Consider the following 137,893-nt stretch of genomic DNA (forward strand, 5'->3'; position numbering starts at 1 on the left):
GACTGGTTGGGGCTGAGGGAGAGAACCAGGAAAAAGACATGCTGCGGAGGGGAGCAGAGATCAATCACTAATGATTAAATGCAGAGTGGTGCATACAGAGCAAAAAGAGAAAGAAACAGTGCATCATAGGAACCCCCCAGCAGTCTACGTCTATAGCAGCATAACTAAGGGATGGTTAAAAACAAGAAAAACAAAAGAAATACTAAGGTGATTGCGGGCCACTAGCCCTAAGCTTCACTAAAAGACCCAGACTTTAGATGATGTTGAGACCGCGGCCCACTCTGTTTACTAATAAAATTAATTAAAAGAGTAAAAGCATAGAAACATACTATGCCAGTATGCTAGCCATATGGAAGGCTAAAATAAGAGCGTCTTAAGTCTGGACTTGAAAGTCTCTACAGAATGTGACTGTTTTATTGGTGCAGTAAGATCATTCCACAGACCAGGGGCATGATAAGAGAAAGCTCTGTCACCCGGAGACTTTTTATTCATCCTAGGGACAGTAGTAGTCCTGCACCCTGAGAACGCAAAGCCCGGGCCAGTACGTAGGGTTTAATTAGGTCAGCTAAGTAGGGAGGTGCCAGTCCGTGAACAGTTTCATCGGTTAGTAACAGAACCTTAACATAATAATAATAATAATAATAATACATTTTATTTGTATTGCACCTTACATTTCAAAGAAATCTCAAAGTGCTACAGCAAGGATTTAAAAACAGATTTAAAACAGATTTTAAAAACAGATTTGTAAAAACCATTTAAACGATACAATATCTAAAAGGCCTTTTGAAATAAAAATGTCTTTAGGCCTTTTTTAAAGGCATCCACACTTTGTGGGGCCCTCAGGGTCTCTGGGAGGGAGTTCCAGAGCCGAGGGGCCACTGCCTGGAAGGCCCTGTCTCCCATGGTGGAGAGTCTGGTCCTGGGTTGGTGAAGGCAGTGTGAGGAGGTGGTGGAGCGGAGAGATCTTGAGGTGGTATGTGGGGTGAGGAGTTCACTGAGGTAGGCAGGGGCAGTTCCGTGCATGCACTGATACGTCAGGAGGCAGAGTTTGTACTCTATTCTGTATTTGATGGGCAACCAGTGGAGGGATCTGAGGACAGGGGTGATGTGGTCAAACCTGCGCCTCCTCGTCAGGACCCGGGCAGCACAATTCTGGATGTGCTGCAGCTTTTGCAGGTTTTTACCAGGGGTCCCAACGAGGAGGGCATTGCAATAGTCCAACCTGGAGGAGAGAAAAGCATGGACCAACCTCTCAGCATCCAGTTGGGAAAGGGAGGGGCGGAGTTTGGCTATGTTTTTGAGGTGGTGGAAGGAGACTTTGCATAGGTGGCGGATGTGGGTGTCAAAGGTGAGATGTGGGTCAAATCTGACTCCAAGGTTGGTGACAGAGGTGGACAGGGGAATGTTGTGGCAGAGAATGGGAATACTGGTGAGGGAGGAGGACTGGGTTTGATGTGGGGTACCGATGAGGATGGCTTGAGTTTTGTCAGTGTTTAGTTTGAGGAAGTTATCAGTCATCCATGCCTCTATCTCCTCCAGGCAAGCCTGAAAGGCAGACGGCAGAGCTGAGGGGAGTGTGGAGTCCATTTTGATGTATAACTGTGTGTCATCTGCGTAGCAATGAAATGAAATCTTGTGTTTACAGATGATTTGACCAAGGGGGAGCATGTAGATGGTAAAAACGGTTGGACCAAGGACGGACCCTTGTGGCACTCCACAGCTGACAGTATGGGTTTTGGATTTGGATTGTCTGAGTGTAACACATTCTGTCCTGTTCGTGAGATATGAGTGGAACCAGTTGAGAGTTGTGCCAGTGAGTCCTATTTCAGTGTTGAGGCGGTGGAGCAGGATGGTGTGGTCAATGGTGTCAAAAGCGGCTGATAGGTCCAGTAGGAGGAGGAGAGATGGTGAGCCCTGGTCCACAGTCATGAGAAGGTCGTTCATGATGCGTACCAGGGCTGTTTCTGTGCTATGTGCTGAACGGAAACCAGACTGAAATATTTCATATAGGTTATGGGTGTGGAGGTGATCATGGAGTTGAACTGATACAACTTTTTCCAGGATTTTGGAAAGGAACGGCAGGTTTGAGATAGGGCGGTAATGAGCCAGGATTTTCGGGTCGAGTGAGGGTTTTTTAAGATGAGGGCGAATGATGGCTGATTTGAGAGCTGGAGGAACCTGACCGGATTTGAGTGACTGGTTAATAATTTCTTTGATTAGAGGACTAATAGCTGTAATGTTTGACTTTAGTAGTGATGTAGGGAGAGGATTCAATGAACAAGTAAATGTTTTCATGCATTTTATGATTCTCTCTACCTCTGTCAGATTGGTGTCCATGAAATCTGAAAAAGTGTGGAGTGGGTTAGAGATATTGAGTTTGAAGTGAGATGGTGAGATGGTTTGAAACATCTGATCTCACATGGACTTGAAGCCAGTGAAGACATGCCAAAATGGGTGTAATGTGGTCAAACTTTCTGCTTTGTGTCAAACGTCTGGCAGCAGCATTTTGAACCAGTTGGAGGGCCCTAATGCTGGACTGCGGTAAACCAGAAAATAGAACATTGCAGTAGTCCAATCTACGTAGAAGAGACAAACGTATGAATCAGGGTCTCAGCATCAGCCATAGACAGGATGGGACGAAACTTCACTATATTTCGCAGGTGGAAGAAAGCAGTCCTCCTAATATCTCTTATGTGGAGGTCAAAGGACAACGTAGGATCAAAAATTACCCTGAGGTTCCTCTCTTTGTCAGTGTGATGTATGACACACAAGCCTAGGGTAAGGGTAAACTGGTCAAATTGATGCCGATATCTCACTGGACCAAGAACCATCATTTCAGTCTTATCAGAGTTTAAAAGCAGGAATTTGCTAGACATCCAACTTCTCACTGATGCAAGGCAATGTTCTAAGGATTTTATGTGAATGAGATTACCAGCAGTTATCGGCATGTATAACTGAGTATCATCAGCATAGTAATGAAAAGCAATCCCAAAATGCCTCAATATGTGCCACAGGAGGGAATCAATCCCATGACCTTCTTGCTAACTACTAAGGCACTGTGCTGCCAAAGATAAAGCACCAGAACCAGGATAATTATAAATATTTTGTTCTTAACTGGGAGATGGATGTGCAGCTCTGTCTGACAGAATTTATGTTGCTCTTACATGAGAAAATATAAATCAAACTCAGTTCGTTGCAGAATTAGTCTTTAGTATCTGCAGGTAATCAAAAAAGTCAGAAAAAATTTTTAAAAGGATGAGAGTAGAGAGTCATTCATTTCCAGAAAAAATAGGATACTGTTTATTTGTTGAAGGCAGGTCAATTGATTTGACTTTATTGATACATAAGGTTGATGCAGATGTTTTCTTGGGCCTTCAGCTTTTGGTTTTCTTACTACACAGGGCACACTAAAGCACATTAATGAGAGTCAGCACTGAAAGAATTGGGGATTGTGGATAGTTTGGGATGAATTTATGCTGTGAGATCTTTTATATTTCAACATTTAAACTCCAGGGTCTGTATCCACGAAGCAGCCGAAGGCTAAAAGTAGCTCCTAGTGATGTTATTCTAAGAAAAATCTTAGAATTCCACAAATTCTTAGACATTTCTTAGAATTTTCCCTTGGCAAGATGAATGTTGTCCACAAAGCATCTCAGGCCTTAAGAGACCGCCTAAGGTGCCAAACTGTTAAGAGGAGAGAGGAGGACTTTTAGTGTCAGCTACCTATTTTATAAACACTACCCAATCTAGAGCCGTGGATCCCCACAGGCAACACGCTAGTTATATTGATTAGGATATTGTTAGGTTTACTCTCCATGCTGGTAATTGCGCACAAGCTGTGAGTGTGAGAAGCGCTAGTACGTGCTGCAATCCAAAGTGAGAGCAGAGATTGCAGCACACAAGCAAACTTCTTGAGCAGGTGTCTTTAGGCTATGGCTGCTGACATCACATACTTTGATATTAATAATTGTATGAATGTTTTAGAATTTAAAATAGAATAGAATTTCCTTTATTGTCATTATACAAAATGTACAATGACACTGGGGAGAACTTCTCCTTATCAGGCTGGATGGTCAGGAATTTCTGGACACAAATGCACAGCTCGAACAGACATCTGTGGTTGTAAAAAGGCTTTACTTGAGTGGATAGCAATAGTCAGTACACGAGAAGGCAGTCTAGAAAAAGCAGCAGTACAAAAATCATCAGGTAATCAGCGTGGTCGAGGCAACAGGCCAGAGGTCAGGAACACACAATGAGGCAGGCAAGACAAGGAACGCAGGACCAGAGCCGGAAGGTAGACACAAGGCACAACAAACTAGCAAACATACCCAGTGAGCTTTTATAACCCCAGGTGATAATCAGCGAAACAGAAACAGGTGTGCATGGAAAGCACCAGAACAAGGGCGTGGCCAGAGAAACAGAAACACCCACCACCAAAAACTAAGAGACAGACAGAGATAGTGACAAACAGACCCAAGCAGAAAAACCCTGCAAGAGAAAGAAGACACAGAAAAACAAAACGCAGCAAAACAGAAAAGTAACAAAACAAACCAGAGAAATATTCAAACCCTGATACTCCTGTGTCAGTACAAACAGATACAGTTTAAAAAACAAACTAAAGGTATAAATAGTTATAAGTATAAAATCCTACAGGACAGTAAAATGAAAATCTCTATGTACAAATATTATATATATACATATATATATATGTGTGTGTGTGTGTGTGTGTGTGTGTGTGTGTATTTACATGCAATTTTCATTTTTTCCATAGCCAGGTATCGCACTGTTGTGATGACCTTCATCTCAGGTATTATTACTTTACTAGGCTGGGTGGGAAAAGTAACTTAATTCCTACAAACATTATTCCCACACCATCGAGCCAGTAGTGTGTCCCTGAATCACTGTCAATCTACGTACGGAGAATGCCTCTCCTTCCTCTCTGTCTTTTTCGCCATCTTCTCTGCTAATGACTTGCAATGGCGTGAGTCCAGAATGTTCTTAGAACCTTACACCTTATATCTCAGCAGTGTTTAGAAGAACACAGCCCTTTTTTCCCCTGTTAATTACGTAATGTTTTTAAGTTAATTTACTGTCTTAATATATTTGTAAATTGTTTAGGTTGTTGTTATCATATGCAGACTGTTAACCCTCTGGAGTTGAATGACGCACCCTCGCGTAAAAACTCACATGACCTAATTAAGCAGACGTAACAATCTGCTGCACTCTCAGGCTCCCTTTAAATGCATGTTGAACGTGGAGACTTCAACCTTCATAGTACTTTTTAAATTTTGTTCATAGGCCTAGTATAACTCGACTTATGAATGTTTTTTATGGCATGCATTTTCATGAATATTATTGTCATTTTTCACTGTGCGTTTATGTACACGCATGCAGCTAAAAGGATCGTTTCCTTCTCTACTGCAGCAGCAACAGCGGTGGGAAGAATTATGACTCCTTCTTCCTCATTGGTTGGCTCCTGAAATTTTCCACCAATCAGAAGCCACTAACCCCCACATGTGTTTACTAACCCCATGTGTGTTTGATTACAGCCCACCCACACCACATGGGTCTGATTGTGTGTGCGTTTGTTACTGGTTGGAAGCGTATGCTGTTAGTGTTTCGTTGTTGTTTGGGGTGTCGTGGCACTGCTTTGGATTTCCACAAACATTTCAAATAAAATACAAAGAAATGAAACAGCCACGCTGGCCAGTTCTGGTGGTACTGAAGTTTTCTCTTTAACTCCGATCGTGCGCCGACTCCAGCAAGAGCCGATCCGTGTGTATGTGTGTGTCGACATGTGCGCATTTGGAGTCCAAAGCGCAGATGGTTTTCACACTCCACAATCTTCCTCAGCGGGGCCACAGATTCAACCTGTCATTTTTTTTATCTTTTAAACTTGTTTTATGTCAAACACGGCACTTGATGCTGCAGGGTGGAAGGTGCTGCGCTCCAGGTGGAGAGGACTGTGCATTTCTTCCTGGTGTACAGCTGTGCTCCAGCTTACTTTCACCTCTGCAAACAGGCATTGCCCAATCAAATTTCTTCTACTTTTATATTGTAGTAACAAGTAACGAAGATGTTTAAGAGAAATATATTGGAGTAAAAGTATACATTCTATTGAGGAAATGTAGTGGAGTAAAAGTGAAAGTCACCAGAAATGTAAATAAAGTAAATTACAGATACGTCAAAATTCTACTTAAGTACAGTAACAAAATATTTCTACTTCATTATGCTGCGTTTACACATAACGACGACAAGTCACGAATGCCACGAAGTACACATTCTTGGCCGCTGATCACGAATGTGATTATTCAGGGCACAGGCGTCAGGTGTCCTCAGGAACTGCTGCAACCTGTTACCACGCATTACGATTAATGGCACGTGTTGCTGGAGAATTATCAAGCACCATTACACACGGTCAAGAATAGTGTTCCGCATTGTTGCGTGTGTAGCGGGATGAAAATCCCGGGTCCCAATTGAAAAGACGTTCACGCTAGCTTGGCTAACGGGGGAGTTCCCCTTTGGCTGACCTGGTAGAGGAACGGTCTTTTGTGCGAGCCGCGTGGGTTCGATCCCCGCCGTCGTCCCGGCCACGAAGGTCCTGCAGCTTCAATCTGGAATCACGAACAGGATGTGGATCACAGAGTATGCTAACATGCACCTGTGACTTCGGGACGAAGTCAAAAATGGTGGGGAGATGTGTAGCAGGATGAAAGTCCCGGGTCCCAATTGAAAAGACGTTCCCGCTAGCTTGGCTAACGGGGAGTTCCCCTTTGGCTGACCTGGTAGAGGAACGGTCTTTTGTGCGAGCCGCGTGGGTTCGATCCCCGCCGTCGTTCCGGCCACAAAGGTCCTGCTGCTTCACGTGCAACAGAGCATCTTAAGTTCTGTCACGTTGTGAACGAGGTGAATTGTCTCCACACACACCCCCATATTCATCCAACCGAATTCAGATCACTCCAGTTTTTCAGAAGAACTTTGTGACTGCATGCATAGTTGGGCTCTGTGCCATGGAGTGGCGCAGAGAGGAGGAGGAGGAGACGGACAGAGCCAGATGTGTGGCTTCATGTGGCTCTCGTCTTGCACATTTTTCCAAACATCAGGCACATGCAGCAGGTGGAACACCTGCAGGAGTGCGCTGAAGAGCACTGAAATGAGACTTTTAGCCGACTTGGTGTCAGCAATCAAACTAAATGCGGTGCAGCTGGGTTTAATTGTGCGCACGCTTCTTCCTCCAGATGACTGGAGGAGGTGCAGAGATGTCTGGTCTGGCTGCACGTGAGTCTCCTCTCGCTCCTCTGGTTCCTCTGTCTCAGACCCGTTCTCCCGCTCATCGGTTACAATAGCAGGTGGAACACCTGCAGGAGCGTCCTGAGGAGCTTCAGCAGGAACTGTGGAACAACATTTGGAGCCGAGTTTAATTGTGCGCACGTGACAGAAAACTGATTTGTCGTGGCGCACAGTGAAATGTGACGCCGCGTTACAAGTTGTGTCAAAACGTGACAGTTTCCATGTCACTTCGTAATAACGCATGACAGTTTGGGCTCCAAGAACCATCACAGGAGCCACTACGAAAGTTGTCACGTTCTATTAAGGATGACTACTCATCAAGACGGATCAATACGCTCAGTTGCGACCCCCACGACATGAGATGAAATGAGGGTGGTGTGTGACATTAGTGTAAGATTTTTTGACAGGCAAAAACATGCTCCACGAATATCAAGAATATCACGCACCAACACGCACTATTAAGAAACCTATTTAGATGCGTTGTCACGTTAAGAATGTCAGGAATGTGTCACGAATGACAGATAAATGACATTCGTAATGTGTCTTGCTTATGTGTAAACGCACCTTTACATTACAACACTGCAGATGTACATGGCCACAAAGCTTACCTCCAATGACTTCCGAGTGGAAGCACTTAAAGGACATGTTGCATGTGTTTTAACATCCCAGTTAGCAACACAACATCAAAGTACTCATGATTGTAAATCTCTCTGCACACATGCACTCATAATTAGTGGTTTATGATGTTTTTTTATTCCTCTCCCGAAGAGGGGAAACGGGTGCATTTTCCGGAAAACATCTCACTCTGCAATTCTTGGCATTTCTTTCTCTGTGACGTAGATAGGAACAAAACAGAAACATCCCAGACAGAGACAGACAGCACAATGAATGAGATTCTGTCCTATAATGAAGCTTCTGAGCTTTTCTTTGAAAGCAGTGGCTCAGATTTACAGAGGAGACGACACACTTCGCCCCAAAACTCTTTCAGATTTCCTCGGATTTTGGAACTTAACGTGACGTGATGCTGCTGTTTGTGCCACAGTTGCTGGTTTACTGCTGCTGTGATCATGGACATGCCTGGACACGCAGATGTATGTCTCGTATTGGAAAAACTCAGAAGACACTATTTTCAGGAGATAATGGACTATCCAGTGTGCCACGATCCTGACAGAAGTTGAGTTGAAGGCAGAGCTGTGATCTGACATTAAGTGTGCGTGATCAGATCCTGAGAGCGAGTGGACCTGGACATTATTCTCTGGCCGAGTGGAACTTGAAAATGATATTTGGCTGTGGATCCAAGTGACAACGAGTGGACTGTTCCATGGCTGGCGATCGCAATTGCGTGCGCATGACGCATGCGTGGGGGCTTCTTTTAGTTGTGGACTAATTTGGAAATCTTAAGACTGGGATGAGTAGAATGTAAATTTTTTTTCATCTTTTGCTTTGTGTTCTTTTTAATGGAGCTTTAAATGAAAGTACTTTTTTTACTTTGAGAATGTGTGTGTGTGTTTAGATGGACTTCTGGCTGAATTTGAACAATACATAATCAGTATTAAGCTTGTAGGCTTCCTCAAATGTCATAAAACTGTCAATCTCTATAAGGAACTTTTTAAACGAGAATTAATGTTGAATAATCCCTTTAAAAAAAAACCCTGACATGCGGTTTGAAATGGCTTTTCCCCTGTTTTTGTTGGGGAAAGTGTAAGACACGGACCCACACCAGGGGGCGTAAATGAACGGACAATAGAGATGCCAAATGAATACAATTTAATATTGCAAACGTGCACAAGGTCAATGTATACTGCTTTAGTCTGTCAATCAATGTTCACAAATAGGTGACATGTGGGCAGGCCCGAGGGTAGGAGATGCCTATCCAGAGAACAGCCAGGACCCACAAGGTTCCACCGCCAACAGAGACCTGCAATACACCGGAGCCACTAAGTTCCGAGTCCCCAGGTGGCCACTGCCTCCAGCTGTCAGATCCGGTACTGCTGGCAGGAAAAACAAACAGGTTACTGTTGTGAAAGTGTAGTGACACGGACCCACAACAGGGGGCGCAAATGAACGGTCAACAGATGAGCCAAAAGGTAACAATTTAATGTTGTGAAATGTGCACAACGAATATACAGACAATCTCAGAATATAATTACAGTCAAATCACAAAGGTGACGTGTGGGCAGGCTCGAGGATAGAAGACGTCTGTCCTGAGATGAACCGGAACCACACGATTTCCTCCGCCACCGAACCCAGAGAATACTGGAGCCGCCAAGTCCCGAATTCCCAGGTGATCACCGTCCCCGACTGTCGGATCTGGTACTGCTGGCGAGAACAAAGACAGTCAAGTGTGGGTGTGTATACACCCAGTAACAACAATGGTGGGAATGCCACCTCCACCTCTAACTCAGAATGCTGAGGTATTTACAGCAGGCGCCCGACCAGGTTTGTCGGGGTGTCGGCGGTAGAAGTCGGCCAGGAGGGCCGGATCCAGGATGAAGCTCCTCTTCACCCAGGAGCGTTCTTCGGGTCCATACCCTTCCCAGCCCACCAGATATTGGAACCCCCGGCCCATTCGACGGATGTCCAGGAGCCGGCGCACAGTCCAAGCCGGCTCCCCGTCAATGATCCGGGCAGGAGGCGGTGCCGGACCGGGAGCACAGAGGGGTGAGGTGTGGTGAGGCTTGATCCTGGAAACATGGAACACCGGGTGGATCCGCAGTGAAGCCGGGAGCTGGAGCTTCACTGCGGCAGGGCTGAGGACCTTGAGGATTTTGAAGGGTCCAATGAACCTGTCCATCAGTTTTGGTGACTGTACTTGTAGAGGGATGTCCTTCGTTGACAACCACACCTCCTGCCCGGGCTGGTATGCAGGGGCCGGGGACCGCCAGCGGTCTGCATGGGTCTTGGCCCTCATCCGGGCCTTCAACAAGGCAGAACCGGTGGTGCGCCACACCCGACGGCACCTCCGAAGGTGGGCCCGGACCGAGGGCACACCGACCTCTCCCTCCACCACGGGAAATAATGGGGGCTGGTACCCCAAACACACCTCAAATGGGGAGAGGCCGGTGGCAAAAGACACCTGGCTGTTATGCGCATACTCGATCCAGGCCAGATGGTTACTCCAGGCCGTCGGGTGCGCGGATGTTACGCAGCGGAGGGTCTGTTCCAGTTCTTGGTTGGCCCGCTCTGCCTGTCCGTTCGTCTGTGGATGGTACCCGGACGAGAGGCTCACGGTGGCCCCCAGTTCCCTGCAGAAGCTCCTACAGACGTGTGAGGAGAACTGGGGACCACGATCTGAGACGATGTCGGTGGGTATCCCACGCAGACGGACGACGTGGTGGACCAGGAGGTCTGCTGTCTCCTGGGCTGTTGGGAGCTTCGGGAGGGCCACGAAGTGGGCCGCCTTGGAGAATCGGTCCACTATCGTGAAGATGGTGGTGTTGCCCTGGGACGGCGGGAGGCCCGTGACGAAATCCAGGCCAATGTGGGACCAGGGGCGATGAGGCACGGGTAATGGCTGAAGAAGTCCTTGGGACCTTTTATGGTCTGCCTTGCCCCTGGCACAGGTGGTGCAGGCCTGGATATACTCCCGGACGTCGGCCTCCATAGACGCCCACCAGAAGCGCTGCCGGACAACTGCCACGGTCCTTCGCACCCCTGGATGACAGGAGAGCCTGGAACCGTGACAGAAGTCCAAGACTGCAGCTCTGGCCTCTGGTGGGACGTACAAACGGTTCTTCGGACCGGTTCCGGGGTCCGGGCTCCGTGCCAGGGCCTCCCAGACGGTCTTCTCCACGTCCCAGGTGAGGGTGGCCACGATAGTGGACTCCGGGATGATGGGCACCGGTGGATCCGACAGCACCGTTTTGACTTCGTCTTCGTGTACCAGGGACAAGGCATCCGATCTCTGGTTCTTGGTCCCGGGGTGATAGGTGATCCGGAAGTCAAAACGTCCGAAGAACAGTGACCAGCGGGCTTGCCTGGGGTTCAGCCGCTTGGCGGTCCTGATATACTCCAGGTTCCGATGGTCAGTGAAAACCGTGAATGGCACAGACGCTCCCTCCAACAGGTGTCTCCACTCCTCAAGAGCCTCTTTCACTGCAAGGAGTTCTCGATTGCCGACGTCATAGTTCCGTTCAGCTGGGGTCAACCTGCGAGAAAAGTAGGCACACGGGTGAAGAACCTTATCGTCTCTCCGCTCTGGGATAGCACGGCTCCTATCCCTGAGTCAGAGGCGTCCACTTCAACCACGAACTGGCGGCTAGGGTCGGGCTGCACCAAAACTGACGCAGTAGAGAACCGTCGTTTCAACTCCTTGAACGCGGCTTCGCACCGATCCGACCAGGTGAAGGGGACTTTTGGAGAGGTCAGGGCTGTCAGGGGGCTAACTACCTGACTGTAGCCCTTAATGAACCTCCTATAGAAATTAGCGAAGCCGAGGAACTGTTGCAGCTTCCTACGGCTTGTTGGTTGGGGCCAATCTCTCACCGCCGCAACCTTGGCCGGATCAGGGGCGACGGAGTTAGAGGAGATGATAAACCCCAGGAAGGACAAAGACGTGCGGTGAAACTCGCACTTCTCGCCCTTCACAAACAGTCGGTTCTGTAATAACCGCTGCAGGACCTGATGTACATGCTGGACATGGGTCTCAGGATCCGGAGAAAAGATGAGAATATCGTCCAGATATACGAAGACGAATCGGTGCAGGAAGTCCCGCAAGACGTCGTTAACCAAGGCTTGGAACGTCGCGGGGGCGTTGGTGACGCCGAACGGCATGACCAGGTACTCAAAGTGACCTAACGGGGTGTTAAATGCCGTCTTCCATTCGTCTCCCTTCCGGATCCGAACCAGGTGATACGCATTTCTAAGATCCAGCTTAGTAAAGATTTTGGCTCCATGCAGGGGGGTGAACACGGAATCCAACAATGGCAACGGGTATCGGTTGCGAAACGTAATCTCATTCAGCCCCCTGAAATCAATGCATGGACGGAGTCCGCCATCTTTCTTGCCCACAAAAAAGAAACCTGCCCCCATCGGGGAGTTGGAGTTCCGGATCAGCCCGGCAGCTAATGAGTCCCGGATGTAGGTCTCCATTGATTCGCGCTCAGGTCGTGAGAGGTTGTACAGCCTGCTGGACGGAAACTCAGCGCCTGGAACCAAATCAATGGCACAATCATACGGACGGTGCGGGGGAAGGGTGAGTGCCAGATCCTTGCTGAAGATGTCAGCAAGATCGTGGTACTCAACCGGCACTGCCGTCAGATTGGGAGGGACTTTGACCTCCTCCTTAGCTTGTAAACCGGGGGGAACCGAGGATCCTAAACACACCCGATGGCAGGTTTCACTCCACTGAACCACCACCCCAGACGGCCAATCAATCCGGGGATTGTGCTTCAACATCCATGGGAAGCCCAAAATCACGCGGGAGGTAGAAGGAGTTACAAAAAACTCAATCTCCTCCCGATGGTTTCCAGACACCACCAGAGTTACTGGTTGTGTCTTGTGTGTGATTAAAGGGAGGAGGGTGCCATCTAGTGCCCGCACCTGCACTGGCGAAGGAAGCACCACCAGAGGGAGCCCTACCTCCCTTGCCCATCTGCTGTCTAGCAGACTCCCTTCTGACCCCGTGTCCACCAGTGCTGGGGCTTGAAGGGTTAAATCCCCGCTCAGGATTGTAACTGGGAGTCGTGTGGCAATCTGTGTGTGTTTCACTTGAATGTTTTGACCCCCCCTTAGCCCAGTCTCTAAGGGCGAGTGTTGTTGTTTTGGCCGTTTGGGGCAGTTTTTCTGTGTGTGCTCAGTTGAGCTGCAGAGAAAACACTCTCCACGGATCAGCCTCCTCATTTTGGCCCTGTGCGTTTCTCTAACAACGTCAGCAGGGGGAGCTGTTGCCCCACAGAGCGCTGTGGCTGTGGAGCGTGGGGAGGGCGGCGCCTTTTCGAACCCGGAAGGGAGAGGGGCGGCGCGTATCTGGTCACTTCCTTCGCCTCGCTCCCGATGGCGTTCCTCCAACCGATTGTCTAACCGTATAACGAGATCGATAAGCCCATCTAAATCCTGTGGTTCCTCCTTAGCTACCAGCTGCTCCTTCAGAACCAACGACAGTCCGTTTATGAAGGCGGCGCGGAGCGCAACGTTATTCCAGCCGGACCTGGCAGCCGCGATGCGGAAGTTGACTGCATAAGCAGCTGCGCTCTCGCGTCCCTGTCTCATTGACAGCAGCACTGTTGAAGCGGTCTCTCCTCTGTTAGGGTGATCAAACACAGTTCTGAACTCCCCCACAAACCCAGTGTATGCTGATAACAACCGTGAGTTCTGTTCCCAGAGCGCCGTAGCCCAGGCGCGTGCTTTACCCCGAAGTAGAGCAATCACATAAGCTATTTTACTAGCATCTGACGCGTACATGACGGGACGTTGTGCGAAGACGAGCGAACACTGCATAAGAAAGTCCGCGCACGTCTCCGCACAACCTCCGTACAGCTCAGGAGGGCTTATGTATGCTTCAGGGGATGGTGGGAGGGGTTGTTGAACCACCACTGGAACATTTATATCCTGCACAGGGTTGGCAGGAGGACGAGCTGCAGCAGCGCCCTGAGCGCTCGCCGCCATCTGTGCGGAGAGAGCCTCCACCCTGTGGTTCAGGAGGATGTTTTGCTCGGTCATTTGATCCAACCGAGCCGTAAAGGCGGTGAGAATGTGCTGCAGCTCACCAATCACGTCTCCTGCAGACGCCTGCGCTCCCTGCTCTCCCATTGGTCGTTCAACAACCGGGTGACGCCCCTCGGAGTCCATGACGCTGGCCGAGATATCCTGTTGTGAAAGTGTAGTGACACGGACCCACAACAGGGGGCGCAAATGAACGGTCAACAGATGAGCCAAAAGGTAACAATTTAATGTTGTGAAATGTGCACAACGAATATACAGACAATCTCAGAATATAATTACAGTCAAATCACAAAGGTGACGTGTGGGCAGGCTCGAGGATAGAAGACGTCTGTCCTGAGATGAACCGGAACCACACGATTTCCTCCGCCACCGAACCCAGAGAATACTGGAGCCGCCAAGTCCCGAATTCCCAGGTGATCACCGTCCCCGACTGTCGGATCTGGTACTGCTGGCGAGAACAAAGACAGTCAAGTGTGGGTGTGTATACACCCAGTAACAACAATGGTGGGAATGCCACCTCCACCTCTAACTCAGAATGCTGAGGTATTTACAGCAGGCGCCCGACCAGGTTTGTCGGGGTGTCGGCGGTAGAAGTCGGCCAGGAGGGCCGGATCCAGGATGAAGCTCCTCTTCACCCAGGAGCGTTCTTCGGGTCCATACCCTTCCCAGCCCACCAGATATTGGAACCCCCGGCCCATTCGACGGATGTCCAGGAGCCGGCGCACAGTCCAAGCCGGCTCCCCGTCAATGATCCGGGCAGGAGGCGGTGCCGGACCGGGAGCACAGAGGGGTGAGGTGTGGTGAGGCTTGATCCTGGAAACATGGAACACCGGGTGGATCCGCAGTGAAGCCGGGAGCTGGAGCTTCACTGCGGCAGGGCTGAGGACCTTGAGGATTTTGAAGGGTCCAATGAACCTGTCCATCAGTTTTGGTGACTGTACTTGTAGAGGGATGTCCTTCGTTGACAACCACACCTCCTGCCCGGGCTGGTATGCAGGGGCCGGGGACCGCCAGCGGTCTGCATGGGTCTTGGCCCTCATCCGGGCCTTCAACAAGGCAGAACCGGTGGTGCGCCACACCCGACGGCACCTCCGAAGGTGGGCCCGGACCGAGGGCACACCGACCTCTCCCTCCACCACGGGAAATAATGGGGGCTGGTACCCCAAACACACCTCAAATGGGGAGAGGCCGGTGGCAAAAGACACCTGGCTGTTATGCGCATACTCGATCCAGGCCAGATGGTTACTCCAGGCCGTCGGGTGCGCGGATGTTACGCAGCGGAGGGTCTGTTCCAGTTCTTGGTTGGCCCGCTCTGCCTGTCCGTTCGTCTGTGGATGGTACCCGGACGAGAGGCTCACGGTGGCCCCCAGTTCCCTGCAGAAGCTCCTACAGACGTGTGAGGAGAACTGGGGACCACGATCTGAGACGATGTCGGTGGGTATCCCACGCAGACGGACGACGTGGTGGACCAGGAGGTCTGCTGTCTCCTGGGCTGTTGGGAGCTTCGGGAGGGCCACGAAGTGGGCCGCCTTGGAGAATCGGTCCACTATCGTGAAGATGGTGGTGTTGCCCTGGGACGGCGGGAGGCCCGTGACGAAATCCAGGCCAATGTGGGACCAGGGGCGATGAGGCACGGGTAATGGCTGAAGAAGTCCTTGGGACCTTTTATGGTCTGCCTTGCCCCTGGCACAGGTGGTGCAGGCCTGGATATACTCCCGGACGTCGGCCTCCATAGACGCCCACCAGAAGCGCTGCCGGACAACTGCCACGGTCCTTCGCACCCCTGGATGACAGGAGAGCCTGGAACCGTGACAGAAGTCCAAGACTGCAGCTCTGGCCTCTGGTGGGACGTACAAACGGTTCTTCGGACCGGTTCCGGGGTCCGGGCTCCGTGCCAGGGCCTCCCAGACGGTCTTCTCCACGTCCCAGGTGAGGGTGGCCACGATAGTGGACTCCGGGATGATGGGCACCGGTGGATCCGACAGCACCGTTTTGACTTCGTCTTCGTGTACCAGGGACAAGGCATCCGATCTCTGGTTCTTGGTCCCGGGGTGATAGGTGATCCGGAAGTCAAAACGTCCGAAGAACAGTGACCAGCGGGCTTGCCTGGGGTTCAGCCGCTTGGCGGTCCTGATATACTCCAGGTTCCGATGGTCAGTGAAAACCGTGAATGGCACAGACGCTCCCTCCAACAGGTGTCTCCACTCCTCAAGAGCCTCTTTCACTGCAAGGAGTTCTCGATTGCCGACGTCATAGTTCCGTTCAGCTGGGGTCAACCTGCGAGAAAAGTAGGCACACGGGTGAAGAACCTTATCGTCTCTCCGCTCTGGGATAGCACGGCTCCTATCCCTGAGTCAGAGGCGTCCACTTCAACCACGAACTGGCGGCTAGGGTCGGGCTGCACCAAAACTGACGCAGTAGAGAACCGTCGTTTCAACTCCTTGAACGCGGCTTCGCACCGATCCGACCAGGTGAAGGGGACTTTTGGAGAGGTCAGGGCTGTCAGGGGGCTAACTACCTGACTGTAGCCCTTAATGAACCTCCTATAGAAATTAGCGAAGCCGAGGAACTGTTGCAGCTTCCTACGGCTTGTTGGTTGGGGCCAATCTCTCACCGCCGCAACCTTGGCCGGATCAGGGGCGACGGAGTTAGAGGAGATGATAAACCCCAGGAAGGACAAAGACGTGCGGTGAAACTCGCACTTCTCGCCCTTCACAAACAGTCGGTTCTGTAATAACCGCTGCAGGACCTGATGTACATGCTGGACATGGGTCTCAGGATCCGGAGAAAAGATGAGAATATCGTCCAGATATACGAAGACGAATCGGTGCAGGAAGTCCCGCAAGACGTCGTTAACCAAGGCTTGGAACGTCGCGGGGGCGTTGGTGACGCCGAACGGCATGACCAGGTACTCAAAGTGACCTAACGGGGTGTTAAATGCCGTCTTCCATTCGTCTCCCTTCCGGATCCGAACCAGGTGATACGCATTTCTAAGATCCAGCTTAGTAAAGATTTTGGCTCCATGCAGGGGGGTGAACACGGAATCCAACAATGGCAACGGGTATCGGTTGCGAAACGTAATCTCATTCAGCCCCCTGAAATCAATGCATGGACGGAGTCCGCCATCTTTCTTGCCCACAAAAAAGAAACCTGCCCCCATCGGGGAGTTGGAGTTCCGGATCAGCCCGGCAGCTAATGAGTCCCGGATGTAGGTCTCCATTGATTCGCGCTCAGGTCGTGAGAGGTTGTACAGCCTGCTGGACGGAAACTCAGCGCCTGGAACCAAATCAATGGCACAATCATACGGACGGTGCGGGGGAAGGGTGAGTGCCAGATCCTTGCTGAAGATGTCAGCAAGATCGTGGTACTCAACCGGCACTGCCGTCAGATTGGGAGGGACTTTGACCTCCTCCTTAGCTTGTAAACCGGGGGGAACCGAGGATCCTAAACACACCCGATGGCAGGTTTCACTCCACTGAACCACCACCCCAGACGGCCAATCAATCCGGGGATTGTGCTTCAACATCCATGGGAAGCCCAAAATCACGCGGGAGGTAGAAGGAGTTACAAAAAACTCAATCTCCTCCCGATGGTTTCCAGACACCACCAGAGTTACTGGTTGTGTCTTGTGTGTGATTAAAGGGAGGAGGGTGCCATCTAGTGCCCGCACCTGCACTGGCGAAGGAAGCACCACCAGAGGGAGCCCTACCTCCCTTGCCCATCTGCTGTCTAGCAGACTCCCTTCTGACCCCGTGTCCACCAGTGCTGGGGCTTGAAGGGTTAAATCCCCGCTCAGGATTGTAACTGGGAGTCGTGTGGCAATCTGTGTGTGTTTCACTTGAATGTTTTGACCCCCCCTTAGCCCAGTCTCTAAGGGCGAGTGTTGTTGTTTTGGCCGTTTGGGGCAGTTTTTCTGTGTGTGCTCAGTTGAGCTGCAGAGAAAACACTCTCCACGGATCAGCCTCCTCATTTTGGCCCTGTGCGTTTCTCTAACAACGTCAGCAGGGGGAGCTGTTGCCCCACAGAGCGCTGTGGCTGTGGAGCGTGGGGAGGGCGGCGCCTTTTCGAACCCGGAAGGGAGAGGGGCGGCGCGTATCTGGTCACTTCCTTCGCCTCGCTCCCGATGGCGTTCCTCCAACCGATTGTCTAACCGTATAACGAGATCGATAAGCCCATCTAAATCCTGTGGTTCCTCCTTAGCTACCAGCTGCTCCTTCAGAACCAACGACAGTCCGTTTATGAAGGCGGCGCGGAGCGCAACGTTATTCCAGCCGGACCTGGCAGCCGCGATGCGGAAGTTGACTGCATAAGCAGCTGCGCTCTCGCGTCCCTGTCTCATTGACAGCAGCACTGTTGAAGCGGTCTCTCCTCTGTTAGGGTGATCAAACACAGTTCTGAACTCCCCCACAAACCCAGTGTATGCTGATAACAACCGTGAGTTCTGTTCCCAGAGCGCCGTAGCCCAGGCGCGTGCTTTACCCCGAAGTAGAGCAATCACATAAGCTATTTTACTAGCATCTGACGCGTACATGACGGGACGTTGTGCGAAGACGAGCGAACACTGCATAAGAAAGTCCGCGCACGTCTCCGCACAACCTCCGTACAGCTCAGGAGGGCTTATGTATGCTTCAGGGGATGGTGGGAGGGGTTGTTGAACCACCACTGGAACATTTATATCCTGCACAGGGTTGGCAGGAGGACGAGCTGCAGCAGCGCCCTGAGCGCTCGCCGCCATCTGTGCGGAGAGAGCCTCCACCCTGTGGTTCAGGAGGATGTTTTGCTCGGTCATTTGATCCAACCGAGCCGTAAAGGCGGTGAGAATGTGCTGCAGCTCACCAATCACGTCTCCTGCAGACGCCTGCGCTCCCTGCTCTCCCATTGGTCGTTCAACAACCGGGTGACGCCCCTCGGAGTCCATGACGCTGGCCGAGATATCCTGTTGTGAAAGTGTAGTGACACGGACCCACAACAGGGGGCACAAATGAACGGTCAATAGATGAGCCAAAAGGTAACAATTTAATGTTGTGAAACGTGCACAACGAATATACAGACAATCTCAGAATATAATTACAGTCAAATCACAAAGGTGACGTGTGGGCAGGCTCGAGGATAGAAGACGTCTGTCCTGAGATGAACCGGAACCACAAGATTTCCTCCGCCACCGAACCCAGAGAATACTGCAGCCGCCAAGTCCCGAATTCCCAGGTGATCACCGTCCACGACTGTCGGATCTGGTACTGCTGGCGAGAACAAAGACAGTCAAGTGTGGGTGTGTATACACCCAGTAACAACAACGGTGGGAATGCCACCTCCACCTCTAACTCAGAATGCTGAGGTATTTACAGTGATCCCTCAGAGGAAAAGAGTGCCGTCCTGCACTCACTCAGCCTCCACAAGAAGAGGGACCAGTACTCCTGCAAACACTCACAATATACAGCTTATTAGAAACACAAATGGCTGAGGATATTACCTACAATGAAGTACGATATCTCGGCAACGAGGTGGAGATGACGTCTGGTCTTTATGGAGTGTGATGATGAAGAATGTGTGACAGCTGTCACTCCCGGCTGTGTCCGTGGCGGCAGCGCCCTCTCGTGCCTGAAGCCCGCACTTCAGGCAGGGCGCCCTTTGGTGGTGGGCCAGCAGTACCTCTTCTGGCGGCCCACACAACAGTTACAGTGGGTGTGTGTACACCCAGCAAACAGTCAGCAAAAACACAGTTCCTTTCTGGTGGGAAAAACCTCCACCTCCGATCACAAGAACTCAGAGTACGTGCAGTGCCTTAAGTAACACTCAACAAGTCTGGAGTGAGGAGTGGGTACGCCAACTCCTTCCAACTTCCACAAACTCGGCTACAAGCTGCAAGTGTACAAAAAGGTTATGACTGCAAAAAGCTCAGATGCAAAAACGTGTGCGTACGGCACAGAATGGCTGAGTTGGTTTACCTGTCGGGTAAGCTGATAACTCGGCAGAGATGTGATGTCACTCCCAGGCTTTTATGGATGAAGATGATGATGTGATGATTGCTGACAGCTGTCAGCTCCGGGCTCCTGGTGGGACTCCAGTGCCCAACATCAGGCAGGGCACCCTCTGGCATTGGCCAGCAGTACCTCCTCTTCGGGCGGCCCACACAACAGTTTTAACCCGCATGTTGGCTGTTTATTGCTGCTTGATGGAGTTGCAATGTCTCTGTGATGACACAGATATATATTTATTAGATTTTTCACACATGTACAACACTTATTTGCATTTTTAACAGGCTATGTTTATGACTAATTGCTGCAGGTGCACAAAACCTTCTCACAGCTGCTGCTTTTCCAGTGACTGCATCAAAATGAACAGTTATCACTTAAAAATGAGTCGTCATAACACAACATCACACATGCCAAATACCAATCTGCGCACGCTGGGACGTGTCTAGTAACTACCTCACCTGTCGGAAACACCCGAGTACTCACAAGTATTTTGTTTTTGGACATCTCCGTAGCTGTTTGCTGTGAATGTCTTATACTTTGAAACCAGTTACAGAAGTGCACAAAGTAATCCTGGTGGATCATAAGATGGTCACGAATAGCCTAAATCTAAATTCCTATGATTTCAGTGCGACATGTCCTTCAAGTGAGCTTGCTCCACAGTTTGAAATGATTTCATTACTTATGGCCTCTGAAAATGGTGGAACAGTGTATAAAAATTGATGTAAATCCCAAATGATTAATGTAACATTTTGATAAACTGCTTGAATAAAAGATACATTTTTTTCTAACATTAGTCACACATCTGTGCTCTTGTCCAAATAGACTGCATGTTCGAAAGTGACATACAAATAAAATCCGTGATGAGCTCTCATTCCTGAACTGGGTGTGCATGTAGAGACATGCTTCCAACCTGGCTCTCCACTTTAACTGCAGCGGCAAACGAATGGAAAGTTGTCAGCTGTATTATTGTCTGCCTGGGTGGGTGCCATGGTTCCGGAGTATGGTGAGTGATGCAGCACATGACACCAGCGCTGCCAGATCTCAACATATCATTATGAGGTTGTCTGTGTTATACACAAAAATGACATAATATCTTCTTGACATCATCTTCACTTGTGAAATACAGTTGTATGCAAAGGTTTGTGCACCCCTGATAATTTTCATGATTTTGTTTAGTAAATTATTGGTTGTCTGGATTAGAAATTTCAGTTAAATATGTCATATAGCAGACAAACAATCTGATATTTGAGATGTGAAATGAAGTTTCTAGTATTTACACAAAGTGGGCAATTATTATTTAAACAAAATTGTGCAGGTGCAAACATTTGGGCACCCATGTACACCCACTAATTATTGGAACACAAAATTAGTTAGGTAAGCTCACTGACCCATGACCTCCTTACACAGGTGAATCCAGTCATCAGAAAGGGTATTTAAGGTGGCCATTTGCAAATGTTTCCCCTCTTTGCATCTCTTCTAATGAGTGGCAATATGGGAGCCTCTAAACAACTCTCAAATGATCTGAAAACAAAGATTGTTCAACATCATGGTTTAGGGGAAGGATACAAAAAGCTATCTCAGAGATTTCAGCTGTCAGTTTCCACTGTGAGGAACATAGTGAGGAAATGGAAGACCACAGGCACAGTACTAGTTAAGGCCTGAAGTGGCAGGCCAAGAAAAATCTCAGAGAAGCTGAAGCAAAGGATGTTGAGAACAGTCATAGTCAACCCACAGACCTGCTCCAAAGACCTGCAACATGATCTTGCTGCAGATAGTGTCTCTGTGTATTGTTCAACTATACAGCGCACTTTGCACAAGGAGATGCTGTATGATGCTGTAATCCAGAGGAAGCCTTTTCTGCATACACTCCACAAACAGAGTTGCTTGAGGTATGCTAAAACACATTTGGACAAGCCAGCTTCATTTTGGAATGAGGTGCTGTGGACTGAAGAAACAAAAATTTATTTGGACATAAGAGAGAAAACTTCACACATCAAACTCCTCAAACGGGTGCGTAGGAGATAAGGGATAAGCCCAGCTAAACGTGAAAATGAAAAGGTCCCGCACTCCGTCTAACTTGCTGTAGAAAAATTTATTCAGGACTGTATCACCAACGTTTCAGCACTGTGGCTTTCATCAGGCAAATGAAGACTGAGCTCCAGGTAGCCATCTTAAAAAGGTTTTATAATTATGTCTGTATTTGTTCTGTACTTTGACTTTTTCATGGATATTTGTATTTTGGTGCACCGTGCATTTAACTGGCACCCTTGGGTGCTAGCCCCACCCTTTTTGAGGAGTTTGATGTGTGAAGTTTTCTCTCTCATGTTGGCTTTTGCCATCTTGCCTTCTGCACTCAACTCACTTGCACTCTAGGACTGCTGCATATATCTACTATGAGCTCCTTTCAAGAAATGAACGCACTCACGCAAAACTGCGCTGAAACCTTTGAGTTCTCTACGGAGGACACGCAGAGAATTCTATTTGCAGCTGCCAATTTAGATGGCATGGAGTCATCAGAAGAGCTCAGAGTCAAACTGGAGAGATTGTACCTGAAAGAGACACGTCTCCAAATGCACGGGTTTACCTTAAGTGAATACTGGAGAAAGAAAAGGATTCCACGGGGATTACGCATCCAGAAAGCACCTACTATTGGTAAAAGTAACGAGGACTTTGTAAAAAAATGGGGGGAAATTTTGAATAAATGCTCCCTTGACTTGATGCTTCTGATTATTGATCATGTTTCCACAGAGGCTAGTGCACTTAAGGTGGAAATTGAAACGCACGAGAGACAGTTGAAAGACAAACACAATACGTTGTTTCCGTCCATTGAAAGTGCTTTAAAAGACTCTGTTGGTAAATACAAAGAGAAATGTCTCAGCATCAAGTTAAAAAATACAGGAGGGACACTGAGGATTACCAGAAGAACGAAATATATCGTTGGGAATATAAGGTAAATCCTCCCTCCTCGTCTCAATCTCAACCGGCACGACCATTACGCACCACGGACACCAGGGCGCAGTGCACCAGATGTTCATTTCTCTACCATAAGCCATCTCCAAAGGCGTTTCAGAGAATTTGGCAGTACACCCAACCAGCCTCATAACCGTAGACCACGTGTAACCACACCAGCCCAGGACCTCCACATCCAGCATGTTCACCTCCAAGATCGTCTGAGACCAGCCGCTCGGACAGCTGCTGGAACAATCGGTTTGCATAACCAAAGAATTTCTGCACAAACTGTCAGAAACTGTCTCAGGGAAGCTCATCTGCATGCTCATCGTCCTCATCGGGGTCTCAACCTGACTCCAGTTGGTCGTCGTAACCGATTTGAGTGGGCAAATGCTCACATTCGCTGCCGTTTGGCACGTTGGAGAGGTGTTCTCTTCACGGATGATGCGAAGGAGATGTGTTGCACTGCATGAGGCAAATGGTGGTCACACCAGATACTGACTGGTATCCCCCCCCCCCAATAAAACAAAACTGCACCTTTCAGAGTGGCCTTTTATTGTGGGCAGTCTAAGGCACACCTGTGCACTAATCATGGTGTCTAATCAGCATCTTGGTATGGCACACCTGTGAGGTGGGATGGATTATCTCAGCAAAGGAGAAGTGCTCACTATCACAGATTTAGACTGGTTTGTGCACAGTATTTGAGGGAAATGGTGATATTGTGTATGTGGAAAAAGTTTTAGATCATTGAGTTAATCTCATACAAAATGGGAGCAAAACCAAAAGTGTTGCGTTTATATTTTTGTTGAGTATATATTTAATATAGAATACCCTTGCAAAACTATAATTAAATGATATAAAACTAATGTGCAAATTGGAATGTGAGTCAACACATCATAGGCTGGTGTGCAGTGACTGCTCACAGGAACGGTTTTCCTTCTGTTCCACTATCTCTGTTGGATGAACACTGCAATCCTCTGAAGTCCTCATGTCAAGTCCTTATTAACACTCTGAGACCCACCTGCAGGGGGCAGACTGAGCTGAATGCTGTCAGTCTGTGCCTGCAGAGGTGTGGAGCTGATACAGCTGGACAGAATCAGATCTGACGGGTTTGAAGTCATATTGAGGCACTCCGACTCTTTGGTGGAAGGTGTACTGTCTGCTTCTGGAGAAATGAGAGAGCGTGAATATGTGCTGCCCTTCATCTGGCCACTCTGGTCCTTTATGTGACACTTCTCAGCATCAAGCTTTTGTAAAATGGTCCCCTGAATGGATGGGGAGGGTTTGGAACTGGACCATCTCCTCTGGTCTTTATGGATACAACTTTTAGGGGAAGGCTTGACAAGGGACAGGAAGGAAGGCTTGGGGCTGAACTGTGACCCTGCAGTGAACCTGCTCAGGCTGAGGATGTTCCTGTGGGTTTCGAGGGGGAGTCGGTCCAACTGCCTTCCAACTTGGACTGAGCTGGGAAACAATGTGCTCTGACATGCCCTGTAGAAATATCTGGAAAATAAATCCAGACATCAATGAATAATTCAGCACTTCAAAGAGGAATGCCATCTCAGAACAAACATGAAATCATCTGGTGTCAATAACAGAATATACGGATGTAAATTCTCAAATAAACCCAGTTTTCCAGTAACTCAGGATAAGGCGTGTGCAAAAATACAAAAGCTGGTTTCAAGGAAGAAGAGGAGGAAAAATGTACTCGGCAAAGCGTTAAACATGATTACAAACATCATAAAGCAAAGATGTTCAAAATGAATGAAAAGATAATAATATAATTTAAGAAAAAAGGTGGTCAGCAATAAATACTAAACAAAATATCTTTTATGACTAGAATGTACCTTGAAACTGGAATGAGAACATCTTGTTGATCAATTCATTAGTCAGTGATTATCATTCATACATGTCTGTTTTACTCTGAAATACTTAATAAATGTGGTCCTTACTGACATACAAATCAAGAAAAAGAACAAGAGCTACATTTATGCAGAAAAATTGACACTTTAGATCTTTGCAGAGTGCTGCAATTTACAAGATTTGCTTTCATGCCAACAGTGTAGCACTACAGCTGATCAGAAACATCAAATGGCCTACGTTATATGCAGTTTAACACATGTAGATGTACACACCAGGAAATAAACACCGACATACTAAACTGTTTCCTCATTTTTCATCTCAAACCCAAATGTTTTCACTGTATCGTAAAATAAATTGTCCTTGTTCCAGGAATTGTGTGGTTCATGCAGTACTTTCCTTGGTAGCACTGATAGCCCACTTCAGGTGCTGAAGACCAGGTCAGTTTAACACACATGACATTTATACATATCCTGTGTGTCTATTCTGGCTACTTCATTTATTGTGAATTTTAAACTTGTCTTTGATTTATTTACCATATAAATCAGAAAAAGTGTAATTTTGTGCCTTAATCTTCAAATCACAGATTCACAATCGTATATAACCAGTAAGATCAAAATACAGCTTGGATGGAAGCAATTTATAATATGGACAACTATACAGTTTGAGGGTTAAGCAGGACTTTGTACGCTACATAATATATGCTAGTTTTAAATAATAGAGTCGAAGAAACGTGGTCGACCTTCAATTGCAACTGATAGTGCTCAGGCTAATATCTAGACAAATTTCACAAGAATGTTTTGCTGGATACCTGCTGGACAAGACAACCCTCACACAGGTGGCATTATGGAATTTTAGTCATCTCATATAAGATATACCAAGACTGAACTGTGTCCACCACTAATTACATGTACTGCGTATCTGGAAAGTATTCACAGCGCTTCAATTTTTCCACATTTTGTTGTTATAGCCTTATAAATGATAAATGGACTGCATTTATATAGCGCTTTTCCATCTGATTCAGACGCTCAAAGCGCTTTACAATTATGCCTCACATTCACCCCGATGTCAGGGTGCTGCCATACTAGGCAGCTCACTACACACCGGGAGCAATGGGGGATTAAAGGCCTTGCCCAAGGGCCCTTAGTGATTTTCCAGTCAGGCGGGGATTTGAACCCATGATCTTCTGGACTCAAGCCCAACACCTTAACCACTAGAGCATCACCTCCCCCCTTATTCCAAACTGGAGTAAATTCATTTTTCCCCTCAAACTTCTACTCGTAACATCCCATAATGACTACATGAAAAAGTATTTTCTGAAACTTTTGCAAATTTATAAACAAAACAAACAAACCCCTTCTAAGAAATCACGTGTGCATAAGTATTCACACCCTTTGCTCATTACTTTGTTGATGTACATTTGGCAGCAATTACAGCCTCAAGTCTTCTTGAATATGGTGACATATGCTTGGTGCACCTATCTTTGGACAGTTTCATCCATTCGTCTTTGCAGCACTTCTCAAGCTCCATCAGGTTGGGGAGCGTTGTGCACAGCCATTTTCAGATCTCTCCAGAGATGTTCAATCTGATTCAGGTCTGGGCTCTGGCTGGGCCACTCAAGGATTCCTGAAGACACTCCTTTGATATCTTGGCTGTGTGCTTAGGGTCATTGTCCTGCTGAAAGTTGAACCGTCACCACCATCTGAGATCAAGAAGGCTCTGGAGCCGGTTTTCATCCAGAATGTCTCTGTACATTGCTGCATTCATCTCTCCCTCAATCCTGACTAGTCTCCCAGTTCCTGCCGCTGAAAAACATCCCCACAGCATGATGCTGCCACCACCATGCTTCATTGTAGGGATGGTGCCTGGTTTCCTCCAAACATGACGTCTGGCATTCACACCAACGAGTTCAATCTTTATTTCATCAGACCAGAGAATTTTGTTTCTCATGGTCAGAGTCCTTCAGGTGTCTTTTGACAAACTCCAGGTGGCTGTCTCATAGGTGTCAACCTGACTCCAGAAAGAGCAAAGAGGGTGCAGGTTTTTTGGAACCACCAACTGCACCAGGTGATTTCACTGATTAAATCAAATCAAATCAATTTTATTTATATAGCGCCAAACCACAACAAACAGTCGCCCCAAGGTGCTTTATATTGTAAGGCAAAGCCATACAATAATTACAGAAAAACCCCAACGGTCAAAACGACCCCCTGTGAGCAAGCACTTGGCGACAGTGGGAAGGAAAAACTCCCTTTTAACAGGAAGAAACCTCCAGCAGAACCAGGCTCAGGGAGGGGCAGTCTTCTGCTGGGACTGGTTGGGGCTGAGGGGAGAGAATCAGGAAAAAGACATGCTGTGGAAGAGAGCAGAGATCAATCACCAATGATTAAATGCAGAGTGGTGCATACAGAGCAAAAAGAGAAAGAAACACTCAGTGCATCATGGGAACCCCCCAGCAGTCTAAGTCTATAGCAGCATAACTAAGGGATGGTTCAGGGTCACCTGATCCAGCCCTAACTATAAGCTTTAGCAAAAAGGAAAGTTTTAAGCCTAATCTTAAAAGTAGAGAGGGTGTCTGTCTCCCTGATCCGAATTGGGAGCTGGTTCCACAGGAGAGGAGCCTGAAAGCTGAAGGCTCTGCCTCCCATTCTACTCTTAAAAACCCTAGGAACTACAAGTAAGCCTGCAGTCTGAGAGCGAAGCGCTCTATTGGGGTGATATGGTACTATGAGGTCCCTAAGATAAGATGGGACCTGATTATTCAAAACCTTATAAGTAAGAAGAAGAATTTTAAATTCTAGGTTTTACGCCGGATGCCCTTCCTAATGCAACTCCACATTACATGGAGAAATGTGGCAGGGGTGGGATTTGAACCGGGAACCTTCTGCACTGAAACCAAGCGCACTAACCACTTGGCCACCACCCCTGCTTGTGCAACTAGAGAATGTGTGCAGATAATGTTTGTCTGCTGCTTCAGCAGTCACAGTTTCAGGGTCATGTACATATAATGCAGGCTGAAGTCTGACAGAAATCTCATTTATGTTCCACAGGCATGTGAGAGGCAAATGTTGGGGGCCTGATGGGTTTTAGTCATGCTAATGCTCCCCAGAACCATTTTAACCAAATAAAAATGCCAAAAGGGCAGTGAGAAAAAAATAATTTAACTGTGTATCATACATAGGGCACTACTATGCTACATGCAACTCTAACCAGATGGGTTCTTGCAATTCTTATATGATTTTAATAAGAGAATGGTTGCCTTATTGTAACATGAAATAAAATGCATGTAGTCATGCACAGGATTCCATGCTAATGTTCTGAAAATATATGAACAGATATGCGGGAAAACTTGACCATGAAAATACTTCTCACACAATTTAACCACCAGAGTATGATGTTTCCACCCCCATGCATCACGGTTGGGATGGTTTTCTTGGGGTTGTTCTCATCCTCTAAACATGGTAAGTGGAGTTAATTCCAAAAAACTCTATTTTGGTCTCATCTGACCACATGACCTTCTCCCATGCCTCTTCTGGATCATCCAGATGGTCACTGGTGAACTTCAAACGGGCCTGGACATGCACTGGCTTGAGCAGGGGGACCTTGCTGCCCTGCAGGATTTTAAACCATGACAGCATCATGTGTTACTAATGCAATCTTTGTGACTGTGGTCCCAGCTCTCTTCAGATCATTGACCAGGTCCTCCTGTGTAGTTCTGAGCTTTCTCAGAATCATCCTTACCCCACAAAGTGGTGATCTTGCATGGAATCCCAGACCGAGGGAGACTGACAGTCATCGTGTGTTTCTTCCACTTTCTAATAAATAATCATAACAGTTGTTGTCTTCTACCAAGCTGCTTGCCTGTTGTCCTGTAGTCCATCCCAGCCTTGTGCAGGTCTACAGTTTTGTTCAACTTTACAATGCTATTTACACGGTGTGAACTCAGATGACTCAGAACTGAGAGGCTTTCTGGAGAGGACAGGGACAATGAAACAGAGGGAGCAGGCAAAACAGACATGGACAACACAAAAAGTCCTGTCAAAGGACCACAAAACACTGGAGGTCATGGAAGCAGTGACTGCTAATAAACTTATTACCACTAACTTAGTACCACTGCTAAGAAACTTGGATTACCACTAAGGTGGATCCACTGTAATGTAGATCCATCTTAGTGCATTTTCAATACTGCAGAATATCTCCACTGATGACAGGCGCAGCTGTTTCAGTAGCCATTTGAGACAAACCTTTCACACAGATGCTTGAAGAAATGTAAAGACAAGCATCTCAGAGAATGCATAGGACACATGCTGCCTACAGTACTCTTAATGGTAAGGTAAAAACTGTTCATTCTAAATCACACTAACATAGGCAGACCAGGTAGCTCAGAGGGATAAAGAAATGGTCTACCAATATGTAGACTTGGATTTGATTCCTGGTCATGCTATCTGCCTGTGTCCATGGCCCTTGGACAGGACATTTCAACTGCATTGTCCCAGTCCACCCAGCTATTAATGGGTAGCAGCTGTGGCTGGGTAAGTAAACTCATTAGACTTTTGCTCTTTCCAGGGGGAGTCGTAAACTCATACACTTCATGCTACGGAACCAGACATAGGCACCTGCACCAAGGGGCCTATATAGGACTTAAGCCCCGTTTACACATAGACAGAAAACTCTCCCGGAAGCGTCCCGGCAGAGATTTTGCCCCCTCCGGGCCGTTTTAGGGATCAAACTCCGTAGTTAATGCTGGCGCATGGGGGCGTGGTTTGGTTCCGGCTTCACCGGGAATCGTTGAAAAAATTATTCAGCATGTCGAATAATTCCGGGAGCGCTCCCGGAGAAGTGGCCTGACGATGGAGACAACGCGAACAACGGCGTTTGATATTTTTTAATCGCCGTGTCATCCCGCCCCTTCCTGTAGTGCTGCAGTTTACACCGCCGTAATTGGTGGCCGGCGTTGTATCCCTAACCAACGGCGTGTAAAACGGCGATAGAGCCCACATCGGCATCCTCAAAGGCGTTTTAACCGGCGACAGAGGCAGACAAAATGCGGCGCTAGTGGACAGTACGCTGTTCTAAATGCCACCTCCCGGTTAACGGCGTTCCAAACGGCCGATAGGTGGCGGTCAGTATAAAAACGCTAGCGCGCTGCATGCAGGTCTCTCACTCGTGGCCAGCTCCAGATATTTTTGCAGAGAAGCTCCAGTATACCTCCTAAAATAAAATTGGCAGCGGCAAGGACTTACCAAGAGGTCTGGTTCAGAAGCAGAGGGTAGCCCTGTGGTGGAAAGGAGCAACACGTTGAGGAGGGGAAAAGGAGAGAAAAGAAAAGGCTGAGAGACGAGCTCCCTGTCACTCCCTCCCCCTGCACTGACAGCTGCTTCAGCCTATTATACTCTGGGGGCGGTGCCTATAAACAAACGTTCCTGGAGTAACGCAGGATTTGCCTGGATAAATCCAGCGGTACACAGGGCATTATCGGCGGCAGCAGAACACCGCCGTTCTCACGCACGTCTTAACCTGCGATTGTAAAGGATAGAACTGAGTATTAACCCCCGTTGCCTGACGTGTGCCGGATGCTACGGCGTCAAAACTCTGCTTTATTCGGCAGATTTAGTGGCATTTTATCCGCGTATTTGCGGCTAGTACGGCGCTCAAAACGCCGGCGAAATGCTATGCCCCTTTCCACCGTGAAAACAGCCGGAACTACCATGAACTTTGATCTATGTACTACCCGCAGACAAAACCGTCTATGTGTAACCTGGACTTTACAGTACCTTTTTCTTCTCATTACTCATAACCATCCCAAAGACGTATCGTTATCTTTGGCTGCTTTCAGTGATGCCGGTATTTGGTTAGACTCTTTCTCTCCGATTGTTCTGTCTGAGTTATTTTCATTAGTTACTTCCTCCAAACCATCAACATGTCTATTAGACCCCATTACTACCAGGCTGCTCAAGGAAGCCCTACCATTAATTAATGCTTTGATCTTAAATATGATCAATCTATCTTTATTAGTTGGCTATGTACCACAGGCTTTTAAGGTGGCAGTAATTAAACCATTACTTAAAAAGCCATCACTTGACCCAGCTATCTTAGCTAATTATAGGCCAATCTCCAACCTTCCTTTTCTCTCAAAAATTCTTGAAAGGGTAGTTGTAAAACAGCTAACTGATCATCTGCAGAGGAATGGTCTATTTGAAGAGTTTCAGTCAGGTTTTAGAATTCATCATAGTACAGAAACAGCATTAGTGAAGGTTACAAATGATCTTCTTATGGCCTCAGACAGTGGACTCATTTCTGTGCTTGTTCTGTTAGACCTCAGTGCTGCTTTTGATACTGTTGACCATAAAATTTTATTACAGAGATTAGAGCATGCCATAGGTATTAAAGGCACTGCGCTGCGGTGGTTTGAATCATATTTATCTAAGATTACAATTTGTTCATGTAAATGGGGAATCTTCTTCACAGACTAAGGTTAATTATGGAGTTCCACAAGGTTCTGTGCTAGGACCAATTTTATTCACTTTATACATGTTTCCCTTAGGCAGTATTATTAGACAGCATTGCTTAAATTTTCATTGTTACGCAGATGATACCCAGCTTTATCTATCCATGAAGCCAGAGGGAACACACCAATCAGCTAAACTGCAGGATTGTCTTACAGACATAAAGACATGGATGACCTCTAATTTCCTGCTTTTAAACTCAGATAAAACTGAAGTTATTGTACTTGGCCCCACAAATCTTAGAAACATGGTGTCTAACCAGATCCTTACTCTGGATGGCATTACTAATATTGTGTGCTTTGTTTGCTGCATCCTGATGCAGACATGAATGAGAGAGTTTTCTTTTTTGTGCAGGCTGAGTATGTAATAAGTGAGTGTAATACAGTTTTGTATCAAGTACGGGTTGTTACACATTTGAATGATGCATCATCAGTTCTCTATATTTTTGTTTCAAACACAGTCCAGTCCTTTGAAAACTAATTTTATCAATGTCTTTCCATTTCCGTTTTTTTTTTTTTGGGGGGGGGGGGGGGGGGGGCTCTTTCAGTCACAAAGAACAGTCTACCGTATGTCTTTGGCTTCATGAAATTAACACTATAATATGCAGCATAGCACTGCCCTCTGACCCTCGACAGGCATGCTGGGAAAGTGAGTTTCCTACTGTCTCGTGTCTTGTTGCTGCAATTTTTATTTTAATTTTGGGTGAAATTTTTAAATTGTTTGCAGACAAGGCAAACTTTGAGCATACTGGTGATATAAGATTGTGAATCAATTTGAATACTATCGAATGAAATTACCCTATATTGGTGCAGAATATAATACACCATAAAGAGTAACAATTGGAAACTATGTGCCATGAAAGGCAACATTCTGCAGGTTTTCTTTCTAAATGATCAGCTAAATAGGTGATGTCACTGATAACCACCACTTTATGATGAGGATTCCAGAATTCCAGATTCCAGAATTCATTTCACACTGTTGTTCTTCCCTAACATATTATATCTGAGAAAAGTGGTGTACCTGGGTAGCAGTGCTGTCACAGGCGTGATGACACAGAGAAGGTAGAAAAGTGGGTCCTGAAGCAACCTCTGCATGGTCCAGTAGGGATTGGAGGGGGAGTAACAGGTGGGACAGGAGGCGTTGTAGCACAGAGCCACAGTAAAGAACACAGCTATGCTGTAGGTAATCGAGAGCCAGTTCATCCAAGTCTGCAAAGACACAGAAGAGTGGGACATCCTCGTTTGCTTACATTATTTTACTTTGCACACACAAAAAGAAATTATTTTACAAAAACAATAACTACCAGGGTCAAAATTATTAGCCTTAAAATGCATATCACTGGTAAATGAAATGTCAAATGAGCTAACTATTCTAAATAAATGAAGAATTATGAAAATACTGATGTATTGTTTAATTTTTGGTGCCATATGTCCTGAGAATTTAATTCATAAACATGGGTAAATTAGCCTGATTTCACCTGCCTTTGATAAACACCCCCCCCCCGATTCCCTTTATTAAAACAAATGAGGAAAAAAAGATTTTTTGCAGCTCGAAGTTTCATGTTTTTTTTGTTGACTTTGACGGTGCATACGTCACAATGGTAAACAGGTGTGTTTTGGGAGAATGCAGCAACAGCACTCATGGTGTTTCTTTGTATAGGTGGACAGTTTTCTAAAAGTTAAGATTTTGAGGAGGAGGGTGGGAGCATTTTTTTAAGGGCCTCTCAGACAGACTGCAGAAATGAAGCCAAGCACAGCGAGATAATGGTCTTTGAAAAAAATAAAAAATTCCATCTGTGTGGTCAGGAGAACTCCAACAAAGCGTGTTGGCTGTTTTGAAAGCGTGGAACCGGCTGTGTTTGTGTCGCTGCATCGTACCATGTTAAGCTAAGCTGATACATGCGGGACAGCGGTGCGTCTCGCAGTGGAAGCTGCACCCGTGATCACAGAGAGTCGAAGACAATGTGATGGCGAGTGACAACGGTGATCACTGTCAACAGGAGAGCACTGATGTGGACCAGCTTCTAGCCATTTATGTTATCGGTGTGTGTAATGTGGACTAAGCTAAGCTACTGGGAGCCGGTGAGTCTGGTGGGGGAACGCCGTTTACTGTGGACAAAAGATGGCACCACACAGCTGAACAATACGTAACTCTACATGGCTCTGAGTGCGAACACAGCAGAAGTGAAATCAACGTCTTTTTCCGGGTATGTAATCATTATTATTCAGTCTTACCAAGACGTATGCAGTGTTTTTTGTTTTGTTTTTCTGAGCACACTACAAAGAGGCTGAGATGGACATATGTTGATCACCAAAAACAAGAACTTGAATTAAAAGCCTAGTTTTCCAAAGTTTGTCCTCAGAGTGTGAGATAATAGCAGCGTTGTCAAGTCTGACAGCCACATAGATGATTAACTCTGCCTGATTAAAGCAGGTGGCACTGCAGCATTCTGCTCAGACCTTCTGCAAACTGTCTCCTTCACCACCACAGAGGCCCAAACAATGCGTTTCTTTCTCTAGCACTTTTTGTTCTAACGTGTTATGTGTTGCTCTTCTAAAATAACATGCCGGTCTTGAAACATTTTAAGTTATTGCCCTGCATTGAATCTAATTCATTATTTTGCGATAAATTTAGCCTGAAAGGTTTTGCACATGAACAGTGTCTTTCTCACTAAGTACCGTCGTAAACATGATGACTCCTCATGTGTTCTCACTGACCTGCATTGACTGCAAACATTTCAGAGTAGTCAGTTGTTGGGTACCTTATTATGTAGCTGTTCAGGAGCATAATGCATGCATGGTGGGTAAAAGGATGTGGAAGTCAGTAGATGGTATTTGAGGACACAGCAGACAGCCACCTTTCTCTTCCCCATACAGTTGCGGTGAGAGTGTAATTAATTATGTGCTTTTGTGTTGGTGTGTGTTTTCTATTACTCATTGGATGTCTTTCAAAGAGGCAATTTGAGAAAGCCTATACTCATTACTACAAGCCCTGGCAAAAATTATGGAATCACCGGCCTCGGAGGATGTTCATTCAGTTGTTTAATTTTGTAGAAAAAAAGCAGATCACAGACATGACACAAAACTCAAGTCATTTCAAATGGCAACTTTCTGGCTTTAAGAAACACTATAAGAAATCAGGAAAAAAAAATTGTGGCAGTCAGTAACAGTTACTTTTTTAGACCAAGCATAGGGAAAAAATATGGACTCACTCAATTCTGAGGAATAAATTATGGAATCACCCTGTAAATTTTCATCCCCCAAACTAACACCTGCATCAAATCAGATCTGCTCGTTAGTCTGCATCTAAAAAGGAGTGATCACACCTTGGAGAGCTGTTACACCAAGTGGACTGACATGAATCATGGCTCCAACACGAGAGATGTCAATTGAAACAAAGGAGAGGATTATCAAACTCTTAAAAGAGGGTAAATCATCACGCAATGTGGCAAAAGATGTTGGTTGTTCACAGTCAGCTGCGTCTAAACTCTGGACCAAATACAAACAACGTGGGAAGGTTGTTAAAGGCAAACATACTGGTAGACCAAGGAAGACATCAAAGCGTCAAGACAAAAAACTTAAAAACTTAAAGCAATATGTCTCAAAAATCGAAAATGCACAACAAAACAAATGAGGAATGAATGGGAGGAAACTGGAGTCAACGTCTGTGACCGAACTGTAAGAAACCGCCTAAAGGAAATTGTATTTACATACAGAAAAGCTAAACGAAAGCCATCATTAACACCTAAACAGAAAAAACAAGGTTACAATGGGCTAAGGAAAAGCAATCGTGGACTGTGGATGACTGGATGAAAGTCATATTCAGTGATGAATCTCGAATCTGCATTGGGCAAGGTGATGATGCTGGAACTTTTGTTTGGTGCCGTTCCAATGAGATTTATAAAGATGACTGCCTGAAGAGAACATGTAAATTTCCACAGTCATTGATGATATGGGGCTGCATGTCAGGTAAAGGCACTGGGGAGATGGCTGTCATTACATCATCAATAAATGCACAAGTTTACGTTGATATTTTGGACACTTTTCTTATCCCATCAATTGAAAGGATGTTTGGGGATGATGAAATCATTTCTCAAGATGATAATGCATCTTGCCATAGAGAAAAAACTGTGAAAACATTCCTTGCAAAAAGTCACATAGGGTCAATGTCATGGCCTGCAAATAGTCCAGATCTTAATCCAATTGAAAATCTTTGGTGGAAGTTGAGGAAAATGGTCCATGACAAGGCTCCAACCTGCAAAGCTGATCTGGCAACAGCAATCAGAGAAAGTTGGAGCCAGATTGATGAAGAGTGCTGTTTGTCACTCATTAAGTCCATGCCTCAGAGACTGCAAGCTGTTATAAAAGCCAGAGGTGGTGCAACAAAATACTAGTGATGTGTTGGAGCGTTCTTTTGTTTTTCATGATCCCATAATTTTTCCTCAGAATTGAGTGATTCCATATTTTTTTCCCTCTGCTTGGTCTAAAAAAGTAACCGTTACTGCCACAATTTTTTTTTCCTGATTTCTTATAGTGTTTCTTAAAGCCAGAAAGTTGCCATTTGAAATGACTTTAGTTTGTGTCATGTCTGTGATCTGCTTTTTTTCTACAAAATTAAACAACTGAATGAACATCCTCCGAGGCTGGTGATTCCATAATTTTTGCCAGGGGTTGTAGAAACAGAAGTTGTGTTTTTGCTACAAAGACATCTAAAAAACTGATTTTGTTATAATAATAATAATAATTATTATTATTATTATTATTATATTTTAAGTTGGACAAATTGAGGAATTTCCTAAACATTGTGAGAGAGAGCTTTTGGAGCATTGGTGGGGTCATGCAATGACCTTCTGTGCAGCATGTCTTTTGTAGACTCCACACATTTGGTTTTCTATTTATTTACTTCAATTCACTTGCAACTGGTGTGGAAAATTCTATCTGCATGGTCCACTGTGAAGGTGCAAAATAGAAACTAGCGAGGAAGGACAGCCAAACAACTCTGAAGAAGTTATAGGCATCTGTGACTATGATTGCAGAAACTGTGCACAGTGCAGCTTTTAACTGCTACATCAACAGTTATATAGCTTCATGGAGGAATGGCACAGGAAAGCATTTTCTGAAAAAGACTTGAAATCTCAGCTACAGTTTGCAGACGTTGCATGGGAGATGCATGCATAGATTTGTTCGATTTTGTAGTCTGAAAATCCTTCTGTGATTTTCTCCATTATGAAGCTATGAGTGGTGATGCAACAAACAAAAGTTGCACTTGCAGAATTTCTCCAGTCACAGCCACAGAAGATGCTAACTTCTGCAGAGCTGTCATGGGTATCTTGCTGGCTTCCCTCATTAGTCTCTTTCTTGTACGGTGCTTACGTTTTTGAGAACTGCCTCCTCCAGACAGATTCACCATGGAGTACCATCTGTGTATTTCTTAAAGATTAGTGTAAATGAAGTCGTCAAAAAAAAAAACAACAACAAAAAAAACCCTCTCTGGAAAAGTGATGATTTAGTTGTTATATTTCATGGTTTCTATAATTGTGCACACCATTGTTTTGGCTTGTATATTTTTTATTTACGTCACACTGCAGTGATTAGTTTACAGTTTAACTTTAAAAGGCATCATTTAAAATATTTTAACATAAAGAAGCTTGATTTATTATTAATATTTAATTTAATGCCATTACAGAATTCAAACATGTTAAAGCTCAAGCGTACACAAATGTTTTGGGAGCACTGTATTAACAAATACTGTAAGTGAAATGTGTGTGTCCACTTTTTACCTTGAAAAACATGCATTTTGGTGATAACAATACCCCAAAACCCCAAACTCCCATGGTGCACTGCAGCACAACATCCATTGTTTATTGATTAGATAAAATGGCTAATTTCTACAAAAATATTTGTCCTATCAACTTTCTGTTTTCACAGCGTTCATCCTTGCCCCAAAATACGTAAGCATGCCAAATAGCAAAGCTCAACTCTCCCTGGTTTTTGCGTGATCACAGCCATACACACGCACACACAGAGGCCCCTTGGCTATTATAATATAGATAATAGTGTGTATATGATAACCTTAACAATTTCTAAATACATTAACACAGTAAATTAACATTAAAAATTACATAATTAACAGGAAATAAAAGGGTTGAGTTCTAAAGTTCAAAAAACATTCTGGACTCCATGGGCGCAATTTGGTGGAGGATAGGGGGGACATGTCCCCCCCAACTTTTCAACTAGGGGGGACAGAATATGATATGTCCCCCCCACCTTCTGACATATATGAAGTCTGTTAGAAAACTATCTGACCTTTTTATTTTTTATATGGATTTGAATCATGTGCGCTTGCATCAGCCAAGCTTGAACCTTCGTGCGCATGCGTGAGTTTTTTCATGCCTGTCGGTTGCGTCATTCGCCTGTGGGCAGGCTTTGAGTGAGCACTGGTCCACCCCCCGCGTAGGATTTTCATTGTCAGGAAAATTGCTGAGCGATTGGAGCAGCGCTGCATCAAATTTTTCCAGAAACTGTGAGAGACAGCCAGGTGGAAACCACTCGGAAGATTCAGACGGCTTTCAGTGAAGATACTCTAGGCGTCACACAGATTAAGGATCATTACAACTGGATTAAAGACGGCCCACAGCGGCGCAGGGCGCGCCGCGCTCCGAGCGGCCATCGACAGGCTGAAACAACCAGATCATTTCCAAAGTGAAGGCTGTGTTGATCCGGGACGTCGTCTGACTACCAGAGAAATTGTGGAAGAGGTGGACATCAGCACTTTTGCTGCACATTCCACTGTTACAGGAGATTCTGTAATGAAAGAGGTGCGGAGGAATTCGCACGTCGGGACGGAGCCGCTCATGGCGCACAAAAAGCACGTCCGTGTTGGAAACCATTTGGAAGATTCAGACGGCTTTCGGTGGCTTTTCAGTCCGTATCCGAGAAATTGTGTAACAGCTGGGCATGTCATAACTTGTCCTGTGAGACTTCCAACACGGACGTGCTTTAAAAAAAAAAAAATCAGTCCGTTTTTTATTATTAACATTTACTTGTACTTTTACTTTCAATACTTGAGTACATTTAGTTGTACATTACTAGTCATACTTAAGTACAATAAATACTAGATACTTTAAGACTTTTACTTGAGTAGCATTTCAATCGGTTACTTGAACTTCTACCAAAGTCATTTTTTTAATGGGTATCTGTACTTTTACTTAAGTGTGATTTTCTGGTACTTTATACAACACTGGTTATGGGAAGTGTGCAATATGGCGGGTGAGTTGTCTGTTATATTGTTAGTTTGTCGTGTCATGTTTATATTCATATTTATGTGGGGTGTTTATATTGGATGGGTTTTTTTTTAATTGTTTTTTTGTTTGTTTTTATCGTGCATTGTATGCAATCTATGAGTTCAAGATGAATTTCCCTTTTTGGGATAATAAAGTATATCATATCGTATGGCACTCTATAGTAAATCTGTGTGGAGTAGACAGTTCTCAAAATCTGAGTGACTGTGCAAGAGGAGAAACTGTGCATGTTTTGTATTTTGTATCCCCAGTTATACAGCTTCATGATGAAGAGGTATAGAGGAGGATTTTCTTAAAAATGTTACAATTTTCTTAAAAAGTTCAGTTAAAATCTGAGATGCAAGCCTAGATTTGATGTTTTGGTGAAAGAAAATCCGAACCTGACGAGAACCAGACACTGTTAATATCTGTGAGGATTTGTTTAGGATGGAAATAAACAGGAAGAAAGCTGTTCAGTCCTGTATTGTCATTTTTTTTTAATTAACAAAATGAGCATTTGTCTGAATGTGGGCAAACCCGTTGGGTCCCAGGTTGGGTATCCACACTCTAGCACACACACACGCACAAGTGCGCACACGCACACACAAAATGATGGCATCTGTCTGAACACTTCTGCAATAGGTACTTTAAGCTTTCAATTTCAATTTGGTGTGATAATTGCATGCACTCTGTCAATGTTCAAACACACATGGTCCTAATGGCACACCACAAGTTTCTTACCCAGGTTTTAGTTTCAATGCCCAGATGCAGAAGGATGGTCAATAAGGCGAGGGTGGTAATTGGAGTTCCCCACATAAACAGATCCACGTCAGAGTCTGAGTACATCTGCAAAGAAACGGCTGTAAGAAAAATGGTGCAGCAAGAACAGTGAGAACCATAACAACAATGAAAATGAAAGCCAGACTCACAAAGTAGGGAATGAAAAAGCAGACCAGACTTTGGTAAAAGGCATCAATCATGTTCATCCAGAACATATATGGCTTATATTCCTGCAGGAGAGAACCGGAGAATCAGTTTTGTTCCTCATCACTGACTAAACAAACACTAATGGCACAGCAAACAGAATGGCAAACAATGTTGTAAACATCATGACAGCTGCCTAACCCCTAAGGAGGAAGGTGGCATGACGTCATGATCACATGATTCATGGCAACAACATGCGCCATAGCCAACTAGGTGAAAATGTGGTATGTTTGCGCCGTACCAGTGTTCACACAGACATGAATGTCTGTCTGTTTGCGCTGTAACACCACACGCACACACACAAACGTGTGTTTGTGTGCACCGTAACAGCGCACCGCACCACCCACCACACACACACACACACACGTGTTCCCTTGAACATACATTACATCTTAACAGTTCTGCTTCTCAACTATTTAGAGATAATTCAGCAAAATCTATTTTATGAAATGTCATAATTCATGGAATGAAAATTGTTGCCAATCAAAGTCTGTCAAATTATTTCAACATTCGACTGTCTAGTTGCAAGGAGTTATGACGCTGTAAGTGAAAATACATACTGTACTGGCACATAGTGTAAGCATGCGTACAAACAAATAAAAAACAAATCAGGAACAAACTGGACCTCAGAGTTCTGGCCATTCATGTAGAGCCGAGGTAGATGTTGGAGTGCCTCTGCTGACACATCTTTGTCCAGTGTGCCAGTGACGAGTTGTGGGAATGCAGAGAACATCAGATTGAAGAAGATAATGTACCACTGGTCAATCATGGCTGAACCGGAGAATCTACAGCAGAACTGATACCAGAAGATCAGAGCTACAAACATCTGTGGGAACAGAGGCTTGAGCGCCGGGGGTGGGGTTGGAAATCAGTTTAATTCTTAGTGGATTTATAGCACATACACTCAACAAAAATATAAACGCAACACTTTTGGTTTTGCTCCCATTTTGTATGAGATGAACTCAAAGACCTAAAACTTTTTCCACATATACAATATCACCATTTCTCTCAAATATTGTTCACAAACCACTCTAAATCTGTGATAGTGAGCAATTCTCCTTTGTTGAGATAATCCATCCCACCTCACAGGTGTGCCATATCAAGATGCTGATTAGACACCATGATTAGTGCACAGGTGTGCCTTAGACTGCCCACAATAAAAGGCCACTCTGAAAGGTGCAGTTTTATCACACAGCACAATGCCACAGATGTTGCAAGCTTTGAAGGAGCGTGCAATTGGCATGCTGACAGCAGGAATGTCAACCAGAACTGTTGCTCGTGTATTGAATGTTCATTTCTCTACCATAAGCCGTCTCCAAAGGCGTTTCAGAGAATTTGGCAGTACATCCAACCAGCCTCACAACCGCAGACCACGTGTAACCACACCAGCCCAGGACCTCCACATCCAGCATGTTCACCTCCAAGATCGTCTGAGACCAGCCACTCGCACAGCTGCTGAAACAATCGGTTTGCATAACCAAAGAATTTCTGCACAAACTGTCAGAAACTGTCTCAGGGAAGCTCATCTGCATGCTCGTCGTCCTCATCGGGGTCTCGACCCGACTGCAGTTCGTCATCGTAACCGATTTGAGTGGGCAAATGCTCACATTTGCTGCCGTTTGGCACGTTGGAGAGGTGTTCTCTTCACGGATGATGCGAAGGAGATGTGTTGCACTGCATGAGGCAAATGGTGGTCACACCAGATACTGACTGGTATCCCCCCCCCAATAAAACAAAACTGCACCTTTCAGAGTGGCCTTTTATTGTGGGCAGTCTAAGGCACACCTGTGCACTAATCATGGTGTCTAATCAGCATCTTGGTATGGCACACCTGTGAGGTGGGATGGATTATCTCAGCAAAGGAGAAGTGCTCACTATCACAGATTTAGACTGGTTTGTGCACAGTATTTGAGGGAAATGGTGATATTGTGTATGTGGAAAAAGTTTTAGATCGTTGAGTTAATCTCATACAAAATGGGAGCAAAACCAAAAGTGTTGCGTTTATATTTTTGTTGAGTATAGTTCTGCTAAGACCCAAGACTTTTGTTTATCCTGGTTTTTGCAGACACACCTAAAGCTAGTACCTCACTACGCTGCAGCTCTTGCCAAGTAGTTAGAGACACGAACGTGTGAGAAATATGCAAATTCGTGGCAATTTTCACTTGGAATCACACTGACCTGTATTCACAATTTTGGCACACTCACAGGGTCCCAAAGCAGTTCATGCCTGTCTCACACCCAGATTCTCATTTCTGTCTCCAATCAGTCAATTTAGTTTCATAGGTCGCCAACTGCTCACAAAGTTGTTTCACATTTCGTCGAGTTGTCATACTCATGAAACTAAATTGAAAAGGGTTCGTGATGGATTCAAGATGCCCGCAAAGACTATTTTGAGAGGAAAACTTGTCATGCAAATTTTTTGAACCTGTTCAAAATTCCACAGAGTAAATTGAGAACCCCTGTGACCGTTTTATGACAATTTGAAAAATAACTAATGAATGCTGTTTGCAATTTGTTGCCAACAGTCAGCCCAGTGAGATGCGATCTTAACCAACTGGCTTCAGTGTTAACGGCAGTGTAGTAATCTTGCTACCGAACAAACTTACACTACATGATACTTTGCCAGCTCTGTTGTAAGTCAAAAAGGAAGATAAGTACTCCCAATTTTTTTCAGAGCATCTCCTTGATAGGACCACTTATCTACCACTTATCTATCGTGGTTAAAGCGTTGGGCTTGAGACTAGGGGATCCTTAGTTCAAATCCCAGCCTGACCGGAAAAACACTAAGGGCCCTTTGGCAAGGTCTTTAATCCCCTAGTTGCTCCCGGTGTGTAGTGAAGTGTAGTGTACTGACGAGCAAGTTGCGCACATCCGTGTCGAGGCATCGGTGGAGGCGGTTCATCCAGGCGGAGGCATCGGTGGAGGCGGTTCATCCAGGCCCGAGGCGTCGGCTACATCTGAGGCTAACAGCGGCTACATCCGTGGCTGGCGGCGGAGGCATCGGTGGAGGCGGTTCATCCAGGCCGAGGCATCGGTGGCGGCGATACATCCAGGCCCGAGGCGTCGGCTACATCCGAGGCTAACAGCGGCTACGTCCGAGGCTAGCAGCGGAGGCATCGGTGGAGGCGGTTCATTCAGGCCCGAGGCATCGGTGGCGGCGATACATCCAGGCCCGAGGCGTCGGCTACATCCGTGGCTGCCGGCGGCTACGACCGTGGCTGGGGCGGCTGTGAACGAGGTTAGCAACGGGGAGGGTTGGGGTGCGGCTACCGGACCTGTGGTGGTGGAGGCTACTGGTGAGAATTGTTTTTGTAATCAATAGTGGCCATACTGAGCCACGACAGTCGGCATGGCACCACCCAGGAAAACAGATAAACTCGAGGAAGATATAGAGGAGATAAAGACCTCATTAAACCATATATCAAAAGACATGTCTAATCTAGACAAACTGATGGTGGAAATTAAAGAACTCCAAAATCTGGTTAAAGAGAAGGACAAGATCATTAAGAAACTTGAGCAACGTGTAGATGAACTTGAACAATTTACTAGAAAAGATGATGTTATAATATCTGGACTAGAAACAAGGCATCGGACATATGTAAGGGTGGTGGATTCTGGTGGAGCCAGTGGGGAGAATGCACCACCTGAAGAAAGACAATCATTGGAACAAGTTACAAACTTTTTATATCAAGAAGGTGTTGTCATCCATCAAGACACAATATCAGACTGTTATACTATTCCAACTAAAGATAGAAAAAATAAACTATCTAACATTGTTATACGATTTACAAGCAGAAAATATAAAAATGAGTTATTAAGACAGGCAAAGAATTTGAAAGGAACGAGTGTCTATATAAATGAGCATCTAACAAAAAAAATGCAGATATTGCTAGGGAAGCAAGACTACTAAGAAAACAGAAACATATTGTTGCTACATGGGTCTGGAATTGTAGGGTGTGGATTAGAGTGAAAGAAGGAACAAACGGTATACAAATCAAAAACATGGAGGACCTTACAAAATACAGACCTGAATAGACAATCAAATATAACATCTGTTGGTAACTGGACCAACAAAAAATCAGATCAAACATGGAAACAGAGGATAAAATATATGACATAGACACTAATATTGATGAAAGTATATTTGACTTAAAAACGATTGGTTGTGAGTATTATACAGTAGAACAGCTGAATAGTGAAAAAATTGCAGAAGATACCTTGTCACTCATACATATAAACAGTCGAAGCTTGTATTGTAAAATGTCACAAATAAAAGATTATTTAAATCAGTTTAAAAATAGATTTAGTATTGTTGCAATCACTGAATCTTGGCTTAAAGATGATCTCATGGATGAAGTTCAAATGGAGGGATATGAGCTGTATTTTGTAAACAGAAGATATAAAAAAGGCGGTGGTATTGCTCTGTATACAAAAACAGATCTGATGTGTACAATTGTTGAAGAAATGACAATTATGAATGATGTCATAGAAATTGTAACAGTGGAACTTGTACATGAAACATCTAAGAATATTTTAATCAGTTGTGTATACAGAGCACCAGATTCTTGTGTTGTGAAATTTACAGATAAAATAACTGAATTATTCCATCAAATTAAAAACAAAACGCTTTTTATGTGTGGGGACTTTAATATTAACATAGAAAGCTCCAGCTGCCAAAGATTAAGTGATTTTGTGAATTCAATGTATAGTTTGGGGTTATTCCCCTTGATAACAAAACCAACCAGAATTACATCGCAAAGTGCAACGGTAATTGATAATATATTTACAAACAGAACAGATGAAATTATCAAGAATGGGATCTTCATGACAGATATTAGTGACCATTTACCAATTTTTTCAATATTTAAATATAAAAATAGGTACAACAAAAAAACTGATATAAACTTTAAAAGAGATAAGTCAGTAAAAGCCTTAGAGGCATTAAAATATGACTTTAAAAATCAAAACTGGGAAGAAGTTTATGTCAGTGATGTTAATGTAGCATATAACTCATTTATGAAAATATTGATGAAATCATACAATAAAAATTGTAAATTAATTGAAATTAGTAAGAAAAGAGTAAATAAACCATGGCTGACAAAGGGAATAAAAAATGCTTGTGCAAAGAAAAACTATTTATACAGGTGCTTTTTAAAATTGGAAACAAAGGAATCAGAACATAAATACAAAAAATATAAAAATAAACTATTAACAATAATTAGGAAACAAAAAAAAGATTATTACAGTGAAAAACTAAATAAGAGTAAAGATAATATGAGGGTAACATGGGGAATTATAAAAAGTGTGATTGATAGTGATGGAACGAAAGAAACTATTCCAAATTACTTTGTTAAGGAAAACAAAGAGATATATGATATAAAAGAAGTTGCAAATGGGTTTAATGATTATTTTTCCAATGTAGGGTCAAGTCTGGTGGGAAATAAACCAATAATAGAAGATAAATTATGTACATTGGTAAATACGGTCAATAGTATTTTCCTGGACAATGTGGAAAAAGATGAAATAAGAAATATTGTAAAAAAACTGTGTAAGCAAAAGATCAACTGACCATGAAGATTTAGACATGATGACTGTAAAAAGTATAATAGAAATTGTTATTGAACCATTTACTTATATTTGTAATCTGTCTCTGTCAACTGGGGTTTTTCCAGATGAAATGAAAATTGCTAAGGTAGTCCCATTATATAAAAATGGAGACAAACATAATTTTTCTAATTACAGGCCAGTATCATTGCTTCCACAGTTTTCTAAAATGATGGAAAAAGTTTTTGTAACAAGATTGGATAAATTTATTGAGAAACATCATATTTTAAATAATGCTCAGTATGGATTCAGAACAAAACATTCGACAGCTATGGCAATTATGGAACTAATAGAGAAAATATCAACAACAATAGATAATAAGGATTATTTTGTAAGCATTTTTATTGACCTGAAAAAGGCTTTTGATGTTATAGACCACTCAAGATTGCTCCACAAGTTACAACAATATGGAATAAGAGGTGTTGCATATCAGTGGGTAAAAAGCTACTTAGAAAATAGAAAACAGTTTGTTCAGATAAATAATACCAAATCAGAATTGTGTAACATTATTTATGGAGTACCACAAGGATCGGTACTTGGACCCAAACTGTTTATTTTGTATATCAATGATTTTGTGAATGTATCCAATGTGCTTGGCAGCATTTTATTTGCTGATGATACAACGCTGTTTTACTCTGGATCAGATATACAGGAAGTAGCACAAGTGATAAATACAGAGTTGGAAAAAGTTAAACATTGGTTTGATATAAACAGATTGTCACTAAATATTAATAAGACAAATTTCATACTGTTTAATGATAGAGCGAAAAAAAAAAATAATGTGTCATTACAAATAGATGGAATGGATATACAAAGGGTAAAAGAAATGAAATTTTTAGGAGTCATGATTGATGAAGATCTTACATGGAAGTCACACATAAATTACATAAAAGGAAAAATAGCGAAAGCCATTGCTGTTTTGCATAAAGTAAAATATTCATTAAATAGTTATGGTTTATTAACACTGTACAATTCATTGATTGTCCCATATTTAACTTACTGTGTAGAAATCTGGGGATCAACATATACAACCTATATACAACCTTTATTTATTTTGCAGAAAAGAGCTTTAAAAGTGATTAGTAACAGTGGTTTTAGAGATCCATCTAATCCATTGTTTATTAAGTATAGGGTACTTAAATTTCATGATTTAGTCGATTTGAAAATATTACAAACAATGTACCAAGTTAATAAAAATACTTTACCAACAAACATTCAAAATATGTTTGAAAAAAGAGTAAGTAGTTATAAATTGAAAGGAATAGAAGTGTTTAAAAAACCAAGATTTAGAACCAAAGTAAAGGAAAGGAGTATTGCAGTAAATGGTGTCAAATTATGGAACAATCTTAATAAAGAAATTAAAGAATTAAGGTTGCTTAAATTATTTAAAAAACATATTAAATTAGATGTATTAAATAAGTATGAAACTATGAAGTAAGTCAGTGGGCTGCAAGAAAGTAAAAAAAAAGAAAAAAAAAGTAAACTGTTAATAATGTTTGGAGTGTCTTAAGTTTAAATGTAACCTGTCAGTGATGTAATCTATTAATTAATGGTCATAATTATGAAATGGGTCAGTGGTATGTGACAAGTTAAAGAAATGCAATCTGTTAAATAATGTTGACTATGATGCTGTATATTGAAAGATTGTATTGTTAAAAGGGGCAGAAATCATAAGACTTGTTCTTCTTTCTGCTCCTTTTCATTCTGGTATTGTGGTGCTTTTGTTTTTTGCTTTTCTGTTTTTCTTTTAAATGAATGAAATAAATATAAAAAAAAAAAAAGAATTTGGATTAGGAGGAAGGACTTAAGCAAGTAACCCAAAAGAGCTATAAATAAATTTATTATTGTTACCCTCTCAGTAGAAAATGTAGTCACTCATCTTTTTAAAAAAGAATTTGAAGTTCTAAACTTAGATTAGCCTTGCTCCATTTTTTTATGTTTATAGTTTTACATGATTTTGACCACATTGTAATTTAACATAATTTATTTTATTGTAAAATATTATGTACAACATTGGACACCTTGTTTTCACTACTAATTACATTCTTTTTAAAAATGGAAGATAAAGTATATTTAGATTTTTTCCTGACTCGCTGATCCAAAAATGATCTGAATTGTGACTTAAAAGCGATGATCCTATCCAAACTAAGAGTTTTGTGACATACCTAACAAGAAAGTATGAAAAGAAATTGTGATCGTAGGTGAGATGAAAAAAGTAGGCATGAGTACAAGGAGATGTGGTGTAAGGTGAAAGGACATGTGGTAAAGGCTAAGGAAAATGCATATAGCAAGATATATAAGACGCTGAACACTAAGGAAGAAGCAAAAAGATTTGTTCAGATTGGCAAGACAAAGGGACCAACCTGTAAAGGACGTGCATCAGATTAAGGTGACAAAGGATGCTGATGGAAATATGTGCCGACAAGTGAGGACAATGTGTTGAGAAGGTGGAGAGTGTACTTTGAGGATCTGTAGAATGAAGAAGTTGAGAAGGAGTGAAGGCTGGATGGTGTAGAGAGAATAAATCAGGAAGTACAAGGGATTAGTAAGGATGAAGTGAAGGCAGCTATGAAGAGGATAAAGAGGGGATAGGCAGTTGGTGCAGATGACATCCCAGTGGAGGCATGGAAATGTTTAGGAGAGATGGCAGTGGAGTTTCTAACTACAACCCCTGGCAAAAATTATGGAATCACCGGCCTCGGAGGATGTTCATTCAGTTGTTTAATTTTGTAGAAAAAAAGCAGATCACAGACATGACACAAAACTAAAGTCATTTCAAATGGCAACTTTCTGGCTTTAAGAAACACTATAAGAAATCAGGAAAAAAAATTGTGGCAGTCAGTAACGGTTACCTTTTTAGACCAAGCAGAGGGAAAAAAAATATGGAATCACTCAATTCTGAGGAAAAAATTATGGAATCATGAAAAACAAAAGAACGCTGCAACACTAGTATTTTGTTGTACCACCTCTGGCTTTTATAACAGCTTGCAGTCTCTGAGGCGTGGACTTAATGAGTGACAAACAGTACTCTTCATCAATCTGGCTCCAACTTTCTCTGATTGCTGTTGCCAAATCAGCTTTGCAGGTTGGAGCCTTGTCATGGACCATTTTCTTCAACTTCCACCAAAGATTTTCAATTGGATTAAGAGCTGGACTATTTGCAGGCCATGACATTGACCCTATGTGTCTTTTTGCAAGGAATGTTTTCACAGTTTTTGCTCTATGGCAAGATGCATTATCATCTTGAGAAATGATTTCATCATCCCCAAACATCCTTTCAATTGATGGGATAAGAAAAGTGTCCAAAATATCAACGTAAACCTGTGTATTTATTGATGATGTAATGACAGCCATCTCCAGAGAGAGTACTGACCGACCTTATGTCAAAAAGTGATTAATGACCCTGTCAGCCAATCAGAATCGACTACGTCACTAAGCCCCACCCCTTATGACGTCACAGCCAATCAGAATCGATGATGTCACTATGTCCTGCCCATAAGCCCCGCCCATAAGCCCCGCCCCTTATGACATCACAGCCAATTAGAATTGATGATGTCGCTATGTCCCGCCCCTAAGCCCCGCCCCCAGCTCCTCCCCTAGTTCTGCCCGTGGCTCCTCCCCTAGCCCCACCCCCAAGCTCCTCCCCTACCCCCCACCCCCAAGCTCCTCCCCTAACCCCGCCCAAGCACCGCCTCCAAGCCATACCTCCCCTCCCACCCAGGGTCTAATATTTTAATGTCATTTTATTTCATGAATTAAAGAATGATTAAAAATACCTAGATCTTTTTAATGTATTAAAGAATTAACTAATTCTGAAATAATTAAACATAAATCAGTGTCTATTATTTAATGCCCCTTTAATATTTTTAATTCTTAAATTAAAGCGCCTCCTTTTATGGTTTTTAATGCCTCAATTAAAGAAGGAATAAAAAATACCGTATCTTATGCATAATTATGGGAGGTTTTCTTCAAGTTAGTGATTAAACACGAATATTTTAATACGCCTTTAATATTTCTTAATTCTTAAATTATCGCGTTTCCTTTTCTGTTTTTTTTTTATTCGTAAATTAAAGAAGGGAAACAAATAGCCGTCTCTCTCGGGTGTAAGTCTTTGCAGCAAGACGGTCAAATACCCACACATAGAGCTGCTCGCGGAAACATGACCCCACGGCTGTAATACCTGTTGCAGACGCTAGCTGTGTCTGTGTGTGCGTGCGTGCGTGCGTGTGTCTGTGTGTTTCGGAGGCGTGTGTGTGTGTGTGTCTGTGTGTTTCGGAGGCGTGTGTGTGTGTGTGTTTCGGAGGCGTGTGTGTGTGTGTGCGTGTGTGCTTGTGTGTGTGTGTGTGTGACCTGCGGAGCGGGGCTGTCACGCCGGATGGTCTTTTATAACATAGTAGAGAAACTTGAATCTTCGGTTGAAGCTTGAATGTTTAATTACCTCCAATTTCCTGATGACGGGGTCGTTCGTCACGCTTGTTTGAAGGCTGAAAAAACAAAGCTCCTTCTCACTCACGCCAGATGCAGTTTCTTTTAAGATATTAGCCGATCGATCACGGGCTGCTGGACACCCGCTGATCGGAGATGCTGCCCCGAGGTGATGAACCCGAAAAATCAACAAACTTTGGTCTCAGTCACTCCCGGCAGGGTGGCTGGGTGTCAGGCCAGATGGTATTTTTAGAGCAAAAGGTGCCAGTAAGTGTTTTTCACAAAAAACCTAGTTTGAAAAACAATTTACCCTTTTCAACAATATTATAGGAAAGAACACAGGCTGTATAAGGTTTAGAATATGTGCTTTATTACATTCATTAAAGTCACACACAGAGAAAAAAGCAATTGTTCATGTTTATTAAACACAGCATACGTGAAGGAAAACATTAAGAAAAAAGTACTTGTTCCAGTTACCTGAAGAAAAAAGCATATGTTCATGGTTATTAAACACAAATTTGGTCCACTTACATGAAGAAAAAAGCATACGTCCATGTTTATTAAAGGGTAACCATCAGGCTGTCGCCGTAAATTAGCTGATAGATGATTATTATGTCTCCAGCTGCGTATAATAAACTCAAGTCTGCTCAAAGCCACTTTTCTAAGGCAACAAGTTTGCATATTTTTTTTTGTAAAGTCAACTTATTATATTTTACACATTTTGGGATTCAAACATCAAATCCTTATCTCAACACTTCACGGTAACGTTCACATGCCAGCGGCTTGGATGTTAAGTCCTAAATCTAAACATTTTCTTTGCTCACTTGTATCGCTGCAAGTTCCTGCTTTACCACCTCATTCTGACCAAGAAACATCTGAAGTGGGTCAAAAAATAACTGAAACTGTTCTTGAAAGCAGCTTTCTCCTGGTTAGTTTTTAATACACCCTGAAGACATCAAGATTCTCTGATCAGATTTCTTGGGAGACTTTCCAAAGGGAGACATCTATTCTTTTAATATGAAAATCAGCCGTCAGCATTTTATGTCAAGTGTTCCCTGAAAATCACAGATAACTGAATGACGGAGAACTGAAGCAACAACTTTGAAGTTTCAAATAAAACAGGGTTCATCAGCATTTTCTGGTTTATCAGAATCTGAATCAGAACAGCTTTTAATGGCCAAGTATCCACAGAATACATGGAATTTGACTTTGGTTTGAGCCGCACTCTCTCTGTACACTGTAAATGCATGCTAACATACAAACGAATTAAGTTAACCAGACTCAGTTTTCAAGCTGTAGCTTCAAGAAAATTAAGTTGACCTGAATATAATGAATGAACAAAACTATTTTGAGAATTAAGCCGTCACTTGCTGGATGCTCACAGTAAATACATTACTGTAATTTAATTTTTTCAGTACAGCAAAATAAACAAGTTTCTGTAATCTAGATTTAATTTTTTCAGTACAGCAAAATAAACAAGTTACTGTAATCTAGATTTTAAGTGTATTTGAGTACTGCACACTCGCAATAATTAAGGTAATCAAATCTGCTTCAAGACAGCATAAATTACTTTGTAAGGCAGCAAGTTTGCATTTTTTGATTATTTTCATTTTTAGTAAAGTCAACTTATTATTTTTTACAGTGTAAGGCATATAGAAATACCCTAAACAGCGAATAATCCGCAGTAAAAATTGTACGTGTTTTTAAAAACCACTTGTAATTATGAAGAAACTAGTTTAGCTAACAACTGCTACAGAAAGGTGAACATTTATTAAAATGAATCTGAAATACACGAGTTGACCAACATCAGGAGGGTAAGAGTTCTAATGTTAAAACTCACTGTTGTTACTCCGCTGTTTTATGATTTGTAAAAAGCTGCACCAGGCACTTGAAAATTGCACATTTCCGACCAATTCTGTCAAAAACATTAACAGCCTGTGAGCCGACACACTGCTGTCAGTGTGACAAGAGGAAAGTGTGTCATGTAGAATCTGTGCATTTGTTCAGAGCGTATAATTATAAATCTCAAGTCGTTTTAACGTGGATAAAGATTTAAATGCGGTTGTTTTGCAGAAGTTCCACTGAAAACACACAGAAGCTGTAATTTTTACAATTCACACGCCGTATCTTTGATAGAAACAGTCGGTGGTCATTTATTGAGAAATCTAACTGGCGGAGGGTTTTACGCTTTAAACGCTTATTTGGTTGTGAAAAGCTCCACAAAAACTTATACTTTTCGAGCTGATGCTGACTGTTTGCATAAATTTTTGGCTGAGTGGGGAAACGTCTGACATTCTATAGCCAATATGTTTTTTTTTTTCTTACTTTACGGACCTTTAAAAACTTTAGTCATATTACTAAATCATTGTTTTTCTTTTTTTCTTACCTCATGAAGGTGACTCTCTCTCCGGCTCCCCGTGTCGTCTAATAACCCTCTGGGCTTAATTTGTCTTCTTCTTCTCGTTAAACCAGAATAAAGTTTTTATGCATCGCAATTATTCTCTCTCAAAACATTCATTAATACCAGTCCAAAATATCCTCGAACCTCCGGGCATCTTGCAGGAGCGACGGTCACGTCTCGCCACAAACTGAAAGAAAAGATGCGACTTATTAAATATTTAGCCTACACTTTAAAAAAACGTCATGATGTGATTTTTTCTTCTTACCGTGTAACACGAGTCCGTCCCCGCGGCGCCCTGTTGACGGTTCGACAGACCTCCGTCGGTTAGAACACACCAGCTCCGCGTTATTAACCTGTATTTTTTTAATATAAATGAGATTTCAGAGGGTTTACTACATCTCTGTTGCTGTGTCTGGGGAAAAAAAACTTGATTAAACAGCGTTAAATAAACTCCTAACAGAATATCCACAAACTGTAACACAGACCATACTTATTAATGAAATATTTACACTTTAAAAAGTTATGAGCTGATTTTCTTACGTCATAAAGGAGAGTCTGTCCCTGGTGCGTGTCGTCTAAATGATCCTCTGGGGTTAATTTGTCAGGCCGAATTCTTCTGCTCCATCAGAATAAACTTTTCTCACCGTGGGGCTCTATATCTAACAAAAAACATCATTTAAAAAATGTTTTTACCGCCGAGGATCTTTTTTAAAAAAAAAAAAAAAAATAGAAGCATTTCTATCAAAAGATTACTTAAATCACTTGCCGTGAAAGACTTTCGCACTCTGAAGAAAAAGAAAACTTCATTCCGAGAGAATGAACGTCTGCTCCTGTCAGCGGCTGGAATGAAGGAAAAACACTGCAGCAGGAGGCGGGACAGGAAAACTGGACCAGCCTCCGGATTTAGCCTGACACCTCGGACCGAGGGACACAGCAGGACCTCATAAAAATATTGCTTCAAACGGGATCTGTGACGCTGGCCCGGTTTGTCAAAAGAGGTGTGACCTTTTGCGCTAAACACCCCAAATACACACACACAGGCACACACTTTTAAGACGCAAATATCCCCAGCCCCGCGCGTGTAGTGGTCCCATACTATGAACAAAAGTGGATGGATAGCAAAGTCATGACGGATAATACAGAAATAGTGGACCTTTTAATAGTTGCACTAAAAGAATAAAACGCTACTCACAGGAGAATTAGTTTTCCCAGCTTCAGCCTGTCTTATTCCAGACATGTCAGAAACCACATGAACAAAACATCTACATATCTTTAACACCAAAGAGATTTAAATATATCCGTACATACATATGTACATACTCATATTTTTTCCCATTTCTATTTCCATGTTTCCTTTTTGTGAATATTTACAAATAAAATAAAGGTCACTGCGTGTATTAAATATATATCAGCGCCACCGGGGCGTCGGTCGACTTGACGGAGTTGCTGATTGATGAAAGTAATCCCTTATTTTAATAAATGTTATAATTAATCATGTAAGTCTCTTCTTTTCCATAGAATTTGTATTGCTGCACCTTAGTTAACTACATCATTTCAATAGGCTATACGTTGTATAGAATAAAGAATACGCATTAAAATTGCTAATCAAGGTTATAGTAAAGACACTGCTTAATTGGCTGTCATGAATACTGACAAGGTATCATAAAGGTAATGGTCGAAGTTAGGATTTGTAAATGTTGCCTCAAACGTCCACGCAGTAATTCAGATATGGCGAAACAAGTGAATGATATAAAATATGTAGAGCTTTGTAATTCAATAAATATTTTTGCTTTGTTGAGGGTACTAGAAATATTTTTAGATATTTTAGCTTGAACATGTTTTTTATGTGAGGGACAATATTTAAACGCGTGCATACGCAATAAAACTTTAAAGGTATGATCGGGAGGCCGCTCTCAACACATCCGGTCCGTTTTCAGGCAAAAAAAAAAAACATAAAAAATTTTTAGGATCAAAGATTAACACTAATTTCTGTACTTAATAACAATGTTTTAAAGCGTGCAAACGCGATAAAACTTTAAAAGGTATGATCGGGAGGTTGTCCTAAGACAGGGGTTACATTTTCACGTGAAAAAACATACAAAAAAAAAAAATTAGGATCAAAGGTTAACACAAGCTGTCACAGCATTTAAAAGTGTGCGAAGGTCCTTGTAGCTGGATACAGGAGGTATTGCCCCTTTTCTTAAGGCAATTACGATATCTTTTCACAAAATCAGAAACCAGATCATGGTTTGCGATAGCATTTTCGGTGTATAAAGACAGCACATCTTGGTACGACGCCCCGGTGGTGCTGATATATATTTAATACACGCAGTGACCTTTATTTTATTTGTAAATATTCACAAAAAGGAAACATGGAAATAGAAATGGGAAAAAATATGAGTATGTACATATGTATGTACGGATATATTTAAATCTCTTGGTGTTAAAGATATGTAGATGTTTTGTTCATGTGGTTTCTGACATGTCTGGAATAAGACAGGCTGAAGCTGGGAAAACTAATTCTCCTGTGAGTAGCGTTTTATTCTTTTAGTGCAACTATTAAAAGGTCCACTATTTCTGTATTATCCGTCATGACTTTGCTATCCATCCACGTTTGTTCATAGTATGGGACCACTACACGCGCGGGGCTGGGGATATTTGCGTCTTAAAAGTGTGTGCCTGTGTGTGTGTATTTGGGGTGTTTAGCGCAAAAGGTCACACCTCTTTTGACAAACCGGGACAGCGTCACAGATCCCGTTTGAAGCAATATTTTTATGAGGTCCTGCTGTGTCCCTCGGTCCGAGGTGTCAGGCTAAATCCGGAGGCTGGTCCAGTTTTCCTGTCCCGCCTCCTGCTGCAGTGTTTTTCCTTCATTCCAGCCGCTGACCGGAGCAGACGTTCATTCTCTCGGAATGAAGTTTTCTTTTTCTTCAGAGTGCGAAAGTCTTTCACGGCAAGTGATTTAAGTAATCTTTTGATAGAAATGCTTCTGTTTTTTTTTTTTAAAAAAAAAAAAAAAGATCCTCGGCGGTAAAAACATTTTTTAAATGATGTTTTTTGTTAGATATAGAGCCCCACGGTGAGAAAAAGTTTATTCTGATGGAGCAGAAGAATTCGGCCTGACAAATTAACCCCAGAGGATCATTTAGACGACACGCGCCAGGGACAGACTCTCCTTTATGACGTAAGAAAATCAGCTCATAACTTTTTAAAGTGTAAATATTTCATTAATAAGTATGGTCTGTGTTACAGTTTGTGGATATTCTGTTAGGAGTTTATTTAACGCTGTTTAATCAAGTTTTTTCCCCCAGACACAGCAACAGAGATGTAGTAAACCCTCTGAAATCTCATTTATATTAAAAAATACAGGTTAATAACGCGGAGCTGGTGTGTTCTAACTGACGGAGGTCTGTCGAACCGTCAACAGGGCGCCGCGGGGACGGACTCGTGTTACACGGTAAGAAGAAAAAAATCACATCATGACGTTTTTTTAAAGTGTAGGCTAAATATTTAATAAGTCGCATCTTTTCTTTCAGTTTGTGGCGAGACGTGACCGTCGCTCCTGCAAGATGCCCGGAGGTTCGAGGATATTTTGGACTGGTATTAATGAATGTTTTTGAGAGAGAATAATTGCGATGCATAAAAACTTTATTCTGGTTTAACGAGAAGAAGAAGACAAATTAAGCCCAGAGGGTTATTAGACGACACGGGGAGCCGGAGAGAGAGTCACCTTCATGAGGTAAGAAAAAAAGAAAAACAATGATTTAGTAATATGACTAAAGTTTTTAAAGGTCCGTAAAGTAAGAAAAAAAAACATATTGGCTATAGAATGTCAGACGTTTCCCCACTCAGCCAAAAATTTATGCAAACAGTCAGCATCAGCTCGAAAAGTATAAGTTTTTGTGGAGCTTTTCACAACCAAATAAGCGTTTTAAAGCGTAAAACCCTCCGCCAGTTAGATTTCTCAATAAATGACCACCGACTGTTTCTATCAAAGATACGGCGTGTGAATTGTAAAAATTACAGCTTCTGTGTGTTTTCAGTGGAACTTCTGCAAAACAACCGCATTTAAATCTTTATCCACGTTAAAACGACTTGAGATTTATAATTATACGCTCTGAACAAATGTACAGATTCTACATGACACACTTTCCTCTTGTCACACTGACAGCAGTGTGTCGGCTCACAGGCTGTTAATGTTTTTGACAGAATTGGTCGGAAATGTGCAATTTTCAAGTGCCTGGTGCAGCTTTTTACAAATCATAAAACAGCGGAGTAACAACAGTGAGTTTTAACATTAGAACTCTTACCCTCCTGATGTTGGTCAACTTGTGTATTTCAGATTCATTTTAATAAATGTTCACCTTTCTGTAGCAGTTGTTAGCTAAACTAGTTTCTTCATAATTACAAGTGGTTTTTAAAAACACGTTGTACAATTTTTACTGCGGATTATTCGCTGTTTAGGGTATTTCTATATGCCTTACACTGTAAAATATAATAAGTTGACTTTACTAAAAATGAAAATAATCAAAAAATGCAAACTTGCTCCCTTACAAAGTAATTTATGTCGTCTTGAAGCAGATTTGATTACCTTAATTATTGCGAGTGTGCAGTACTCAAATACACTTAAAATCTAGATTACAGTAACTTGTTTATTTTGCTGTACTGAAAAAATTAAATCTAGATTACAGAAACTTGTTTATTTTGCTGTACTGAAAAAATTAAATTACAGTAATGTATTTACTGTGAGCATCCAGCAAGTGACGGCTTAATTCTCAAAATAGTTTTGTTCATTCATTATATTCAGGTCAACTTAATTTTCTTGAAGCTACAGCTTGAAAACTGAGTCTGGTTAACTTAATTCGTTTGTATGTTAGCATGCATTTACAGTGTACAGAGAGAGTGCGGCTCAAACCAAAGTCAAATTCCATGTATTCTGTGGATACTTGGCCATTAAAAGCTGTTCTGATTCAGATTCTGATAAACCAGAAAATGCTGATGAACCCTGTTTTATTTGAAACTTCAAAGTTGTTGCTTCAGTTCTCCGTCATTCAGTTATCTGTGATTTTCAGGGAACACTTGACATAAAATGCTGACGGCTGATTTTCATATTAAAACAATAGATGTCTCCCAAGAAATCTGATCAGAGAATCTTGATGTCTTCAGGGTGTATTAAAAACTAACCAGGAGAAAGCTGCTTTCAAGAACAGTTTGTTATTTTTTGACCCACTTCAGATGTTTCTTGGTCAGAATGAGGTGGTAAAGCAGGAACTTGCAGCGATACAAGTGAGCAAAGAAAATGTTTAGATTTAGGACTTAATCAACTCAATCAATCAATCAACTTTTTTCTTATATAGCGCCAAATCACAACAAACAGTTGCCCCAAGGCGCTCCACACGCACTTAACATCCAAGCTGCTGGCATGTGAACGTTACCGTGAAGTGTTGAGATAAGGATTTGATGTTTGAATCCCAAAATGTGTAAAATATAATAAGTTGACTTTACAAAAAAAATATGCAAACTTGTTGCCTTAGAAAAGTGGCACTGAGCAGACTTGAGTTTATTATACGCAGCTGGAGACATAATAATCATCTATCAGCTAATTTACGGCGACAGCCTGATGGTTACCCTTTAATAAACATGGACGTATGCTTTTTTCTTCATGTAAGTGGACCAAATTTGTGTTTAATAACCATGAACATATGCTTTTTTCTTCAGGTAACTGGAACAAGTACTTTTTTCTTAATGTTTTCCTTCACGTATGCTGTGTTTAATAAACATGAACAATTGCTTTTTTCTCTGTGTGTGACTTTAATGAATGTAATAAAGCACATATTCTAAACCTTATACAGCCTGTGTTCTTTCATATAATATTGTTGAAAAGGGTAAATTGTTTTTCAAACTAGGTTTTTTGTGAAAAACACTTACTGGCACCTTTTGCTCTAAAAATACCATCTGGCCTGACACCCAGCCACCCTGCCGGGAGTGACTGAGACCAAAGTTTGTTGATTTTTCGGGTTCATCACCTCGGGGCAGCATCTCCGATCAGCGGGTGTCCAGCAGCCCGTGATCGATTGGCTAATATCTTAAAAGAAACTGCATCTGGCGTGAGTGAGAAGGAGCTTTGTTTTTTCAGCCTTCAAACAAGCGTGACGAACGACCCCGTCATCAGGAAATTGGAGGTAATTAAACATTCAAGCTTCAACCGAAGATTCAAGCTTCTCTACTATGTTATAAAAGACCATCCGGCGTGACAGCCCCGCTCCGCAGGTCACACACACACACACAAGCACACACGCACACACACACACGCACGCATGCACGCACACACAGACACAGCTAGCGTCTGCAACAGGTATTACAGCCGTGGGGTCATGTTTCCGCGAGCAGCTCTATGTGTGGGTATTTGACCGTCTTGCTGCAAAGACTTACACCCGAGAGAGACGGCTATTTGTTTCCCTTCTTTAATTTACGAATTAAAAAAAACAGAAAAGGAAACGCGATAATTTAAGAATTAAGAAATATTAAAGGCGTATTAAAATATTCGTGTTTAATCACTAAATTGAAGAAAACCTCCCATAATTATGCATAAGATACGGTATTTTTTATTCATTCTTTAATTGAGGCATTAAAAACCATAAAAGGAGGCGCTTTAATTTAAGAATTAAAAATATTAAAGGGGCATTAAATAATAGACACTGATTTATGTTTAATTATTTCAGAATTAGTTAATTCATTAATACATTAAAAAGATCTAGGTATTTTTAATCATTCTTTAATTCATGAAATAAAATGACATTAAAATATTAGACCCTGGGTGGGAGGGGAGGTGTGGCTTGGAGGCGGTGCTTGGGCGGGGTTAGGGGAGGGGCTTGGGGTGGGGGGTAGGGGAGGAGCTTGGGGGTGGGGCTAGGGGAGGAGCCAGGGGCAGAACTAGGGGAGGAGCCGGGGGCGGGGCTTAGGGGCGGGACATACTGATGTCATCGACTCTGATTGGAGGTGACGTCATAAGGGGCGGGGGCTTGGAGGCGGGGCTTAGGGGCGGGACATAGTGACATCATCGATTCTGATTGGCTGTGATGTCATAAGGGGCGGGGTTAGGGGAGGGGTTAGGGGCGGGACATAGTGATGTTATCGATTCTGATTGGCTGTGATGTCATAAGGGGGCGGGGCTTAGTGACGTAGTCAATTCTGATTGGCTGACAGGGTCATTAATCACTTTTTGACATAAGGTCGGTCAGTACTCTATCTCCCCAGTGCCTTTACCTGACATGCAGCCCCATATCATTAATGACTGTGGAAATTTACATGTTCTCTGCAGGCAGTCATCTTTATAAATCTCATTGGAACGGCACCAAACAAAACTTCCAGCATCATCACCTTGCCCAATGCAGATTTGAGATTCATCACTGAATATGACTTTCATCCAGTCATCCACAGTCCACGATTGCTTTTCCTTAGCCCATTGTAACCTTGTTTTTTTTTCTGTTGATGGCTTTCGTTTAGCTTTTCTGTATGTAAATTCCATTTCCTTTAGGTGGTTTCTTACAGTTCGGTCACAGACATTGACTCCAGTTTCCTTCCATTCGTTCCTCATTTGTTTTGTTGTGCATTTTCGATTTTTGAGACATACTGCTTTAAAGTTTCTGTCTTGATGCTTTGTATTCCTTGGTCTACCAGTATGTTTGCCTTTAACAACCTTCCCATGTTGTTTGTATTTGGTCCAGAGTTTAGACACAGCTGACTGTGAACAACCAACATCTTTTGCAAAATTGCGTGATGATTTACCCTCTTTTAAGAGTTTGATAATCCTCTCCTTTGTTTCAATTGACATCTCTCGTGTTGGAGCCATGATTCATGTCAGTCCACTTGGTGCAACAGCTCTCCAAGGTGTGATCACTCCTTTTTAGATGCAGACTAACGAGCAGATCTGATATGATGCAGGTGCAGATGCAGGTGTTAGTTTTGGGGATGAAAATTTACAGGGTGATTCCATAATTTTTTCCTCAGAATTGAGTGAGTCCATATCTTTTTCCCTCTGCTTGGTCTAAAAAAGTAACCGTTACTGACTGCTACAATTTTTTTTCCCTGATTTCTTATAGTGTTTCTTAAAGCCAGAAAGTTGCCATTTGAAATGACTTTAGTTTTGTGTCATGTCTGTGATCTGCTTTTTTTCTACAAAATTAAACAACTGAATGAACATCCTCCAAGGCCGGTGATTCCATAATTATTCCCAGGGGTTGTAGATTGTTTAATAAAACCTTGGAAAATGACAGGATGCCTGAGGAGTGGAGATGAAGTGCGGCAGTTCCTATTCTTAAGAACAAGGGTGATGTGCAGAGCTGCAGTAACTGCAGAGTCATAAAGTTGATCAGCCACAACATGATGTTATGGAAAGAGGAGTAGAAGCCAGGCTTACAAAACAGGTGAAGATCTGTAAGCAGACAATTTGGCTTCATGCTGAGAAAAAGCACAACAGATGCAATGTTTGCTCTGACAGTGCTGATGGAGAAATATAGAGGAGGTCAGAAAGAGCTGCACTGTGTTTTTGTGGATTTAGAAAAAACTTATGACAGGGTGCTAAGATAAGAATTGTATTGTATGAGGATGTCTGCAGTGGTAGAGAAGTATGTGAGGGTGGTGCAGAATATGTACAATGATAGTGCAACAGCAGCGAGATGCATGGCAGGAATGACGGATCCATTCAAGGTGAAGGTTGGACTACATCAAGGATCACCTCTGAGGCCTTTCATATTTGCAATGGTGATGGACATGTTAATGGACACAATCAAACAGGAGTCTCCATGGACTATGTTTGCAGATGACAATGTGAACTGTAGCGAGAGAGAGAGATCATACTGAGATGAGCCTAGAGAGGTGAAGATAGGGAAATGAAAGTTAGTAGGCACAAGACTGAGTGCATGTGTGTGAATGAAAGAGAGCCCAGTGGAACAGTGCAGTTACAATGAGTAGAGGTGGTTAAGGAAGAGGAGTTTAAATATTTAAGGTCAACTATCCAATGTAATGGAGACTGTGGTAGAGAGATGAAGAAAACAATACAGGCAGGGTGGCAAGAGTGATTTGTGACCGAAGAATATCTGCAAGCATGAAGGGGAAAGTTTACAAGACAGTAGTGAGACCAGCTATGTTATACAGCTTAGAGACGGTGGCACTAACATAAAGATAGGAGGCAAAGCTGGAGGTGGCAGAGCTGAAGATGTTGTGGTTCTCTTTGGGCAGAATTAGGAATGAACATATCAGAGGGACAGCACAGGTAGGACAATTTGGAGACAAAGTCAAAGAGACAAGGTTGAGACGGTTTGCACATGTGCAGAGGAGGGACTCAGTGAACATCGGGAGAAATATGCTGACGACAGAGCCACCAGGCAGAAGGAGAAGAGGGAGGCCAAAGAGGAGGTTTATAGATGTGCTGAGGCAGGACATGCAGGTGGTTGATGTGACAGAGGAGATACAAAGGACAGGATGAGATGGAAATGACTGATATGCTGTGGTGACCCCAAACAGGAGCAGCCGAAACAAGACGCAGCTACGAGCTAATTAATGCTGTAACAAATGCAAAAGGTGAGTAAACTGCTTCTTTAAGCCACTGAATAAACGATCATATGTAAGGGCCCTGTCACACTTTGATGATTTAGCCGGAGTATGCGGACATCAATCAACTCAATCAATCAACTTTTTTTTTATATAGCGCCAAATCACAACAAACAGTTGCCCCAAGGCGCTTTATATTGTAAGGCAAGGCCATACAATAATTATGAAAAACCCCAACGGTCAAAACGACCCCCTGTGAGCAAGCACTTGGCAACAGTGGGAAGGAAAAACTCCCTCTTAACAGGAAGAAACCTCCAGCAGAACCAGGCTCAGGGAGGGGCAGTCTTCTGCTGAGACTGGTTGGGGCTGAGGGAAAGAACCAGGAAAAAGACATGCTGTGGAGGGGGGCAGAGATCGATCACTAATGATTAAATGCGGAGTGATGCATACAGAGCAAAAAGAGAAAGAAACAGTGCATCATGGGAACCCCCACACAGTCTATGTCTAAAGCAGCATAACCAAGGGATAGTCCAGGGTCACCCGATCCAGCCCTAACTATAAGCCTTAGCGAAAAGGAAAGTTTTAAGCCTAATCTTAAAAGTAGAGAGGGTATCTGTCTCCCTGATCTGAATTGGGAGCTGGTTCCACAGGAGAGGAGCCTGAAAGCTGAAGGCTCTGCCTCCCATTCTACTCTTACAAACCCTAGGAACTACAAGTAAGCCTGCAGTCTGAGAGCGAAGCGCTCTATTAGGGTGATATGGTACTACGAGGTCCCTAAGATAAGATGGGACCTGATTATTCAAAACCTTATAAGTAAGAAGAAGAATTTTAAATTCTATTCTAGAATTAACAGGAAGCCAATGAAGAGAGGCCAACACGGGTGAGATATGCTCTCTCCTGCTAGTCCCCGTCAGTACTCTAGCTGCAGCATTTTGAATTAACTGAAGGCTTTTTAGGGAACTTTTAGGACAACCTGATAATAAAGAATTACAATAGTCCAGCCTAGAGGAAATAAATGCATGAATTAGTTTTTCAGCATCACTCTGAGACAAGACCTTTCTGATTTTAGAGATATTGCGTAAATGCAAAAAGGCAGTCCTACATATTTGTTTAATATGCGCTTTGAATGACATATCCTGATCAAAAATGACTCCAAGATTTCTCACAGTATTACTAGAGGTCAGGGAAATGCCATCCAGAGTAAAGATCTGGTTAGACACCATGCTTCTAAGATTTGTGGGGCCAAGTACAATAACTTCAGTTTTATCTGAGTTTAAAAGCAGGAAATTAGAGGTCATCCATGTCTTGATATGAAAAATATGCCGAATACAAGTTACGAGGTCTGTCAGAAAAGTATCGGACCTTTTTATTTTTTTCAAAGACCTGATGGATTTGAATCACGTGTGCTTGCATGAGCAAACCTTGAACCTTTGTGTGCATGCGTGAACTTTTTCACGCCTGTCGATTGCATCATTTCCTGGTAAGCAGCCAATGTGTGAGGTGTGTGTCGTGCGCTCGGCGGATTTTCATTCCAAGGAAAAAGACGGAACGACTGGAGCAGCGCCGCATCAAATTTTGCCAGAAACTGGGCGACAACCAGGTGGAAACCATTCGGATGATTCAGACGGCTTTCGGTGACGATCCTATGAGCATCACACAGACTAAGGAGCGGTACAACTGGTTTAAAGACGTCCGCACAACGGTGGAGAGCGAGCAACGCTCCGGTCGGCCATCGACATGCTGAAATTAACAGATCATTTCCAAAGTGAATGCTGTGGTGATGCGGGACCGTCATGTGACTGTCCGAGAAATTGCGGAAGAGGTGGACATCAGCACTTTTTCAGCAAATTCCATTGCAGCGAAATTCATGCTGCTGCAAACGGCGGAGCAAAAGCACCTTCGTGTTGTCTCACAGGAAATGCTGTGACATGCCCACCTCTTCCACAATTTCTCGGACAGTCACACGACTGAAAAGTCACCGAAAGCCGTCTGAATCATCCGAATGGTTTCCACCTGGCTGTCGCCCAGTTTCTGGCAAAATTTGATGCAGCGCTGCTCCAGTCATTCCAACTTTTTCCTTGGAATGAAAATCTGCCAAGCGCACGACACACACCTCACACAAAGGCTGCTTACCAGAAAATGATGCAATCGACAGGCGTGAAAAAGTTCACGCATGTGCACGAAGGTTCAAGGTTTGCTCATGCAAGCACACGTGATTCAAATCCATCAGGTTTTTGAAAAAAATAAAAAGGTCTGATACTTTTCTAACAGACCTCGTATGCCGCTGTCACACCTTGACGATTTAGCCAGTGTATGCTGACAGCCCCATTTCCAATTGAGTGGTCCGGATCGCTCCTGCATGCTATGGTAAGGGCAGTGGTGGGCACAGCTAACCAAAAAGTTAGCTTTGATAACAGTTAATCACCTAACTGAAAAGTAATCTTTTTTTTAAAGCTAAACCGTTAAAACCTAAAGCGATAACTTTCAGTATTGATTTCAGTACATTAGCAGCAACTGACAACAACGAGCCAGCTCTTCTGTGTCAGATTAGGTTTTTTTTTCAGCGAACGAGACCTAGTGACAAAGGAGGAGGAAGAATAAAGACAATTTCTGAGAAAGGGCTGTTCGCCCGAAACATCACATTTTCATTAATAAAGATTTTTGCATGGGAGCGCTGATGCAGATCTTTGTTTTTGGTACAGTAGAATTCTTCTTGATCCAGCACCCCCTTTATGTGTCATGGATGTGTGTGTCTTCTTTGCATCACTTAAAATTTTAACCAAACCAGTTCCAGACAAGTTACTTAAATTAATGTCACGTCTGGCATTTTATAAAGTGAAAGTATCAGCTATATGTTTTAGTTTTAAAGTAATGCACTAATTTTGAAAGTTTTAGTGTTTGGACACACATGCTGCAGTGCATTATGGGTAAAGTTTCACGTCATGAGAAATGCATTGATGCGCTCTGATCAGGCTGCACTTCAACATCTGCACATGGACAACAGCATTAAACTCCTTGTATACTGTGCCTAAAATGCTTGTGAATATATTCTCTGGATTTACAGATGTTATTGTGTTTGTTTTACGCCATCTACTAGCCAGTAGATGATAGTGTTTATGGCAGTATTCGCCCTAATAAGATATCCCATAATCCTTTGCGCACCAGAGTTGTTGCAGTCTACAGCACAGAGAATCCACATGAAAACAAGTGTAAATGAACATTATACAACCAAAATGTACATTTTTGTGCTCTCCATCACGTTAATAAGAGGCTGCAGCAACTCTCTTGTGCAAAGGATTATAGGATATCTCAACAGGGTGAATACTGCCATGAACACTGCCATCTACTGGCGGCAGTAGAGACCCTGAAAACTTGCTAAAACAAATATTCCAAATAATCCATGTCTGCTACGTTTAATCTGCATGGAATTTAATAAATGCAAACCAAATTTCAGACATCTTATATTACTCTGGAACAAAGAGGACAAACAGTGTTGTAAAGGACAATAAGCAGGACGTTAAAGAGCAAACTTCACTTTTCCCCAGAATGACATGAACAGGAAGTGATCGCAGCTCACACAACCTGAGCTTCTGGCAAACAAACACAATAACAACATCAATAAACCCAGAGAATATATTCACTAGAGTTTTAGGCACAATATACAAGGTGTTTAACACTTGCAAACCCAGTCTTTTCTCCCACCTCCTATTCTGACCAGAGGGTGCCAAATGGCACTGCTGGGGTAATTTACAACTCATTAGGCCATCTTTTCTTATGTACCTGTTCTTATGTTTCATATGTAAGTGCAGCCATTAGATTGAAATGTGCCAGTACCAGTGACCGGCAGTTTGGGCTTTCTGCTCAAGCTTGCATTCTGACTTTGAGAAAGTCAGAAGTGTTATGCATACAAATAAAAAAAAAAAGAATGACCAAAAATTGAACAATTTTAAGACTTAAAAAAAACAAAACTAAGCTTCATGAATTAAATGTAAAGGCAGTTTTCTTTTAAAAGTTTGCAATGATGATGAGCTTTGTTACATTTCTTTTATCATTCCATATTTGTACAACCCAATATCTGGTGAAAAACAGACCATGTTTAGGTTTATATAAAGGAAGGCGAGGATGACTATTCTGTTTGGTGTTATATGAATGAATCTGTGAATTTAATATGAACAAATTTCTAAATGCTGATGGTAAATATAAAGGTGAGAACATGTTTTTGTAAATAAACATGCACATCTGATGAATCTTTATATTGTGTATACTGTGACAATCAAAGAATAACAGGTGGAATCAGGAGGTGAATCAGGAAAACCTTCAGCAACAACCACCCACACCTGACACAGGGAAAAGGGCATCGTGCCAGGTGAAGTGTTGCTGCAAGAGAAACCATGCCACTAAGCGTTGCGTTTATTTTAACAAGTTCACATCTGGCAAATGCAGAAAGGAGATGTTGTGGCAGTGCCAAGTATGTTCAGACAATCTGTAAGCAATAAATTTCACCAAGAATGCAAACATAAACTGTGCCGACCTCTATCTATCTTAAAAATTAAAATTAACCCTTGTGTTCTCCTGGGGTACAGTCTTTTTTTTTTTTTACTGTAAAGCACTTTGGTATTTCTGTCCTTCTCCCTAATCAACAGAAGCACCTGCACCACTTTTTAAAAAACTGAACATTCTCACAGTAAACTAAACATGGTCTGTTTTCCATCAGCTATTGTATCGTACAAATATGGAATGATAAAAGAAATGTAACAGAGAACTCATCACTGCAAACTTTTAAAAGAAAACTGCCTTTATATTTAATTCATGTAGCTTAGTTTTGTTTTTTAAGTCTTTTTTTATTTGTATGCATAACACTTCTGACTTTCTCAAAGTCAGAATGCAAGCTCGAGCAGGAAGCTCAAACTGTCAGTCACTGGTACTGGCACATTCCAATCTAATGGCTGCACTTACATATGAAACATAAGAACAGGTACATAAGAAAAGGTGGCCTAATGAGGTGTACAGTTGTGCTCAAAAGTTTACATACCCTGGTAAAATTTTTTGCTTTTTTGGCCATTTTTAAGAGAATATAAATGACACTCATGGTTAGTGGTTGGGTGAAGCCATTTATTGTCAAACAACTGTGTTTACTGTTTTTAAATCATAATGACAAGAGAACTACCCAAATGAAACTGATCAAAGGTTTACATACCCCTGTTTTTAATACTGTGTATTGCCCCCTTTAACATCAATGACAGCGTGGAGTCTTTTGTGGTCATTGTGGATGAGACTCTCTGATGGTGAAGCTGCCACTGAATATGTTTCAGACTTTATTTACATCAATTACAAAGAAATACAAACAATATGGCAAACTGAGTGACTGTGCAAGAAGGAGAAGAGTGAGGAAAGACACCAAGACAACCCAGAAGAAGTTATAGGCTTACGTGGCTGTGATTGGAGAAATTATGCACAGTGCGAGCTTTGCATTTTGTATCACCAGTTATCCATCTTCATAATGAAGTGGTATAGAGGAGGATTTTCTTAAAAAGAAGACCTGAAAGTTTAGCTACAAATTGCCAGAAGGTACATGTGAGATGCAAGTCTAGATTTTATCTGTTCTGGTGAAAGAAAATCCTTCTCTGCTCTACGCCACTATGAAGCTAAGAGTAGTGATGCAGACAAAACACAGAAGGACTTCTTTAAAAATGCTACGTTTCTTCAGCCACAACAAGGAATTAAAATATTATCAGATGTCCTTTTCGAAAATCAGGACACTTTAGGTGGATAAGTTTTTGTCAGGATGTGATGGTGAATCCAATGGGTAAAATTAAGACTTTATATTTTCTCAGAATGGTGTTAATATTTGAAACAGTCTGAACTGGTCACATGAGGACTGCAGCTTTCAGTTGTTGAGCCAAGCAACAGACAGCATCAATGGACATATTTTGACTTATGAGTAATTTACAAGAAATGTGTGTCAACAATTGCATAACTTACCTACAACTTATGGCCCACATACGTGGGACGTATCAGACATACGCTGGCATGTATTGAAAATATTGTGCATGCCCAAAATCTTTTGACGTACTCACTGTATTATAACATATACAAGCGTGCTTCAAGGTGCTAATTTATTAGACATACGCCTGCGTATTCCAGCGTTTTTAATACGGTCGGCATACGCTAGCTAAATCGTCAAGGTGTGACAGGGGTGTGAGGTAAAGTAAGTCTGTTGAACTGCTCCCTTGTTTTCACTCAGGGTTGCCACAGCAAATACCCTTCCACGCCGGATACCCTTCCTGAAACAACTCCACATTACATGGAGAAATGGGCAGAAGTGGGGTTTGAAACAGGAACCTCCCGTACTGAAACCAAGTGCACTAAGCACTTGGCCACCACCCCATGGGGAATTATTATTATTTTTTAAAATTCTTTAATTATTTTACACATACATGTAGTTTTTTGTTTTCTCAAATCAGCAATAGTCACATGACAATGGCGCCAATTGGAGAGTTTGCAGGATGAGAGTTGCACACGAGGCGGAATGGATCTGTTCAGTCTGGCACTAAACAGGTTAGTTATTTGTGATGAAATCATTCATTTTACTGAAATATATGGAGGGATGGGCATTCTGACAAGTGTAAGTGCCCCCTCACACATAACACGATTGAGGTCGAACGGCGCACAAAGTTGGATTCAAATACTGCTTGTGACATTTCTGAGCCACCTCAAACACACACCCCACAATCATTCGGCCACAGCACATGCACTCTACATTCACGTGTCGATCACGCTGAAAACAAATTTGAATGGCGGGCAAGATGAGGTTGTACTGCCATCTGATCATGCTTGCAACATTTGCACAGCATGTCGTATGCAGGGTGGACATATCGTTCTGCGGCTGAGGCACTGCACAAAAATCACCGGCCATGTCACACCATGGCCGACTGGCGCGATCGAGGCAGCCTCCACACCAGTGGGCGAATGACAGCAAATGCCAGGCAAGTGGCCATTCGAACCGTGTGCTCTGAGACATGGTTGGGTGATACAAAGGTGGTCTTGTTTGATCTTGTTTAATTATAAGCATGTCAGGAGACAATGAGAGCCTGTCCACACATGTGCATTGTGTGGCGTGTTGAGGTGTCATGTTGTTTATGGCATGATATGTGTTCTCCAGCTGTGAGTTGGTCCGGACAGGTGGGTGTGCGTGTCAGCGGCAAGCAGCAGCAGCTACCCACTGTGTACTCGCAACTCACAGCATCACCTCTCAACACTCCACCGTGATGTGCATGTATCGGCATGCTGTCCTCACATGATAATAATAAATAAAAACACATATCACCTTTGCAATGCATTCAGCAGCGAGCGCCTCAAAGCGCAGTGGGAGCCATCAGACAGATTGCCCTATATGAAAATATCCGTCTGAGCATGTGAACGCACAGCTGGTGATCCAAATGTCACATCCACCATGTAAGTGGTAGATGTGACATATAGTGAGGTGAGTTATAATCCACATGACGCAGTGCCCTTTGATGCACTTCGCCCTGGACAGCTGGACATGTGGTGCTGGCTGATGTGTTCATGGTATGAGCATTCAATCATATCAGTTCATTAATTCCTTGTTTACGTCCATAGACATGGTTCATGCACATGAGGGAGCAGAGTGACAAAAAGTCTTGTATTGTCCGCTCTTTACAACAAGACTGAAATATTCTAAAGGACAAAACGAAATCCATTTGTTTCATAATTTCCAACACAGGCCGTCAAGCCATCAATTACAACTCATTACCAGTAATATGATTGTCTTACATTTAAACAGTACATTAATTGTTCTTATAATGTTCTGTGCTCTCTCATTATTTTGAGCTTACACGTTGTGTGGGCCGCTGAAGAGGTGGTACTGCTGGCCCACCACCACCAGAGGGCGCCCTGCCTGGAGTGCGGGCTCCAGGCACCAGAGGGCGCCGCCGCCTTACGAGAGCAGTCAGGGTGACAGCTGTCACCCATTACTGGACACAGCTGACTCCACTCAGCCCGGGGGTATATCATCAGGACGGCGTCTCCACCTCAGTGCCGAGATATCGCCTTAAGACTGAGGTAACGTTCTCTGCATTCATATTCTGAATAACCAGCTAAAACTTGTTAAACCTTTTCAGGACTGCTGACTACTGAAAGCTAAATTGCTTGGATAAGTACTCACCTTCCTGCTATATATTGACAAGAGGTGGAGGCGGCTTCTCCCCTCTCCGTTACTGGGTGCTGTCGCATCCACACCTGTGTGTTGTTGCTCTCTCCCGCCAGCAGTACCGGATCCGACGAGCGGAGGCAGTGGCCACCTGGGAATTCGGGACTTGGCGGTTCCAGTATTTCCAGGGTTCGGTGGCAGAGGAGATCTGGGTGGTTCCGGTTCGACTGAGACAGACGTCTCCTACCTTCGAGCCTGCCCACACGACACCAGCGGATTCGACCCCACATTGTTAATTGTTGTATTCGTTGTGCTCGTTTCACAACAGTAAAACTTGTTATTCACCTTTCTCCATTGTCCGTTCATTACGCCCCCTGTTGTGGGTCCGTGTACCTACACTTTCACAACAACACATATTCGTCAGTTAATGTTCATTTGTCTAAAAAAATCTGTAATAAGAGACAGGCTTTACTATAAGTTATATAATAAATAAATAAAAGTGTAACTTGGATTGCAATCAATACAAAGACACCAAGACATTCAGGGAAACTAGCTTACAGCATTCTTGTAGAAGAAATAGAGAATCATGTTGGCCTGCCGGGAGTAGCACCAGTGACCGTGGACCAGTAGAAGCTTCTGGAGATACCGGAAACGTGGGAGCGCAAAGTCACTGGCCATCACTGCCTGGAAAACACCATGAAGATCCAACATTTAATCTTGTGATGCCTTCTTCATTGTATTGTATGTGTCACACTATCATGGCTGCAAGCAACTGATCATTTTTGACTGTACATTTTCTGTGAGTGCGGCACAGCACAAGTGTAATTTGGTACACTCTGAGCGCACTTTGGTCAGTTTTACTTGGTTTAAAACACAGTGGTATTTGACTCTTATACTGGAACAAAATACGGTTCAAGTCTTGATTTCATTACAATTTATTGGCTACACTGTATTGTCTGTAATAAATTTCAGTAAATGGACCGACTGTCTGCATTAACTGACTTTAATTCTGCTTTCATTGCTTTCATTCTACATTCATCAAATTCTAAGTGTGTCGTATAAAACAAATAATTACACCCTTTCTGCTTTTAGTAAATAACACACTTAAAGATATGATAACTATTGCCAATGAAAAGTGTTTTGCAACTTGTAAGTCATTTAAAACTGATGCAATAGTTAAATCATATAACTTGCAAAAGAACAACAATGTAACTTCAACATAAAAGTCCGAGGTTTTTTTCACCAAGCAAAGTCAATTTTTATTCACAGCTGAGCATGACACGGGCAAACTGAGTCTCCATGACATGCTGTCAATTACATTTTGAAATATTTTAAAATGGTGCCTGAGTCCCTGAATCTTTTTTTTTTTTTTTATTTGGCTGTTTAGCTGATGTAGCAGAGCCAGATGAATGCCAAGATACCCCTGGAGAAGGCCTGTTTGCTGTTTTTACAGGCTGCCTGAACATGCAGATGGATTTCTTACATTGGAAAAAAAAAAGTCAGAATATGTTATTTTCAGATAATGGACTTTTTTTTTATAATGTGCCAGAATCACGAGAGAACTTCGTGAGGAGCTCCGTGACACCGGATGGCGATCGCGCGTGACTCGTGCGTGATGTCTTTGGTGGACTGGGCTTTACATATTCAATCTTGGAAATCATTCTACAAGTGGGTGAGTTTTTCCTTTTGAATTTTGTTCTCATCAGTAGAGATGGTAGGCTTTATTTTTATTTTACTCTGAAAGCGTCTATCTTGATGTGTGCGAGTCTGTTCTGTAACAGAGCAGCATGCACAGTGTCGTGCACCATACACGTGGACCTGTCCGCTGTTTTTCAGGCTGTCTATCACACAGATGTATTTCTTATATTTTTCACAGTTATATCAATGACAACAATTATAATTGTGCACAAAGCTGAGCCTCAAGCAGACTGTTGTTAACAGAATGTGTTCATGGTGAAGGTGCATGCACACTAAGTCACGTGACAGTGGAAAGCGGTTACTGCTTTTATCGTGACTGCATCAAAATTAACAGTCATCACTGAAAAACAAGTCACCATAACATGACATCACACTTATGGAGACTTTGCAACTAATCTGTGGCCCTTTTCTTAACGCTAGCAGCTACATTCCATTTAAGTGCACCCTGAGAAGTTTTCCTCAAATAAACTGTGTCAGAAACACTCGGAAATGTTAGGATTTTGGTGCGAGAAGTAGTTGAAACACAGACGAATGGACTGCACTCCGCTATCCAGCACCAAAATTTCAAAGAACGAAAGTATGTCTTGGTACCTCAAGAATCTCAATTTTCATTCTGCCGTTTTCTTCATAAAAATGTCCCTGTTCTCTAGGACAGTGGCTGCAGCATTGTTGTGAACCTCCGATCTGGTCAATCCCGCGTGAAATGTTGATCGAGTCGGTTTTGCACTGGTCTCAGCCTCCGTGGCGGCTCGATGCAGACGTGCCCCCTCCCTGGCAGATCGCGTTGGGCCTTTTTTCTGGCTAACCTTCCTTGGCTATATGGCCTGTGATCACCGCCAAGACTAAACAAAAAAATGCAGAGACCGTCTTCTGATCATCGCGATTAGTGCTACGCTTGCATTTTGTCATGGTTTATGTTGTCTGGATGTAAACAGCCTAAAATAAAGAGTTGAAGTTGTTTATGTGAAATTTCCAACCAAAAATGAGTTTGCGCACAGTCAGATTCCCACCAAGTCTTGCGCTAAAACATCCTGAGATGACGCCACGGCGCCGTTATTCCATTGTCTGGGGAGAACCCTGCGGTTTTATATGACGGAATAAACGGAACACAGAAAAACATTTTGACGGAAATCCATTTACAGACGGAGATTTTGCAGCCCTGCACTATGCACACAACCACACATGGCATATGAAGTTATTAGAAAACAATACTGTGAAAAGGCCTCACTCCACTTGCCTGTCTCTTTTTAATAAGTCTTTACTAGGTCAAATCTTTCCAAAGCAATAACCCTTAAATGAGTCGCCGACCTTGAAAGATTCATCATTACAGCAGCAGGAAGCCATCAGTCTCATCTACCAGCATGTAAAACAAAATCCTCCCTGTGTACAGGCCATTTTTGTTATATGGCTGGGGGGGCCTGGCTGCCGGTTTGTTTGTCGTTTGGTTTCCTCCCAGGTGGCGTGCATTTGGGACTGAGTGGCTGTGTTGCTGAGGCTGTCAGGACCTCACCCTGATCACCTGCGACTCGTCAGGACTCACAGCTGAGGTGCATCTGGATGGATTGGAGCATGTTGGCATTTAAGACTGGAGTGCACGGTGTGTATTTGCCGGAGACTCGACCTTGTGACCAGACGGGTGAGATTGTCGTCTTGGGAGCCATCTCATCAGCAGCGGACGCTGAGAATGTCCAGGTTTGATGCACGGTCTGTGAAAGAGGAGGGGGTGAGGTCTCACGCTCGTCAGCACACTTCCTGAGGTACGTTGGATTTTGTGACTAACAGTTATACAGTCAGTAAATGTGGTGTCCCTCACACCTTATTGTATTGAGCTGTATGTTAGTCATGTATCAGCTTCCACTGCGGTGGAGTTTTGTGAACGGGATGTTCCATGCCTGCAGGTTGGGAAGCTGATCAGCAATCAAGCCAGGAAGTGTTTGCTGTTTGTACACCTTTAAGTGTTCTGTGTGTAGAGTGTGGACTCACATAATGGTTCCTTCTTTCACAGACTCGGTTGTTGCGGCCACCTGGGGGGTGTCGGCGGGGTCCTTGAGTCCGAAACAGCTTCTGGCTCCGGACCGTTAGCGCTGCTGGGAGCGCACCACGCCAGACCGCACCTTTTTGTTATATTATCTTTTGTTATTATCACTGTTATGTATTAAATTCAGTTAGCCTTTGTACCGTGCTCTGCTTATTTCATACTGGGTCTTTCAAACGCTGGTCGGTTCTCCGAGCTGCGTCCGACACATAACAATTTTACAACTTACATTTTAACCAGTAGCCCTTTATGACACAGCTCATCTGTTGACATTATCCACCAACAAGAAAAATAATAGATGCCTTGTTGTGCAGCAATTTAGGTTCTACTGCGCTCGAAGAACTGGCACTAAATAACTACTGTGCTGCACATGGCCAAAAGGTCTGTTAATCATAATACAGCATGCCCGACCTGAGCAGACAAACTTGCATCTTAGCACCCTGCAGAATCCTGAGGACTGACGACTGTCTCATTAAGACCAAATTTGATTAACAGAGATGAATCGAGCAGTCCAGTTAAAGACAGGATACAGAGTCTGTAACAGATGTGCTTCACCACAGACTGTCTTCCCTGGAAATTAATTGGGAGTTTCCTTCATTACGATGCAAAAAAAAAAAAAATCAAATCACAGAAGCTTCCTCAGCTAAAATTCTTGCTCTGGTAGTCTCACTTCTGTCTTGACTCTTGTAGAGAAGAATAAACCAGAAGCCAACAAAAGCTGGAGTTTTTTAACCTAACCAGACCCCACCTACCGAGAGGCTGACTGCTATAGGCTAGTGACTAAACAATAGCTCTAATTAGCACCTATTGTGCTCTAGTTTGCACTCTCCTAATGACAGGACGGAAGCCTCCCCTGATGGCTCCCTTGACAACTCTCTCCTGATGACGTGAATGACTCATTACCATGAACAAAAGACTGAAACTGCTTTGACCTGAGTACCATATTGTAAACAGGGGACAAAGCATGTCTGAGACCCGCTCCGCGGTTAAGGCTGGGTTTCAACTGTTTTACAAAGAATGTTTCCTTGACACCTCTCTCAAACCATTTCTTCTCTCTGGCTAAGATTTTAACTTCCTTGTCCTCAAACGTGTGGTTAGTGTCTTTCAGGTGGAGATGAACTGCAGACTGAGGTCCACTGGCGCCCTCTCTGCAGTGCTGGTATAGCCTCTTGTGTAAAAGTTGCTTCGTCTCACCTATGTAGTGTTCATTACAGTTTTCCTGACATCTGATATGATACACTACATTGCTCTGTTTGTAACTAGGGATCCTGTCCTTAGGGTGAACTAATTTCTGTCTCAAGGTGTTGACTGGTTTAACGTAAACTGGGATTTTGTGCTGTCTGAAGATCCTCTGTAGTTTTTCCCCTACTCCTGCTAAATAAGGGAGAGACACTCCTCTTCTTCTTGTCTCCGTCTCCTGTCTATCTGGTCTCTTTGTTTTCTGGGACTTCTGCACTTTGTCCAGGGACCAACGTGGGTACCCACATACTGTGAGGGCTTTCCGTACAAGTTGTTGTTCTTTAGCCCTTCCCTCTGCAGTTATGGGCACCTGTAGGGCTCTGTGTTGAAGAGTCCTGATCACACCGGGCTTGAGTGGGTTTTCTGTAAACCTCTGTCTGGAGCTGCCTGTTCTCTCCAATCATAACATCACAGTCCAAGAAGGCTAAATGGTTGTTTCTGGCATCCTCACGTGTGAACTTGATATTGGAATCCACCGAGTTGATGTGTTCTGTAAAGTCCTCAACCTCCTGTTGCTTGATCATGTTGCCACTCTCTCAATTTAGGCACACTAGCTTCAGCTGTCACTCAGTCATGCTCACACCCATGCCTACATGGCCCCACTCATATATCCTCCTGCGCATGCAATTCATCCAGAAAGTATTCACAGCGCATCACTTTTTCCACAATTTATGTTTCAGCCTTATTCCAAAATGAATGAAATTCATTTTTTTCCTCAAAATTCTACAGAAGAGATTTTTGCAAATTTATTAAAGATTAACCCCCCCCCCCCCCCAGAAGAAATCACATGTACGCAAGTATTCACAGCCTTTTCCATGAAGCTCAAAATTGAGCCTATCCTATTTTCACTGATCATCCTTGAGATGTTTCTACAGCTTAATTGGAGTCCAACTGAGGTAAATTCAGTTGACTGGACATGAACTGGAAAGGCACACACCTGTCTACATATCAGGTCCCACAGTTGACAGTGCATGTCAGAACATAAACCAAGCATGAAGTCAAAGGAACTGTCTGTAGACCTCCGAGACAGGATTGTCCTTCCAGAAGGACAACTATTTCTGCAGCAATCCATCAATCAGGCCAGTATGGTAGAGTGCCCTGATGGAAGCCACGTTTTAGTAAAAGGCACGTGGCAGCCCACCTGGAGTTTGCCAAAAGGCACCTGAAGGACTCTCAGACCATGAGAAACAAAATTCTCTCGTCTGATGAGACAAAGATTGAACTCATTGGTATGAATGCCAGGCATGATGTTTAGAGGAAACCAGGCACCATCCCTACAGTGAAGCATGGTGGTGGCAGCATCATGTTGTGGGGATGTTTTTCAGCAGCAGGAACTGGGAGACTAGTCAGGATTGAGGGAAAGATGAATGCAGCAATGTACAGAGACATCCTGGATGAAAACGTGCTCCAGAGCGCTCTTGACCTCAGACTGGGGCGACAGTTCATTTTTCAGCAGGACAATGACACTAAGCACACAACCAAGATATCAAAGGAATGACTTCAGGACAAGTCTGTGAATGTCCTTGAGTGGCCCAGCCAGAGCCCAGACCTGAACCCCACTGAACATCTCTGGTGAGATCTGAAGATGGCTGTGCACTGACACTCCCCATCCAACCCCATGGAGCTTAAGAGGTGCTGCAAAGAGGATGGACTGCATTTTTTAATAGCACTTTTCCATCTGCATCAGACGCTCACAGCGCTTTACAATAATGCCTCACATTCACCCCGATGTCAAGGTGCTGCCATACAAGGCACCCACTACACACTGGGAATGGGCAAAACTGCTTAAAGATAGGTGTGCCAAGCTTGTGGCATATTCAGAAGACTTGAGGCTGTAATTGCTGCCAAAGGTGCATCAACAAAGCAATGAGCAAAGGGCGTGAATACTTTTTTATTATTAATAAATTTGCTCAAATTTCCAAAAAACTCTGGATTATAGAACTGATGGACAAAAACAAAAAACATATACATACAAAAAATAAATACAAGAAACACACTGCTTTGCTTTAAATATGCAAGAAATCTATTTGAGGTGATCAGCACAGAACGTCATTCTCTCTTAAAAAGTTTTATTTTACTCAGTGTCCTGTTTTGAAAAGTTCTAGCTTCTGCTGTCTGCTACAGAATGCTGCATTGCCTTCTTCTCTGTTTTTTTGTGGAAGCATCGCAGCACCACATACAGGTCTGGCATGTTTTCAGAACATTATTAACCAGTTTGGGAACCCAAAACTGGAAAGGTTAAAATACCATTTCTATTAGGAATGAACCTGTTGGGAAAAGTTCTAGTTCAAAGCCTCGACTATAATTTGCAGGGACTCAAACTAGTAAAAAAAAAAATAAAAACGACTACCCGGGTTGATGCTGACATCTGGAGAAAATTTCATGTCAATAGAACCTTTAGAAATATATTAACTGAGAAAAATGGTGACGTGTTCAATATTTACACGCTGTATGTTCCTCTCCTGTCCAAACAGCACCTAGGAATTAAGCCAAACATGGCACATATATACTTTGACACACAGGGAACTTCAGGCCACAGACCACTTTAGTAGCAGTTGTAGTAGTTTTAGTCAAGGGGAGAGAAATTTTTGTTCTGCATCATCATCATCACCAGCAAGTGTGATAAAAGGTTGGTGTCATCTTTTTCTAATCTCTTCTTTTTTCCTTTGAATTGTTAAACTCCTCATTTTTGCACGTAACAATAGCATTAGCATAGTAGTCCTGTAAAAACACCTATAGTTTTAGTAGTAGTACTAGTAATCGCAGCTGTCTCTTCTCGAGGCAGCTTTAGTTACGCCCTAATAGTTCTCTGGAATCCGGGATAGGTGGGAGGTGATAGCTTTGCTGGTGAAGATGAAGCTTTCATTTCAGTCTCTAAATCAACTCCCCGGGCGGGTAATCGGTTTGTTATATTCTAAAGCCACTTTTCCACTACAAAGCTCCAGCACTACTCGGCTCTACTCAGTTTGGTTCCAAGCGCGAGCTTTTCCACTGCAAATGGTACCTCTTCAACCTGGGCGGGGTCAGCAGAGCAAACTGCAGTGACGTCGTTTTATACGCGACACAAACATAAACAATGGCGAACTCCGTGTGTTTACTGCTGTGTGAGTTTTTAAGAGAAAGTTGCTGGCGGCGAGAAAAACACGCTTGAGACGTACAGAAGACTTTGGGAATTCATATGAAGATGAAGACGAGAAGATACAAGCTGCTAGAGATGAAAAGGCAAAGCATGACGGTAAGCTAATCGTTAGCTTCCTAAGTAGCTCGTAAATAATAACTGCAGGCTGTCGCTATTAACTATTAAAATTGTGGCTGTCAAAATAAAGCGTTAATTTAGATTAATTACAATACCTATCAGGCCTTCAGCCACACTTTGCTCCATTTTGTTTTGACGTCAGTAACTTGGTCTGTGAATAAAGACGCCTTTCTGAGCAATAAACGTGTTAATGTCAATACTTTTTTTTTTTTTTACCAAAGTAACTTGCTTTGATAACTTATTGTTAAATCTCAAATGTGGGAGTTTGTGCATTTACTGACGTTCACGCACAAAATGTTGATTCGGTTTTAATGACCGTTAATTAACGTCGTCACTGAACTCGAACAGGCTTAAAACATTAAAAACGTTTGTTTTTCATCCAGATTTTAATGTTCAATGGACAAATTTAAAATATGAAATCTAATAAGATAATTATTAAAGGAGTCATATTGTGCAGAAAGAATCAGCCTCCAAACTCCCACAATTCAGTTTTTATAGACATTCTTTATAATATATCCTTTTATTGTCATTGTACACATAAATACAATGAAATTTGCCTGCATTTAACCCATCCAAATTACACTTAGACAGTTCTCCCAATTTACAGCTTGTTTAATACCTCCTTGATATGTAACAAAAATAATCCTGATTTTTTACCTGGTTATTAAATGTCCCAAACACACACAGATCTGTTTTTTTAATATACCTGCAATTAAATGATTCATTTAGATTAACTAATCACAAACCTTGTAATCACATTTTTTAATAACCTGACAGCACTAATTAAAATATGTATGCTGTATGTGTGTGTTTCAGATGGTTTTCTCAGAGTCACTGCTGCAGAGGTTCATGCCACAGAATGGGACACCTTTGTCATCATCATGTTATACACCAGTTATGTTTCACTGTGAAGTTTGAATAAATTATTGTACTTTTTTGCTAAAATGTCTCCACTTTTGTGTAACATCAGTTTGATTTGTAAAAGTTACCAAGGTTTACTGATTTAAAGGCTAACAGTTTAAGCTGTTTAAGCATAATCCAGTAGTAAAATAAGTTTTACATTTAATGGGGTCATAAATGTAAATGTAACAGACAGTAAAACTGGTTGTTCAAAATTCCTTGATGTAATGGTGCCTTCACTGAAGTGAGTAAACCTTTTTGTTTATGTTAAATACCATTTGGTAAAATCTCAGTTTAGACATGATTATTCCAGCATCTGTGTAAAGATTCAGCCAGGTGTAGTGTGCAGTGTCTTCTGGAGAGGCTAAAACCCAAATTAAAAATTCTTAGAAATGAACCAAAATGTTTTTTACTGTTGACTCAGAATGAAATGACAAATTATGATACAGTCACATGAGTCAAATTGTTTACTGCAACAAAAAAGAGCAAATACACACACATAAAAAAAAAGCAACACAAACTATACAAAAGTTTCATGTGTCTGTAGTCTGGGTTGGGGGCGCAGGTCACATGCGGTCATGCATCGCGTGCACAAGGTCACCCAGCATACCAAGATATGCCTGATTAAATGCAGCTTCCACCACCGTTGTTTCCTCAAGGATCAGCCGGATGTGTCGATCACACTGAAACCAGTTCAGCTTCAGCCTCAACATCACTCAAGATGGTGAGATTCTCCTGCTGGAACAGGCTCCCTTTATCTCTTGCCTGGACAATAATGAAGGTAGAAATGGGAAAGTTTAAAAAAAAAAAAAAAAAACCTTCAATCTCTGTATGATCATTCCCCAGAGTTGCAGTTATCTTGGTCACTTTGCATAAAAATTATGTTCTTTCAAACTTATTCTCCAACAAATCAGATCATTTGGAGCATCATTTTGAAAGAACATGACTTTTATGCAAAGTGATCAAGATAACTGAAACTTTGGGCTGGACCTTTGTGGGATTGATGACAATATTTATGGGTTCTGGATTTCTTTTCTTTTTTTTTTTCTTTTTTTTTGGTGAGGGGGGGGTCACCCTGTATATATATCGTATTTGGGAAAGTTAAGGTGATGTGAGACACGTTATTCTTACCTGTGATGACATGTTTGTGTGGTGCTGGACGTTGATACAGATGTTGAAGCTGGTGTTCGAACCCTTCTCGCTTATGGAACTGGATTCTTCAACAAAAACAAAATGGCGACATGTCAAAAACAAAAAAACATCACCGTAATGGCACTAAATGAGTCAAATGTACACGTTTGTTGTCTTGCTGACTTGAGGTGTTTTTCTGTCAGAAGTTAATACTTTAAAGCGGAGCACGGAGTTAGCTAGCTTGCTAGTTAGCAGTCAGCTAGCTCACTGTGTCTGCGTACATGAGACAACGATGTTACTTTAACACAAGTTTAGACTCACAATCTTCGGTTGTTAAAGTGTGCTTCCCACCAATGGGAAAAGGAACGTTAAACGGTGCTTTCAAGCAGACTACAGTCACAAAAACACTTACCATCCGTCGCTTCCAACCAAGCCGAGTCGCGGTCATTCTGCCTCCCGTTGCTCGCCGGTGTTGTCGTAAACAGCGTTCCTGCGGCCGTACCATTTTCAGCACTTTTACGGTCCGACCTACTCCGGTCATTGTGGTCCTTTAATCACTTTTAAGCTTTTTCAGCTGTTCTCTGAGTTGCTGTAATGTCCGGTGAGCCGAGTGCGGCCTCATTTTGGATCGCTTCATCCACTCTTGTATTTTCTCCACCGCCACCAAACATAAACATCCGCAGCTCATCCACAGACCACGGTGTGGTTTTGCGCGAGTAAAAAAAAAAAAAAACTCGCCGTGAAACGAAAGAAAACGACGGTCGCTGTAACGCCGCTGTGACTATTTAAAAATGGCGGGTTTTGATTTTCCTCTCAGACGGCGCACTCATGACTCATCCAGTGACGACGTTCTCTGACCAATCAGTGGCCGGCAGCCTGTTGACGTCACATTTTAGTATCGGCTCGGCTCGCTTGGAACCGCTCCCGAGCAGGTACTAAAAAAACCTACCCGGTACTAAAAACTACCCTAATGGAAAAGCGAAAAAACCGAGTAGAGTCGAGCTGAGTAGTGCCGAGTAGTGCTACTTTTGTGAAGTGGAAAAGCGCCTTAAGTGTTTAGAAAGCACCACCCATTATTCGATCTGAAGCTGTACCAGGTAGCAACACACTGTAACACAGGTGAGGTATTGTTGGGTATTGTCAGCATGCGTATAAAATAAAATAAAAAATCCCCACCTACCTAGTCTATTTTTTGCAAGGCATACCTTAACCTAAACAACAAATATACTTCTGAATAATTCTTCTTCCTTGACATTGTTATTCCAAATTTGTGAGGCAGTTGACAGATTGAATGTGGCCCAATGCAGTTGTTTATGGTTCACTATGTTCCTCCAGGACACTTAAACAATCCACCAATCCACGACTTTTTAAATAACATGAAAGAAGGTATACTGAGGCATAAACAAGGACCAGATCTGCATCACATGGAAACACTGTTTACATACCCCCCCCCCCCCCCCCCTACATTTATACAGTAATGTGAATGTATCTTATGTCTTGTTTCTGGGGTTATTCTGTATTTTTCATGTGACATGAGCATCAGCAGAGCACACTGACTTGCACAGATGTTCTTGTGAAATTAAGGTTTTCAAATGAAAATGTATGACGTGTGCAGGGTGATGGGGTATTGGAGAGACATGTGGATGTTGGCCTGCACATTTGCATGTCTATAGGGTCATTCCATCTCAGATCACCCCCCCAAAAAATGTGATTTTAATCCTCACCCCCTCAGATTTTGATGAGATTTGGTATATAGGTAATATTTGGAGGGAGAAGGCTAATTCTAAATTTGAACTCAATCAGACTAACAGTCCCCCCCCAACACACACTTTTTCGCAAAAATGGATGCAGACGCTGAAATTCAAATGACCATAACGCAGCAACCAATGGTCTGATTTTCAAAAGAAATGTATATTTGGAAAAAAAATCCAAATGTGACATTTATTTGACCTTCTGAGAACATTTAGGCATGGTGACCTTTTGACCTACTTTTTGACCTTGAAATTGACAAACTGGGACAAATTACACTGTGATACTCTTTAATGAAAATTGCAGCCCCATATGTTCTGTATAACATATTAAAAAAAACTGAGGGTAAATTTTTTTAGCTTTCAAGCAATTTGAAAATGAAGTTGGCATACCTGTTGCTAAGATGACAAGAAAACAGTCTGAACTATTGATGTATTCCATGGAAACAGCAAGGCTATTTGTAATCATACCGTTAACACATGCTGCTATAAAATAAATAAACAGAAGTAGTACTTTACCTGCATGCCCTCCTGTCCCGAGATGCCCACGCCCACATCAGCCACCTGGATCATACTGATGTAATTTGCCCCGTCACCTTCGAATAAAATGGAAAGAGGATATTTATTAGGAAAAGAAGTAGACAGAAAATAAGAGGAAAAAGAGGGGAGCAGATACAACTTCTGCTAATGTACAAAATAAAAATAGGGTAGGTTGGTGGTAGGGATGAAAGTGGTGAAAAACAAAAAAAGCTGAAACCCAAAATTACCCCCCAACACCACCCGCACAAAAATGTTTCAATTCTAGAAGCTCTGAAATGCAATCTGGGACTATTCCAGACAATAAACTGCAGTGAGTGCAGCATCCATTTAGGTGAGAAAAAAAATATAACTTTCCTTATTCAGATTCATTCCAGTAGTATTCTGCTCTTACTAGGATGCAGCAGTTTTCTAGTTTGGCAGATAGTTCTGGAGGAAATCACTGAAGAAATTAACACAATGAAAATATGGTTTGACCGAAACAAACTGTCATTAAACTTAAATAAGACAGGGATGAAATGGAGGTGTAAGCGTCACTAGGTGTTCACAGGAAACACTTATTTCTGTATGTATTTATTTATGTTCATTGTTAATTGCTATTATATATTTTCTGTTGTGTTTCTATTCAGGTTCTTTTTGTCTCTTTCTCTAAAATTGTATATAATAATCATTAGATTATTAATATATAAGCAAAAATAAATTTAAGGAATATTACAATTTGAAAACAAATGCACCCGAACGTGATGACGGCTGCAATTGCTAAATGCTAACTTTTAACATTGAAAATGCCATAGACATGCTAACGCGTTAGCATCGCTCCCGTTTTTAAGTTATAAAATACATCTATCAACTGTTTCAGAAGACCATAACAGGTCGGTTTAACATAGAAAAGGTAAATTATACTCACAGATGTATGCTCTTTAGGGTTTTAGCGGGGAAAATTAAGCGAAAGAAAGAAATAAACGAAGCAATCGACCGAAGCATTGCTTCAATGTGCGAACTACGCTTCGATTGGTTCAAGGTTCAAAGCAAAGCTGCGTTGCAGAAAAGTTGATTAAGGACCCGCTGCAGGGTCTGTAATCAATGTAGAGAAATGATCATTTTCCTGACAAACACCCGCCAAAACAACGGCCACTCTGAAGGACCGATAACAGAATCGTTAAGCACAAAGCTTATTGATGTCAGTGGATCGAATCATTTCTTAACGATACCCGAAAGGAACTGGTTCTCGATACCCATCCCTAGGTATTACCTAGATTTAGAGAATTTGATAGTATCTCACTAGGCACACTGACAAAACCTATGAGTCTACAAAAAGCACAACCTGTCTATTTGATCCCATACCAACAAAACTGTTTAAGGACCTATGGCCCATTCTTTGGCCGACTATGCTGGAAATTGTTAATCTCTCACTAACTTCTGGATCTGTTCCTAAATGTTTTAAATCTGCAGTGATTAAACCATTACTTAAGAAATCTAATCTTGACCCCAGCGTACTGAAAAATTACAGGCCGATATCAAATCTATCATTTTGCTCTAAAATTCTGGAAAAAAAGTGGTTTCACAGCAGCTCGTGAACCACCTTACTGAGAATAATCTTTTTGAGCCAATGCAGTCTGCTTTTAGAAAATATCATTCCACAGAGACAGCGCTCACTGAAGTGGCAAACAACCTTCTGCAAGCAATGGACTCACACCTCTACGGTCATGGTGCTGTTAGATCTTAGTGCTGCGTTTGATGCCGTGGATCATCATATTTTACTTGATAGGTTGGAGAATCATTTTGGGATTACTGGGAGTGCCCTTGTGTGGTTGACGTCATACCTGTCCAGTCATTCTCACTGTGTTTTATATAATAACACTACCTCTAACCTTAGTGACATGAAATTTGGGGATCCACAAGAATCTGTTTTAGGCCCCCTGCTTTTCTCCATTTATGTAGCACCCCTTGGGAATATACTGCAGCGTTTTAGGACTGAGTTTCATTGTTATGCTGATGATACTCAATTGTACATGCCAATAACTGCTGGTAATCTGATTGCCTTGTAGCAGTGAGAAGCTGGATGTCTAGTAACTTCCTAGTTTTAAATTCTGATAAGACTGAAATGATGGTTCTTGGTCCAGCCAGACATGGGCATCAATTTGACCAGCTAGTGCTTAGCTTAGGTTCGTGTGTTACACATCATACGGACAAAGTGAGGAACCTTGTGGTAATTTATGAGCCTACGTTGTCCTTTGACCTCCACATTAGAGCCATTATGAGGACTGCTTCCTTCCTTCTGTGAAATGTAGTGAAGATTCATCCCATCCTGTCAATGGCTGATGCTGAGGCTGATACATACATTTGTCTCTTCTAGACTGGACTATTGCAACGCTCTATTTTCTGGTTTACCACAGTCCAGCATTAGTGGTCATCAATTGGTTCAAAATGCTGCTGCCAGACTTTTGACACAAAGTAGAGGGTTTGACCACATTACACCCGTTCTGGCATCCCTTCAATGGCTTCCTGTCTCTCCGAGATGGGATATTAAGGTGTTGTTACTAGCCTATAAAACTGTTCACAGACTGGCACCTCCCTACCTGGCTGACATGGTTAAGCCCTCGTACCGGCTCGGGCTTTGTGTTCTCAGGGTGCAGGACTGCTGTGTGTTCCTAGGGTGAATAAAAAGTCTGCGAGTCACAGAGCCTTTTCTTTTCGTGCCCCGGGTGTGTGGAATGATCTCCCTGCGCAGATATGGCAGTCGGACTCTGTGGAGATTTTTAAGTCTAGATTGAAGACACATCTTTTTTTACCTGTTTTATTGTTAGTTTTTTTTATGTAACTGTGTGGTTTTTAATTCTTTTTACTTTTTATGTTTTTATTCTTTTATTGAGCATTTTAATCTTTTACTTCATTTTTTTGTTCTGTTTTTCAAGTTGTGTTGTGTGAAACACCTTGAGGCGACCCCGTTGTGAATTGGCGCTATATAAATTAATTATTATTTATTTAGCAATTACAGAAAAGTGCTTAGCTGGCAAAACAGAATCATCCAGAAAGTTGCACTAAGAATGACAAAACTGAAATGTGTTCAGAAGTCACACTGACATCTTCATGTCACCTGTTATACTTTCAGTAAACAAAAACATAATTTGTTTCAGTAAGACATGCATGTTGAGATTGTGATATAAGAGCAGAAGGCTAGAATCATCAGTGTGCACTTTTCTTAACCTAAGTCTCAAAGTCAGCTTGTGCTGACACCAGAGAACACAACCATTACACAAAAGACACCTTGTCTGGGTTCCAGCGAGTTGGTTCTGCTGATGTTCGTGTGAGGGACACAACGGGGCAACACTACTGAACTGCACAAAACACACATTTCGAGTTTACTGGTGGAGACAATCACTAGCACAAAATTTAAAGTACATTGGCACGGCAGGAGTGTGCAATCACCATGAAGCATGAAGCAAACACAGGTGCATCTCAAAAATTTAGAATATCATGGAAAAAGTTTTTTTTTTTTTTTTTTTTTTTGGTCAGGTATTTCAGAGTGAAAATTTTACATATGCTAGTTTCAATACAACTAAAATATTTCAGTCATTTTCTTATTTTAACTTTGATAAGTACAGACTACAACTTAAAAAAAAAATAGAAAATGCATATCTCAAAATTAGGGCTGGGTACCAATCAAAAATTTTTGATACCGGTACCAATTAACAAAAAGAAAATTACATTACATATAGTACAAATCTTGAGTTTTATTTTTCAGCTTTGGTCATTTTCCACTCCAAGCAGTTTTCTTATAGAAAAAAGAAGCAACAAATAATTTACAGTGCAAAAGAACACTTGAAATCACTCAAAGCATTTCTTTCATACATTCTGGCATGAATGTCTCTCCATAGAATCGGAGCTCAGCTGGCTGCTGCACGTCAGAGCAGAACGTCTCATTTTGGGAGGAAAAAACTTTTGATCAATTGCAGTTTATTGTTTGTATTACAACGTTTGGAAAGAGGTGTCATTTGATTTAAATGGCGATTCGCTTTGAAGTTATTAATTTCGACCAGACTTGATCTTTCTAACATGACTCGCTCAGCAGAGCAGAGCCACAGAGCAGAGCAGAGCTGCGCAACATTTGGAGCGGTTTCAATGGAACTTTTCTTTCTCGCAACAAGACCAGTCCCAGTTAGTGACTTAATCCACACAAAAGTGACTCACGATTGACATATTTGCCTCTGAGAGGGGTTAAGAAGCGGATTTGCCGCTTCTGTAAGGCAGCAAAGCAAAGAACCGAAGCAGCTCACTAACAGATTTAGACAGATTTGTGAACAATATTTGAGAGAAATAGGTCTTTTCTGTATACAGAAAATGTTTTTGAGCTCACGAAAGATGAGAGTAAAAACAAAAGTGTTGCATGCATATTTTTGTTCAGTGTATTTTTTTAAAAAGCTGAAAACCTGTATTCCTGTATTAACTGGGGGAAATGGTGCATTATGCTGCCATTATTTATATTTTTAATGCATTATTTTGTAATTTTTTAACTCAAGTTTGATTACAAACTCACTGAATTATAAGTGTACTGCATGAATGGGTATCAGATACTAGGGGTGTTGGAAAAAATCGATTCAAGTCCGAATCGCGATTCTTATTTATTACGATTCTGAATCGATCCAAAATGTCCAAGAATCGATTTTTAAAAAGCTTTTTTTTAAAACATTTTCTTGCTTACTCGCTGTGTGCACTCTTCTTTGTCAGGCAACGGCTTCCGTAATACAGCATCCCCGCGAGGGGAGGGTCCGGTGTGCTTCAAACATTCGTGAGCTGCAGCTTAGCATGGTGAACAAAGAGCTAATTCAGCCAGCACCGACTTTGCTGAAGGCAAATGTTTGGCCGCATTTTGGATTTTATTATTTGCTGCGTAAGAAGGAGCTTGACATGACTTATGCAGTGTGCAAATTCTGCAAAATGAAAGTCAAGTACTTCGGGAACACTTCAAATCCGTAAGCCCACATGCTACGCTATCACCCGGACCTAAAAGAGGGGAGCAGCGGTATCTGCCGACTACTGACCAGCGCTTCGCTAAACTGCCAGCGAACTCCGAATGAGCAAAGCAGATAAGAACATTTACATCTAGAATCACTTGATTAACCTTGTAAAGCTGCATTTTCTTAAACATAAACATTTTTTAAGTAATATAACTCTTTCTGAGAGCTCTTCGAATCGAAAATCGATTCCGAATTGAATCACCACCCCAAGAATCGGAATCGAATTGAATCGTGAGTTGTTGTACAATTCACATTCCTATCAGATACTGGTATTATAGTGGAACCGGATCTTCACTGGTCAGATCCAAAATATAAGCGTTTTGACATTCTCTGCGGCTATCAATATTTGGCCAGGAATGTGAATAGTGAACTCGCTGTCTAATCATATCTCCACCTATTCTAAGCATTTGTAATAATAAATATTATTACGTAATAAAACAGTGACAGAAAAAACTGTTCAACTGCTCTCAAATAAAAACCAGTGTTATCACTTCTGATGTCAAAGAAAAGTGCAAATTCATTAAAAATGAAATATTGTAAGCAAGCTGAGTTGAAGCTGTAGGCAGCTTTCTACCTTTTTTTTGGGGGGGGGGGGGTACCTGTGTGTTTGAAGATTACAGCTTATTAATTATAACAAAAGTTCAAATAATCATCACATATTCTATAAGACATTCACATTATCATCTGGCAGAACATATTTAGATATAAAAAGTTATTTAACAAAAAGGGACTGGAATTGTTTTTCCCTGGATGAGCTTTTGCTTAGTGGAGGGACATTTTGACAGTTTGATTAATTTTGGGCACTGGAGCACGTAACAAAAACATTTACTGTGCAGTTCTGTCCGTGATCTTGGGGGTTGGGTGGGGGGTTGGGGGGGGGGGGTCAAGGAATGTTGTGTAACCATTTTCCACTGGCAGTCAGCTAGAGTTTGATGCATGTGACGAGCTGAGCACAAAGTAAGACACAGGTGTGTTGAAGATGATGACATTTTACTTACCTATAGCCAGAGTCATGACCTTCAGCTTGTTCCGCACCAGTTTGACCACCATGCTCTTTTGCAGTGGTGTGGAGCGGCAGCAAATAACCGAATGGCAGCTCCGTGCCACAGCCAAAAACTTTTCTTCCAGGCTCTTATCCAGGGCATAGGCCAAGGTGCGCCCGTCGATCACCAGCCCCAGCCGGTGCACCACGAAGGGAGCAGTGTGGGAGGAGGAGGAGGATGGAGATGAAGAGGGATACATATCAAATGCTGGAAAGTTGGTACTGAAGGCCTTCGCAGCTTGTTCAGGAGAGTTGCAGAGGAATTTGGCCTGGATGTAGTGTAAACTCTCCTCCAGCAACAATGCACAGGCCTCCTGGTTCAGAGACAGGCACAGATCTGTCTGAGTCCAACATCAAGCTGCTTCATATCAAAATCCCTGACTTGCTACCAGTGATGCCGGTAACGCGTTAGAGAGAAAACTGACCCACCTTTCGTCAAAAAAGTGACAGCTGCCAATCAAAATCGACCACGTCACTAAGCCCCGCCCCCTCTATGACGTCACAGCCAATCAAAATCGATGACGTCACTATGTCCCGCCCCTAAGCCCCTCCCCTAGTCCCGCCTCCAAGCCCCGCCCCTTATGACGTCACAGCCAACCCGCGGACGAAGAAGGGTTTAAAAATCCCCTTTCCGACGATAGAGTGACATACAGCATTCACCATGGCGAGACGAACTCCGATCCTCCGCTACATCTGCGAGACCCCGGTTAACATCACCATGACAACAGAAGGCTCGCTTGCTCCAAAAAAAGCGAGAATGTACGTCAGCCGTCTGAGCCAGCCGATACCGGAGGAAGATCTGACGTACAGCCTGGAGGGGCACGAACGTTTAACTTACACGTTCGACCCGTATTATGCCCAAGTAAGTTTCTTCACTCTGGCCGAGGGTGAGACTGCCACTCGAGGAACCCCACGGGTGGCGCTTACTTCCGCCGATTGGGGTGTCTTCTCCGCGGCGGCGGGCTCGATGATTCGCGACACGGTCAACCCTGAACCTCCAGGAGATCGGACGCCGGAAAAGAAGAAAACACGCTTCCAACTCACCTGGCTCAGCGCCCAGGGGCCTCGCTATAGGGTGATATTCCAGCGTGGACCTCCTGACACTGTCTCTGAGGGTGAAATTAAGTTGGAGCGGGTTAGTGCCAGCGGCCACGTCAGAAGGCCTTCATCCCGGCTGTGGTAAAGCTCCTAGCCCAGCGCTTCCTCAACCCATCGGCTGCGAGGGTTCAGGGGGCGGTAGAAAACATCCTCACTGAGCTGAAATACACTGATAATTTTGAAGCAAAGATCAACGAACTGTACACATGTTTCGGTGAAGACGCAGATCTCGACCTGGAGGGGATGGTAGCCGTCTATAACCCAGACGACTGAAGAAAAACCTGCTTTTTTTTTGTTTGTTTGTTTTTTTTTAAATATCATTATATTGTTTTACAGTCATGGGTAATTGTGTGATGATTCTCTTTCAAAGCTTGCGGCAAGTTTATATTATACGTGGACTCTCGTATAAGCTGGAGCGGGTAGTCATTCGCAGGCTGGAGATCCCAGACGCCCCGCCTTCATGCGCTATGGAGAGGGTCTTCGACGTTATCAGACGTCGCCCCGGGCCCGGAGTCTGGACAGATCATATCTACAGCGCGGCTCTCCATTCATCTGAAAAATCTCTGTACAACGTATTACTGAAAATCTCTGTTTTGACCACTGACGATTTTACACGGTGTAATACGATGCATCTGCTTACATTATACACTCTGTTTGTGGATGTGATAGCGTGCCGGGTGAAACAGATGGGGGTGTCCAGAGGGGAGATTGTTCCTACACTTTTACAGCTGAATACTGAAATAAACCGTAAATGCGGGGGAGATGTATTACTGAGAGTTTTCCAGTTTTGTACGTGAACGTATGCTTTTTTCCTTCACGTATGCTGTGTTTAATAAACATGAACAATTGCTTTTTTCTCTGTGTGTGACTTTAATGAATGTAATAAAGCACATATTCTAAACCTTATACGGCCTGTGTTCTTTCCTATAATATTGTTGAAAAAGGGTGAAATGTTTTTCATATTGCAAGACAGAGTCATACAAACGAGGTTTTGGTGGAAAAAAGGTGCTCGTATGAATTAATGAGGGGTTTTAACACGGTCTCATTAAAAGCTCGAGGCTGCTCTGTGAGCGCTCTCCGCGGTGCTGAATCAGAGTTCAATTTAACGTTTCCAAGAGCTCCTATTTAAAACGTATACTTTTTTCCTTCACGCATGTTGTGTTTAATAAACATGAACAATTGCTTTTTTCTCTGTGTGTGACTTTAATGAATGTAATAAAGCATATATTCTAAACCTTATACGGCCTGTGTTCTTTCCTATAATATTGTTGAAAAAGGGTGAAATGTTTTACAAATCAAATTTATATAGTGCCAAAACCACAACAAAACAGTTGCCTCAAGGCGCTTCATATTGCAAGACAGAGTCATACAAACAAGGTTTTGGTGGAAAAAAGGTGCTCGTATGAATTAATGAGGGGTTTTAACACGGTCTTATTAAAAGCTCGAGGCTGCTCTGTGAGCGCTCTCCGTGGTGCTGAATCAGAGTTCAATTTAAAACAAAAGACTAATATTTATGGTCGCTAAAACATATAAAAATGCAAAAGGACTATCCGGTTCATCATTCTGAAGAGATCCGTCTTAAAAGATGGGTGATGAGGGTTTAATGAAGGATGTATATTATAGTCCGGTAAATCCGGGGAGTTTTGGAGGGCCGGAGCATTTACGCAGGGCTCTGCATGATCAACACAGCTCTAAAATTCGTATGAAGCATATCAGAGATTTCCTGTCGGGGGAAGATGCATACACATTACACAAACCTGCCAGGACGCATTTTCCAAGAAATAGAGTATTTGTCACAAACCCGCTTAACCAATTTCAGGCGGATTTATGCGACATGCAGGGGTTATCAGATTTTAACGACGGGTACAAGTACCTGCTGACCGTTATCGATATCTTCTCAAAAAAAGCGTATGCCAGACCTCTGAAGTCAAAGCAAGGGCGCGAAGTCTCACAGGCCTTTGCCTCACTCTTAAAGCACAGTGGGGTGCCTCTGAAGATGCAGACTGATGCCGGGAAAGAGTTCAAGGAACCATGGAACCAAAATCCGTGTTTCAGATCCCGATCCATTTCTCATATGTCGGTTGAAGATGGAAGTTCTCATATTTATACGGCCATCAGCTGGTCCGCGGGAACCCAGGAGTTAAATTTCTCGGGCCAATTTTTCCATCTGACAAATACAAATTTCTTTCCCTTGGTAAAACGTTCACGAATAATTTCTTGAACCTGATACGGTCTGTCTTTTGCTATTTTAACCTTCTGCAATTCCGGTTCATAGAATGAACCTTCAATGATCTCGCCGTCATAATCTTTCAATTTATAAATGGGCGGCGTACGTTGTATACATTCTGACACCGTGAACATTTCATCCGTAAAACTTTGTTCATATTTTTTATCAAAAACTCCCCTGAGCTTGGAGACCCTGACTATATCTCCGACCTTATATTTACACTTCACAGGCCTCCTGTGTAGGGTGGATGCCCCATACAAATTTTGAAACACTTGATCGACATTTCGATCATTAACCTCATTCGGCCTCATCTTAATGCTTTTATGATAACTCTCGTTATAAGCCGTGAGTAAAGACGGTAGGACGTCGATGTATCTTCTCGTGTTTTTAGCAGTAAAATATCTCCACATTCTCGTCTTTAGCGTGCGATTAAACCTCTCGACAACCGAGGCTTTCAGATCACTTGCGGTGGCAAAATGTAGAATCCGGTGTTTTTTCATTAAATCCTTGAACGGTTTGTTAAAAAACTCTTTCCCGGCATCAGTCTGCATCTTCAGAGGCACCCCACTGTGCTTTAAGAGTGAGGCAAAGGCCTGTGAGACTTCGCGCCCTTGCTTTGACTTCAGAGGTCTGGCATACGCTTTTTTTGAGAAGATATCGATAACGGTCAGCAGGTACTTGTACCCGTCGTTAAAATCTGATAACCCCTGCATGTCGCATAAATCCGCCTGAAATTGGTTAAGCGGGTTTGTGACAAATACTCTATTTCTTGGAAAATGCGTCCTGGCAGGTTTGTGTAATGTGTATGCATCTTCCCCCGACAGGAAATCTCTGATATGCTTCATACAAATTTTAGAGCTGTGTTGATCATGCAGAGCCCTGCGTAAACGCTCCGGCCCTCCAAAACTCCCCGGATTTACCGGACTATAATATACATCCTTCATTAAACCCTCATCACCCATCTTTTAAGACGGATCTCTTCAGAATGATGAACCGGATAGTCCTTTTGCATTTTTATATGTTTTAGCGACCATAAATATTAGTCTTTTGTTTTAAATTGAACTCTGATTCAGCACCGCGGAGAGCGCTCACAGAGCAGCCTCGAGCTTTTAATAAGACCGTGTTAAAACCCCTCATTAATTCATACGAGCACCTTTTTTCCACCAAAACCTCGTTTGTATGACTCTGTCTTGCAATATGAAAAACATTTCACCCTTTTTCAACAATATTATAGGAAAGAACACAGGCCGTATAAGGTTTAGAATATATGCTTTATTACATTCATTAAAGTCACACACAGAGAAAAAAGCAATTGTTCATGTTTATTAAACACAACATGCGTGAAGGAAAAAAGTATACGTTTTAAATAGGAGCTCTTGGAAACGTTAAATTGAACTCTGATTCAGCACCGCGGAGAGCGCTCACAGAGCAGCCTCGAGCTTTTAATGAGACCGTGTTAAAACCCCTCATTAATTCATACGAGCACCTTTTTTCCACCAAAACCTCGTTTGTATGACTCTGTCTTGCAATATGAAAAACATTTCACCCTTTTTCAACAATATTATAGGAAAGAACACAGGCCGTATAAGGTTTAGAATATGTGCTTTATTACATTCATTAAAGTCACACACAGAGAAAAAAGCAATTGTTCATGTTTATTAAACACAGCATACGTGAAGGAAAAAAGCATACGTTCACGTACAAAACTGGAAAACTCTCAGTAATACATCTCCCCCGCATTTACGGTTTATTTCAGTATTCAGCTGTAAAAGTGTAGGAACAATCTCCCCTCTGGACACCCCCATCTGTTTCACCCGGCACGCTATCACATCCACAAACAGAGTGTATAATGTAAGCAGATGCATCGTATTACACCGTGTAAAATCGTCAGTGGTCAAAACAGAGATTTTCAGTAATACGTTGTACAGAGATTTTTCAGATGAATGGAGAGCCGCGCTGTAGATATGATCTGTCCAGACTCCGGGCCCGGGGCGACGTCTGATAACGTCGAAGACCCTCTCCAAAGCGCATGAAGGCGGGGTGTCTGGGGTCTCCAGCCTGCGAATGACTACCCGCTCCAGCTTATACGAGAGTCCACGTATAATATAAACTTCCCGCAAGCTTTGAAAGAGAATCATCACACAATTACCCATGACTGTAAACAATATAATGATATTTTAAAAAAAAACAAACAAAAAAAAAGCAGGTTTTTTTCAGTCGTCGGGGTTATAGGCTACCATCCCCTCCAGGTCGAGATCTGCGTCTTCACCGAAACGTGTACAGTTCGTTGATCTTTGCTTCAAAATTATCAGTGTATTTCAGCTCAGTGAGAATGTTTTCTACCGCCCCCTGGACCCTCGCAGCCGATGGGTTGAAGAAGTGCTGGGCTAGGAGCTTTACCACAGCCGGGATGAAGGTCGGTCTCCAGAGTCTCACCATTAATCTCTCAAAATGTCCGGTAAAGAAATATTCATTTAACGGGTCCAGGCACTCGTGCTGGCGCTGGCTGGGGTGATCGATCTCACACCCGTAACAGAGTTTTTGTCTGTAACTTTTGATCACAGCCAAAAGTAAGTGTGCCACGCCGACTTTCACCGTTTTCAGGAATTCCTCTGACAGGAACCCGTCAGGCCGGTCAGATGCGAAAGATGTGGCGTATTTCAGCCGGCTTGAGGTCTTGTACCTCCCGCGGACTCGCGGCCTCCGTGACAGCGGGAAGAGACCCCACGCCTCCCGGGCTGGAAAGCGCGTGAGAAGGATGGATCTCGCCCCAGACCGCCTCGAGCTGAACTCCCCACGGGCTCTCGTACCCACCGCGGGTCCGTGAAGCCTGGCTCAGGGAGGGCTGGTCTCTTCCACAGTCGAGCGCGCAGTCACAAGCGATGTCGTCGGCCGCTGCAATGGGAGAGGTTGAGGAGCTCATGCTGGTTCGTCGTCCGATGCTTGAATGAGATGTCCCCTGGTTTTTATAGAAATCCCTGTGCATGCGGGGAGGAGCTACGTCAGAGTTTTTTTTATTTTTTTATTTTTTTTATTTTATTTTTTTATTTATTTTTTTTTAAGTAAAAAGAGGGGCCAAGTTTTTTCGGACTTCGATAACGTCCCTCCAGGCCAGGCACCTTGTAAAGAGGCCCGTAATCCTGTCGTTGCAGGTGTTGAACATCTCATGCCAGCTCTCAGCCGCAGCTGTGACGCTTCTGACGTGGCCACTGGCACTAACCCGCTCCAACTTAATTTCACCCTCAGAGACAGTGTCAGGAGGTCCACGCTGAAATATCACCCTATAGCGAGGCCCCTGGGCGCTGAGCCAGGTGAGTTGGAAGCGTGTTTTCTTCTTTTCCGGCATCCGATCTCCTGGAGGTTCAGGGTTGACCGTGTCGCGAATCATCGAGCCCGCCGCCGCGGAGAAGACACCCCAATCGGCGGAAGTAAGCGCCACCCGTGGGGTTCCTCGAGTGGCAGTCTCACCCTCGGCCAGAGTGAAGAAACTTACTTGGGCATAATACGGGTCAAACGTGTAAGTTAAACGTTCGTGCCCCTCCAGGCTGTACGTCAGATCTTCCTCCGGCATCGGCTGGCTCAGATGGCTGACGTACATTCTCGCTTTTTTTGGAGCAAGCGAGCCTTCTGTTGTCATGGTGATGTTAACCGGGGTCTCGCAGATGTAGCGGAGGATCGGAGTTCGTCTCGCCATGGTGAATGCTGTATGTCACTCTATCGTCGGAAAGGGGATTTTTAAACCCTTCTTCGTCCGCGGGGCGTAATTCCTTACCTTTTGCTCTAAAAACACCGTTTGGCGTAAGTGATAAGGAGCATTGTTTATTGTTCTTCGGGTTCATCACCTCGGGGCAGCATCTCCGCTCAGCGGGTGTCCCGCCACACACACACACACGCACACACACACACACACACACGCACACACACACACGCACTCACACAGACACAGCGTCTGCAACAGGTTTTACAGCCGTGGGGTCATGTTTCCGCGAGCGGCTCTATGCGTGGGTATTTCACCGTCTTGCTGCAAAGACTTACAGCCGAGAGACGGCTATTTGTTCCCCTTCTTTAATTTACGAATTAAAAAACAGAAAAGGAAACGTAATAATTTAAGAATTAAAAATATTAAAGGGGCATTAAATAATAGACAGTGATTTATGTTTAATTATTTCAGAATTAGTTAATTCTTTAATACATTAAAAAGATCTAGGTATTTTTAATCATTCTTTAATTCATGAAATAAAATGACATTAAAATATTAGACCCTGGGTGGGAGGGGAGGTATGGCTTGGAGGCGGTGCTTGGCCGGGGTTAGGGGAGGAGCTTGGGGGTGGGGCTAGGGGAGGAGCCAGGGGCGGAACTAGGGGAGGAGCCGGGGGCGGGGCTTAGGGGCGGGACATACTGACATCATCAACTCTGATTGGATGTGACGTCATAAGGGGTGGGGGCTCGGAGGCGGGACTAGGGGCGGGGCTTAGGGGCGGGGCATAATGACATCATCAATTATGATTGGCTGTGACGTCATAAGGGGCGGGGCTTGGAGGCGGGACTAGGGGAGGGGCTTAGGGGCGGGACATAGTGACGTCATCGATTTTGATTGGCTGTGACGTCATAGAGGGGGCGGGGCTTAGTGACGTGGTCGATTTTGATTGGCAGCTGTCACTTTTTTGACGAAAGGTGGGTCAGTTTTCTCTCTCGCGTTACTCTAATCTGACCACTTATTTTAGTAACGAGTAATCTAACACGTTAATCTTTCCAAATCAGTAATCAGATTAAAGTTACTTCTCCATGTCACTGTGCGTTACTATTATTTTTCATTGTGGGTCGATAGCAGCATTAAACTTGGTCCGTGGGCAGGAGGTCGGGGTTCGACTGACCGTCCCACTTTAAGTGAGCTGTGAGCTTTTCATCCGCAGTTTTTTGCAGCTGCTCGACTCGTCCTCACCTCTTAAAGGCGGTGATCAGCACACCTGCACTGAGCTTTACGAAGACATTTTTATACTTTTTTCCTCCTTTATTTAGAATTCTGAGCTGAGCTGCTCCGTATCGTCTCGTTAAAAACAGCTGATCCTCCGCGACGCGTCAACAACTAACACTATTTTCCACTCAAATGCACCTAAACTCTCTTTCTGAGGACCACATGATGTGAAAACGCAATAAAACTTTCTTACCTGTAAATCTGGTCCTGTTTTCTGCATAAATAAATGTTATCCATTCTTTGTGCTCAAACGCCAAAGCAGGGGCGAATCCAGATGGAATGGGGGTGTGGGGCAAGGATGTGCCCCCCCCACAACAGCCCTAGATTAAAGGTCCAGTTTTGAAGCCGTTTTTTACTACAACTACTAATATTGCTTAAAATAATAATAATTTCGACAAGTAAAATGTTTAGAGAGAATTTAAATGTTAGAAAAATGTTAGAATTTAATAGTTACATTTATAAACAATGTAGGTTTGAAATTGCAAGTTTTACTGTTACAGTGCTGTCAACAGTTAAATATGAGGTCAAGAAAGAGGTCTTTATTTTACTTTTATAAAACAAGTATTTATTTTCATTGAAGTCAAGAAAGGGTGACTATAAAGTGAGTTTTGGCAAAACAGGTATCATTGTCATGTTGACGTGGGTTGTTGTCGGCAGCTGGGGAAAGTAACTAAAAAAGTAACTAGTAATCTAACTTAGTTACTTTTACAATTGAGTAATCAGTAAAGTAACTAAGTTACTTTTTGAAGGAGTAATCAGTAATCAGTAATTGGATTACTTTTTCAAAGTAACTGTGGCAACACTGCTTGCTACACAACTGCAAACCAGATATCCAGAATTTTCAGTCAGTTGTCAAATGAAGTATAAAGTACGAGGTCTGTCCATAAAGTATAGGTCCTTTTTATTTTTTTCAAAATCTATATGGATTTCATTCATATGTTTTTACGTCAGACATGCTTGAACCCTCGTGCGCATGCGTGAGTTTTTCCACGCCTGTCGGTGACGTCATTCGCCTGTGAGCACTCCTTGTGGGAGGAGTCGTCCAGCCCCTCGTCGGAATTCCTTTGTCTGAGAAGTTGCTGAGAGACTGGCGCTTTGTTTGATCAAAATTTTTTCTAAACCTGTGAGACACATCGAAGTGGACATGGTTCGAAAAATTAAGCTGGTTTTCAGTGAAAATTTTAACGGCTGATGAGAGATTTTGAGGTGATACTGTCGCTTTAAGGACTTCCCACAGTGCGAGACGTCGTGCAGCGCTCTCAGGCGGCGTCATCAGCCTGTTTCAAGCTGAAAACCTCCACATTTCAGGCTCTATTGATCCAGGACGTCGTGAGAGAACAGAGAAGTTTCAGAAGAAGTCGGTTTCAGCATTTTATCTGGATATTCCACTGTTAAAGGAGATTTTTTTAATGAAAGACGTGCGGACGGGTCCGCGCATCGGCTCGCAGCCGCCGCGACGCTCCGCCACAGGAAAAACACCTCCATTGGAAGCCTTAAGGACAAGTTGGAACATGTCCAGCTGTTAAACAATTTCTCATATACTCACTCCACTGAAAGCCATCAAAAGCCGCCTGGATTTTACAAATGGTTATCAACACGGAGGTGTTTTTCCTGTGCCGCCGCTCCGCGCCGGCTGCGTCCCGACGCACGGACCTGTCCGCACGTCTTTCATTAAAAAATCTCCTTTAACAGTGGAATATCCGGATAAAATGCTGAAACAGACTTCTTCTGAAACTTCTCTGTTCTCTCACGACGTCCTGGATCAATAGAGCCTGAAATGTGGAGGTTTTCAGCTTGAAACAGGCTGATGACACCGCCTGAGAGCGCAGCGCGACGTCTCGCACTGTGGGAAGTCGTTAAAGCGACAGTGTCACCTCAAAATCTCTCATCAGCCGTTAAAATTTTCACTGAAAACCAGCTTAATTTTTCGAACCATGTCCACTTCGATGTGTCTCACAGGTTTAGAAAAAATTTTGATCAAACAAAGCGCCAGTCTCTCAGCAACTTCTCAGACAAAGGAATTCCGACAAGGGGCTGGACGACTCCTCCCACAAGGAGTGCTCACAGGCGAAAGACGTCACCGACAGGCGTGGAAAAACTCACGCATGCGCACGAGGGTTCATGCATGTCTGACGTAAAAACATATGAATGAAATCCATATAGTTTTTGAAAAAAATAAAAAGGACCTATACTTTATGGACAGCCCTCGTATATCTAAATTCATCTTAAAAGCAGTTCTTATAAACAAAAATGCAGTGAAACATAATAAATCATGGTGGAGGAGTCACCTACAGCTGGGTGATAATACAATCACTATTATGTATTGCTATCAAGTTTGTTGGAAATGATCAAATTTGGGTATTTATGCTCGATACAGACAGGTCGAATGGTGCATTACCCAGCAGAAATAAAAAGTGAGAACATCATCTCCAGGTTTTAGCTTTCACATCAAAGTGCATGAACATTCCCTACTGCAGAGTGTTGTTTAAGCTACTGGTGATGAAGAAAGCATTGGAAAAGGAAGTTTTCAGCATGGAAAGCAACTGTAAAAGTGCACTTGCATCATCCTCTGGATCTGAGGAAATGTTTGAGTAAAAATGATGTTTAACTGGGGGTTATAGTAGTTGTGCTGATAGCAGCATGACAAACTAAAACAGAGGGTCCACTTTGACAGAGAGCAGCATTTATCAAAACTGTGCCGTCACGTAAGTCACGTAAGCATTCCTCAATGAGACAGTTAAACAAAAAACATTCAAGGCACATGATGCATGTGACTTCAATAACTCCACTATGAAGGGGATATGTGTTCGAGTTTCTGTAAATTACAATGTTTAAAATAAATTTCTCTAGAGTTTGGAAGCAAAAGACTTGTCCGGGTGTGTCAGAGTGGAGTGGGGGGGTAATTCTTATCAACAAAAGGGGGGTCTCTGCAGAAAGAGAAGTTTCTGAACCACTGCTCTATACCTTCACCTCCCTATAAGTCCTTGAACTACAGCAAACGCCTGAGGAGCATCGTAGTTGCTAGTAAGTGAATATTGTCAGCACACTCAAAATTATGTCAGTGTCAAGAATGACAATTGCTTAAAGTAGAAAATTTGCCTTACGGGTTTTATTACTTGAATGACATGTGGAATGCTGGCTGATATGGATCACCTGAGAATCAGCATTCAGTGTCGGGATCTCCTCCTCGGGGTCCAGCAGCTTGCAAGCATATGCGATATTGATGGCCGTCTCCTGTTTGTCCCCGGTCAGCACCCATATCTGCAGGCCTGCCTTCCGCAGAGAGGCGATGGTTTCAGGCACACCATCCTGCAGCCGGTCTTCAATGCCTGTGGCTCCTGCAGGCAAAGATGCACCCAGGTCCAAAATGGATTAGAATGGATGGAAACACAATCCAGTTTCTGATTAACCATGACTGGAAAAAAAGAACATAGTCCCACAAACATTATTCCAATCTGTGCCTTAAAGCATTTCATACAAGGAACAGTGGTGTTAGGGGCCACCAGGACCCAGAGATTGACAGCACGGTTTCACAAGCAGCTACACTGAACAACTGAACAAAAATATAAATGCAACACTTTAGTTTTTGCTCCCATTTTTCTTGAGCTGAACTCAAAGATCTAAAACAGGGGTCTTTTGAAAGTGTGGGAGAGTGAGCTCTGAGGGGGACCGCAGAGAACAAATGAATAGCTCCCCCCCCAACACACACACACACACACACACACACACACACACACACACACACACACACACACACACACACACACAATTTCAACATCTTCGTGTGTTTCTTTTTATTTTTTAACACGTTAAACACATTTTAAATATATTTATGTGTTTTTAAGGAACTGTCTATGCATTTACAATCTTATTCCAATCTCAATTTACACATTTACATGAATAATCTCCCTCGATCTGGGGCTCCACGCAAGATGTCATCCCGTGGGGTCAAAATGACCATGAGAACGGTAAGCAAAAATCCCAGAACTACACGGAGGGACCTGATGAATGACCTGCAGAGAGCTGGGACCAAAGTAACAAAGGCTACACACTACACAGCGAGGGACTCAAATCCTGCCGTGCCATGCGTGTCCCCCTGCTTAAGCCAGTACATGTCCAGGCCCGTCTGAAGTTTGCTAGAGAGCATGTGGATGATCCAGAAGAGGATTGGGAGAATATCATGTGGTCAGATGAAACCAAAATAGAACTTTTTAGTAAAAACTCAACTAGTCATGTTTGCAGGAATACGAATGCTGAGTTGCATCCCAAGAACACCATATCTACTGTGAAGCATCAGGGTGGAAACATCATGCTTTGGGGCTGTTTATCTCCAAAAGGGACAGGACGACTGATCCGTGTTAAGGGAAGAATGTACGGGGCCATGTATTATGAGATTTTAAGCCAAAATCTCCTTCCAACAGTGAGAGCATTGAAGATGCAACGTGGCTGGGTCTTCCAGTATGACAATGATCCCAAACACACCGCTCGGGCAACGAAGGAGTGGCTCTGTAAAAAGCATTTCAAGGTCCTGGAGTGGCCAAGCCAGTCTCCAGAAAATCTGTGGAGGGAGTTGCTTCCCAGTGACAGCCCCAAAACATCACTGCTCTAGAGGAGATCTGCATGGAGGAATGGGCCAAAATACCAGCTACAGTGTGTGCAAACCTGGTGAAGACTTACAGGAAACGTTTGACCTCTTTCATTGCCAACAGAGATTATGTTACAAAGTATTGAGTTGAACTTTTGTTATTGACCAAGTACTTATTTTCCACCATAATTTACAAATAAAGTCTTTAAAATTCCTACAATGTGATTTCCTGGATTTATTTTTCTAATATTGTCTCTCATAGTTGAAGTGTACCTATAATGAAAATTACAGACCTCTCTCATCTTTCTAAGTAGGAGAACTTGCACAATCAGGGACTGACTAAATACTTTTTTACCCCACTGTATCTGGTACAATCACAGCTTCATCAAGTCTGGAGTTTTGTTGCGATTGGCTGAGCACACCTGCCTTAGTTAACCCCCTACCACCCGCCTCATTTCGGCTTGTCAGTATCTTACAAATAAAAAGTGAAATTTCCCATCGATGGGATATACAGGCTTCGAAGGGGTTAATTAATCGTGGACAGAGCAAGGCATATTCAGCAAAATATCTGTTGAAATCTGACCCAAATTCTTTCTAAAGGGATCTCTGGTCATAGGTTTAATGGGTCTGTCCATTCCCATTTTTCAGTTCCCATTTTATACTTTTTTTTTTTTGCCAATTTAGTCACAACAAAAGGTCTGTTGCACGTTTCAGCTCCATGATGCTAACACTTAGCATATGCAGCATAGCGAGTGTCTGAATACACTGTATTCCACATCATTTATGATATCAACACAGAAAACGCATTATGAAGTGCTGCTACTTTATTTTAACCCACATGGGTTAAAATTCGATTTTTTTTTCCAGATAAGGTGAACTGTGATCACATTAGTCTTATATGACTGAATACTTGATATGAATACTAAGGAACAAAATTATAGTGGTGCTGAAGAAAACTATTTTTATGACTTTTGTTTTTAAACCTTTAAGCAATTTTTCGATTTTAAAAAGTTGATTCACACTTCACTGTCGAATTTCAAAGCTTCCTAGATCAACAAATGACAACATTCTATAAATTAAAATGATTAATTTATAATCTTATTAACATAGCTTCTTTTCTGTATCCGAAAACAAAAACATTTTAAAAATTACCCAAAAGCTGGAGGTTTGTCTCTAGTCGGAGGGCTGACTCAAACAGAAGCTCCTCTCTTCCTTGAATGGCTGTCTCAGCCTCCAGGTGGTGCTGTACCCAGCAGGCATATTCCTCTTTGCTCAGAATCTGACAGAAAAGGAAAGTCACATACAAGCTCACACATATACTTACATACATGCAACTGACTTAAAACATCACACATTTTAAAGTGAAGAACCTCTGTTTTGTACAGACGGATTAAGGAACAAATGTGAGACCTTGATGTGTTTTATCACACATTATTGGGGTGAAAGCTTTAACAAGCAACACAGCTGTTGAGCACTTTTTACCTTTTTGGCAATGCACAGCGTGCGGAGACCATCTGCAGCGTAGCGGTTCAGGTAGTTCTGGGTCTTGTACACAATCTTTTTCTGACGTTTTCCTTTGGAGTTACCTTATTATAAAAGGAAAAAGACCCAAGATTAAACATCCTTGTATTCAGGGACCTGGCATAAGAGGATTAACAAAGTGGCTCCAGACTGTCAGAGTAGGCTTCTTCCAAGATGCACATGGACACCATCTGTTCTTCGCACCCAAATTAACCATGAACACTACGCCTCACTATCTTCACATCAGTCATCCAGCTTCATGTGGGCAACAGTGTGACAAGAAGCTTTTCCTTGCTTTACACTGAGGAAAGACTTTAAACAACACTTCGTAATTTTACACTGCCTGACTATTTCCATGTTATTAGAGATATGTTATGGCCAGGGCATGAAATGAAAACTGTGAAATCCGAGGAAAATTTGCAGGGGTCTGGGGGACATAGGCTCCCAGGAGTCCCCGTGGGATCCCAGAAACCAAATTAATTTTTTATCTAATGATACATTTTCAGCATCTCCTGGAACAAAAAAAAAAAAATCTCAAAATTAGTGCACATTTAAATGACCCTGTATGCAACCTTTCATTTGACCCGTCAATGATCATGTTGAAATAAGAGAATATGATGTGGAAGTAGGACCTGGAATGATTTTCCTTTTAATTGTAAACCAAATTATGCATTAACTCAGAACAATTAAACTACATGAAATTCATGAAGACTGAAAAGACTGTTAAAACATTTCAAAAACCACAGCTAAAACTTCTAGAATATTTTTAAAATCAGGGTAAAATATCAATAACATACGTTATAATAAAAAAGCAACATATTCTTGTGTAAAATCCTGTAAATCCACTCAACGCCACAGTCTTTTTCCCATGAAAAAAGTCTACATTTATAAAAACTCAATTATATTCTTAAATCCATTCAAAGCCAGTTTTTTTTCCAATGAAAGAAAGTCTAGATAAATGAAAAAGTCACATAATATTGTCTAAAATCCTGTTTGAACAGCACAATGTTTATTTTCTGGAAAGAGAAAAATTCTTACCGTGTTTCCTGAGAGCACAGATCACTTTTCTCGTTTCATGTGTTCATGAAGCCAGCAACAATTCCACAGATTCTTGTCCTTATCAGACTTTTTTCAAACAGTTTTTCTCACCATCTTCTCTCTGAACGACATCGGCCCATGACAGACAATTCTTTTAAAAACTTTACAGCTCTAAAGATTTGCGATGTTCACATCCTACGTTTAGCTTAATGCTGCGTTTACACATAACGACGAAAAGTCACGAATGCCACGAAGTACACATTCTTGGCCGCTGATCATAAATGTGATTATTCAGGGCAGAGGTGTCAGGTGTCCTCAGGAACTGCTGCAACCTGTTACCACACGTTACGATTAATGGCACGTGTTGCTGGAGAATTATCAAGAACCATTACGCACGGTCAAGAATAGTGTTCCGCGTTGTTGCGCGCAACAGCGCATCGTTAAGTTCTGTCACGTTGTGGACGAGGTGAATTGTCTCCACACACAGACACACACACACCCATATTCACCCAACCGAATTCAGATCGCTCCAGTTTTTCAGAAGAACTTTGTGACTGCATGCATAGTTGGGCTCTGTGCCATGGAGTGGCGCAGAGAGGAGGAGGACAGAGCCAGATGTGTGGCTTCATGCGGCTCTCGTCTCGCGTGTTTTCCCAAACATCAGGCACATGCAGCAGGTGGAACACATGCAGGAGCGCGCTGAAGAGCACTGAAATGAGACTTTTAGACGACTTGGTGTCAACAATCAAACTGAATGCGGTGCAGCAGGGTTTAATTGTGCGCACGCTTCTTCCTCCACCGGACTGGAGGAGGTGCAGAGATGTCTGGCTGCACGTGAGGCTCCTCTCGCTCCTCTGGTTCCTCTGGTTCAGACTCGTTCTCCCGCTCATCAGTTACAACAGCAGGTGGAACACCTGCAGGAGCGTCCTGAGGAGCTTCAGCAGGAACTGTGGAACGACACTTGGCTGACTTCACGTCACTGTTCCTCTTCGGCATCCTGCATCAAACTGAACGCCGTGGAGCCGAGTTTAATTGTGCACACGTGACAGAAAACTGATTTGTTGTGGCGCGCAGTGAAATGTGACGCTGTGTTACAAGTCGTGTCAAAACTTGACAGTTTCTGTGTCACTTCATAATAACGCGCGACAGTTTGGGCTCCAAGAACCATCACAGGAACCACTACGAACGTTGTCACGTTCTATTAAGGATCAATACTCATCAAGACGGATCAACACGCTCAGTTGCGACCTCCACGACGTGAGACGAAATGAGGGCGGTGTGTGACATTCGTGGAAGACTTTTTATCAGCCAAAAACATGCTCCACGAATATCAAGAATATCACGCACTATTAAGAAACCTATTCAGATGCGTTAAGTCACGTTAAGAATGTCAGGAATGTCACCAATGACACAAAAATGACATTCGTAACGCGTCTTGCTCATGTGTAAATGCACCTTATTTATATTTATATATAACGCACCAATTTATATTTACCGAATACAAAAAACCTAATTCAATCTACAAACATGCTTTACCAAGATAAATCATTAACAAAGGCAGCCTTCTTTTAGACTCTGCACAGACTGTCTGCTCTTTTCTGTTTATTAGACACACACTTTCCTCTTTGGCTGTGAAGGTTTCCAAGGACAGCATGAATTTTTCCTTTTTAACAAACAGCTTCTAAGACCAATCAATCAATCAATCAAATTTTTTTTTTTTTTATATAGCGCCAAATCACAACAAACAGTTGCCCCAAGGCGCCTTATATTGTAAGGCAAGGCCATACAATAATTATGTAAAACCCCAACGGTCAAAACGACCCCCTGTGAGCAAGCACTTGGCTACAGTGGGAAGGAAAAACTCCCTTTTAACAGGAAGAAACCTCCAGCAGAACCAGGCTCAGGGAGGGGCAGTCTTCTGCTGGGACTGGTTGGGGCTGAGGGAGAGAACCAGGAAAAAGACATGCTGTGGAGGGGAGCAGAGATCGATCACTAATGGTTAAATGCAGAGTGGTGCATACAGAGCAAAAGAGAAAGAAACAGTGCATCGTGGGAACCCCACAGCAGTCTACGTCTATAGCAGCATAACTAAGGGATGGTTCAGGGTCACCTGATCCAGCCCTAACTATAAGCTTTAGCAAAAAGGAAAGACCAGATGACCTTACAAATGTAGGTGGCACTGTGTGTAATGTTTAGTTTTCCAACCCATGCAAAGGGAAAATCCACGTATAACAGCATTCATGTTCAATGTGTTGACATGATTTGGAAACATTTGACAAATTAAACGTGCATACAACAGCCCGAGAAATAAAATCAGTTGCTGTGTATTTATGCAATGTGAAATGTGTTTTTGAACTTTCGCCGTGGCATTTCTGAACACTATCTGTTTTATCACTTCATGCTTATCAAACAGAAAGGCAATCGGATCAACGCTAGAATCCTCCCAGAAACAAGTTTTCATTCCAGTAGATTCGGTCTATTTGAAAATAACACTGGTTGTCCATTAAAATATAAACATGTCTAATTTGAAAAGTTGGACACATTTAAGCTGCATAAACAGGAAAAATCTGGAGTGTAACTTGGAAAAATTCTGGTGAGAAATGGACAAAAATGGCACACGTGCAGTGTCAGCATTATACTATATTATATATATTATGCTATGACAAATTGTGACAAATTTTAAAATAAATCTGAAATTTCACTGCTGGAACGTTAAATGCGTGTAGTTGAAGAACCAGCCACATATATACTCTCCACATTCTCTCTCACCATAGCTTTCCTTTTTTTTTTTCCTTCTCTGATCTCAATTCAATCTTGGAAAAATCAGCTGATTTGCTGAATTTTTGTCACATAACTGCTGGTCACAGCCAAGACGCTTAAAATTGCAGTTTGTGATAAGGAGTGCAGAGTTGTTATTTTGGAACAGAATATTTAGAAATGAGATGTAGAACAAAGTGACACAGTATTTCTCAAAGCGAACGGGCCATTCAGCCAGGCCGTTGAGTGTTTAAAAATCTTTGCGACGAACCATAAAAACGAAAAGCAAACTTATCACCAATGTTGTGTACTCGGAGGTTCTGTGATAGGAGAGTTGCATTGCTGCATAAACATCAGTGACCAGTGTGATTCTGAAATGGCAAAACTCTTTGTCCCCATCATCATCATCTATATTATAATAGCCAACTGGCCTCTGTGTGCATGCGTGCGTATGGCTTCCATCACGGAGAAACTGGGGAGAGCTGACGTTTGCCATTTGGTATGCTTATGTATTTTGGGTCAAGGATGAATGCTGTGAAAACGGAAAGTTGATAGGACTAATATTTTTGGAGAAATTAGTGATATCTAACAACAGTGAACAATGGACAATTTGTTGCAAAGCACCATGGGAGTTCGGGGTTTAGGATTTTAAATGTTGTTATTGTGGTTCATGTTAGTTTAACAGGGTTATTACTGTTATTGATTTATTGCATTTTTGTAGCTCAACTGGTTTAGTTAAGTGGCATGTTGCCATTACGATGAGTGAGAAGGGTAGTAAGTTTGATGTCTTCTACCACTATCTCTGTTTGTGGGTGTGTAAAAATAAAAGCACCTGCTTGCAGCAGAATGTAGAAAAAACAAAAGGCTCTGTGTGTGTGTGCACGCGCGAGTATAATTCTGATCATGGACAAACTGGTGAGAGCTGACATTTGCCATTTGGTATCCTTATGTATTTTGGGTCAAGGATGAACGCCACCAGAACCGAACATTGACAGGACTAATATTTTGGGATAAACTACGGATATTAGCTAACAACACTGAACAATGGATATTGACAATTACATTCTGGACTCACATGCCATTCCAGCAGGGGGCGGTAAATCATTTATATATTAAAAGCGTGTGTGCATGGTTTTATTTAGTAAGTTCAATGTAAGTGCATAATATAATTGTAAATATGTTACAAAATACACGGATGTCACAAGAAAGTGAAAACACTTTTCCTTTGTGGTCCATTTAAAAAGCAAATGACAAAATAGAAATAATAATGAAATAAAATAATAATACTGATGATAACAACAACAACAACCTAAACAATTTATGAATACATTAAGACAATAAATTAACATAAAAAAATTACATAATTAACAGGAAATAAAAGGGTGGAGTTCTTCTTCTAAAAACTGTTGAAGTCTAAGGTTCTAAAAACATTCTGGACTCACACACCATTCCAACTCATTATAGAAACTTTGCATAATTTATTACCACCCTTGATAAATGTCAGTTTCCTATTTTATAAACACTACCCAATCTAGAGCTTGTTGATCCCCACAGGCAATGCACTAGTGACTATCTTATAGCAGGTAAATGATGAAATGGTGAAATATATGATTTTAGCCTTTTAAATTTTCACCTAGCAAAGTTACTGTGTGTAAGGTGGGTATTTGGCTAGTATTACTAATTTAAGCATAGATTTGGCACTTTAAGATGTGTCAGCTAGAGAGTGCAATAATGAGGAATGAAGGTGAATCTTTATTTGTGAAATGGCTGAAATGTGCAGGGTAGATGTGAGCAAAATGTGGACTGGACTGAAGCAAGGACTCCACATCAGTTCAGGCCAAGCACCACAGTTGAAGATACAGTAGTGTTCGGAATAATAGTAGTGCTATGTGACTAAAAAGATTAATCCAGGTTTTGAGCATATTTCTTATTGTTACATGGGAAACAAGGTACCAGTAGATTCAGTAGATTCTCACAAATCCAACAAGACCAAGCATTCATGATATGCACACTGTTAAGGCTATGAAATTGGGCTATTAGTAAAAAAAAGTAGAAACAGGGGTGTTCACAATAATAGTAGTGTGGCATTCAGTCAGTGAGTTTGTCAGTTTTGTGGAACAAACAACTGTGAATCAGGTGTTCCCTATTTAAGGATGAAGCCAGCACCTGTTGAACATGCTTTTCTCTTTGAAAGCCTGAGGAAAATGGGATGTTCAAGACATTGCTAAGAAGAACAGCGCAGTTTGATTAAAAAGTTGATTGGAGAGGGGAAAACCTACACGCAGGTGCAAAAAATTATAGTCTGTTCATCTGCAATGATCTCCAATGCTTTAAAGTGGACAAATAAACCAGAGACGCGTGGAAGAAAATGGAAAACAACCATCAAAATGGATAGAAGAATAACCAGAATGGCAAAGGCTCACCCACTGATCAGCTCCAGGATGATCAAAGACAGTCTGGAGTTACCTGTAAGTGCTGTGACAGTTAGGAGACACCTGTGTGAAGCTAATTTATTTGCAAGAATCCCCCGCAAAGTCCCTCTGTTAAATAAAAGACGTGCAGAAGAGGTTACAATTTGCCAAAGAACACATCAACTGGCCTAAAGAGAAATGGAGGAATATTTTGTGGACTGATGAGAGTAAAATTGTTCTTTTTGGGTCCAAGGGCCGCAGACAGTTTGTGAGACGAACCCCAAACTCTGAATTCAAGCCACAGTTCACAGTGAAGACAGTGAAGCATGGTGGTGCAAGCATCATGATATGGGCATGTTTCTCCTACTATGGTGTTGGGCCTATATATCGCATACCAGGTATCATGGATCAGTTTGGATATGTCAAAATACTTGAAGAGGTCATGTTGCCTTATGCTGAAGAGGACATGCCCTTGAATGGGTGTTTCAACAAGACAATGACCCCAAGCACACTAGTAAACAAGCAAAATCTTCAGCAAAATCTCAAAACCGCTTCCTCGGCACCACCATCACCCAGGACCTCAAGCTCCATCAGCTCCCTCATCAAGAAGGCCCAGCAGAGGATGTACTTCCTGCGGCAGCTGAACAAGGCCAAGCTGCCTGTCCAGCTGATGGTGCAGTTCTACACCGCCATCATCGAGTCCATCGTCTGCTCCTCCATCACAGTGTGGTACACCGGGGCCACAGCCAGGGACAGACACAGGCTGCAGCGCATTGTGGCCTCTGCTGAGAAGGTGATCGGCTGTAGCCTTCCATCTCTCCACGACCTGCACGTCTCCAGGACTCTGGGCCGACCAGGTCGGATCACAGCCGACCCTTCTCACCCTGCACACAGTCTATTCAAACCACTCCCCTCGGGCAGGAGGCTACGGTCCATCCGGACCAGAACCTCCTGCCATAAGAACAGTTTCTTCCCCTCTGCCGTTAGACTCATGAACACCTCATAACTCAGTCACCTTAACCTTAACTCTGTCACTTTATAATTTTATCGCAGGTCACTTTAGACAATGTACTTTGGTTTTTAATTGCACTCCTCCCACTGCACTGTTTTTCTGTTCTTCTGCTGCACACAGCCTTTCATATTTTATCTTATATTTTATCTTATTTTGGCACATATTTTATATTTTATCTTAGCATTTTATATTGCTTTCTCCTTAATGCTGCACCATTATATCAAAGCAAATTCCTAGTCTGTGAATCCTGTTCATTGGCAATGGCAATAAACGTCTTCTGATTCTGATAATCTTGGTTCCAAACCAACAAAATTAATGCCTCGCAGATGTGAAGAAATCATGAAAAACTGTGGTTATACAACTAAATACTAGTTTAGTGATTCACAGGGTTGCTAAAAAAGCAGTTTGAACATAATAGTTTTGAGTTTGTAGCGTCAACAGCAGATGCTACTATTATTGTGAACACCCCCTTTTCTACTTTTTTTGACTAACAGCCAAATTTCATAGCCTTAAGAGTGTGCATATCATGAATGCTTGGTCTTGTTGGATTTGTGAGAATCTACTGAATCTACTGGTACCTTGTTTCCCATGTAACAATAAGAAATATACTCAAAACCTGGATTAATCTTTTTAGTCACATAGCACTACTATTATTATGAACACTACTGTACTATGCAGACCAGTGCAGGCTCTGTGGCTGTGTGCAAGACGGCACCCAATTTTCATACAGTAAATGGGCCAAAGACATCAAAAAGAGTTCTCCTGCCTGATGTGCTGTGGCAGACATTGTGAACTGCCAAACCATTTTCCCTGTTTTTTTTTTTTTTATGTAGCCAAGTCTAAGGTTGTGAAACATACATTGACAGGCAGCATTTGACTTCAGCAAACATTTTACTAGCTTAATGCCCAAATATGCAGTATGATGGCCTAAAGAAAACAGACAAAAAAAAAAAAACTTCAGAAAAATGTGCATCATTTAAAAAAAAATATGACTAATGACATAGACTCTAGAAGTGCACTACTGAACATTTTTCATGGTCTTGTGTTGCAAGCAAAAAAAAAAAGAAGAAAAAAATTGTATAAGTGAATTTCTGATGAATCCTGATAATTCTGAATTAGCACCCGTATATTATTATAACATATTGGGTGCTAGGTATCATCCAAACCGTAATAAATGTGTGTAATTTTGGAATATTTGTAAAGAAAACATGTCTATGAAACTAATGGAATCAGATTTGTGCCTAAAATAATTAACCAAAACTATTTAGATTGCAAACAAAAACAAGAACTTGAGAGATAAAACTCCCTGAAGCAATTCTTTCTGTGTTTATCATAAAGACTGTACACTGAGCTGTATTGAGCCTCTATTGGGCCGTCTGGAAATAAGCATGAGTTGGTCAATGCAGCTTGGAGTCTGGTCAAACTCCTGAAAATATTAATAGGTTTTAAACTGGTGCTGATCTGTGCCAAGTAGCATGTGGACCTCTCCCTGGGACAGACATGAGCTGTGCTGAGGCGCTGATCGAGAAAACTCAGCGTTGTACTCAGCCAGTTCTGAGAGCTGCTTAAAACCAGCTTTAAACGGCACTAAAGCAACTTTTTTCACAACCTATATTTAAGATCCAGTGATTCTCAAATGCGAGTTATATTTCCTTAGCCATCATGAGAGTTACACCTATTTTCTCTGTTATGTTACACTCTGTTATGTGTGTATTGTGAATTGTAAAAGTGTTAAAAAATAATTACAATTAGTCAATAATGAAATTATTAGTTGCAGCCTAAATGCAGATGTCACCAAAATCAAATTAAATTTGCTGGAAACTGAGTATATTGATTTTAGATATTTGAAAATCCAGTTCTGAGGTGGCTTGAGGTCAGAGCCTGCAGAAGGTGTGAGACTACACTCATGTCATGACACAGCTCCAGGTTCAGTCGCCTCATTATCAGAGTGACACTGAACATCTCCTCATTCACCATTATGGAAGTTATAAGGAAGCTCAACTTCTGCTGCACACTCATTGGCTGCTTTTGCCCAAAGCACCTAGTTGTCTCTGCCGTGACACACCCAAATGGCCATTAAAGCTTCTTGACCACATTGAAGTGAGGAGGAGTGGAGCGAGATTTTTCCTGATGGAGTCACTGTGAATATTAAGTGGAAAAACTTGTGAAAGTGGTACATTATGCCAGCAACAGTAATGTTCTGTGGACAACACTGAAAAGATGAACAATCAGCACACCTCAGTGCTTAAAAGCAAAAAGTCTCATACTCATTATGGGAAGGAGAGGAAAAAAAACCAATACAATCAATCATACCGTTACTTGGAATTCCTGCAAAGACGAGGACTGTACATCAGCTAGAAATAAAAAAAGAACATACACAAACAAAACCACAACACTTTTCTCCATTGATGTGACACAGTTAACAAGTCTACACTCACCGTAGGAGGATAAATTAGCTGGAAATCATTTTCTGCAAAGCCAAGCTGCCTGGTTGATGAACTGCCTGCATTTACTGTCACTAACCAGCCATGTGAAATTAATGGATAACCCACACAACATCACAACACGTTTACTGTGCAGAAACAAAGGCAAGCTGCTGCACACTGTGCTTAAATTCATTAAAACAAAAATACACGGTAACCAGTTTATGCTGCATTCACACCAAATACCACAACCTGAAAAGAATGGGAGAGGTTTGTAACGACTATCAGTGTTGATTTAAAAAATGGAAGGGGGAGGGGGTGGAAGACAGACCGCAAGGTTAATCCATATGGAATAAACCCATTTCACAAATAAACAAATATAATGCTCCAATTCACAGTCACTTGCTAGTTTCATGTATTTTGCAGAGTACATGGCCAATATGAAAAGTTCAAAATATTAGGGTCAGACTCCAGATACGTTTCCTTCCAGAAGGGACATGGCACTTGTTTTTGGTGTGGACATCTACTTTCTTTTGTGTTCAGTGCCCTCTCATAATTACTTTTTGTAGTCAGTCCTCTGTAATATCATTCAGTGTTAACTTTGTTGATCAAACATAAGGGCCCCTTCACACATAGTGCGAAGTTTGGTTGAAGTGTACATGACGCAGGAATCATGTGAAAACCGCGCAAAAATCGCCCCTGCCTCTAACGCCTCATACACCTGTTGCTACAAGTATTTGCGCACACCAGCAGCTGAAAGACAGTGTGCGCGCTGTGTGAACCCATTGAACCTTCTCATCGCAGGTGTTGGCCAAATTCCAGCTGACACACACAAACATCTAACACCGCTCGTTTGGCACTTAGAAAATGTTTGGCCAGTCGCACTCTTGGCACGACAACAGTCCGCAGACAAACATTGTCGTGCTGGCAGTGGAATTTGTCTAAGTTCCACACGACTGTGGAGTTGCTGAGATGTGGTGTGCCGTGGGCTCCCCCCACAACACGTGTGTGTGTGTGTGTGTGTGTGTCGCACACTCCCCCCACTCCCCTCAACACGTGCATGCGTGTGGTTTGCGTGTGCCCCCCACCCCCGCAGGTGAGGTGCATCTCATCTGATCACAGAGTGACACCTTGGTCTGTGCTCTGAACAGACGGGTACATGGCAGCTGTTGAAATCAATGGTCCGGGACATCAGAGCTGCAGAACATGCATCGTGTTTTGATGGACATACACGTGTGCGCTTGCTGTACTCACACTGAAAAACATAAAAACATATATCGCTTCTGCGACGGGCTGAAGAGCGCACACATTGACAGGCTGTTTCAGCTGGACCGGACCATCAGTTTATGTGGACATGTAGCATGTGATCTGAACGTCACGTCTGTCTGACAGGACAGCTGCAGGGTGCCGCAGGACCATATGACAGGCCAACAGTACAACAAATACACCACTTTCAGTCACATATCAGCAGAAATATACTGTAACAGACTCTGTTTGGTCAGTTATCACAGCGCTCTTCTTTCTTAGAAAATACATTTGTCTGCTTGTTGATTTTAGCCATTTCATGCTCCTGTAATGAGACAGTGTAGTGTAGTATTGTAGTATAGTGGTAAAGTTTCTGTTTGGTAATCAGGACGCGTGGGTTCAAATCACGTGAGTGGTGCTATTTTTTTTTTTTTTTTTTACCGGGGTTGTTTAACCGCAGGGTTCTGTATTGTGCCCCCCTTTATGTATTGCTTATATCAACCCAGTGATATTCAATAATTATACTCAACAAAAATATAAACGCAACACTTTTGGTTTTGCTCCCATTTTGTATGAGATGAACTCAAAGATCTAAAACTTTTTCCACATACACAATATCACCATTTCCCTCAAATATTGTTCACAAACCAGTCTAAATCTGTGATAGTGAGCACTTCTCCTTTGCTGAGATAATCCATCCCACCTCACAGGTGTGCCATATCAAGATGCTGATTAGACACCATGATTAGTGCACAGGTGTGCCTTAGACTGTCCACAATAAAAGGCCACTCTGAAAGGTGCAGTTTTGTTTTATTGGGGGGGGATACCAGTCAGTATCTGGTGTGACCACCATTTGCCTCATGCAGTGCAACACATCTCCTTCACATCATCCGTGAAGAGAACACCTCTCCAACGTGCCAAACGCCAGCGAATGTGAGCATTTGCCCACTCAAGTCGGTTACGACGACGAACTGGAGTCAGGTCGAGACCCCGATGAGGACGACTAGCATGCAGATGAGCTTCCCTGAGACGGTTTCTGACAGTTTGTGCAGAAATTCTTTGGTTATGCAAACCGATTGTTTCAGCAGCTGTCCGAGTGGCTGGTCTCAGACGATCTTGGAGGTGAACATGCTGGATGTGGAGGTCCTGGGCTGGTGTGGTTACACGTGGTCTGCGGTTGTGAGGCTGGTTGGATGTACTGCCATATTCTCTGAAACGACTTTGGAGATGGCTTATGGTAGAGACATGAACATTCAATACACGAGCAACAGCTCTGGTTGACATTCCTGCTGTCAGCATGCCAATTGCACGCTCCCTCAAATCTTGCGACATCTGTGGCATTGTGCTGTGTGATAAAACTGCACCTTTCAGAGTGGCCTTTTATTGTGGGCAGTCTAAGGCACACCTGTGCACTAATCATGGTGTCTAATCAGCATCTTGATATGGCACACCTGTGAGGTGGGATGGATTATCTCAGCAAAGGAGAAGTGCTCACTATTACAGATTTAGACTGGTTTGTGAACAATATTTGAGAGAAATGGTGATATTGTGTATGTGGAAAAAGTTTTAGATCTTTGAGTTCATCTCATACAAAATGGGAGCAAAACCAAAAGTGTTGCGTTTATATTTTGTTGAGTGTATAATTATACAGCTGGTTTTTATTTCATTTTCCTCCACATCAGCAGCGCAATGTGGTGCAGCTCGTGCCATGGAATACAATGCGAGCAGCAGCAGGTCACACTGTTCTTGCTCGACAGACACCGTCGTGTGCATGAACCATCGCGCTGGCGTAATGCACGCCTGCTCTTTGGTGCGACGTTTTGTGGTGCGCTCATATGACTCTACCGCCATGTGTTGCCATCGAGTTGTACACAAATCAACCAAATTCACACTACAGCAGCCCTAAAGATTGCTTCTACCGAAAATGTTCCTCTGATTGCTGAAGAATGGGGGGGAGACATTTGATCTCAGTGCTAAAGGACCCCAGTTTGTGTTGAGCTGCCATGTATAATGCCTGTCTCTCTTCACCTGTTTGGACAACACCACTCGACTACACCTACTGTATGAAGGGTTAACCTTTTGTACATTTTGTTCACACTGGTTGTTTAGACTGTATTATTATGATAATATACGTATATATCTATTTTTTTGTAATTTACAGTGCTTAGTACCATGTGTCACTAGATTAACAACTTTAAGGTGCCCTGACACTTGCACGATTTTAAACAGCGCACTTGCGTGCACATCTATCGGAGTTGGCTGTTGAAAATGCCTCTAATCGCTTCCAGAATCACAGCGGACTGCTTCAGCTGTAGCTTTTCTGTCTCTCTCGCACACATGCACTTAATGTGGTGGAGAACGCATTTGGAATAGTCTAAAAAGTTAATTATTAATCATTTTTATATTGTAACAGCTTGGTAAAACAATTTGCATGTTCACCCCTTCTTGTGTACAGCTGTAAAAGTATGTTTATGATGAGATGAGCTGTGCTCTGATGCGGTGCACTGACACAATAACTTGCACTCACACTGTGTTTTTGACATTTCAAAATGTTCTTTGCGCACGTGCATGAAGCCGCGCACAGTTTACAATGGGTTTGAGAGAATTTTACTCTCTTACATGGCAGAGTGCATGCACATGCATGGATCAAAGTCATGCATGCGTCAGGGGTCTTTAGTAAGACACGCTTTGCTAATTTTGAAGATTTGTTTTTGTTCTTTATATTGAGACCCTTATCATCTGAGGTTAACTTTTTTTTGGTTCTGTTTTAATGAAGTCATGAGGATAGTGTAGCTGGAGCCTGTGGTAGGAACTCAGATTTAGCTGCAGTCCTTTTCATTTGTGAAGGGGACCAAGAGGGTGGGGGTGTACTGGCCCGTATGTATTTGTTATAATTAGTTTTTTCTTATACTATTTGTTTTTATTTGGTTAATTGTGTTGTGTCTCTTTCATGCCCTTGACCCTTAAGGTGGCCCAATGTTTGTATCACCCTTTTTTGTCAATACGGGACCATAAACACACTGTAATACTGCTGGAAAAGTGCGGCCATAGTTGCACTTTTGACTGAGTGTACTATAATGGGTAGTCCCATTAGATTCTTATCCTGGAATGTGAAGGGCATGAATGCGCCAGTAAAGAGGTCTTTAAGGGGTAGGCATTTATTTTCAATAGCTAGTAGGGTGACAGATTCAGCAAATACAACCCCTGGCAATAATTATGGAATCACCGGCCTCGGAGGATGTTCATTCAGTTGTTTAATTTTGTAGAAAAAAAGCAGATCACAGACATGACACAAAACTAAAGTCATTCAAATGGCAACTTTCTGGCTTTAAGAAACACTATAAGAAATCAGGAAAAATAATTGTGGCAGTCAGTAACGGTTACTTTTTTAGACCAAGCAGATGGAAAAAAATATGGACTCACTCAATTCTGAGGAATAAATTATGGAATCACCCTGTAAATTTTCATCCCCAAAAACTAACACCTGCATCAAATCAGATCTGCTCGTTAGTCTGCATCTAAAAAGGAGTGATCACACCTTGGAGAGCTGTTACACCAAGTGGACTGACATGAATCATGGCTCCAACACGAGAGATGTCAATTGAAACAAAGGAGAGGATTATCAAACTCTTAAAAGAGGGTAAATCATCACGCAATGTTGCAAAAGATGTTGGTTGTTCAGTCAGCTGTGTCTAAACTCTGGACCAAATACAAACAACGTGGGAACGTTGTTAAAGGCAAACATACTGGTAGACCAAGGAAGACATCAAAGCGTCAAGACAGAAAACTTAAAGCAATATGTCTCAAAAATCGAAAATGCACAACAAAACAAATGAGGAACGAATGGGAGGAAACTGGAGTCAATGTCTGTGACTGAACTGTAAGAAACCACCTAAAGGAAATGGGATTTACATACAGAAAAGCTAAATGAAAGCCATCATTAACGCCTAAACAGAAAAAAACAAGGTTACAATGGGCTAAGGAAAAGCAATCGTGGACTGTGGATGACTGGATGAAAGTCATATTCAGTGAAGAATCTTGAATCTGCATTGGGCAAGGTGATGATGCTGGAACTTTTGTTTGGTGCCGTTCCAATGAGATTTATAAAGATGACTGCCTGAAGAGAACATGTAAATTTCCAGTCATTGATGATATGGGGCTGCATGTCAGGTAAAGGCACTGGGGAGATGGCTGTCATTACATCATCAATAAATGCACAAGTTTACGTTGATATTTTGGACACTTTTCTTATCCCATCAATTGAAAGGATGTTTGGGGATGATGAAATCATTTTTCAAGATGATAATGCATCTTGCCATAGAGCAAAAACTGTGTAAACATTCCTTGCAAAAAGACACATAGGGTCAATGTCATGGCCTGCAAATAGTCCAGATCTTAATCCAATTGAAAATCTTTGGTGGAAGTTGAAGAAAATGGTCCATGGCAAGGCTCCAACCTGCAAAGCTGATCTGGCAACAGCAATCAGAGAAAGTTGGAGCCAGATTGATGAAGAGTACTGTTTGTCACTCATTAAGTCCATGCCTCAGAGACTGCAAGCTGTTATAAAAGCCAGAGGTGGTGCAACAAAATACTAGTGATGTGTTGGAGCGTTCTTTTGTTTTTCATGATTCCATAATTTTTTCCTCAGAATTGAGTGATTCCATATTTTTTCCCTCTGCGTGGTCTAAAAAAGTAACCGTTACTGACTGCCACAATTTTTTTTCCTGATTTCTTATAGTGTTTCTTAAAGCCAGAAAGTTGCCATTTGAAATGACTTTAGTTTTGTGTCATGTCTGTGATCTGTTTTTTTTTCTACAAAATTAAACAACTGAATGAACATCCTCCGAGGCTGGTGATTCCATAATTATTGCCAGGGGTTGTAGTTTTCAAAGAAACGTGTGGAAAAGAAAGGATTAAATCACTATTGCTAGACTGAAAATTGGTCATACTTTCTTTAACAGTACACTCTTCCTCTGAGGAAAGCATCAGGATGGACAATGTTTCAAATGTCCACAGCCAGAGACAGTGCAGCATATTCTCATGTATTGTAATAAATATTCCAGAGAAAGGCAAGAATTGCTCTCAGAATTTAGAAGAATAGGTCAAAGAAGTTTCTGTAGGAAGTATTTTAGTGGAGGGATATGTTTGCGTCCCCAAAAAAGTGGAGGGATACGTTCATTTAATTCTAATTCTGCAACCGCAAATCTGATATATATATATACGCGTATATATATATATATATATATATATATATATATATATATATATATATATATATATATATATATATATATGTGTGTGTGTGTGTGTGTGTGTGTGTATTTTTTCTGATGTAGTTTGAGACTGATCCAATTAGCATGCAGCTTATAATTGAGAAAAAAGGGAAATTGGTGGAATTCTACTGTACTTTGAGATCAAATCGATCATGCAAACCCAACAACGTAATTTTGCACTTAGAAAAGCTCCAGACAGAAAGACAATATGGAGGATTGTAAAGAAGCTTCAAATTGATACTGGAAACCTTGCAGTCAGGTTGAATGAATGTCCGAACCGCCACGGTGCACATGTTGAGCACATCTTCTAAATGCCAAAACTCTTACAAACTGAAGTGAAATTAGAAACACCAGAGATAGAAATTTTCTGAAATATGCTTCAAGATGACATACGACAGATATCAGTATCCAAAAGTGTATAAATTTTCTCTGGATTTATTTTTGTGGCACTTTTTTTGAAACACCCTGTACTTGAAAGACATTGGACTGATTGAGAAGATGTAGTACTGCTATAACCGACAAATGCAGAAGGTGGCAACAATGCAACAATAAGGAAGCAAATGCCATTAAATGCCATAGAAGAAGACGACAACTACAGGGTGCGCTTAATTTCTTCACAGGGACACGTTTTGAGGAGGGAGTGCATTTTTGCATTTCTAAAATGCCACAAGAAACTACCAAAAAATAAATAAAAGCACTAAATTTACTCATATTAGGAGTCACTCTGGGTAAATTGTCAGACCCACTGATTGTTCAGCTGTGGCTAAGCTAACGTTGGCCAATAAAACAGTGGTGCACTAATGTCACAGTTTATTTTCAATTACTCACTCATGCCAGATCAATTTGCAGATGCGCCGTTGCTGCAACCGTGTACGTGTATATATTCAAAAGAGAGGAATTTCGGATTGAGTGAATCTGCTCGTTCACATCAACCGCCGTCTCTCGCTGACAGGTCTGTGGGTGTCTGGCTCCGCTCGGCTGCACTTCTTTATTATTTCGAGTTCATTGTTGGTTTGCAAGCCAACACAGTGTGCCCGGCTGCACTCCGAATAGCCGCTGAAAAAAAAGCTCCTCCCAAGATGTCCGTCACTCGTCTTTCTGTTTTTTGCTCCTAATTTTGTGGTTATAACTGGCAGACTGTGTGCACTTGACTCCCCCCATGATTTTCAGGCCGGCAAAGCCGGATTTATCCGGAAGAATCACACCCCTGAGGATGGATTTCAAAGTAGCATTTTATTTTATTTTTCCAAAAAGGTGTCCTGTTGGGTAAGAGTCCAAGCTAAGTACCACTGTACAGATGTCTGATAACTGAACAAAGTATTAGTGAAAAGTGCTCCTGCAGCTGTTTGTGTGCCCAGAATACTAATGAGCTGATACAGCTTCACTATAGGACATTAAAATGCACACAATAAGAGACCGAGTTCACAGAGGGTTAAAACAAAATGAGCAAGCAAGCACGTGAACATGTTCTTGCATGTTACATTAGCCTATAAATTTATCAGTGGCAACCTGGAGGTGGTCCACAAAGACAAAAACACCTCCTCACACATTACTCAAGCAAAATATCTTAGAATATTGTTTATTATTCATGGTGACAGAATCCTGAGTTTTTCTTGCTAAAGTCGTTGTGTGGGCCGCCAGAAGAGGAGGTACTGCTAGCCCACCACCAGAGGGCGCCCTGCCTGAAGTGCAGGCTTCAGGCACGAGAGGGCGCTGCCGCCTCAGGAACAAGCCGTGATGACAGCTGTCACCCATCATCCGTGACAGCTGTCACTAATCAACCAACTCACATCTGGAATAAAAGCAGGAAGACACCTCCACCACACTGCCGAGATATCATCTTCATCTAGAGGTAATATCCTCAGCCTTTGTGGTAATATTGAGAATCTGTTTATTGTGAGTGTTTGCAGGAGTTCCGGTCCTTTTGTGGAGGCTGTGCAATACGGCACTCTTTTTCCTCTGAGGACTCGCTGCAAGTATTGAGTGAGAGGTGGAGGTGGAATTCCCACCAGGATTGTTGCTGGGTGTTCACACACCCACACTTGACTGTCTTTGCTTTCTGCCAGCAGTACCAGATCCGACACGCTGAGACGGTGGCCACCTGGGGACTTCGGGATTTGGCGGCTCCAGTATTCCTCGGGTTCGGTGGTAGTGGAAATCGTGTGGTTCCGGTTCGTTTCCAGACGGGCGTCTCTTATCGTCAAGCCTGCCCACACGACACATTTATTGATTGACTTTTGCACATTCTGAAATCTACTGTGTTTGGTTGTGTCATTCACAACAGTAAAGTGTTATAATTTGACTCCTTCCATTGTCCGTTCATTTACGCCCCCTGTTGTGGGTCCGTGTCACTACACTTTCCCAACAGTCATTTTGGGCTCTTTTTACAAGCATTTATTTTTTGTCACTATTGGTTTATACCCCCGTCACACTGGAGGTCGAATGAGCCCAAATACCGTCCAAATGAAAATTTGCCCTCCATCTGGGCAAAGTTAAGGCGCAATTGAAACCCTCTGACATTCAGCGTGCACTCCAAAGAGTCGTACAAGTTGCTGTGGCCGACCCCAATGTTTAGCTCATGTTCAAAACAGTTTAGGTGAGTTGGCAAGCCACCAGAACATAAATAAACACTCACATTTGGAAGACCTCCAGCTGCGTCTCATGGCACAGGGCGAACACCAGCCAGGCTGCGCCATGTGACGAAATCTGTGTCATCCTATAATTAGCCAACTGGCAACGGCAAATTCCACGCCCACCACAAAATATGCATCCCATGTGACACGCCACCCTGCGGTGCAACGCGCGTCGCGCAATCCACCCAGACAACAGGACGCACAGCTCCAGTTAGCCTGAAATCATCTCCTGAAGTTCGATCGCACAGTGGTGTCATTCTGACGGCACAGAGTCCTACTGAATGGTCAGTGGTCATACTCTAGTCCGACAACATTTGACTTGCAATTGTCCGCATACACACGATTGTGCATGACACAGTCGTGGCGGGACACGCCCACATTCTAAGTGGTTGTATGGCATTCGTACACAGCTCTCCGAATGTCTGTCTCTCCCGATTGTGCCTCGATGTTTGGCTTTTCCCCCCCATTCTGGCTGATTCGGCTTGGCTCATATTCATTTGCACCAAGTGTGACGGGGCCTTAAGATGCGACTGCAGCAACCACTCTATGCCACACACTTGGGCAGGGATGACGTACTTACCTCTTGAAAGGATAGACTTGGGTATCAATCTGACATGTGTGACGATACTTATGAAATGCAATTCTACAAGTATTGCAATTTGATATAACAATATATTGTAATTTTTTGTTTGCATTTTCTAGGACAAGATTATGGGAAAGTTAAATAACACTTTTAGAGACTGTATATCATAGAAATATTTATAAGAACTATGCATCACAATTTTTCAAAATGAAAATTTGATGCCATGTTGAATCTGACGCTGCAGTGTGTACCAGCTGCTGAGACAGTCGGCTGCACAGCATTCGGACTCCCCACCTTAAAGCATCACACCGGGTTCTCCCCAGACAATGGAACAATGGCACCACACCATTACACTGCCATCTAGCACCGCTATAGTGTAGTGTCATCCCATGGTGTTTTAGCGGGAGACATGGTGGGAATCTTTGGCGCGCATACCTGCTTTTGCGGGAAATGTCATATGAACAACTTCAGCTCTTTATTTTATCCTGTATACATCCAGATGACACAAACCATGACAAAATTGCATTTTGTCATGGTTTGTGCGTTACATGAAGCCAGATCATAAGAGGATGATCCCTGCATTTTTTGTTTCGTCTTGGTGGGACAACAGCCCATGCAGGGCGCAGCGATCGCCGTGCCGTCTGGGGAGGAGGCACGCTGGCTCCGAGCACGCCTAGGCGGGTTCACAGCCGACTCGATCAATGCTGTCTGCTGTGGAATCGATCAGATCAGAGGCTATGAACGATGTTGCCTGTGAACAGAGAGGCTTTTATGAAGAAAATGGCGGAACGGAATTCAAAATTCTTCAGGTACCAAGACACACTTTGAGATTTTGGGGCTGGATAGCAGGGTGCATTATTTCCATTCTTCTATGTTTTAAAGGACATGTCACACTGAAATCATAACATTTCCAAATGTTTCAGACAGTGTTTCTTAGAGGAAAATGTCTCAATGCACACTTGAATGCTGCTAACGTTTAAAAACGGAACCAAAGATTAATTACAAAGTTTACATAAGTGTGATATCGTGCTATGATGACTGTTTTTTTTAAGTGATAACTGTTCATTTGTGCAAAAACTTGCACGTGCACATCGTGCGAGTGTGGTGTGTGCTGCTCTGTTACAGAACAGTCTCACGTCAAGACAGACTCTCGAAGTAAAACAAAAATAAACCCTACCAGCTCCACTGAGAAAAAAAAAACCTGAACAGTCATCCACTTGTGATTTCCAGCAAAACAACAGCGTCATGGAGACAAACAGCATGCACGATCATGGCGGGACTAAAATAGTGTCCAATGACACAAACAGTAGCGTCCCCACACATTACAATCCAAAATCTGACAGACTTAAAAAATTAAGAGTTTTGGGTTGAAGTGTGTCGCCTCCTGTCTCTCTGTTCAGCCTCTGTAAATCCGTACCTTCACTTTCGAATGAAAGCTCACAACTTTAGTATCGGACGAGGCAGTGTTCATTTCACTGTCTGTCAGCCATCGGGATGCTTCTGCTTCTCCTAAAATGTACATCACACGCTGAGTAAAATGCAGAGTAATAAGACGTTTTCCAGAAATGCACCTGCTGCCTCAGGGAGGAAAGCTGGACCTTTTGTCTTTCTATTTTTACTTTATTTTTTTGACAATATAAAGGGGTGTCAAAATCTGAATCACAAGGACAAGGTGAGATTTTCACAGTGAATGCCCCCAGCTTGGTGATATTGTGACTTGGGAATTCAAACTTTTCAAATTGAAAATTATGCAGGGGAAATGTGTAAAAAAGTCTAGAACTTCCCACATTTGAAATTGTTTTTTTGGACTTTTTTTCTTTCAAATAAGTTTATTGCACATTTCTAACATACAGTGTGTCAATGAAACACAAACATTTTAGATTAATTTAACTAATCAACAATTCAGCACAGAATCAGACCAGAAACAGTACTAAAAGATTTTCATTTCTGTCTTAGGGCTTCAGGACACAAGGTTGGATATAGGGCTGAAACGATTAGTAGAGTAACTCGAATAATTCAATTACAAAAAATGTTCGAGGCAAATTCTGTGCCTCGAAGCTTTGTTTAACGTTGTAGTACATATCAGGGCTGTACAGTGCGAGCGTTTTGCTCGCATATTGTGCCTAAAATTTGATTGTGCGAGGAAAAAAATAAAACGGGCGCACATGTGCGAGAATGTATTTCAACCCTTTCATTCGCATTTTGCTCCTAAAATAAATACAGTGGTCCCTCACTATAACGCGGTTCACCTTTCGCAGCCTCGCTGTTTAGCAGATTTTTTTAAGTCCAATTTTGCATGCTTTTTTTTTTTACAGCGCATTGTGTTCCGCGGCCTCATCAAGCAGCCGGTCGCGACACCACGAAGGGATAGCACACGCATTGTGTTCTGCATGTCTGTTTATAAGAATCTTCTCGCCCATAAGAAAAAAGAGCACCAACAACTACCCATAACTGTGTTCTACACTCGGAAAAAGACACCTGCAGCGAGGTGTGAGTCAGTGGAAAAAGACGTGACAGCGCAGCGGCACCAGAACGAAGAGGCGCGATCAGAGGAACTGTGAAATACTGGTCAGTCACTATTAATAATTTCTTATGTGTCCAACCTCGTACGTTGATTGTTAAAATTAAATTCGTTAGTTCTAAAAGCCATCATAATTATTTATAGGAAAACGTTCTATTTTTATTTCTCAAACAAATGTTTTGGTCTGAAAACAGGTTGGTCTTATTTTTCTACTCAGGTTTGAACTTTGAGAGTGTTTACACACGAGAGAAAAGTGAGAAAATGTTCATGCCTGATTGAGAAAAGTGTATAAAGTGTGTAGTGAGGGGTTTTACAGCTTTAAAACGTCTATAATAATTGTAAAAGCGGTTCAGGATGAGTCGCAGGGACTGAAGATCTTGGTCAATGAAAACTTCAGGGACAAGACCTACAGTGGTCTGTGGGAGACCATGCTGACCAAAGAGCCATACAGGGAGGACTACAAGGTAAGCAAACACTGCTTGTTAGTAAGGTGCAGTGCCCTCCATATATTGGTGATTACAGTTTTAATAAGAACGGCCTATCTTGATCCTGTAGAACATACTGGAGTTGGTGCAGCTGATGCTGGTGCTGCCATTTCTGCTGCCCAGTGTGAGAGAGGTTTCTCTGCTCAGAATCAGATTAAGAGCACCAAAAGAAGCAGCCTAGCGGTCTCCACCACTGAAGACCTCATGAGGATCACCCTGGAGGGGCCAGCTTTAGAGGACTTTGATTCACATCCTGCTGTGGACCGTTGGTTGAATGTAGCTAACCGTAGCAAGCGACCTGAGTATAAAAAGTGGGACTGGGATGTTATGTGTGTGTGAGAGTTTAAAATAATACAAGAAATACACAGCAAAAAGTAATGAAAAGGACAAAAGCAATGATGTAAATAACGATAGAAAAGGAAGTAAAAAACAATGAAATAAATACAATAGAATCATATAAAATGTGCATGTGTGTGTGGAAAAGGTACTCTCGCTACAGTATGTGTCTTTGCGTTAATAATAAAATTGTATCAAGAAATTTCACAGTGCTTCGAAATTTTTATCTGTGCTCCTAAATTTTTTCATTTAGGAGCACCTGTGCTCCTAGTGAAAAAGCTAAGCGTACAGCCCTGGTTATGCCAGGCCTGTGTGGTGCTGTAATGTCCCTAGAAAAAAAAGCAGAAGAAGACTAGGGCATGCCCATAAGCCCTGTAAACGCTAATCAAATTAGCGCCTAAAGCTATTGTTTTCCAACGTGACACACAGAGTAAAATCAAGCCTTTTAAGAGAAAGACGGTCCACGCTGATCATCTGAAACAGACTGACTGTGCATTTAAAGTGAAGCTGTGTCTCTCTTTCGTGTATAGTCATCATATGTCCAGTTAGGGCTGTGCAATTAACCGAATTTCGATCGCGATATCGATATTTGTATCAAATGATCTCCAAACTCGTATAATCGAGTGAAACGATTTAAGGGCCTTTCATCAGGCCAATCCGTCAACGTGTCCCAAGACGCATGACGTCAGACGCATCGCTTCGGAAGCGGTAAGGGGGCGAGATTGCTACGTCACACTCTGGCTGTTTCCACAACCTGAAAAAAGTTCAGCAATCGCCTTCTTGAATTTGCGTCGCCTGAACCACAAAAAAGCTTTAAAAAAACAGCAGTAGAACGATTCTCCCATCACCCTGCTGGGAGAAGATTTTTTAGGCTACTTTTTGGAGTTACACCGACCGAGGGAGGACTGACAACTTGGTGGGATATCGCTCAAACCGCGACAGCAAGCCAATCCACACGGAGAAGCTGGCCTTCAGGCATCATTCCTGGGCAGAGCGAGGCAGGCAGCCAGGGTGATGGAGCAAACCCACTTTTTCTCCAAAAATCTCCGAAATCTCCCACTTTTTGGATATATGCAAAGTCCCAGTTTGCCCAATGGAGTTTCATTCTGCAGCTTTATCGAGGTGAGAATAATGTAAAAATAAAACGTGATGTTTACTGAACTGCTGTGAAGGTTTAATGATCGGCTAACATTAGCTTAGCCTTTTAGCACAGTTGATCTGAGTGACCGCTTTAATTTGTAAATGGTTCAGTCTTTTTTATTTTTACCAAATAAAGCTACAGCTTTTTTCAGACACCACAAAAGCTTAACTTTAAATAACTTATTTTTTCGGGCGTTTTTTTCCCCATCGTTTTCCCCCCTTTTTTTCCCCCTTTTTTTTATATATATAAACTGTTTAGTGTTTCTTTATATTTAAAGAAATATTTTTATTTGTCCTAATCAGGAACATTTGCTGTGCAGACAACCAAACTTCCATTGATGAGCTGAACACCACATCCAGTTAAAAGAAAACATCTCTGCTCTTCAAAATATGACAAAAGTGTCTTCAGCAACACCACCAGAGTTCAAAGCTGCAGAAGAGACCTTCATCTGGTCCCAAGAATTCAGAATAACATCACCTGCTTCTAAATAAAAGGCTCTTTCAACAGCAGCTATTTTATTATTTTTAAAAAAGCTGTTTCATTTTATATTTTAACAATAAATGAACGGATAAATTTCTCCAAAAGGAGATAAGAGACGAGGTCAAGGGAATGATGACAAAAACACAAACCAATGAACATAAATGGAAACAAAAACAATGCAGCCGCACTATGTCCTAGTAGCACAAGTCAGGGAGATGCCCAAAGACACTGACCAACTGGTCAGTGACAACAGGGAAGCGAGAGGAAAACAGAAAAATAATATATAATATGATATTTTTAATATTTATTTTATTCATTTTATGTTTTATACAGGTAACGTACAGTACATTTTCAAGTGGGAGGTTTTGCACACATTGTCTATAACAATTTTTTTTTTTTAGAGTGAGAGAAATGCTGAATAAATGCATTGTGTAACAAAAAAATAATAATAATCGTTTGAATAATCATGATTTCAGTATTTACCTAAATAATCGTGATACTGATTTTTTCCATAATCGAGCAGCCCTATGTCCAGTACTGTGTTGTGTAGCCACTCCCTCATCTCAGGTCCCACTCAGAAAAGGACCACCTCAGAAGGTGGTCTGTGCAGGAGACAGGCTGTGATAATGTGGTTGGCAGTCTGCTCAGGCTCCCCGCACTCACACACTGCACTGTCTGTTAGGCCCCACTTCTTGGATGCTTTGAAGCAGCCGACCCCTGTGTGCAGGCGGTTGAGGAGGGTCCATTGCCGGTGAGTTAGGTCTTCTCCTTCGACACCATCTCCAGGATCCGGGACATAATAGTGTAGACGTGTATGTCCTGCCAACTCCCACTCCTGCTTTCATGCCATCGCCAGCCAGGCTTTGGTTGTCAGATCCTCTGAGATGGAAGTAAGCTTCTCTTGCGCAACCTGGTTATATGGGTGGCGGGACTTGAGTCTGCTTGGAGGTGTTGTCATGGTTGTGGTGTCACGGAGGAGGTGCCAATCATGTTCCTGGGCCTTCCTTGCCAAGGCGAGGGTAGCAGCCTCTCGCCATAGACTGGCTGGCGCTATGCTTGATAGGACTGGCAGGTAGAACATGGGGTGGGTTTCAGGCAGCCAGTCCAGAGGGCATTGTTAATGGCCGTATCGACCTTCTTAACATGTGGGCTTCTGCTCCAGGTTGGGGCACAGTACTCGGCTACAGAGAATGCAAGAGCTTGTGTGAGGATGCGTAGTACCTTGGCAGAGGCTGTGTGTTTGTCTCTTTTTTAAAAAACACATGGTCCACTCTATGTGGGGAGTGACTATGTACTGAGCGGCCGGGTGCTGTCTCTCTCTGCTCCATGTGAGGGGCTCTCAGCACTCCTCTCACACCGGGCGAGTCACAGCTCCATCCCCGGCTACACTGACAAACAGTTTCCGAAAGATCCTCTCAGCAAAAGTCCACTCTTTCTTCTGTGTTTTGCTCAGACTCGCACTGAGCGTTTCACTTTTTAATTTTCGCTTTTTTGGGCAACACAAAACGCTTCACAAACACTGTATAAAATAATAACAATAAAAAAAGTGATTGCGATGCTTGCATGTTTAAACTCCAGCTGAAATGCATCTGCTGAATTGCAGAGAAAGAGGGATTAAAAAAAAACAGGGACCCAGTCCACCAACCTTAAAAAAAAAAAGGTTAAATTTTACAAGTTGGGGGAAAAAACAGAAACCACATCCCATTGCCATTTCAGAAAAATGTCAAGATTTTGGCGCAGCTATTTTGCCATTTGTGTCCAAATAAAGCTTTTTGCATGGGAGCACTCAGGTTGTGCGGATTTTGCTTTGATATTTGTCTCTTGTTTGATTCAGCACGCCTTTTTTACACATCTTGGATGTGCGTGTCTATTCTGATGTACTAAGATTTTGGCACAGAGACATTGTGCCATTGCTTAGGGAGAGACCTGGACTATTGATGTTGTTTAAAAACGCAAAAGTACTTTTTATACGATTACTCGATTAATCGTCAGACTAATCGATAGAATACTCGATTACTAAAATAATCGATAGCTAGCTGGATAGGACGCCGAGTGGAAGCATTGCTCGCGGTGATAGTTCCCAACAGCACCGCTATACTAAAAATTTCTGGGGAGAACCCTGCATCACACATTTGGCTTGTGAACAGTCAGCACATCTCACTCGTTAAACATACAACTAAGACTCTCCCAAACCCCAGCGTCTGGGTGTAACACCTTTAAGTAAACATTGACTGGTCAATTTGATTTCTGGGAAACTTAAACTTTTTTGTCTTGTGTCTATTGGAACATGAGATGACATAACACAATACTCTGGTTAGGTCTATACTACACTGCACCCTCTGCTGAATTACAGTGGAACTATATTTTCACCAGCAATTTTTATAATACAGATTTTGACGTCATTTCCCCCACCCCTCTACTACCATACACAGTGGTGAATGATTTAAATTTAGCCTGTTACCACTGCCAACAACTGCCAAGGTCCATTTCTCCCCAACCCCTCAGGGTCGACCAGGCACCATACACTACCTCATCAAGAACCCACACCCATACAGAGCACCACCACCCAAGAGCACCAGGGGAGGGGGATGGGGTGGGGTACCAAAGATCCATATCCAGAGATCTGCAGAATTAAGAGGAGCAATCCCGGTTGGTCTTTGAGCACCCCAAATGCCTTGCCATGGGTAAAACCAGGCCTTACTGCAGCTGCAAACAATATGTTCCTGTCCATTTCATATACATATTTTTCGAAAATAGTTTCAGCATTTTGTGTATATTGCCTGTGATAGACTGGTGTCCTGTCCAGGGTGCAACCTGCCTCACGCCCTATGACTGCTGGGATTAGCTCCAGACTGTGCAGACATGATGATACCCCTCAGGTCCAGTTTAAGCTGAGGGGTAGAAGAAATAACAGGCATCAGATCAGCATTCTGCACAGGCAAAAATACTGAGTGTAGTTATCGGACTCAATACTGGAATCAAAAATTCTAAAGTAGTGCTTCCATGCCTTGTAAAATGTCCAATGATTTATAACAAAGGATTTTTTTTCCCCCCCAGCTTGGGACTCCAGTAAGGACGGTCACATTCCTCCCCTTCTCCTCTCCTCCTTTCTGTTCTCTATCTCTGCTCCGATCTTCAAAGTCCCAGCTTCACCACACTGTGAATTCTTCAAATTAAGATTTGGAAATCAGGGCTGGGGGACCCTGCATGCCCTGATGGAACCTACCCAGCAGATGGTGCCGCTACCTGTCAGCTGCCTCTGGGGTCCCACCTACCAACAAAGATAAGTAGGACTCCTTCTTCAGCTTGATGGCATCCCTTACGTCCGGTGTCCACCACTGGGTTTGGGGATTGCCACCGCCACAGGCACCACAGACCTTGCGACTACAGCTATGAGCAGCCGCATCGACAATGGAGGTGGAGAACATGGTCCACTCGCACTCCATGTCTCCAACCTCCCCCGGGATCTGGGAGAAGCTCTCCCGGAGGTGGGAGTTGAAGACCTCGCTGACAGAGGGTTCCGCCAGTCATTCCCAGCAGACCCTCACGATATGTTTGGGCCTGCCAGGTCTTACCGGCTTCCTACCCTCCCAGCGGATCCAACTCACCACCAGGTGGTGATCAGTCGACAGCTCTGCCCCTCTCTTCACTCGAGTGTCCGAGACACGTGGCCGAAGGTCAGATGATACGACTACAAAGTTGATCATCGACCTCCGGCTCAGGGTGTCCTGGTGCCACGTGCACTTATGGACACCCTTGTGCTCAAACATGGTGTTCATGATGGACAAACTGTGACTAGCACAGAAGTCCAACAACTGAACACCACTCGGGTTCAGATGGGGGAGGCCGTGCTTCCCGATCACCCCCCTCCAGGTCTCACTGTCGCCACCCACGTGGGCGTTGAAATCCCCCAGGAGAACAATGAAGTCCCCAGTCGGAGCGTTATCTAGTACCCCTCCCAGGTACTCCAGGAAGGTCGGGTACTCTGCACCGCTGCTCGGCCCATGGGCCGAGACAACGGTGAGAGACCTGTCCCCGACCCGAAGGCATAGGGACGCGACCCTCTCGTTCACCGGAGTGAACTCCAACACTTGGCGACTGAGCTGGGGAGCAATAAGCAATGCAACCCCAGCTCTCCGCCTCTCCCCGTGGGTGACGCCAGAAAAATGAAGCGTCCAGCCCCTCTCCAGGAGTTGGGTACCAGAGCCCAAGCTGTGCGTGGAGGTGAGCCCGACTATCTCTAGTCGGTATCTCTCAACCTCCTGCACAAGCTCAGGCTCCTTCCCCCCTAGAAAAAAATCCATGAAATCACAATGTAGGATTTTTAAAGAATTTATTCATAAATTATGGTGGAAAATAAGTATTTGGTCAATAACAAAAGTTCAACTCAATACTTTGTAACATAATCTTTGTTGGCGATGACAGAGGTCAGATGGTTCCTGTAAGTCTTCACCAGGTTTGCACACACTGTAGCTGGTATTTTGGTCCATTCCTCCATGCAGATCTCCTCTAGAGCAGTGATGTTTTGGAGCTGTTGCTGGGCAACATGGACTTTCAACTCCCTCCACAAATTTTCAATGGGGTTGAGGTCTGGAGACTGGCTCGGCCACTCCAGGACCTTGAAATGCTTTTTACGGAGTAACTCCTACGTTGTCCGAGCAGTGTGTTTGGGATCATTGTCATGCTGGAAGACCCAGCCACGTTGCATCTTCAATGCTCTCACTGATGGAAGGAGGTTTTGTCTCAAAATCTCATGATACATGGCCACATTCATTCTTCCCTTAACATGGATCAGTCGCCCTGCGCCCTTTGCCAAAAAACAGCCCCAAAGCATGATGTTTCCACCCCCATGCTTCACAGTAGGTATGGTGTTTATGGAATGCAACTCAGAATTCTTCTTTCATGACTAGTTGAGTTTTTACCAATAAGTTCTATTTTGGTGTCATCTGTCCACATGATATGCTCCCAATCCTCTTCTGGATCATCCATCTGCTCTCTGGCAAACTTCAGACGGCCTGGACACGTACTGGCTTAAGCAGGGGGACACGCCTGACACTGCAGGATTTGAGACCCTCCTCTTCGCAGTGGTAGCCTTTGTTACTTTGGTCCCAGCTCTCTGCAGGTCATTCATCAGGTCCCTCCGTGTAGTTCTGCGATTTTTGTTCACTGTTCTCATGATCATTTTGACCTCACGGGATGACATCTTGCATAGAGCCCCAGATCGAGGAAGATTATCAATGGTCTTGAATGGCTTCCATTTTCTTACAAGTGCTCCCACAGTTGATTTATTCACACCAACCTGCTTGACTTTTGTAGACTCACTCTTCCCATCCTGGTGCAGATCTACAATTTTCTTCCTGCTGTCCTTTAACAGCTCTCTGTTCTTGGCCATGGTTGAGTTTGGAGTCTGAATATTTGAGGCTGTGGATAGGTGTCTTTTATACAGATGAGGTTCCAACAGGATGCCATTAATACAAGTAACAGGTGGAGGACCAGAAAAAGCTTCTTAAAGAAGAAGTTACAGATCTGTGAGAGCCAAAAATCTTGCTTGTTTGTGGGTGACCAAATACTTATTTTCTACCATAATTTACAAATAAATTCTTTAAAATTCCTACAGTATGATTTTCTGGATTTATTTTTACATGACCAAGCACATTTGCACCAGTGGCAAGGAAAGAGTCCCTTTTAATGGGAAGAAATATCAAGGAGACCAGAATCAATGGCGTTGTCATCCGCTATGGCCATCCAATCGAGGCAGAATGTTAGGCACAACACAAGACTGAGAAAACATGTAGTAGCCTAAAACAGGAAAGGTTTGAGTGTGACAACTAAATACAGTGCAATGTGCACAATCACCAGTGAGGTTCAACAATATAAGCAACACTGTGATAATAGAGAATACACACTTGGCCAATATTTTTCCCCTCAGTAAGACAAGGATCATAAGGTGAAAAAATGAAAAATAAATCCAAATATCTGTTAATTTTGAGATCAGAAAACATTTTGCCACAGCTGTTATCAGTAATGCCACAGACTGAGGTGGTCTGTTTGGTGCCATTCATCCCCTTTATGTTCTGGTGAGTAAAAATACCTAATACTTTTCTTATAGGCATAACTAGGGATGAGCGAGTACACCACTATATCTGTATCTGTTCAACCATCTAAATTATCTGTATCCGTATCTGTACTAATAGTGGGCAGGGCCTAAACCGGAAGTGGGCGTGGTTTAGCCCTAAATGGCTGGGGCTTAAATCAGTACATTACTTTAACTCTGAAATTGATATGGATTGATCAGAAGTTGCTATATTTATTGTTTATTTGAAAACAATTTACAGAATAGCCTCAAAAATTGAGATTCAAATCAATGTTTTGATCACAACGGAAAGAGAATTACTTACAGAACAAGTCTTTTTATGAACTCAGAACATGAATATTCTTAAGCGTATGAATGAATATTTACAGAACAGCCTCAGAATTGAGATTCAATGTTTTTGATCACAATAGTAAAGGATTTATTCATAGAACAAGTTTTTTATTAACTCAGAACATGAATATTCTTAAGCGTATGAATGAATACGAGGTCTGTCAATAAAGTAACGGTCCTTTTTATTTTTTTCAAAAACTATATGGATTTCATTCATATGTTTTTACGTCAGACATGCTTGAACCCTCGTGCGCATGCGTGAGTTGTTCCACGCCTGACGGTGATGTCATTCGCCTGTGAGCACGCCTTGGGAAGGAGTGGTCCTGCCCCCTCATCGGATTTTCATTGTCTGGAAATGGCGGAATGAAAAGGACGTTTTTTTCCATCAGAATTTTTTCAGAAGCTGTTACAGACTGGCACCTGGAAACCATTCGAAAAATTTATCTGGCTTTTGGTGAAAATTTTGCGGGCTTCACAGAGAATAAGGTCTGTTACTACAGCTTTAAAGACCCCTTTAAGGACGCTTGGCGCACCGCGCTCCGAGCTGCGACGATGCGGCACAAGCCACCGGACCATTTCTAAGCGGATGGCTCTGTGGATACGAGATCGTCGTGTGCTCTTTCTCTGGTTACCACAAGAGCTGGACATCAGCCATTTTCCAGCAGATTTCACTTTTAACAAGAGATTTTGTCATGGAAAGCCGCGCAGAGGCTTCACGCGTAAAGACCGATTTGCTTTGGAAGTGAGACAAAGGAACACCTCCGTTTCGGCGTGTCAGAGGACAAGTTTGGACATGTCCAGCTCTCCACAATTTCACTGATATTTACTGGACTGGTAAGCATTGAAAGCCGAGACAGACGTAGACTAATCTCTAAACAAATAAATAAACATATGAATCAATAAGAAATAAACATCAGTTGCAGCTTTACAAATTACACATGTAATGTGCTCATTCCAGCGGCATGTACAGAGTTGAGCGCTAATGAAAATGCACTGCCTGGCTGTGGTCTTTCAGCCAGTCTTAATCCCAAGGTGGTGCCATACAATAGCTGAGAGGGTGAGTCACTTTGGCAGCAGGAGCCACAGTTCTCACATATACAGGATAAATCATTCAGGTAAGCTTAGTCACAAGGGCATCATAAGAAACAAACAATTACAAGGCACAGAGGACAAAAAGACAGAACAAAACAAAACAAAGTATCCATGGGTATATAAAAACAAAAAGGATACAGCATTAAACCCAATGCCTCTGTGCAGATTTACATTTTCCTTTATCAGATAATCTCCAATCACACAGCAGATAAATAATATGTCTCCCCGTAAAGTCTGTTCTGGACAGATTCAGGACAGTGAGCAAATGTAGCCAGGACAGGATATTACTCTCCAGAGAAACACTGCCCCTGTTCTGAGAACAGGACAACCCACCCAGCTCGCATGAAACAAAACACGGATACACAACTTGACTGGACCGAGCACACCAAGGTACAGGCAACAAACAGCACTCAGGAGAGGTTTTCAGATTTGTGTTATTTCTCGGAAAAAGCTGAACAGAGAATATGTGAAATTATTATTATTTTTTTTTATACAAAAAAAGGAAAACCACTCCCTTGTTAGTCAAGCAGGAAGTTTGGGGTCTACAAAGGAAAAAACACAGAAGCCCATGTGTTTGTGTTTTTAAAATGTACAATTTGTTTCCAGTGAAATCTACTGGTGCTTCTAGCCAACGACACTGTGTTCGATATAAAAATGGTAAAAAGGTGCAAGAACTGTAAGCTGTTTGTTGTCTTTTGCCTGTCCCAGTTTGTTCAGGGTCACCATAGAAGATCCACTACACTTCTGCAAAGGGATTTGGTACAAGTTTTAGCCTACCGCCTTTCCTACCGCAACTCCAGTTTTACCTGGAGAAACACACAGCCCCTGGTCATCCTAGAATGTTCCCATCCAGTATACTCAGGATGTACTCAGATTAGTTTCTGAAATCTGACCTACGTAAGGGTATTTAAATCTTAAAATAGGGATAAACTGTCAGAGGAATAGTGGAAAAGCACTTTTTCAAAAACATTCAAAATGGCCAAAAAAATTGCCAAAACTGAAATGGGAGTAGCTTGGGGTTCCACACTAAAACATCACTCAAATCCAAATAAAGAATTTTGATTTTAGGCCTCAGGGTTCAGAGGTTATTGTCAAAAGTCTACCGTGGTGGCTGTAATGCCACCATCAGGTTGGTTCAGGGATTATCTTTTGTAGAAGTCTATTGTGATCTTGTCCAAGTTTGATTTCAAAAGACCAATTAATTCATGAGCAACATCAGATTTAGTGATATAAGCCACACCCACTTAACTATGTTAGCCAATTGCTGCAAAAATTTTAAAAATCCATGTGATAACTTGTGTGTGTCCAAAGATTGTACATGCCCCACTTTGTGAAGACTAGGTAAAAATTATAGGATGAGCAACAAACAAACAAACAAACAAAAAGACATTTTCAAACATGTGGACCTTTCATGAATACAGAGTGGACATCAGGATGGTCTACTGACAATGTAGCCAATTTGCTGGAGATACAGGTACACTGTTCATGTATACAAATTAAGGCCAGCAGCAGCAAAATATGGTAACATATGCTGCAGGGCAGGCAGGTGAAGGTTCCAGTGACCGCGTTTTCTTTGCTCTAAAAAAAGTCTGAGCACATTCACTATTGTGCTGTACTGCAACCGTGGACAACTGGTCTGGCCACATGATGTTCTGTTTTTCTTCTTCTAGTATACGAGGTCTGTCCATAAAGTATAGGTCCTTTTTATTTTTTTCAAACACTATATGGATTTCATTCATATGTTTTTACGTCAGACATGCTTGAACCCTCGTGCGCATGCGTGAGTTTTTCCACGCCTGTCGGTGACGTCATTCGCCTGTGAGCACTCCTTGTGGGAGGAGTTGTCCGGCCCCTCGTCGGAATTCCTTTGTCTGAGAAGTTGCTGAGAGACTGGCGCTTTGTTTGATCAAAATTTTTTCTAAACCTGTGAGACACATCGAAGTGGACATGGTTCGAAAAATTAAGCTGGTTTTCAGTGAAACTTTTAACGGCTGATGAGAGATTTTGAGGTGACACTGTCGCTTTAAGGACTTCCCACGGTGCGAGACGTCGCGCTGCGCTCTCAGGCGGCGTCATCACCTGTTTCAAGCTGAAAACCTCCACATTTCAGGCTCTATTGATCCAGGACGTCGTGAGAGAACAGAGAAGTTTCAGAAGAAGTCGGTTTCAGCATTTTATCCGGATATTCCACTGTTAAAGGAGATTTTTTTAATGAAAGACGTGCGGACGGGTCCGCGTGTCGGGACGCAGCCGGCGCAGAGCGGCGGCACAGGAAAAACACCTCCGTGTTGATAACCATTTGTAAAATCCAGGCGGCTTTTGATGGCTTTCAGTGGAGTGAGTATATGAGAAATTGTTTAACAGCTGGACATGTTCCAACTTGTCCTTAAGGCTTCCAACGGAGGTGTTTTTCCATATCCATATAGTTTTTGAAAAAAATAAAAAGGACCTATACTTTATGGACAGACCTCGTATAGCTGCTTTGGAGGTATCATATATATGACCAGCTCATGCAGTTCATTGGTTTTTGCTATCAAATTTTCAACAAAACCATTGCTACCACTGCTGTCCTCTGGACCATTCCGCTGTCCAACAATCCATTCTTCTACTGTGGGCAATGGAGCAACAACAGACACGTCATCCTTGTAGGGAAGTTTTGTTTACTTTCAAACCATGGTTGGACCTGATGCTACTGAAATGAGGTTTTGCAGTGTCATTTATACAGTGACTAGCACATTGCCCATGGGGATCCACGGACTCTACATTGGAAAGTGTTTATAAAATGGGTAGCTGACATTTTTCAAGAGTGGTAACAAATTATGCAAAGCTGATATGAGTTGGAATGGCATGTGAGTCAAGAATGCTTTTAGAACATCAACAGTTTTTAGATGAACTTATAATTTTTTTTATGTTAATTTACTGTTTTAATGTATTTATAAATTGTTTAGGTTTTTGTTATCATACACGCACACACACACACACACACACACACACACACACACACACACACACACACACACTATTTTTATTATCATCATCATTGTTATTATTATTGCATTTTATTAATACTTCTATTTTGACATTTGATTTTTAAATGGACCACAATGGAAATAAGTGTTTTCATTTTCGTGTGTCTTCCATGTATTTTTAACGTATTTACAATTATATTATGTATTTACATTGAGTTAAAATCACACACATTTTTAATATACACACACACACACACACACACACACACACACACACACACACACACACACACACACACCACACAACACACACACATTACCTCTCTCTCTCTCTCTCTCCTCTCTCTCTCTCTCTCTCTCTCTCTCTCCTCTCTCTCCCTCTCCTCTCTCCTCTCTCTCTCA

The 137,893-nt window shown here is 42.7% G+C and overlaps 1 protein-coding gene and 1 long non-coding RNA gene across 2 annotated transcripts; both read right to left on the minus strand.

The window, feature by feature from the left end:
• Window positions 1-23,792: 23,792 nt before the first annotated feature.
• LOC117518164 (probable phospholipid-transporting ATPase VA) lies at window positions 23,793-121,523 on the minus strand. The gene is made up of 12 exons (XM_034179223.1): window positions 121,463-121,523; window positions 102,630-102,733; window positions 102,300-102,426; window positions 99,716-99,900; window positions 88,219-88,576; window positions 82,185-82,261; window positions 70,217-70,342; window positions 40,132-40,332; window positions 39,452-39,532; window positions 39,264-39,368; window positions 32,264-32,451; window positions 23,793-24,380 (listed from the first exon to the last, which is right to left on the minus strand). The coding sequence occupies exons 1-12, from the start codon at window positions 121,521-121,523 to the stop codon at window positions 23,864-23,866; spliced, it is 2,130 nt and encodes a 709-aa protein (XP_034035114.1). The 3' UTR covers window positions 23,793-23,863.
• On the minus strand, window positions 44,424-60,992 carry LOC117519252. Its single transcript, XR_004563227.1, has 3 exons — window positions 60,851-60,992; window positions 46,453-46,455; window positions 44,424-44,437 (listed from the first exon to the last, which is right to left on the minus strand). It is a non-coding gene; the product is annotated as an uncharacterized LOC117519252 (long non-coding RNA).
• Window positions 121,524-137,893: the final 16,370 nt, after the last annotated feature.

This window comes from Thalassophryne amazonica, chromosome 10 (assembly GCF_902500255.1).
Source record: "Thalassophryne amazonica chromosome 10, fThaAma1.1, whole genome shotgun sequence".
Taxonomy (NCBI): Eukaryota; Metazoa; Chordata; class Actinopteri; order Batrachoidiformes; family Batrachoididae; genus Thalassophryne; species Thalassophryne amazonica.

What these genes read in the sequence shown, in the direction of transcription:
- LOC117518164 (XM_034179223.1), bottom strand. Translation starts at nt 121,523, where the DNA reads ATGGCGCAGCCTGGCTGGTGTTCGCCCTGTGCCATGAGACGCAGCTGG. An exon ending in CACTGAATGCTGATTCTCAG is followed by an intron (nt 88,577 to 99,715) that starts GTGATCCATATC and finishes TCTCTGAACCAG; the next exon opens with GAGGCCTGTGCATTGTTGCT. An exon ending in GCTTTTTCATTCCCTACTTT is followed by an intron (nt 39,369 to 39,451) that starts GTGAGTCTGGCT and finishes GTTTCTTTGCAG; the next exon opens with ATGTACTCAGACTCTGACGT.